This window comes from Hypanus sabinus, chromosome 24 (assembly GCF_030144855.1).
Source record: "Hypanus sabinus isolate sHypSab1 chromosome 24, sHypSab1.hap1, whole genome shotgun sequence".
Classification (NCBI taxonomy): Eukaryota; Metazoa; Chordata; class Chondrichthyes; order Myliobatiformes; family Dasyatidae; genus Hypanus; species Hypanus sabinus.
In genome coordinates, this window is record NC_082729.1 from 7,329,177 (window position 1) to 7,473,355 (window position 144,179).

General features: G+C 44.4%; 3 protein-coding genes and 1 long non-coding RNA gene across 7 annotated transcripts in view; 2 read left to right on the top strand and 2 right to left on the bottom strand.

Annotated features, from left to right (window-relative positions):
• Positions 1–20,222: 20,222 nt before the first annotated feature.
• LOC132380761 (ras-related protein Rab-39A-like) lies at positions 20,223–35,875 on the top strand. Its single transcript, XM_059949747.1, has 2 exons — positions 20,223–20,682; positions 34,519–35,875. The coding sequence occupies exons 1-2, from the start codon at positions 20,411–20,413 to the stop codon at positions 34,883–34,885; spliced, it is 639 nt and encodes a 212-aa protein (XP_059805730.1). The 5' UTR covers positions 20,223–20,410; the 3' UTR covers positions 34,886–35,875.
• Positions 35,876–41,660: 5,785 nt separating this feature from the next.
• taf12 (TAF12 RNA polymerase II, TATA box binding protein (TBP)-associated factor) lies at positions 41,661–93,027 on the bottom strand. Of its 4 annotated transcripts, none has more exons than XM_059949233.1 (7): positions 92,813–93,027; positions 86,267–86,348; positions 63,146–63,397; positions 54,248–54,325; positions 50,172–50,286; positions 46,952–47,040; positions 41,661–42,089 (listed from the first exon to the last, which is right to left on the bottom strand). In XM_059949233.1, the coding sequence occupies exons 2-7, from the start codon at positions 86,333–86,335 to the stop codon at positions 42,054–42,056; spliced, it is 639 nt and encodes a 212-aa protein (XP_059805216.1). In that variant the 5' UTR covers positions 86,336–86,348; positions 92,813–93,027; the 3' UTR covers positions 41,661–42,053. The 4 variants fall into 4 exon arrangements, with proteins under 4 accessions (XP_059805216.1, XP_059805213.1, XP_059805214.1 ...); XM_059949230.1 differs by having other exon boundaries at positions 86,267–86,344; positions 92,813–92,956; XM_059949231.1 differs by lacking the exon at positions 86,267–86,348 and having other exon boundaries at positions 92,813–92,957.
• Positions 93,028–93,055: 28 nt separating this feature from the next.
• Positions 93,056–94,326, top strand: LOC132380438 (uncharacterized). The gene is made up of 3 exons (XR_009507768.1): positions 93,056–93,378; positions 93,650–93,737; positions 94,262–94,326. It is a non-coding gene; the product is annotated as an uncharacterized LOC132380438 (long non-coding RNA).
• A 6,006-nt stretch (positions 94,327–100,332) lies between these two features.
• Positions 100,333–144,179, bottom strand: part of si:dkey-34d22.1 (discoidin, CUB and LCCL domain-containing protein 1) — a 149,925-nt gene continuing 106,078 nt past the window's right edge. Inside the window, exons 6-15 of the mRNA XM_059949557.1 lie at positions 141,298–141,431; positions 135,274–135,311; positions 132,647–132,847; positions 131,059–131,183; positions 127,092–127,254; positions 121,361–121,459; positions 113,000–113,090; positions 108,664–108,701; positions 106,370–106,495; positions 100,333–102,990 (exon numbers count right to left, since the gene is read on the bottom strand). Coding sequence (XP_059805540.1) covers positions 102,710–102,990; positions 106,370–106,495; positions 108,664–108,701; positions 113,000–113,090; positions 121,361–121,459; positions 127,092–127,254; positions 131,059–131,183; positions 132,647–132,847; positions 135,274–135,311; positions 141,298–141,431 — 1,296 coding nt within the window. The 3' untranslated portion in view covers positions 100,333–102,709. The remainder of the gene's footprint in view (positions 102,991–106,369; positions 106,496–108,663; positions 108,702–112,999; positions 113,091–121,360; positions 121,460–127,091; positions 127,255–131,058; positions 131,184–132,646; positions 132,848–135,273; positions 135,312–141,297; positions 141,432–144,179) is intronic.

Below are 144,179 nucleotides of genomic sequence, written 5' to 3' on the forward strand. Positions count from 1 at the left end.
GGGACTTTGCTGCTGAAGGTTTGGGTGGTGAAAGAGCTGGCGAGAATCAAACGGGTCAGCAGAATAGAGACAGGAAGGGAAAAAGAATGAGTTTGAAAATAAGCATGGAGTTTTAAAGTTGGGTCAAATGTTGGAAATCTCTGCCTTCGAGTTTATGATTCCCTTTCTCTTGGGGAAAAGGCTGTGCAGTCACTTCATCATAATTCAAGATAGTTTATTGTCATCCTTCAGTATACAAGTGTAAAAGAAAATGAACTGATTGTTAAAAGACACAATAAACAAAGAATGCAGTAAAAAATCAAAAAAGAAACACAACAAATATAAATATGAAAGCAATCTCATAAAATATACAACAAACAAGTGACTGTTACACACTCTGAGTGGCCACTTTATTAGGTACACCTCATTAATGCAAATTTCTAATCAGCCAATCATGTGGCAGCAACTCAACACATAAAAGCATGCGGACATGTTCAAGAGGTTCAGTTATTGTTCAGACCAAACATCAGAATGGGGAAGAAATTTGTCTAAGTGACTTTCGCCATGCAATGATTGCTGGTGCCAGATGGGGTGGCTTGAGTATCTCAGAACCTGCTGATCTCCTGGGATTTTCATGCACAACAGGCTCTAGGGCAGGGATTCCCAACCTCTTGTATGCCACGGATCGGTACCATTAACCGAGGGGTCTGTAGACCTCAGGTTGGGAATCTCTGCTTTAGAGTTTACAGAGAATGGTGCGAGAAACAAAAAACATCCAGTGAGCAGCAGTTCTGTGGGCGAAAATTCCTTGTTAATGAGAGAGGTCAGAGGAGAATGGCCAGACTGGTTGAAGCTGACAGGAAGGTGACAGTGACTCAAATAACTGCGCGTTAGAGCAGAAGAGCATCTTTGAACGCACAACATGTCGAACCTTGACGTGGATGGGCCGCAGCAACAGAATACCATGAACATGTAGAGGAGGTGCTGAATCAATTGACCACTAAGTGTATGCAGACTGATTTTATGTACATAAAGTGGCATGAGGTGATACGGGTAGGGGGAGAGAAGCAATAGGTATTGCAATGTTTTGTATTGAATATTCAAGTACACATTAACCTTTAATATGAAGTTACCCACTCCCTTGTTTCTTCCACAACATTGCTAGCCTCCAAAATTATAATCTCATTACCTTCCCTTTGACAACTCCATTTGGTGGGATTTGCTTCCTTCTGTGTGCCAGAGGCATAAATTTGGGGACTAAATTCTGTTTGCCTCGTACATCATTTATCCTCCCTCGGAAATTCTCAAACCCTGAGTTCTCACACAGCAACACATGAAAACTCTGGAGGGACTCAGCAGGTCGGGCAGCATCTATGGAGAGGAATGAGGAGCCGGTGTTTTGGACTGAGGCCCTTCTTCAGGATGGAGAGGAAGGGGGAAGAAGCCAGAATAAGGAGGTATGGGGAGAGGGAGGAGTACAAGCTAGAAGGTGATAGCTGAGACCTACTTGGGAGGGGGATGAGAAACAGGCACCTCTCTCTGGTTCCGCTTCTCCTACCCGTTCTTTGATGTTCATAGGGTCATAGAGAAGTACAGCACCAAAACAGGCCCTTCAGCCCATCTAGTCCATGCAGAATCATTTATACTACCTACTCCGATCAACCTGCACTCTGGGATTACAGCCCTCCATATCCCTACCATCCATGTACCGATCCAAACTTCTCCCCACTGTTAAAATCAAACTTGTACACCCCACTTGTGGGGCAGCTCTTTCCACCTTCTCACCATCCTCATAGTGATGAAGTCTCCTCTCCTATCAGATTCCTTCTTTTTCAAATCTGTACCTCTTCCACCTACCCTCCTCCCAGCTACTCATCTCATCCCCCCCCCTCCTCCACCCACCTACCTTCCCCCTCAGCTGGTCTCGCCTATCACCCGCCAACGCTCTCCTTCCCCTGCCCCTCACTATCTGGCTTCGTCCCCCTTCCATTCCAGCCCTATAGAAGTCAACTAATCATTCAATTCCACAGATGCTGCCTGACCTGCTGAGTTCCTGCAGCACCTTGTGTGTGCGTTACTCTGGATTTCCAGCGTCTGCAGAAACTCATGCGGCAAGACATGTTAAAGTGCCGGGGTTAGGACTGAGCTTAAGTTACCACTCAATGCACTTTAGTAAACTATTTAAGAACTTTTTAAAAGCTATTTATTAATGCTTTTTGAGAGCGTGATTTTAGATGCATATCATATTTATACTGAGTTAAATACTGTATGTGATGAGTTTTGCTACAATAAGTGTATGGGACACTGGAAAAATGTTGAATTTCCCCTTGGGGATGAATAAAGTATCTATCTATCTATCTATCTATCAAGCTCTTTTCCTTCCCAGCTGAATGGCAGTGTGGATATCCCAGGTCACTGGAGGATGTTTTCTTTTGATAATATCACAAAACAGGAAACATTTTCCCCTTTGAAAGCTCACTAAACTGGAGAGTTTCTTACTGTTAATCTGAGAGCTAAAATGCCAAATGATTCCGGCTCTGCATACAAAAGCTAAATTCTCATCTAATTAATCCAAGGCGTCATCTTTGCTGGCTTGATTACTCACAGTTGAACTTCTTTGACTTGGTGGAGATTGAGAGAGTTAATGACAGTTGACAATCATGATGATTATATTAATTATGGGTTTTCAGATTATTAAGGACTACACGTTGCATGTAGACTGTGGGCGTTGGAGCCTGGAGCAGGACACAAACTGAAGGAGGAGCTCAGCATGTTGGGCAGCGTCCGTGGAGGGAATGGCCACAGTCAACACCTTGAGTCGGAACCAGCCTCCCCGCCGTGGACTTTGCGTACACTTCTCGTCATCTCGGTAGAACAGCCAAGGGGGTTGAAGACCCCCACCCGCCCTGGACGTTCCCTCTTCTCCACACTCCCCTCAGGCAGAAGATACCTGAAAGCACGTACAGCAGTCTCAAGGATGGCTTCTATCCTGCCCTTATAAGGCAATTAAATCTGAGTACGATCAACGGGACCCTTGACCTCACAATCAATCCTTACGGCCTTACATCATATCTGTCTGCACTGCACTTTCTTTGTAACAGTAACATTTTATTCTGCATTCTGTTATTGTTTTCCCTCATACCACCATGTACTTAGATGATGAAATGATCAATATAGATCAGGGACCCCTTGCTTAATGGTATTGGTCCATGGCATTAAAAAGTTTGGAAGCCCCTGATGTGTTTGTGTAGTGTAGGCCTCCGTTAGTCTCAATAGACCATGGATTTGTACCTTGGAAAGTTTCCAGGGCACAAACCTGGGCAGGATTTTTTTATGGGAGACCGGCAGTTGCCCAAGGTGCAAGTCTCCCCTCTCCACACCACCGATGTTGTCCAAGGGAAGGGCATTAGGGCCCATACAGCTTGGCACCAGTGTCGTCGCAGAGCAATATATGTTTAAGTGTCTTCACAACACGCTGCCTCAGCCAAGGCTCGAACTAGCGACCTTCAGATCACTAGGCGAACGCCTTAACCACTTGGCCACGCGCCAACAACCCCTGATGTAGATGGAATACAAAACAAATATTTTCACTGTACTTGGGTACGTGTGACAACTTTCAAACAATTTACCAATTTCAGGTGGCAAAGGGAAACAGTGGAGGCAGACCTGGGAGGAAATAGGTGGATCCGGGTGAGGAGGGGATGGGCAGATGGATGAGAGGGGAGAGTGGATATAACAACAGAGGTTGGGAGGTGATGTGTGGATCCCGGTGAGGAGAGGATGGGCAGATGGAGGAGAGGGGAGAGTCGATATAACGACAGAGGTTGAGAGGTGATGGGTGGATCCAGGTGAGGAGGGGATGGGCAGATGGAGGAGAGGGGAGAGTGGATATAACGACAGAGACTGGGAGGTGATAGGTGGATCCAGGTGAGGAGGGGATGGGCAGATGGAGGAGAGGGGAGAGTGGATATAACGACAGAGGTTGAGAGGTGATGGGTGGATCCAGGTGAGGAGGGGATGGGCAGATGGAGGAGAGGGGAGAGTGGATATAACAACAGAGGTTGGGAGGTGATGGGTGGATCCGGGTGAGGAGGAGATGGGCAGATGGAGCAGTGGGGAGTGGATCTATTAACAGAGACTGGGAGGTGATGGGTGGATCCAGGTGAGGAGGGGATGGGCAGATGGAGGAGAGGGGAGAGTGGATATAACAACAGAGACTGGGAGGTGATGTGTGGATCCAGGTGAGGAGGGGATGGGCAGATGGAGGAGAGGGGAGTGTGGATATAACGACAGAGGTTGGGAGGTGATAGGTGGATCTGGGTGAGGAGGGGATGGGCAGATGGAGGAGAGGGGAGAGTGGATATAACAACAGAGGTTGGGAGGTGATAGGTGGATCCGGGTGAGGAGGGGATGGGCAGATGGAGGAGAGGGGAGAGTGGATATAACAACAGAGGTTGGGAGGTGATGGGTGGATCCGGGTGTGGAGGGGATGGGCAGATGGAGCAGTGGGGAGTGGATCTATTAACGGAGACTGGGAGGTGATGGGTGGATCCAGGTGAGGAGGGGATGGGCAGATGGAGGAGAGGGGAGAGTGGATATAACGACAGAGGTTGGGAGGTGATGGGTGGATCCGGGTGAGGAGGGGATGGGCAGATGGAGGAGAGGGGAGAGTGGATATAACGACAGAGGTTGGGAGGTGATGGGTGGATCCGGGTGAGGAGGGGATGGGCAGATGGAGGAGAGGGGAGAGTGGATATAATGACAGAGACTGGGAGGTGATGGGTGGATCCAGGTGAGGAGGGGATGGGCAGATGGAGGAGAGGGGAGAGTGGATATAACGACAGAGACTGGGAGGTGATGGGTGGATCCGGGTGAGGAGGGGATGGGCAGATGGAGGAGAGGGGAGAGTGGATATAACAACAGAGGTTGGGAGGTGATGGGTGGATCCAGGTGTGGAGGGGATGGGCAGATGGAGCAGTGGGGAGTGGATCTATTAACAGAGACTGGGAGGTGATGGGTGGATCCGGGTGAGGAGGGGATGGGCAGATGGAGGAGAGGGGAGAGTGGATATAACGACAGAGGTTGGGAGGTGATGGGTGGATCCGGGTAAGGAGGGGATGGGCAGATGGAGGAGAGGGGAGAGTGGATATAACGACAGAGACTGGGAGGTGATAGGTGGATCCGGGTGAGGAGGGGATGGGCAGATGGAGCAGTGGGGAGTGGATCTATTAACAGAGACTGGGAGGTGATGGGTGGATCCGGGTGAGGAGGGGATGGGCAGATGGAGGAGAGGGGAGAGTGGATATAACGACAGAGGTTGGGAGGTGATGGGTGGATTCGGGTGAGGAGGAGATGGGCAGATGGAGGAGAGGGGAGAGTGGATATAACGACAGAGGTTGGGAGGTGATGGGTGGATCCGGGTGAGGAGGGGATGGGCAGATGGAGGAGAGGGGAGAGTGGATATAACGACAGAGGTTGGGAGGTGATAGGTGGATCCGGGTGAGGAGGGGATGGGCAGATGGAGGAGAGGGGAGAGTGGATATAACAACAGAGGTTGGGAGGTGATGGGTGGATCCGGGTAAGGAGGGGATGGGCAGATGTGGTGACACCCATGGGCTGCACCCAGCACATCCTGGGGTGTGCTGGTTGTTGACATTTCACTGTTTGCTTCAATGTACAGGTGATAAATAAATCTGAATCTGAATGTGCTGATTTAATATGTTTACCAAATATTGGAAGGCCTAGATAGAGTGGACATGTGAGAATGTTTCCAGATGTGGGGGGAGTCTAGAACCAGAGGGCACAACCACAGAATAGGAAGTTGTCCCTTTAGATACTTGGCTCTTGCCTCACCAGCATCCAGGACATCTTTAAGGAGTGATGCCTTAAAAAGGCACCATTCGTCATCAATGACCCCCATCACCCAGGAGGTGCCCTCTTCTCATCACAGAGAGGAGGTACAGGAGCCTGAAGGCACACACTCAATGATTCAGGAACATCTTCTTCCCCTCCGCCATCAGGGAGGAGATACAGGAGCCTGAAGACACACACTCAACGATTCAGGAACAGCTTCTTCCCCTCTGCCATCAGTGAGGAGGTACAGGAGCCTGAAGACACACACTCAGTGATTCAGGAACATCTTCTTCCCCTCTGCCCTCAGGGAGGAGGTACAGGAGCCTGAAGGCAAACACTCAACGATTCAGGAACAGCTTCTTCCCCTCTGCCATCCGATTTCTGAATGGACATTGAATCCATAAGCATGACCTCACTACATTTTTTTTTCTCTTTTTGCACTACTTATTTAAGTTAACTTTAAAATATATATTACTGTAATTTACAGTATTGTTGTTATGTATTACTGCCACACAACAAGTTTCACAACTGGTGCTGGTGATATTAAACCTGATTCTGATTTTGATTGGAGATGGGGAGAAACTTTGTTAGCTTGGGGGTGGCAAATCTGTGGAATGTTGTGCCATTCAATTATGGTTCATTTATTATCCCTCTCAACCCCCTTCTCCTGCCATCTCCCAGAAACTTTTGACACCCCGACTAATCAAGAACCTATCAACCTCTGCTGAAAATATACCCAATGACTTGGCCACCACTGCCAACCGTAGCAATGAATTCCACAGACCCCTGGCACTTGCAGGCTCACCCCCTGCACGATCACTGGATTGTGTTGGCCATTGACGCAAATGAAACATTTCACTGTGCGTTTTGAAGTACGTGTGAGAAGACAAGGCTAATCTTTGATCTTCAATTCTGACAAAGTTCGAAGTAAATTTATTATCAAAGTAGGTAAATGTCACCAAACTCTACCCTGAGATTTGTTTTTCTTGTGGGCATTCACAGAGGAAGAAAGAAATAACAGAATTAATGAAAACCCACACGTAAAGACCAACAACCAACATGCAAAAGACAAAATCTGCAAGTACAGAAAAAACATAATAATAATAATAATAATAATAATAATAAAAATAATAATAATAATAATAATAATAATAATAATAATAATAATAATAATAATAATAATCCAACACATTCCAGGATCCTGTAGCGGTTTAACTCAATCTGATTACTCACACAAGCACAATCAAGTAGCAACCATCATTCACTAAAATCTTGCTTTAAAATACAAACTCATAAAAGACACCATACCGAAATACAAGCCGAATCCAGTTTAAGCTGACCGGTTTAAGTTTGGCATCAACACAGGACTTCAAGGCGAATGGTCCTGGGTTTGAATCCGGCCGTCTCCTTGCATTCTTTCCATCCGTGATGGGTTGAGTGTCGAGCTAGCGACTCAGCCCCGTAAAGAAACATTCAAATGCTATGGAAACATCAAAAATGCCGCCTGATGCGCCACAGGGTGCGGAAAGGAACAACAAATGCAATCCAGATTTAGAGTCAAAGTTTCATCAATTATACAATGACCGATCCATTATACAATAGACAATAGGTGCAGAAGTAGATTATTCGGCCCTTCGAGCCTGCACCACCATTTTGAGATCATGGCTGATCATCTACTATCAATACCCGGTTCCTGCCTTGTCCCCATACCCCTTGATTCCCCTATCCATAAGATACCTACCTAGCTCCTTCTTGAAAGCATCCAGAAAATTGGCCTCCACTGCCTTCCGAGGCAGTGCATTCCAGACCCCCACAACTCTCTGGGAGAAGAAGTTTTTCCTTAACTCTGTCCTAAATGATCTACCCCTTATTGTCAAACCATGCCGTCTGGTATGGACTCTCCCAGCATCTGGAACATATTTCCTGCCTCTATCTTGTCCAATCCCTTAATAATGTTATATGTTGCAATCAGATCCCCTTTCAATCTCCTTAATTCCAGCGTGTACAAGCCCAGTCTCTCTAACCTCTCTGCGTAAAACAGTTCTGACATCCCAGGAATTAACCTTGTGAATCTACGCTGCACTTCCTCTACAGCCAGGATGTCCTTCCTTAACCCTGGAGACCAAAACTGTACACAATACTCCAGGTGTGGTCTCACCAGGGCCCTGTACAAATGCAAGAGGATTTCCTTGCTCTTGTACTCAATTCCCTTTCTAATAAAGGCCAACATTCCATTAGTCTTCTTCACTAACTGCTGCACTTGCTCATTCACCTTCAGTGACTGATGAACAAGGACTCCTAGATCTCTTTGTATTTCTCCCTTACCTAACTTTACACTGTTCAGATAATAATCTGCCTTCCTGTTCTTACTCCCAAAGTGGATAACCTCACACTTATTCACATTAAACGTCATCTGCCAAGTATCTGCCCACTCACCCAGCCTATCCAAGTCACCCTGAATTCTCCTAACATCCTCATCACATGTCACCCTGCCACCCAGCTTAGTATCATCAGCAAACTTGCTAATTTTATTCTCAATGCCTTCATCTAAATCGTTGACGTAAATCGTAAACAGCTGTGGTCCCAATACCAAGCCCTGTGGCACCCCACTAGTCACCACCTGCCATTCCGAGAAACACCCATTCACCGCTACCCTTTGCTTTCTATCTGCCAACCAGTTTTCTATCCATGTCAATGTCTTCCCCCCGATGCCACGAGCTCTGATTTTACCCACCAATCTCCTATGTGGGACCTTATCAAATGCCTTCTGAAAATCCAGGTACACTACATCCACTGGATCTCCCTTGTCTAACTTCCTGGTTACATCCTCGGAAAACTCCAATAGATTAGTCAAGCATGATTTACCCTTGGTAAATCCATGCTGGCTCAGCCCAATCCTGTCACTGCTATCTAGATATGCCACTATTTCATCTTTAATAATGGACTCTAGTATCTTCCCTACTACTGATGTTAGGCTGACAGGTCGATAGTTCTCTGTTTTCTCCCTCCCTCCTTTCTTAAAAAGTGGGATAACATTAGCCATTCTCCAATCCTCAGGAACTGATCCCGAATCTAAGGAACATTGGAAAATGATTACCAATGCATCTGCAGTTTCCAGGGCCACCTCCTTTAGTACCCTAGGGTGCAGACCATCTGGACCTGGGGATTTGTCAGCCTTCAGTCCCATCAGTCTACTCATCACTGTTTCCTTCCTAATGTCAATCTGTTTCATTTTCTCTGTTACCCTATGTCCTTGGCCCATCCATGCATCTGGGAGATTGCTCGTGTCTTCCTTAGTGAAGACAGATCTAAAGTACTTATTCAAATCTTCTGCCATTTCTCTGTTTCCCATAACAATTTCACCCAATTCATTCTTCAAGGGCCCAACATTGTTCTTAACTATCTTCTTTCTCTTCACATACCTAAAAAAGCTTTTGCTATCTTCCTTTATATTCCTGGCTAGCTTGCGCTCGTACCTCAGTTTTTTCTCCCTGTATTGCCTTTTTAGTTAAGTTCTGTTGTTCCTTAAAAATTTCCCAATCATCTGTCCTCCCACTCACCTTAGCTCTGTCATACTTCCTTTTTTTTAATGCTATGCAATCTCTGACTTCCTTTGTCAACCACTGTGGCCCCTTTCCCCCTTTTGAATCCTTCCTTCTCCGGGGGATTAACTGATTTTGCACCTTGTGCATTATTCCCAAGAATACCTGCCATTGCTGTTCCACTGTCTTTTCTGCTAGGATATCTGTCCAGTTAACTTTGGCCAGCTCCTCCCTCATGGCTCCATAGTCTCCTTTGTTCAACTGCAACACTGACACCTCCGAGCTGCCCTTATCCTTCTCAAATTACACATAGGACAATCCATAATAATTGCCTGGATATAAACAAGCAAGAACAACTTACTTAATAGATAGAGCCATTCCAAACACACAAAGCATACAGGAATCAACACATGAAAATCTCTAGAAATTTGCTGAATTAAAACAGGAAATTGAAAGACTATGGAACATGAACATGGCATACATTGTCCCGATAGTAATATCTACAACTGGTATCACCCCAAAGTCACCACACAATAGCATTAAATAATTAGGCCAACACAGCAATATCTATGTAAATCTCCAGAAAGCCACAATACTAAACACCTGTAGAATAGTCCGAAATTTCCTAGCAATTGAGAAATTAGTGTGCTTGGCTGTGCCCAAGCCTCAGGTTTTACCAGCTTGAACTGAGAAAAAAATATATAATATTATGACCATGAGACATAGGAGCAGAAATAGGCCATTCAGCCCATCAAGTCTGCTCCACCATTTCATCATGATTGCTTTATTAACCCCCCTCAACCCCTAACCTAATAATAAATAAATAATACTGAGAACTTGGGTTGTGGAGTCTTTGAAAGTGGGTCCATTGTAGAGAGCCTGTAGTCATGGGTTAGCTCATTTTGATTTTCCTGCTGACTGAACTGAAATCTATCAGAGTTTCTTTTGGAAGGAGTTTCCGGGCACAGGTGCCGACAGAGAAGCTGTCAAGGCCATGTGTCGGTTTGCTGCGAGCTGTTTGTTTATTTCCTAAGCTGTAGATGGAACAGCACAAATTCTGTGATGGAGGGAGGGTAGAGCTTTCCAATTCTTAATTGTTTTCCTGGCTAAAGTGATCCGCCTTTTCTAGACTCAATCCTATTAGCACAACAACAGATTGTAGAATTGTTTACAAAAGGATAAATTCAAAGTTCACAGTGAATTGATTATCAAAGTGCATATCTGCCACCGTATACAACCTGAGATTTATTTTCCTATCGGCATACTCAGTAAATCCATATTAGAATAATAACCATAATAGAATCAATGAAAGACCCCACCACTATTTGAGTGTTCAACCAGTGTGCAAAAGACAACAAACTGTGGAAATATAGAAAAGAATGAAATAAATAAATAAGCAATAAAATTTGAGAAAAAGAGATGGAGTCCTTGAAAGTGAGTCCATAGGTTGTGGGAATATTTCAAGTGAAGTTGAGTGACGTTATCCCCTTTGGTTCAAGAGCCTGATGGTTGAGGGGTAGTAATTGTTCCTGAGCCTGGTGGTTAGAGTTCTGAGGCTCCTGGACCTTCTTCGTGATGGCAGCAGCGAGCAGACAGCATGTCCTAGGTGGCGGGGGTCTTTAATGTTGGAAGCTGTTCCCTGCAACGACACTTTGTGTAGATGTGCTCAATGGTGGGGAGGACTTTACCTGTGATGGACTGGGTCACATCCATAACCCAGGAGTTTCCATTCAAGGGCATTGGTGTTTCCATACCAGGTTCTGATGCAACCGGTCAATATACGCTCCACCACATAATCTATAGAAATTTGTCAAAGTTTTAGATGTCATGCCAAATATTTGCAAACTCCTAACAGATGAGAGGCTTTGCCATGCTTGCATGCTGGCTGAAGACAGCTCCCCTGAAATAATCCCACCCATTACAGCCTAGAGATCTTCCTCAGTATTGTGGAGGAGATTTGAACATCACAGAAAGTCTAATTATAGAGTTGTAAGGGAGGGATCAGCTCAAATCATCTGAAGTTCAAAGTTCAAAGTGAATTTATTATCAAAGTTTGTATATGTCACTATACATTACCCTGAAATTCATTTTCTTGCAGGCATTCAAGAAATACAATAGAATCAGTGAAAAACTGCACACAAAGCCTGACAAAAAATGTGCAAAAGAAGATAACCTGTGCAAGAAATAGACAAATAGACAGACAGACAGACATATAGTCAGATTGATAGACATAGATAGACAGATAGGTAAAGAGATAGACAGATAGGTAGATAGATAGATAAACAGACATATAGACAGATAGATGGACATATAGATAGACAGCTAGGTCGAGAGATAGACAGGCAGATAGACAGATAGACAAACAGTTAGATAGATAGGCAGATAGAGAGATAGACAGACTGAAATACATTTAGATAGACAGACAGGCAGACAGACAGGTAGACAGATTGATAGACAGACAGATAATACTGAGAACATGAGTCCCGGAAAGTGAGTCACAGAGCTGACGTGAGGGAAGTTGTCTCCATGCTGGTTCAGCAGCCAATCTACTTACATGATCAGAACCAGGTTTATTATTTTGTTGTCAAATGTGTTGCTTTGAAGCAGCAGTTCGGTGCAGTACGACAGGCTACAACAAAAAAATATAAAAATAAATCAATAAATAGCTCAAAAAGAGAGCAACGAGTAGTGAGGGGATTGTTGTGGGTTCCCGGACCCATCCCGTTGGAAATCCAGTTCACCTACATTGGGCTCATCCTATCCCTTGCTCCTTTCCTACTGAAGCATCTGCCAAATCCCACCTCTACCACCTCATCTGGTGTCTTGCTCCATATACCTACTGCTCCCTGTGCGAAAAAAATTGCCCCTCTGGTCTCCTCTCTCACTTTTTTGGTTATTATTTATATATATTTTTTAAGAGGAGTTTAGCGTACAAACTCCTTACAGGCAGTGGTGGGAATTGAACCCTCCTCTCTGGTGCTGTGTTACACTACCGGCTGCTTAGAAATAAAGTTTATCGATTGAGATACAACGCAGAATCTGGCCTTCGGGCCTCGCCGCCCAGCATCCCCCAACTTAATCACAGGACAATTGACAATGACCATATAACCAATCTTCCATCCTCGGACTCACTTTACACTGCACGCTGTCGGAGCAGTGCTGCCAGGATAATCAAGGACACGACCCACCCAGCCAACACACTTTTTGTCCCTCTTCCCTCAGGGAGAAGGTTTAGGAGCTTGAAGATTCATACGGACAGATTTGGGAACAGTTTCTTTCCAACTGTGATAAGACGACCCGGATCTGGGCCGTACCTTCCAAATATCCGGACCTGACTTGCACAACCTTACTTCCCCTTTTCTATTTTCTAATTATGATTTATAATTTAAATTTTTATTTAATTTTACTTGTACTTCAGGGGGCGCGAAGCGCAGAATCAAATATCGCTGTGATGATTGTGTATTCTAGTATTATTGGAGTATAAAAATATTATGGAGTATAAAAGTTGTATTATTTGCTGTGTAACCAAAACTATGTAGTCAGTTTGCTATGCATGTACCCAAGATGAAATCCTAGGAATGTAGAAGACAATGGTGTGTTAATATATGTTAATGAGAGGTAGCAAAGAGATGAAGTCAGCTTTGAAACTTGCTATTTGCTATGTATGTACCCAATTTAGCAAGATAATGAAATATTAAGAATGTAGAAGTCAATGTTATGTTAATGGAAGGTAGCTAAAGAGATGTAGATTAGAACATGATTAAGTCAGGAAGTAATAAGAATGTAAACTCAGAAGATTCTTGAAGAATCTTCTGCGTCTCCTGGTCATTTGTGAGGCACGAAAAACCATGACAGTATCAATTGTTTGGTGACAATAAAGTAAAGTAACTGACCAACAGTACGTCTTTGGACTATGGGAGGAAACTGGAGCACCCGGAGGAAACCCACGCGGTCACAGGGGAGAACGTACAGACTCGTTACAGGCAGCAACAGGAATTAAACCCGGGTCGCCTGTACTGTAGAGCACTGTGCTGCTCCAACTAATGGAGGTCAAATTTGCAAATAAATGAAATTAATAGTTACTATAATCTTCAGACACATTCAAAAGCAACGGCTTTAACAGTTATTAAAGACAATGAGTTCACTTGACTATTGTGTTGATTATCAAACAGAGTCTTAGAGAAAAGCAGCACTGACATATCACTACTGTACCAGCCAAATTTCAAGTTCAAATTTAGTTGTCATTCAACTGTATGTACAAAGGAGTTTGTACGTTCTCCCTGTGACTGCGTGGGTTTCCTCTGGATGCTCAGGTTTCCTCCCACAGAATCAGAATCAGATTTATTATATCACTGACATGTGAAATCCAAGGACCTATGGGTTAGTAGTTTAACCGGTTACATGGGTGTGACTGGGTGATGTGGTCTTGTTGAGCCATGATGGCCTGTTACTCTACGGTATCTCTACACTAAAGTATAAATGTGCTGGTAGCAGAAGTGGCAGATGAGTGCTCAATTGCAACTTTTAAGAGAAGTTTGGATAATGCAGGGATGGGAGGGGTGTGGAGGGTTATGGTCTGGGTGTAGGTCGAGGGGATTGAGCAGAATAACAATTTGGCATGGACTAGATGGGCTGAAGGGCCTGTTTTGTACTGTAGTGCTCGGCGACTAGATAAAGCAATGGAAAAAGCTTGTGTTTCTATGGCAACCCCAGGATATCCCATGATCCTTTACTTCCAATAGAGAACCTCTGAAGTGAGGTGGGTGCAGAGTCCTGGAATGTGGCTCCAAATACTGGCACTGAAGTTAATTGAAGCTACCAGCGTACCATCTGTTATTCAAGATAATCAATTCTCAAACTAGAGGGAGATCTGCTTCAATAATGGTGGTTGTCCATCGTGTCCGATGATGACAGGAAACGGGTGAGGGAGAGTTTTTAAAGTCAAAAAGCTGTTGTACTGGAGTGGTTTCTTTTATTTTTATTATTTTTGTGTTCTCTCTCTCTCTCCCCTCCCTCCCTCCCCCCCAGCACAACCTTGGAAGTCCAGGTCCAGTGGTATGAGTGGTCATCATAAGTGGGGACTTCCTTGGTTGCAGTGAGTGACCGTGACACCTTCTGTGCCTTGTCACGCTCTTCGCTCTCCATGGAGCATTGCAGAACCGCCTTCCTGACTTGGCCCGAAATTCTGGCTACTCTTTTCTCACGGATGCTGACTGACCTGCTGAGTTTTTCCAGCGTTGTTTTTGTGTGTGTGTGTGTGTGTGTGTGTGTGTGTGTGTGTGTGTGTGTGAGAGAGAGAGAGAGAGAGAGGGAGAGAGGGAGAGGGGGAGAGGGGGAGAGGGGGAGAGAGGGAGAGAGGGAGAGAGGGAGAGAGGGAGAGGGAGAGAGGGAGAGAGGGAGAGAGGGAGAGAGGGGGAGAGAGGGGGAGAGAGAGGGAGAGAGGGGGAGAGGGGGAGAGGGGGAGAGGGGGAGAGGGGGAGAGGGAGAGAGGGAGAGAGGGAGAGAGGGAGAGAGGGAGAGAGAGAGAGAGAGAGAGAGAGAGAGAAGAGAGAGAGAGAGAGAGAGAGAGAGAGAGAGAGAGAGAGAGAGAGAGAGAGTGACAGAGAGAAAGAGGGAGAGGGAGAGGGAGAGAGGGAGAGGGAGAGGGAGATCTTCAAGACTTTTTGTGCTCAATCAGAGAAGGTGGACAGCACTGACATTTCTTGCTCATTTCTGATTGCCCTTGGATCAAATGTTCCACTGTGCAGCTTTGAAGGAATGGAAAGAGTTAAACGCAAACTCGAGTCACCATCTGCCCAAACAGAAATGGACAAAATATCTTTTCACAGTAGCCCTTCAGTGAATCAGATGGAGTTTTCAAAAGTTCACTTAATATCAGAGAATGCACACACACTCACACTCACACTCACACACACACTCACACTCACACTCACACACTCACACTCACACTCACACACACACACACACACACTCACACACACACTCACACACACACACACACACACACACACACACACACACACACACACACACACACAATGCTGGAGGTATTCAGCAGGCAAGGCAGCATCCGTGGAAAAGAGCAGAGTCAATGGTTCAGGCACTTCATCAGGACTGGGAAGGAAGGGGAGAAATCAGAACAAGAAGATGGGGGAGTTGGAGGAAGAGGTACAAGGTGGTAGGAGACGAGTGAAACCGGGAGAGGGGGAGGGGTGAAGTAAAGAGCTGGGAAGTTGATTATGTAATAAAAGAGATAGGGGATGGGGAATCTGATAGGAGAAGGCAGAAGACCATTGGAGAAAGGGAAGGGGGTGGGAGATTGGTAGGTAAGGAGGCAAGGTGAGAGAGGGAAACAGGAATGGGAATGGTGATGGGAAAGTGGGGGCCAAAAACCAGAAGTCTGAGAAATCGATGTTCATGCCACAAGTTGGGGGCTACACAGATGGAGTACAACGTGCTGTTGCTCCTCTATCCTGGGTGTGGCCTCATCGCGGCAGCAGAGGAGGCCATGGACTGACATGTCGGACTGGAATGTGAAGTAGAATTGGAATGGGCGGCCACTGGGAGATGCTGCTTGTTCTGGAGGACGGAGCGGAGGTGCTCGGCAAAGCAACCGGAAATTCACAGTCTTCACAGTTGAAAATTTGGCTGAGTGGTGTAATAACAACAACCTCTCACTCAATATCAACAAGACCAGGGAACTCAAGTCAAGTCACTTTTACTGTCATTTCGACCATAACTGCTGGTACAGTACGTAATAAAAATGAGACAATGTAAGTGAGACAAGTAAAAATGAGATAATGGACTTCAGGAGAGGGAAACCAGAGGTCCATGAGCCAGCAATTATCAGAGGATCAGAGGTGGAGAGTGTCAGTAACTTTAAATTCCTGGGTGTAACTATCTCAGAGGACCTGTCCTGGATCCATCATATAAATATAATTGTGACGAAAGCACACCAGTGCCTCTACTTCCTTGAGGACTCTGTGGAGATTTGGTATGTCATCAAAAATCTTGGCAAACTTCTACAGATGTGTGGTGGAAAGTGTGCTGACCGGCTGCATTACAGCCTGAAATGGGAACACCAATGCCTTTGAGCAGAAAATCCTACACAAGCTAGTGGATTTGGCCCAGTACATCACAGATAAACCCCCCCACCCCCAACTACTGAGCACATCTACATGAAACACTGAGGTAGGAAATCAGCATCTATCATCAGAGATCCTCACCACCCAGGTCATGCTCTCTTCTCGCTGCTGCCACCTGGTAGAAGGTACAGGAGCCTCAGGACTCACACCACCAGGTTCAAGAACAGTTACTACCCCTCAGCCATCAGGCTCCTGAACAGAAGCGGATAGCTACACTCATTTAAGGACTCTTTCATCTTGCTATTTAATTACATATGCATTTGCACAGTTTGTTTACAGTTCCTGATGTTTAGTTTGCAGTTACTATTCTATAGATTTGCTGAGTATGTCTGCAGAAAAAGAATCAGGGTTGTACGTGGTGACGTGTATGTACTCTGATAATCAATTTTACTTTGAGCTTCCAGGAAACAAGTAACTCTATTAGAGCTCCGAAGCCCCCTGCGCGCCCTCCCTTCACACAGGTTTTACAACAATCCATGGCCACCCATGTAGAATTGAGCCTTTTGTCACAGACTGCTCTTAAATTCGGAGCTACCAAGTTGGGTTTGGAACTTATGAGTCCTCAACTCCTGTAACAAAACCATATCCCTGAAGCGTGAGAGATTTGTTTTCTGAAGTCAATGAGAGGAAAAGACCATTTCCTGTTTTTGGGTTTAGTTCCTCCAGAACAGGCAGTAGCACACCCAGAGATGAACGAGTCAGATAAGCAAACCTCCTCAACTTCGAAGACTGTCCGGCAGAGAGAGAGAGAGAGAGAGATTTCCAGCATCTGGAGAATCTCTTGTGTTTATGATAAACCCCCAGGGTAACTACATGTAAATGCAATTACAAAGAAATACTACAGCACTTTTACTTCCCTAGGAGTTTGTGGAGGTTTGGCATGACATTTAAAACTTTGATAAACTTCTATAGATGTGTAGTGGAGAGTACAGTTGTGTTCAGTTCTGGTCATCTCATTATAGGAAGCTATGCAGATGGTGCAGAGGAGATTTACCAGGATGTTGCCTGGATTGGAAAACAAGTCTTATGAGGCAAGGTTAGCAGAGCTGGGACTTTTCTCTTTGGAGCATAGAAGGATGAGAGGGGACTTGATAGAGGTCTACAAGATTATGAGAGGCATAGATAGGGTTGATAGCCAGTACCTGTTTCCCAGGGCACCAATAGCAAACACAAATATGTACAAAGTTAAGGGAGGGAAGTTTAGGGGAGACATCAGGGGTAAGTTTTTTTACACAGTGGGTTGTGGGTACCTGGAATGACTTGCCAGGGATGGTGGTGGAGGCTAAAGCATTAGGGGTATTTAAGAGCCTCTTGGACAGGCACATCAATGAAAGAAAAATCGAGGGTTACGGGGTAGTGTGGGTTTAATTTTTAAGGAATATATGGGTCGGCAGAACATCGAGGGCTGAAGGGCCTGTACTGTGCTGTAGTGTTCTAGTGTCTAGTACATTGACAGAAGAATAACACAAGGGTACACAGCCTGGTACAGAAACACCAATGACCTCGAGCAGTAAATCCCACAAATGGTGGTGGATTCAGCCCAGTCCATCACAGGTGAGGGCCGCCCAGCTATTGAACACCTACAAGAAGCACGATCAAAGGAAAGCAGCATCCATTATCAGGGCTCCTTACCACCCAGGACAGGCTCTCTTCTCGCTGCTGCCATTAGGAAGAAGGTACAGGAGCCTGAGGACTCACACCACCAGGTTCAGGAACAGTTATTACCCCTCAGCCATCAGGTTCTTGAACCAGAGGGGAGAACTTCACTTGCCCCATCATTGAATTATTCCCATAACCAATGGACTCAGTTTCAACAACTCTTCATCTCATGTTCTCGATATTTATTGCTTATTAATTAATTATTATTATTTGCAGAGTTTGTTGACCTGCACCCTGGTTGAACACACAATCTGGCGGACTTCCATTGATTCTTTTATAAGACCATGAGATATAGGAGCAGAATTAGGCCATTTGGCCCATTGGGTCTGTTCTGCCATTTCATCGTGCCTGATCCATTTTCCCTCTCAGCCCCAGTCTCCTGCTTTCTCCCTTCATGCCCTGACCAATCAAGAATCTATCAAACTCTGCCTTAAATATACATAAAGACTTGGCCTCCACAGCTGCCTTTCACAATGAATTTCACAGATTCTCCACTCTCTGGCTAAAGACGTTCCTCTCATCTCCATTCCAAAAGGATGCTCCTCTATTCTGTGGCTGTGTTCTATAGATTTGTTGAGTATGTCGACAAGAAAATGAACCTCAGGATTATGTGTGGTAACATATGCATTTTGATAATTAAATTTTGAACTTTTGAATCCCTCCACCATTTTGTGTGCATCCCTCTAGATTTCCGACATCTGCAGAATCTCTGGTGCTTGTGGTAGATTCTCGTGGCCTGACCGAGTGTATCCGAAGACATTTTGTTCAGCAAGAGAAGAAATTCGTATGGCACGGCCGTGTAGTGGTTATTGGAGTATAAAAATATTATGGAGTATAAAACTTGTATTATTTGCTGTGTAACCAAAACTATGTAGTCAGTTTGCTATGCATGCACCCAAGATGAAGTGCTAGGAATGTAGAAGACAATGGTGTGTTTAATATATGTTAATGAGAGGTAGCTAAGAGATGTTTTGCTTTGAACTTGTTTGCTGTGTAACCAAAACTATGTAGTCAGCCTTGATGTAGATTATGTAGTTTGAACTTGCTATTTGCTATGAATGTACCCAATTTAGTAGGAGAATGAAATTTTAAGAATGTAGAAGACAATGGTGTGTTAATGAGAGGTAGCTAAGAGATGTAGATTAGAACATGATTAAGTCAATGGGTAGAAACAATAGTGGCCGATGTACTTGTGACACGCACCTATAGACCGGTTGGATATGCTAATACAACTAAACCAGGAGATTGCTATAAAAATGCTGTGTCCAAAGGATCAGTGGGCAATCAGCGACCAGCTTAATGACTGTCTCAGCTTTGATTTGCAAATTAAAATTTAACCCTTCTTGAAGAATCTTCTGCGTCTCCTGGTCATTTGTGAGGCACAAGAAACCACGACAAGGGAAGGGGTGAGAGTGAGTGTAAGTTACTGGAAGTTGGAGAAATCGATTTCTCATCTTGAGAAATCGAGGCATCCAATCACCTCCATCCGTTTGATATACATACTTTGTCCAAAATATGTGTCTCAACTTGTTTTGCATCTAGGAAAAGATAGTAACAATCTCTGCCCCATGTAAAACAGCAAACAAAAAAATCAGAAGTCTTGCACGCTCAAAATGCTGGCCAGGCAGCATCTATGGAGAGGAATAAACAGTCGACGTTTCGGGCTGAGACCCTTCTTCAGGACTGGAAAGGAAGTGGGGGGGGGGGGAAGATGCCAGGATAAGAAGATGGGAAGGAGGACAAACTGGAGAGCGAAGCCAGTTGGAAGGGTGGGGATGAAGTGAGAAGCTGGGAGGTGGGAGGTGGAGAAGGTAAAAGGGCTGAAGACAAAGGAATCTGATAGTGTGGACGATGGGAGAAGGGAAGGAGGGGCACCAATGGAGGGTGATAGGCAGGTGAGGAGAAGAGGTAAGAGGACACATTGGGGAATTGAGGAGGTGTGGACACATTGGGAGGTGTTGGATGTTACCGGAAGTTGGAGAAATCGAGGCTTTCACGTCGCATCCAATCACCTCCACCCGTTTGATAGACATAGTTTGTTCAAAGTATGTATATCACTTTGTCTCGCAGCGAGCAGAAGACCTTACTATTGGGTAACCACACCAGCAAGCTACTTGTTTAAGTGAGTTCAGCAACGGACTTGTAACTCGTTCAAACGATGTTCCCGGAACGGCGTTTGGATTATTTTGAGCACGAGAAAGTCGGCGGATTCGTTTGATTGATTTTGCCGCTATGGGCCAGGCGTGGCTGTTCCTGCGGGGACCCGCGCCGTGCAGACCCGGGGGCGTAAACTGGGAAAAGTCCATCTGCCAGTTTCGGGTTATTTTGGTGGGCGAGTCGCGCGTCGGTAAAACATCCCTCGTCCTCCGTTTAACGGAGGACAAGTTCAGTGTCAGTGTCCAGCAAACGATTGGCGTGGACTATTACGCACACATGCTGGAAACTCCGTCAATGCTGAGAGTGAAGCTTCAGGTCTGTGACACGGCGGGGCAAAAGGAACTCAGGTTTGTCTATTTTCTGTGAATTACACTGTACGCTTGTTCGGGCCCGTCTGGAGCGGGGCGCGAATTCAGAAATCGGATGTGCAAATGAACTTAGGACCTTATTGTAAATTTGAAAATTTTAAGAGGATATATTGCACTGTACTGTTACTTCAAAATAACACATTTCTCGACATACGTAAGAGATAAGGAACCTAATTCTTAAAGTTAGCTTGCAGGTTGAGTCGAAGGCGAAGAAGGCGAATGCAATGCTAACAGAGGACTTAGCATATAAAATCAAGGATGTAATATTGAGGCTTTGTAAGGCATTGGTCAGACCACACTTGGGAGTACTGTGAGCAGTTTCGGACCCCTTATTTCAGAAAAAGGAGAGATGACGGAGGAAGTTCACGCGAATGATCCCAGGAATGAAAGGGTTAACGTTTGAGGAGCGTTTGATGGCTTTGGTCCCGCACTCGCTGGCGTTTGGAGGAATGGGGGAGGGGATCTCATCGAAGCCTACCAAATATTGAAAGGCCAAGATAGGGTTGATGTGGAGAGAATGTTTCCAACAGTGGCCAGAATAGACGGGCGTCCCTTCAGAGCAGACATGAGGAGGAGTTTCTTTAGCCGGAGGGTGGTGAATCTGTGGGAATTCGTTGCCACTGGCAGTGGGCTAAAATGCCCTCTGATTTTTGATCTCCTCACTTGAGATTCCGTTTCACGTCACCCTGCCACTTTGATCTGGCCCACGCCTTCATTAACCAGGCCCCACAATTGCCTTTGTTGAATCTTGCCCCTCTCGACATAGGATATCCGGTTTGTGGGGGTTTAGCAAGGGTTAATTGGGGAGTGCCTAGGGTTTGTGGGGGTGTGTGCCCCTTTTGAAAGCTGCCTAGGGTTTGTGGGGGTGTGTGCACCTTTTGGAATTTGCCTAGGGTTTGTGGGGGTGTGTGCCCCTTTTGGACTTTAGGATTAGGTTTGAGTGTAGGGCTGGTCGATGTACATGTTTGGCTGGCAGAGATTAGGCTGCACAATTTGAAGTATGAGTTGCTATACTGGCTAGGCTTGTACAGGGAAGTCAGGTTAATCAGGTCAAGTCATTGGGTATATTTAAACTGGAAACACAAAAGAGAAATATTTAGATGCTGGAAATCCAAGTAATACACACAAAATGCTGGAGGAACTCAGCAGGCCAGGCAGCATCAACTTCAAGCGGAGGTTGATTCGTCAGGGTGTGAAAAGTTTTGGGGAGAAGGCAGGAGAATGGGATTGAGAGGGAAAATCAATCTGCCATGATGGAATGCCGGAGAAGAGTTGATGGGCCAAAATGATTTATTTCTGGTTCTATGTCTCATGATCTTTACGGTCACAATCAGTCTGTAATGTGGATAAACACAGCGCTCTCTTGTTCAAACATCAAGTTAGACTGTGTGGGTTACACTTGACCGTGACCCGCTGCCCTGATGGAATGGAACGGCAGCATGGCGGCTAGCACAACGTCTGTACAGGTGACACGGGTTCAATTCCTGCCACTGCCTGTAAGGAGTTCCTGCAATCTCCGCGTGAGTTTCCTCCACGATCCAAATACCTAGTAGTAGGTCAAATGGTCATTTGATCCAATTTTTGTAGGTAAATTGACCCAAACTAGGCCTGGATTAAATCGGGGGATTGGCGGGCAGCACTATCCGCACTATCTCAATCAATCAAAGCTATTACAATGACAGCGACCCGAGTCATGCCGAAGCGGAGCAAACAGGCCCTTTGGCCCATCTGGTCTTTGCCAGGACGTGGTCTGGATTGGAGGGCGTAGAGGACTGGCTGAGTGAATTTGGCCTTTTCTCCTTGGAAAGACGGAGGTTGAGAGCTGGTCTGATGAAGATGTATAAGATGATGAGAGGCTTTGATCCTGTGGGGAAAGGGGAAAGCCAGGGCTGAAATGGCTAACACGAGGGGGCGTAGTTATAAGGTGCTTGGAAGTAGGTACAAGGGGAATGTGAGGGGTAAGTTTTTCACACACAGTGGTGGGTGCGTGGAATGCACTGCTGGTGGCGGTGGTGGAAGCAGATACTATAGGGTCTTTTAAGACGTACAGAAAAGCTGGATGAACTCAGCAGTTCGGGCAGCTTCCGTTGAAAGAAGCAGTCAATGTTTTGGACTGAGACCCTTCGTCAGGACTAAAGAAGGAGGGGGGCAGGGGCCCTATAAAGAAGGTGGGGGGAGGGTGGAAAACCAAACAGAGGAAAGATCAAGGGGTGGGGGAGGGGAAGCAGGGAGGGGATAGGCAGAAGAGGTGAAGAAGGAATCTAAGGGGAAAGCACTATGTGTAGTAGAAGAAGGCAGAGTCATGAGAGGTGATAGGCAGCTAGAAGAGGAGACAGAGTGAAGGTGGGATGGGGGAAGAGAGAGGGAGGGAATTACAGGAAGTTGGAGAATTCGATGTTCATACCAAGGGGCTGGAGACTACCCAGACGGTAGATGAGATGTTGTTCCTCCAACCGAAGTTTGGCCTCATCATGGCAGTAGAGGAGGCCATGTATGGACATATCCGAATGGGAATGTGAAGGAGAGTTGAAGCGAGTGGCAACCGGGAGATCCTGTCTGTTGTGGTGGATGGAGCGGAGGGGCTCATCGAAGCGGTCCCCCAATCTGTGTCGGGTCTCGCCGATGTAGAAGAGATTTGATTTGACCACAGCATCTGCAGTATACTTGGTATTTACTAAGGGTCTTTTAAGAGCCTCTTAGATAGGTACATGGTGCTTAAAAAAATAGAATGTAATGCGCTAGGGAAACTCTAGGCTGTTTTTAGAATAGGTTACATGGTTGGCTCAATATTGTGGGCCGAAGGGCCTGTAATGTGCTGTAGATTTCTATGCCGAAACTATTTAACCCCCCCCTACTCCCATCGACCTAATATGTACCTATAGAAACCTGCACCGGGACCATAGCCCTCCATACCCCTACTATCCATGTATCTGTCCAAACTTCTCTTAAACATTAAAATCGAGCTCGTGTGCACCAGTGGTGCTGGCAGCTCATTCCACTCTCTCACAACCCTCTGAGTGAAAAAGTTCCCCTTAAACTTCTCACCTTTCACCCTTAACCCATGACCTCTGGTTGTAGTCCCACACAATGTCAATGGGAAAAGTCTGCTGTCTATACCCCTCATAAGGAGTCCAATAAGGAGTTTTTACATTCTCCCTGCGACCGAATGGGTCTTCAAAGATCTGCCAGTTATTATGTGGGCATAACCTTGTTGTATCTCTAGGTCAGTAGGTTTCTCACTCAAGTTGGGGAAGATTTCTTGGGCCCTTGAGTAAATCACACGTATGGGGTTGAGGGGCAGAGAATTGGAAGTTGGAATGAGGGGAGGAGTACGTAGGAACAAGGAGAGAGGGCTGGGGTGCGGTGGATCTGCGGGTTGGAGTATGCCTTGGAGGGGGGGGGGGGGGGGTGTTGAGAGAGCATTCGAGGAGAGAGGCATGCAAGTCCCTGGTGCAGGGAATGATGGCTCAGATGATACTGTGAATATGTTTGCAGGAGATTAAAGAGGGAGCACAGTCATAAGGCAGGAGCAGAATGAGGCCATTCAGCCCATTGGTTCTGATGCCTTTCCATCATGGCTGATCATATCCCTCTCAACCCCATTCTCCTGTCTCCTTCACATAACTTGCCACTTTTACTATCAAGAGCCTATCAACACCCATGATAAATAAACCCATATTTATCACCATCCATAGCAATGAATCCCACAGATTCTCCACTTTCTGGTTCAAGAAGTTCCTCCTTGTTTCTGTTCTAAAGGGATGGTGCTCTAACCTGAGGCTGCCCCCTCTGGCCCCAGACTCTCCCTCTAGAAGAAACATTCTTTCCACATCTACTCTCTCTAAGCCTTGCAATATTTCATAGGATTCAATCAGATTCCCACCCCCACCCCCCCATTCTAAACACCAGTGAGTACAGGCCCAGAGCCATTAAACACTCCTCACAGGTTAACCCTTTCATTCCTGGAATAATTCCTGTGAAATGATGGAGTTCAACCTGGAGAAGTGTGAGGTGGTACATTTTGGAAGGACAAACTCCAAGGCAGAGTACAAAGTAAATGGCAGGTTACTTGGTAGTGTGGAGGAGCAGAGGGATCTGGGGGTATATCTCCACAGAAAGTTGCCTCACAGGTAGATAGGATAGTTAAGAAAGCTTATGGAGTGTTAGCTTTCATAAGTCAAGGGATAGAGTTTAAAAGTCGCGGGGTAATGATGCAGCTCTGTAAAACTCTGGTTAGGCCACACTTGGAGTACTGTGTCCAGTTCTGGTCGCCTCATTATAGAAAGGATATGGAAGCATTGGGAAAGGGTACAGAGGAGATTTACCAGGATACTGCCTGGTTTAGAGAGTGTGCATTATGATCAGAGATTAAGGGAGCTAGGGCTTTACTCTTTGGAGAGAAGAAGGATGAGAAGAGACATGATAGAGGTGTACAAGATATTAAGAGGAATAGATAGAGTGGACAGCCAACGCCTCTTCCCCAGGGCACCACTGCTCAATACAAGAGGACATGGCTTTAAGGAAAGGGGTGGGAATTTCAAGGAGGACATTAGAGGAATGTTTTTTTACTCAGAGAGTGGTTGGTGTGTGGAATGCACTGCCTGAGCCAGTGGTGGAGGCAGATATACTAGTGAAATTTAAGAGACTACCACACCGGTATATGGAGGAATTTAAGGTGGGGGGATATATGGGAGGCAGGGTTTAAGGGTGGGCTGTACTATTTATTCTATGTTCTATGTTAAATTCCGCTCCATCTATCGCAGCACACCTTTTAGATAAGGGGATCAAAACTGCTCGCAAGTGCGATCATACAGTCACAGAGCTCTATATAGCACAGAAACAGGCCCTTCTGCACCTACCCCATTCCAACCTGTCATTCTGCCTCGTTCCATTGAGCTGCACCTGGGCCACTGCCTTTCATACCCCTCCCGTCCATGTACTTGCCCAAACTTCTCTCAAACGTCACAATCGAACCAGCATCCACTACTTCCGCTGGCAGTGCGTTCCATGCTCTCACTGCCCTCTGAGTGAAGGACCTGCCCCTCAGGTTCCCCTTAAATACTTCTACCTTTCAAATGAGAGGAGATTCAAGGATGGGAAGGGTGGATTTGTGTGGGACGAGATGAGGGGTGAGTGGGAGGTAAGGAGATAACTGCAGAAGGGATCTGTCTGTGTGTAATGCAGTGGTCTGGATCTCCCTTGCAAATGGACCAAGAGCTCACTGTGATGTCTTCATATGCGATTGTGTAGGAACCTCCCCACTGGTACCTCATTGTCCTCATTATCTAGATCACGACAGTTTGACCTCTTAGTACTGAAATGATATTTCACAAGATCACAAGACAAAGGAGCAGAAGTAGGCCATTCGGCCCATTGGGTCTGCTCTGCCACTCTACCATGAGCTATACTATTCTCCCGTCTAGTTCCAATTTCCGGCTTTTTTCCCATATCCCTTGATACCCTGACTAATTAGATACCTGTCAATCTCCTCCTTAAAAACCCTCAATGATTGGGCCTCCACAGCTGTGTGTGGCAACGAATTCCATAAATTCACAACCCTCTGGCTAAAAACTTTCTCCTCATCTCTGTTTTAAATGGGTACCCTCTAATCAACCCCTCTTGTCTTGGACTCACCCACCACAGGAAACAGCCTTTCCACATCTACTCTGTATTTTCTTTATGTCCCACTCCCATCAAGGAGGCCACGTACCATCCACGCCAGGACCATCAGACGCAAAAACATTTACTGCCCCTACGCAGTAAGGCTGATCCAAACCTTCACCCATCAACCCACCCCTCCACACCCCCAACCACCACTACTTCAGAAGTTCCTGTCAGGGTCACCTCCTGTACCTGGTGTCACTTTATGGACATACAATCAATCTATGTACATAAGCTATCTTGTGTATTTGTATTGTGTTTTTAAAAAATTATTGTGCTCTTTAATTAGTGTTAGTTTTGTGCTGCATCTTATCCTGAGCAACAATTACTTTGTTCTCCTTTACATTTGTGTACTGGCAATGACATTAAACAGTCTTGAATCTTGATGCTTTGATTGTACTCATCTTGTAAAGACTGTATATTATGTTCTTCTGAGTGCTGAAATCTTGCAGGGGTTGATAGATTCCCGATTGATCAGGATATGGGGAGAAGGCAGGAGATTGGGGGTGACAGGGAAATGGATCAGCCAAGATGAAATGGCAGAGCAGACTCGATGGGCCAAATGGCCTAATTCTGCTCCTATATCTTATGGTCTTACCAGCTGCTTCTGTGCATATGATGCTGCTTCAAGTAACTTTTTTTTCCACGTGTACAGATATGTATTCGGTGCAAATGACAATAAGCTTGAGCTAGGCTTTGACCTTGTGGACAGCCCCACTGATGACAGATCAGATTGTTGCCCTGATGACTTTCATGCCATGCCTAACAAACTCAATGAATAAGCTGGTGGATACGGCAACAAGAATTGCAAGATTCTTTAGTGACGTTCTATTTATTGAGATGCGGTGCGGAATAGGCCCTTCTGGCGCCCTTCAAGCTGTATCACCCAGCAATCCACACATTTAATCCTCACCTAATCGTAGGGCAATTTACAACGATCAATCGGTACGTCTTTGGTCTGTAGGAAGAAACCAGAGCACCCGGAGGAAGCCCATGCAGTCACGGGGAGAACGTACAAAATAACAAAATAATTTCCCACTTCGGATCAATATTATTATTAGTACAAAACCCTTACAGGCAGTGGTGGGAATTGAACCTGGGTCACCTCTACTGCAGAACGTTGTGCTAACCAGTATGCTATTGTGCTGCCCCCTTCACATCTCATTGAACCCTTAATGAAGTAGGGCAGTTGAAATGCCTCCTTTGTGACTGCATCAGTGTGTTGAGCCCAAGATAGATCTAGCGAGATGTTGAGGCACAGGAACTTGCAGCTGCTCACCCTTTCCTCTGCTGACCCATTAATGAGGACTTCCATGTCCTACCTTGACTTCATCTTCCTGAAGTCCACTAGCAGTCAGTTGTTTCTGCTGACATTGAGTGTGAAATTATTGTGTTGACACCTCAAACCAGTTAATCTGTCTCACTCCTATAAGTCTGCTCATCGCCATCTGAAAAACCTGGAAGTTACAGCTGGAGTTTAGGAGGATTTCTACTCCTACCTAGGAAGTCACTCCTCTAAGAGGACCACAACCTTGTCGTAGGCTTTAGAGGCTTATGTGCCTCATTAATCTGGAGTACGATGTTGGCTTGAGTCAGGGCCTTGTGCTTTGTCTCTTGGTAGGGTCACCCATGCCAAGCAGGTCAAAATATGGAGGTCAGACTAAGAGTGGTCCACTGGTCCTCCAGGTTCAAGGGTTCAGCCCAGGGCTAAATGCCCTGACTGGTCCAAAAGAAAAATTGTTATGGAAACAGCAATGAAGAGTCCATCTATATCTGTGTGTGACGGTATTCCTGAGTCTCTCCCCGGGACTTGCATGACTGACAGCAGTGAAAACCAAGAAGCAGCTACTGACGTGATGAAGGAAGCCCTGAACACTGCCTTCATTGCTGCCCTAAACACCAGTTGTGTAACGGACAGTAACTAATGTGGAAGTCGCTTGCCAATATGCCAGAGGGAGTACCTTCCGGGCGACATCAGTAGCAAGTCTGGAAAGAAATCTGCCCTCTGGCATGTTCAGGTGATGAAGGACATCCAACGACTGCTCGACTAATCTCCACGCTATAATCACGCTCAACAAAGGAGCCAAACCCAACCGTGGTAACCACAGGTAGATCTGCTGGCTGTCTGCCACCAGGAAAGTCATCGCCAAGATTCTCTTCAACTGTCTTCTCCCATTGGCTGAAGAGATTTTCACTGAAGTGCTGGGTTCCTGCAACCTATGGACTCTCTTTCAATGACTCTTCATTTCAGGTCCTCAATATTTATTCCTTATTTATTATTATTCTTTCTTTCATTTTGTATTTGCACAGTTTGTTGTCTTTTGAACTGTGGTGGGACCGCCAAGTTGGTGCGGCCTTTCTTTGATTCTGTTCTGGTTTTTATTCTATTATGGATTTATTGAGTATGCCTGAAAGAAAATGAATCTCAGGGTTGTGTATGGTGATATATGTACCTTGATAATAAATCTTCTTTCAATGTTGATACTGTCCTGTTGCAAACACAGTGGATGTGAGGGGATGTCAGTGAAACCTACTGAATACAGAAAGACCTAGATAGAGTGGACATGGAGAGGATGTTTCCATTAATGGGTGAGTCTAGGACCAGAGGGCACAGCCTCAGAATACAAAGGCATCTTTTTAGAACAGAGATGAGATTTTTTAGCCAGAGGGTGGTGAATCTGTGGAATTCATTGCTACAGATGGCTGTGGAGGACAAGTTATGGGTATATTTAAGACAGCAGTTGATAGGTTCTTGAATTAGTCAGAGTGTCAAGGTTATGGGAAGAAGGCAGGAGAATGCATTGAGAGAGGTAATCAGCCATGATTAAATGATGGAGCGGACTTGATGGGCTGAGAGGCCTAATTCTGCTCATATGTCTTATGGACATGATCTTTTATGTATTTGTTTAGTTAGTTAGTTATTGATTTATTGATTGATTGGGATCCTTTGAGCCATGCTGCCCAGCAACCGATTTAACCCTAGCCTAACCACGGGACCATTTACAATGATCAATTAACCTGCCAACTGGTACGTCTTTGGACTGTGGGAGGAAACCCACACGGTCGCAGAGAGAATACAAGCAGCGATGGGAATTGAACCCCGGTCGCTGGCACTGGAAAGTGTTGTGCTAACCGCTGCGCTACTGTGTCACCCAAGAAGTAGCTGCAAGAGAAATGCAGGGAGTGCCAATCATTATCTGACCTTTTAGCTTAAAACTCACAAGGGTGCTTCGACCATTGGTAAGAGATTGTGCAGCATCCATATCAAATTGATAGTCTCAGTTATAGAAAAGTTCAGCTCAGAAACAGGCCCTTCAGCCCATCTAGTCCATGCCAAACTATTAATCTGCCTAGTCCCATCGCCTGCACTAGTCCCATACCCTCCCATCCTAACCAAATTTCCCCTAAGTGTTGAAATCAAAGCACATTTGCCGTTTCCACTGGCAGCTCATTCCACACTATCACCAGCCTCTGAGTGAAGAAGTTCCCCTTAAACGGTTAACCCATGAACCTCAGGTTTTAGTCTCACCTAACCTGAATGGGGAAAATAAACCTGCTTATATTGACCTTATCTATACTACTCATGATTTTGGATTAATTCATGCCGTGTTGCATGATGTGGCTGTACATGGTCTTTCCATGACCGTGATTGTTCTTGGCTAATCTTCCCGCCGTTGCCGCCTTCTGAGCAGTGCCTTTGCAAGACGGGTGACCCATCTTGAGAGATTGTCCGCCAGGACTTGCGATATGCACCAGCTGCTGATATGACCATCCAGCACCTGCTCCCATGGCTTCATGTGACCCTGACTGGGATGGGGTCAGGGGGTGGGGTAGGCAGGTGCAATAACTTTCTCAAAGATGACATGCAGGTTAGCAGAGGGAAGGAGCACCTTGCACCTCATTTGGTAGCGATATATCTCCACTCCCATATTTAAACTAAAAGTATTATTTGAATGTACCTTTCCAGCCATGAAGCAATGTCAAGTACATTATTGATACATTTAATAAGTACAAGAGGTTCTACGGATGCAGGAAAAGTGTTGACTCTTTATTCCTTACCATAGATGCTGCCTGATCTGCTGAGTTCCTCCAGCGTTTTGGGGGGGGGGGGTTAATAAATTTAATATCACTAATCTAGGTTCTGTTGGGGTGCAGTTGAGAGGCTGGAAAGGCAGCTTTCATATGTCAGTAAAGGAGAAAAGTTTTCATTGTAGCTCACTCAAAAACAGAAGTGCACTCCAGCGTCAAAACAAACACTATCTGCTTAATCTAGAGATAAACCAGGAATTCAATAACCTCTCACTCAGGGATGGGTGTTTAGCCCAATTTAACTTCATGCTTTCTCTTGGGGATGCATAAGGCAGAGAGTGCCTTATCCAGAATGAGAGAGGAGCTGGCCAAAGTTGATTGCAAGGGGACACTAGCAGGGGTGATGGCGGAACTGTATTGGGCGGAAGGTGCAGGATAGATGCATCCCAAAGATGAAGAAATATTGTATAGGGTGGATGAGACAACCATGGCTGAAAAGGGAAGTCAAAAACTAAAAGAGGGAGCAAAAATTAGCGGAAAGTTAGAGGTTTGGGAAGCTTTTAAAAACCAATAGAAGTGAACTTAAATAAAAAACATGAGAGAAAAGATGAAATATGAAGATAAGCTAGCCATAGGTATCAAAGAGGATACCAAAAGTATTTTCAGATGTTTTAAGAGTAAGAGAGAGGTGAGAATGGAGATTGGACCACTGGAAAATGACGCTGGGGAGGTAGTAATGGAGAACAAAGAAATGGTGGACAAACTTAAGTATTTTGCATCAGTCTTCACTGTGGAAGAAACTAACAGTATGACAGAAATTTTGGGAGTGTTAGGGCCAGAAGTGAATGTAGTTACTATTCCCAAGCTTGGGAAGCTGAAAGATGTGAAGGGAGGTAAGTCACCTGGATCAGATGGACTATACCCCAGGGTTCTGAAAGTGGTGACTGAAGAAATTGTGGAGGCATTAGTAATGATCTTTCAATAATCACTCAGTGCTGGAATGGTTCCAGAAGACTGGAAAATTGCAAATGTCACTCCACTCTTTGAGAAGGGAGGGAGGCAGAAGAAAGGAAATTACAGGCCCAACTTCAGTGGGTTGGAAGATGTTGCAGTCCATTATCAAGGATGAGGTTGTGGGGTACTTGGAGGCACATGATAAAGTCGACCAAAGTCAGCAGGGGAAATCTTGCCTGACAAATCTGTTGGAATTCTTTGAAGAAGTAAGAAGCAGGTTTGACAAAACAGAGTCAGTGGATGTCGCTTACTTGGATTTTCAGAAGGCCTTTGACAAGGTGTTGCACATGAGGTTATTTAAGAAGTTAAGAGCCTGTGGTATTACAGGAATAATACTAGCATGGATAGAGCATTGGATGATTGGCAAGATGCAAAGAGTTGGAATAAAGGGGGCCTTTTCTTGTTGGATGCCAGTGACTAGTGGTGTTCCACAGGGGTCAGTATTGGGACCACTTTGTTTCACATTATATGTCAATGATTTGGATGATGCAATTGATGGCTTTGAGGCCAAGTTTATAGACAATATGAAGGTAGTGTTGAGGAAGCCAAGAGTTTGTAGAGGGATTTAGACTAATTGGGAGAATGGGTAAAGGTGTGGTAGGTGGTATGGTCATGTACTTCGGTAGAAGGAACAAAGGTGTAGACTATTTTCTAAATGGAGAGAAAATTCAAAAAATTGAGGTGCAAAGAACTTGGAAGGCCTCATGCAGGATTCCCTAAAGGTTAACTTGCAGGTTGAATCAGAAGGCAAAGGCAAATGTTAACATTCATTTCTCTGCAACTGTGTGGGTTTCCTCCAGGTGCTCTGGTTCCCTCCCACAGTCCAAAGACATACCAGTTGGCAGGCTAATTGATCATTGTAAATGGTCCCATGGTGTTAGGACTAGAATACAAGAGCAAGGATGTAATGCTGAGGCTTTAAGGCACTGGTCAGAACACACTTAGAGTATTGTGATCAGTTCTGGGCCCCTTATCTAAGAAAAGATGTGCTGATGCTAGAGAGTGTCCAGAGGAGGTTCATAAGAATGATCGCAGGAATGAAGGTGTTGATATGAGGAGTGTGTGATAGTTCTGGGCATGTACTTGCTGGAGTTTTGAAGACTGAGGGCAAATCTGATTGAAACATACCGAGTATTGAAAGGCCAAGACAGAGTGGATTTTGGAGAAGATGTTTCCTACAGTGGGAGAGTCTAAGGCCAGAGGACACAGCCTCAGAATAGGGAGAAGTCCATTTACAACAGTGATGAGAAGGAATTTCTTTAGCCAGAGGGTGGTGAATCTGTCGGTTGCATTGATATGGATAGCTGTGGAGGTGAAGTCATTGGGTACAGTATTTTTAATGCAGAGGTTGATAGATTCTTAATTAGTAAGTGGGTCAAAGATTATGGGAAGAAGATGGGAGAATGAGGTTGAGAGATATAATAAATCAGCCATAATGGAATAGTGGAACAGAACTGATGGATCGAAAGACGTACGTCTTATGGCCTAATGCAGATAATCCCAGCAATGGTATTGGTCCATGGCATAAAGAAGGGTTGGAAACCCCTGCTCCAATGGATTTGTAGTCAAAAGAATGAAACTGAATGTACTTAAATGTACCGAGACACTTCTAAACCCAAACTAATTTAGTTTTCTTTTGCTAATTGTTCTCTTGATAATTGTCCTTCCTCCTGCTCTCTCACAAAACCCTCAAAGTTCAAAGTAAATTTATTCTCCAATAATATATATATCTCACCATAATATGTATATAATGTCACCATAATCTTACTCAGAGTAGTGGGAGTGTGGAACGAGCTGCCATCTGACATGGTAAATGTGGGCTCACTCTTAAGTTTTAAGAATAAATTGGATAGATACATGGATGAGAGAGGTCTGGAAGGTTATGGACTGGGTGCAGGTCAATGGGACTAGGGGAATAAAGTTTTGGCACAGACTAGAAGGGCTGAATGGCCTGTTTTCTGTGCTGTAGTGTTCTATGGTTCTATACTCCCTTCAGATTTGTTTTCTTGCAGGCATTCATAGTAGAACAAAGGAATACAATAGAATCAATGGAAAAACTAATATATAAAAAGACTGGCCACCAATGTGTAAAAGAAGACAAACTGAGCAAATACAAAAATAAATAATGAGAACATGTGTTGTAGGGTCCCTGAAAGTGAGTCCATAGGTCATGGAATCACCTCAGTGTTGAGGTGAGTGAAGTTATACACGTTGGTTCAGGAGCCTGATGGTTGAAGGGTGATGGCTATTCCTGAACCAGGTGGTGTGGGACTTAAGGTTTTCTGCTCCTCCTGCCTGATGGTTGTAGTGAGAAGAAGGAATGACTAGCTTCCATGTGCTGTGCTTAGAACAAGTCTTCTGACATGTCAGCACAACTACAAATTGGCGTACCATCTCTGACGTTTCCCTTTCTCAAGTCAACATTGTTGGTTTTGCTGACGTTGAGTGTGAGGTCATTATTGTGGCACTAAGCAGGTGTTCAATCTTACTCCAAAACGCTAAATTATCACCATGGTGCTGTCATTGCTGAATTTGTGGATATTTTAAGAGCTGTCCTTAGTCCTCAGAAAGTAGAGCAGGATTGTTTTGAAAGATATATTTTGACAAAATCCCTGCAATGCTGGACCATAGCCCTCAGTACACATCCTATCCATGCACTTATCCAAACTTCTCTTAATTTTTATTTAACTATGTCACTTGGCAGCCACATTTTCCACTTTCATACTGTTCAGATTATGAACAGTTCCAGGGAATGAAACCCTGTTGTAACTCGGGAAGGATATGCACTTCACTCAATGTCACTTGGCCGTGTAATTAGAATGCTGTAGTGTACTGATTAGCACAGTGCTTTACAGTACCAGCATCCCTGGGTTCAATTCCTGCCATTGCCTGTAAGGAGTTTGTACGTTCTCCCCACGTGTTTCCTTCCACAGTCCAAAGACATACTAGTTGGTAGGTGAATTGGTCATTGTAAATTGCCCCGTGATTAGGATGGGATTAAATCAGGGGATTTCTGAGTGGCTCGGCTTGAAATTCCAGAAGGGCCTATTTGGTGTTGTATTTCAATAAATAAATAAATTTGATTTTATCCTATTATTTGTTTTTTTTTAGGACAATGACAGGATCATATCTTCAAGTTATGCTTGGCGGTCTGCTGGTATTCGACATTACAAATCGCCATTCCCTTGACTACATTAGAAACTGGCTGGATGAAGCCAGCGACCTGTTTGACCAGTGCAAGTATGTCTTCATTCTTGTTGGCCACAAGAGTGACCTGTCAGCCGAAAGGACAGTCTCTACAGAGGAAGCCGAGAAATTTGCAGAAGACTCGGGCTTGAGGTACATTGAGACGTCTGCCAAAGACAACACCAACATACAAGAAGTGTTTCACATGCTGGCAGCGTCGATTGCCGAGATGGTGAAACCAAAGATCAAGGGAGGAATTGCTGAAACACGACTTGTCATATTCAACCGATGACTTTTGGCTTTGGGTCAAAGAGTTTTGATGCTGCATTGACCTGATCTATTTTACATAAGAGCGAAAAGTGACAAACTTGGTCTATCACAATCAGTTTGCAACTAGCAGATGATGACGTGACCTTGACAGAGACTGAAGTGGATCTTTCATGATTTCTAAATAGCTGAGGTGAACGCCTATGCTCTTCTTTGATGTGCTTCACTGGTACATCCAGGTACACTTTTTATAACTGAGACTACTTCATGTTATTGATAAAGTGTTTACGGTTGCTGGAAATCTGAAATAAAAGCAGATGGTGCCGGAGGAACTGGGTGAGGCAGGTACCAAGGAAAGAGAAACTGCTAATATTTCAGTCTGACTCTAACCAGTCTAATATTTCTACCGTTTCATATCAAGGGTGGAGAAAATGGCAAATGAACCATTTGCGTAAATGAGGCAAAAAAATTATCTTCACTACAAAGCCTGTGGGGCTGGGAGGAAGAACAAACTACCAAAAGCACCATGGTTTGGATCGCCTCATTCTGTGCAGTGATATAGAGTGTATAATGGAAAATGTAGAAATGCATTGTTTGTCATTAGAGTACTGTACAGATGAATTGATAGAGGAGCATCAAAATAAGCTTTGACAATTTTATGTAGCAGTGTTTTGTTTTTATGGAGATAATTCCTAGTTTTTATTACCACAGCATGAATCTCCACAGGTGCTAGTTTCACAGGATTTTGTTGTTTTATTCTCGATATTTTAATATCCCCAAAGTTTTATAATAAAAGTAGTCTGGAGATTATTATATGTGTAGTATTGCACCCTCAGCCCCAGAACAGCACAATGAAAGGAAATGTGCGTTTTAAAAAGAAAAACCAGAATTTCGTATTTATTGCAGAGTTGGAAAGAATTGGAAAAGTGTAGCTCAGGTGGTTGATAGTTGGGTTGAGTTGTTCTTGAATCCTGGCAACTTATTTGCAAACTTTTCATCACCATTCAAGGGGACATTGTCAATACTCTGTTCATTTGCAGTGTGTCCTCCAAATGAATGGTCTTTATATACTTTTCTGGAACGATGTCCAATCATCTGATTGAAAAGTATTGAAAGGCCAAGCATTCGGAGGACACACCACAATCGACAGCGTACTGATGATGTCTCCTCGCATGGCAATAAAACATTTGCAAGTAAATTGCTAAGATCGGAGAACAACTCAACTTAACCAAACTATAGAGATCTGACTTTTTTTAGATGTGAAAAATCAGGCTTTGCAATACCTTTTTCTAGGACTTTAAAATGTTTGAAAACTGTATTATGATATTTAAGTGGAAAAGAAACCCATATTTATGCAATGGATTCATTTTATTAATTTTAACAATTATTTGCACATTGTGAGTTTGAAAATAAAATAGATGTAAGTAGGCCTCAGCATGTCAGTGGTCTGTTGAGTTGAACATGGAGCCCAATGTTTGGATTTACTACTTCCTGGTTGGTATTCCCAGGCCTATATTTGGGTGGTGGGTTGGGGATATGTCTCTACCAAAGGAAGGGTAAGGTGCTCCTTCCCTCTGCTAGCCTGGAGGTCACCCTTGGGCAAGGTGTAGCACCTGCTTATCCACCCCCCTCTCCCACCATGATCAGGATCACATGAAGCCATGGGAGAGCAGGTGGTGGATGTTCGCACGAGCAGTTGATGCACATTGCAAATCCTGGTTATGTGACCACTGACATCAGGCAGACAATCTCTGAAGAGTATGGCTGGTGTCACCTGTATGGTAAAGACATTGCCCAGTAAAAGTCAATGGGAAACTACTTCTGTAGAAAAAATTTGCCAAGAACAATCATGGTCAAAGATCATGATCGCTCACAAAATACAACACAGCACATAATGATGATGACAATAGTGCATTCGTCTAGTAACTAGATCCAACAAAGAAACTGCCTCTATTCTAGACAAGGGATGGCAGGCGCAGTTGTTCCCTGTGGAGATCGGCTGCAGAGGTTTCCCAGCCAAATCAGCACGGTGGTTGTTGTCAGCTCTGGGCCTGGATGAAAGGAGCAAAAAACAAGCAGCTTGTAGAATGGGGAAAGAGGCAGAGCGAGCCTGGTGTTGGATTTGGAGTAGGTAAGAGGAGGGAAGCTGGAAGCCAGGGGCAGATTTGGCCACCACTGCTAGCCCACCAACAGGAGAATGTTGTGGTTGAGTCAAAACACTGAAGGTTGGACATCTGCTTCTGGCTGAAGGCTATGGTTACCTCAAGATATCTGGAGAAAGCAGCCGAACAGCTGAAGAGAAAAGAAGGAATTTCTTTAGCCAGAGGGCATGGAATCTGTGGGATTAATTGCCACAGGCAGCTATGAAGACCAAATCGCTGGTGATATTTAAAGCAGAGGTTGGTAGGCACTTGATTAGCAAAGGCTTCAAAGTGCATGGGGGAAAAAGCAGGAGAATGGGGTTGGAGGAAAATAAATCGGCCACGATCGTGCGGTGGAGCAGACTTGGTGGGGACCAAATAGCCTAATTCTGCTCCTATGTCTTATAAAACCTACATTGAAATGCATCGATGACCAATACAATGGAAGGACTCTGCAGCCTGCAAGTGTCATCAACCTAGCACGCCCACAATGTAGTAACAACAACCCATAAGTCTTTGGAGTGTGAGAGGAAACGGGGCAGCTGAAGGAATACCATGTGGTCACTGGGAGAACGTACACACTCCTCACAGACAGCAGCGGGTATAGAATCCTGATTGGTGATCGTTGCTGCTCCTGTAAAGCGTTGCACTAACTGCTACGCCACTGTACTGATATCTCCTTCAAAAAGCCTCTGGCTTTATACCCTTGAGTGAATATGTTAATGTTCCTGAAGCCTTAGTTTTAACCAGCATCTATCTCCAAGCCTGTTTGGGATTCACATTGTCTGAACGATTGGCTTGTTCTCCTAAACTTGGGGACCTGGAACGGGCCAATCACTTTACTTTTACCCTCACTCTGAAGAGCTGTACTGTTTATACTAATTAGTTTAGAAAATGTGCATGGATGTGAAGATGGGATGGGATGCAATGTTGAAGATGTTGGTGATGTCTAGTTTGGTGTATTGAATGCAGTGATGGTTACCTTACCTATAGGAAAGATGTAAAAAGTTTGAAAGAGTACAGAGAAAATTTACATGGATGTTGATGGAACTGGGGACCTAAATTACAAGGGAAGATTGAAAACTGAGGGGATATTTGAAAGAGGCATACAAAATTATGAGGGGTATAGATAGGGTAAATCCAAGCAGGCTTTTTCTACTGATGTTGGGTGGGGCTACAACTAGAGGTCATGGGCTCAGGGTGAAAGAGGAAATATTTAAGGGAACATAAGGGGAAACCGAGGGAGGTGAGAGTGTGGAAGGAGCTGCCAGCACAAGTGGTGCGTGCAAGCTTAATTTCAATGCTTAAGAGAAGTTTGGATTGGTACGTGGATGGTCAGGCTATGGAGAGTTAGGCAAGTGCAGGTTGATGGGAATAGGCAGTTTAAATGGTTTAGCATGGACTAGATGGGCCAAAGGGCCATCTGCAGATGGCCATACTGCAGATTTCTATGACTCCATGAAGAAAAATCTTCACTCTGTCTAATCTGTTGCTACTGCTGTTAAGTTCCAAGCAGAGAGAAATGGCACTGAATTATCTTGTAAATGAGGCAAAAGAACTTGTTGCAAGGAAATAAGCGGGGATGGGATTGCTTTGAACCATCAAGACTCGATATCTGAAGCCCTGAGTCAGCAAACCTCTGCGAGTCCAGGAGGAGTCAAAGGCTGAAAGTCTGTGAATCAACAAATCCCATTGGCGGCTGGAGGTTGAAGATGGCCTGTCCTAGGGTTACAGGACTGTGTATGCCCATGGGTGAGTGATAAGGGGAGAGGAATGGGGCTTGCTTTGCTGTTGTTGCTAGGTACGTTGATACCTTGTGCTCTTTCAAGCATGGTGGGCATGCTACGTTGGCACTGACACTCGCTGGCTGCCGCCTTGGGTATGCTGGTTGTTCCATAAACGGTGCACTTCACGGATTGTTTTGACGTACATGTAATAAATTTGTATAATTCTAAGCTCCAATAAGCTCTTAGAAATTGGAGGTCCATGAGCCAGACCTCATTGGAGGATCAGAGGTGGAGAGGATTAGCAACTTTAATTCTTGGTTGTTAGTATTTCAGAGGACCTGCCTTGGACCCTGCATGCAAATAAAATTGCAAAGAAAGCACAGCAGCACCTCTACTTTGCATTTATTTAAACCTTGCACCCATTCCACGTGAAGGAGTAAAAACCTTTGCGTTATGACTCTGTTGCAATGTACAGATGTGAAGTTATAAGTCTAATAGCCAGTACAAAGAAGTTGTCCCATGGCCCGTTGGTCCTGGTTTTAATGCTGGTACCATTTGCCAAACTGAAGCAGCTGAAAGAGTTTATGGTTGGGGTGACCCCTGATGATCCTCCAAGCCTTCTTTATGCACCTGCTGCTGTAAATGTCCTCAATGAAGGGAAGTGCATATCTACAGATCACTGGGCTGTCTGCATCACACTCTGCAGTGCCCAGTGTTCAAGGTTGGTGCAATTCCCGTACTGGGAGGTGATATAGCCAGTCAGGATGCTCTCAATGGTGCCCCTGTAGAAAGACTTGAGGATTTGGGGGCTCAGGCTGGCTTCTTCAGGAGTCTGCGGAGATACAGTGTGACATCTAAAGCTTTTGACAAACTTCCATATCTGTGTAGTGGAAAGTGCTTTGAGTGGCTGCATCATGGTCAGGTATGGAAACATTAATGCCCTTGAACAGAAAGTCCTACAAAAGGCAGTGGATTCAGCTCAGTACACCATGGGTAAAGCCCTCCCAGCCATTGAGCTGTTGTAGGAAAGCAGCACCAGTCATCAGAGATCCTCACCACCCAGGCTATGCCTTTTCCTTGCTGCCGCTATCAGTCCATGGTCAGAAACTTGAGACAGTTCAAATACCTGGGGCAATCATCAGTGATGAAGGATCAAGACCAGAAGTCCTGGCAAGAACCGCAGACAATGACTGCACTATCCAAACTCAAGACAATATGGAGGGACAGTAACATCACCAAGAAGTACAAGATCGGACTCCTGCATGCTTTGGTACTCTCCATCTTCCTGTACGCATCAGAGACATGGACCCTCACAGCAGAGCTACAGAAGAAGATACAGGCATTGGAAATGAGATGCTATCGCAACATCTTGGGCATCGCATACTTGGACCACATCGGCCCCCGAGAAGGCCTTCTCACAACGGTGAAGAAAAGAAAGCTGAGATGGTATGGCCACGTAACAAGATCCAGTGGCCTTGCAAAGACCGTTCTATAAGGAACTGTGGAGGGGAAAAGAGAGGCAGACAGAGGAAAAGATGGATGGACAACATTAAAGAATGGAAAGGGAAAACATTTGTGGTGACCCAGGCCCTGGCACATAACTGTGACAGATGGAACAGACTGGTTCAAAGCTTGTCATGACAGCACCCGACAACACCAGGAGTTAGGGGTGCAAGAAGAAACCGCCATCAGGTACTGCCACAAGAACCTCAGGACTTGCACTACCAAGTTCAAGAACAGGTACTACCCCACAACCATCAGGCTCTTGAACAAATGGGCCTAACTACATTCACTTCTCCACGCATTGAGGCGTTCCCACAACAAATCATCTCACTTTAAGAACTCTTTATCGCATTATCTCATGTTCTCGTTATTTATTGCTATTCATTTATATCAGCATTTGCACAGTTTGTTGTCTTCTGCACTGTGGTTGATTTTTGTTGATCCTGTTTTAGCTACTATTCTAGATTTACTGAGTATGCCTGCAGGAAATGAATCTCAGGGTTGTATGTGGTTACATGTATATACTGATAATAAATTTTACTTTGAAACATTAAAGTCCTTGTGAATTTTTTTGTGCAGCTTAATGTGTGTGCTACAGTAATTATTGGGTATGAGCCTGGGAGGAAAAGCTGGAGGGAGAAATCATTGGATTAACTGGTACCCAGTTAACTACAGATCAATACCACTGAGCACAATTCAGGTTAGTGTTATAATTAAGGGTGGCGATATCTGTACAGAAAATTAATAGGGCAAGTCCTAGATAAGAAAATCCAGCTAGTAAAGGCATCGTGTACCTTTGGGACAACACAGTTGCGTTGTGGTAAGCATAAAGCTATTACAGTGTCAGTGACCTGGGTTCAATTCCCACTGCTGTCTTTAAGGAGTTTATGTTCTCCCCATGACTGTGTGCATTTCCTCCAGATGCTCCAGTTTCCTCCCACATTCTAAAGAAAAAAATATAGGAGTAGAATTAGGCCCCTTGAGCCAGTTCATCATGGCTGATCCATTTTCCTTCTCAGCCCCAATCTCCTGCCATCTTCCTGTATCAATCTCTGCGTTAAATATACCCAATGTCTTGGCCCCCCCCACAATCACCTGTAGCAAAGAATTCCACAGATTCAGCAGCGTCCAGCTGAAGAAATTCCTCCTCATCTCCATTCTAATAGGACAGCCCCCTGGTCTTGGACTCCCCCACTCTCGGAAACATTGGTGTAATTAGGCTTCACAGGACTGTTGCGCCGGAGAGCCTGTTACTGTGCTGTATCTCAATATAAAGAGGAGAATGACCTACAGCCATTACAGGGACAGATTTTTAAAATTATAAAGTAAATCATAAAAGAAGCCTCATCCTACAAGCAATATTGGAGAGTTTTTCACAATTACCCTGGCAGCAGTAGGACTTTAACAGCATGGGTTATAAACGTACTACTTTCACTCGAGTAATATTTTATTGGCAAAAATGGTCAACATTTCCTCCATACAAAGATATGAAAACCAACTACTTAACACTCCACCAAGTCCCAATAGATCACACTACCATTAATCAACGAAGAAACGGCACAGTTTCACGCACGCGCACACACACCATTCGTTTTGTACAAGTCCTTAAAGTTTGTATTCAGGAGAGTCAAGCACCGAACAAGTTTGCTACAGTGTGTAGGTTACAGGTACAAAGTCACGTCATTTTGGTTCATTTTCACAATAAACACACCGTCAGCTGTTCCAGGTTCCTCGACGGAATTGGGGGAGGGGAGGGGTTAAGCCTGAGAATGTATTGTGATGTCCGGAACCTTGCTGTAGAAATGATCTCTTCATCCAAACTTTACTTTTTGGTTGTTTTGCGTATTAGTGCCATTCTCTGTAAGAAAGAAAAGTGCGTGGTCAAGCAAAGATACAATTTATTTTACATTTCTCATAGGAAACCATTAGAACTGAAAACATGCCATCTAGAAGTGTAATTTCTGAAACTGAAATTGATACAGTTCGACGAAGATATTAGAATAAGTTTGTTCCCAGATATAAAACGAGGCAATGTGCCCTATTTTCTCAGTCCATTAAAGGTTTGTGAAATTATTGCCTGAACAAGTCCCCCAAGGTCTATGCATTGAGGAATGGGTAAGAATTTACTGCCAATAATACACATCCAGTCACTTGGCTAATTTCATGGCGGATATGTGTTCCCCCCTGTTTGTATACGTATCCAAAATGCCTCTTAAATGTTGCAATCGAACTCTTCTGCCTTTAATCACCCGACGTGCATTGTAGATGGTGGAATGGCATTGGCATGACAAGGGTCGAACCACTTTTTGGCTTCTGACCCTCACTGTAGCTGAAGTCCATAGCGACTGCCTGTATTCCCTACTTATCTATTCTGCCCTCACAAAGGAGATCGTAAATGAACTGAAAGAGTTTGGGCTCAGTATTTTCGGGTTTCAGCAGTGTTCAGCTTATATTATTTTTGTTCCTCACCTGTGACAATGTTCAGTACGATCAGCCATACTGAACAATGCCATAAGGCTGGCTTACCAATGCCTGCTCCTATGTTCTACCTTTCCCTGTTTCTATGTATAAACTATTTTAAAATTAGCATGCCGCATGCTATTAACAGAATTAATTCCCAGGGTAACAAAACAACCCTATACTAAAATAACAGTTGCCACTAATTTGATTGTTAGAATTAATTTATTGAGATACAGCGCAGAAGAGGTCCAGGGACAATTTACAGTGACTGAATAACCTACTAACCAGTAGGTCTTTGGACTGTGGGAGGAAACCCACACGGTCACAGGGAGAACGTACACACTCTTTACAGGCAGAGGCGGGAATTAAACACAGGTCGCCTGTAGCATAAAGCTTTGTGCTGACCACTACGCTACCATGCTGCTCCAATTAACAGAGTTCAAATAAATTAAATTAATACTATCTATAATCTTCAGACAAATTCAAAAACAAAAGGACCTTGCACCAACTTTAATAACTGTTAAAGGTTATTAACTTACTTTACTATTGTGTTGATTATCAAACAGAATCAGAAAGCAATACACTACAGAATATACAGTACTGTGCAAAAGTCTCAGGCAGATACATCGCTAGGGTGCCTAGACTCTTGCACAGTTCTGCAGTGATTTTATGTATTGCACTCTACTAATAGAGTGCAATAAAATAAATTAAAAATAAATAAAAATAAATTTAAAAAATTATAACATACAGACTGTACAAAAATCTTAGGCACATATATAGAGTGAGGGTGTCTATGACTTTTGCATGGTACTGTAGTAATTTTATATATTGCACTGTACTTCTGCCACAAAAAATGAATTTCATGTCACGTGAGTGATGATAAAACTGATTGGGCCTCTACTGTGGATTGAGAGTGGGAAGGGGGCAGGGAAAGGGGAATCATGGTTGGGAAAAGGGGAAGGGAGAGGGCAGGGAGTAGGAAGGAACAGAAGGAAATTCTGTAAAGATCAATAATCAAATTGTTTGGAATCAAATGACCTGGACTGGTGTCCCAGGTGTGTCTGCAAATGCACCCACGCCACCCCCTCTGCCATCTGTCTCACACCCTTCGCATGGGGCTCCACCCTCACCATTTCCAACATCCTTTGCTCCCACTAGACCGGGGGTCGGCAACCTGCGGCTCCCGAGCCATTTGTGGCTCTTTCACCTCTGTGCTGCGGCTCCCTGTGGCTTTGGGAAATAATTGGTCAGTATTTAATTAAAATGTATTTTATGTTAGTTTGTTAGCTTTTGAAATGTAATTATGGTGATCTTGTACAACCTAAGTGTAGCGACACATTTCCTGCCACATCCGAAACGGCTCACAATTAGCCAGCATTCCGGCTAAGGGAGATAGCCTACGGGGGTTTGTGAGTACGCGTCTTTTGCAGCATCTGCGTCCATGGGGGCTGGGTTGAGGGAGGCTTAAAAGCAAGGCTGTTTAGTTCGAATAAAGCTATCTTTGACTGCAGTTTACTGACACCGCTACAACGTGTTTTTATCGCTGGCTGTCCAGACGGAAGGTGCTGAAACGCTTTGTTGCGTGTCTGGAAGAAGTGAAAACTTTCCTGGGCAGCAAAGGGCTCACCTTTCCTGAGCTGGAACAGCCAGAATGGCTGGAAAAGCTACACTTCATGGTAGACATGACAGCGCACCTGAACACGCTGAACACAGCTCTTCAGGGGAAAGGACGTACAGCCCTGCACATGTTGGAGGATGTTTTGGCATTCGAGCGCAAGTTGACAGTGCTTGCCAGAGATTTACAGAAAGGCACTTTGTCTCACTTCCCCAATTTGAGAGAGTTCAAACAAGGTCACGACATGATAATTTCGGAGTATTTACATTCTGCAATCATCGCAATGCAAACATCGTTTGGGAAACGCTTCTGTGAGTTCAGAGAGGAAAAAAACACATTATCCTTCCCGGTCACTCCCTTAAGCATCGATCCTTCCCTACTGAATACGACTGCATTGGCAGGTGTGAGTCAACCTGATCTTGAGATGGAACTGGCCGACATAGCCGACAAAGACATATGGGTGTCCAAGTTTAGATGCTTGACAGCAGACCTTGAAGATGTTGCCCGTCAGAAGGCCGTTCTTGCTCAGAAACACAAATGGAGTGATATTGAAAACCTCACAGATGACAGCTTGCGATCCTGTGTAAAGATGAAGGTGACATCATACAGCCCTGATGTGCAGACGCTGTGCGCTCAGGTCCAGGAGCAGAAATCCCATTAACCAAGTATGATAAATATTTTAATTGCCTATTATTTTACTTATATTCATATTTTTTCATTGTTCAGTGAAATAGTCCTTTCATTTTTCAGGATGACAGCTGGCTGACGTTATTTTTGGTTTGCTGCTGGCGGAAAATTTAAGTTCGGCGTTTTTCATAAATACAAGAAGGACTCAAATAGACATTGAATATTTTACTTAAAAGTAACTTTCAACCCAACGTCTTTTTTTCGGAGTTCAAAATGTTTTTGTTGCATGCAGAAATGTAATTTCGTTTTCTCTGCAGGAGTTCATCAATTTCATAAATGCAACACATTATAGTTTGTTTATACATAGCATAAAGGCAAAAAAAACGTTGTATGCAGTGTTATTTCATTTTAAATGTCAAACGGGTTTTGCGGCTCCCAGTGTTTTCTTTTCTGTGGGAAACGGGTCCAAGTGGCTCTTTCAGTGGTAAAGGTTGCTGACCCCTGCACTAGACCTACACACTTGCTTTCCACTCCAAGTTGCCAAATACTGTGCAAGAGTCTTAGGCACCCTAACTATATATATGTGCCCAGACATTTGTACAGTATTGTAGGCCCTTTGGCTCAACAAGTCCATCCTAACTGCAGCTCCCACCGATATCTCTAAGCCTTGCTCCTTCGTGTACCTAACCAAGTGCTTCTTTAATAACACTATTGTACCTGCCTCAACCACTTCCTCTGGCAGCTCATTCCATGTACTCACCACCCTCTGCGTTAAAAGATTTGCCCCTCAGTTCCACTTTTAATCTTTCTCATCCTAGAATCTCAGTTATGGGCCTCCCTTTTGTAGGAAAGAGACTGTTTTTGTCCATCTTATTATCGATGCCTCTCATTATATCTGGCATTTCTATAAGGCCGTCTCAAAATTTTAAACATTTCTATAAATTTTAATGGTGGAATAGAGCTCTATAGATGGGCAAATATCTGTTTCTAGCTTCACAGACACTCAAAAGAAGAAATTCATTGTGGGTGGGGCAAGAATAAAAACTCTGATTATGCTGACAAAGGGGCACAAACCCGTAAGCGGCACAGTAGCGTGGTGGTTAGCGCAACACTTTACAGTACCAACGACCTAGGTTCAAATCCCGCTGCTGCCTGTAAGGAGTTTGTACGTTCTCCCTATGACCGTGGTTTTCCTCCCATAGCCCAAAAACAAGTACTGGCTGGTTCCCCTCCTTTCCTTTCTCCTATTTCACTCTCCTCTCATCAGATTCTTTATTCTCCAGCCCTTTACCTTTCTAACCCACCCGGCTTCACCTAGCACCTTCCAGCTAACCTCTTTCACCTCCCCCCCCCCACCTCTTTAGTCTGGCATTTCCCCCTTCTTTCTCAGTCCTGATGAAGGGTCTCAGCCCGAAACGTCGACTATTTACTCGTTTCCTGCCTGATCTGCTGAGTTTGTCCAGGGTTTTGTGTGCACCATTTGGTAGGTTAATTGGTCATTGTAAACTGTCCTGCGACTAGGTTAGGGTTAAATTGGGAGCCGCTGCACAGAGCGGCTCAAAGGGCCAGAAGGGCTATTCTGCGCTGTATCTCAATAAATATATAAAAAGAATCAAGCCATGACTGATTTTTAAAAACACCACTCTGTTGCCTTCACCAGATAACCTTTAACCACTTTACCAATCTTTGCCTTAAATATACCCAATGACTTGGCCTCCAGAACCCTCTGGGGCAACAAATTCCACAGATTCAGAAACATTTAGTTCAAGAATTCCTTCCTCATCTCAGTACTAAAGGGACGCCCTTCTATTTTGAGGCTGTGGCCTCTGTTTCGACTCTCCCACTATTGGAAACATCCCCTCTCTCTGCATGCACTTAATCCAGGCCTTTGAGCATCAGAACGACACGTGGCTTATGAAAAAGGTCAATTGCTTATACACTTTATTAGATTTTTTATATTTTTATTACTATTTTACCACAGCTTTAAAATATATTTTTAAAGAAATTAAATATCCAACCTGTTTATGAGCTTCTGTTGTGCAGGCCTTCTTATACGGCCTAATTTCGTCTGAACCAAATCCTGGTATCCACATATTCCACTGACGTTCTGTTTAAAATAGAACATGCAAAAATTCAAATATCCAGAGTCTGCATGCAAACTAAGCACCATTAAAAAAAAATCTCCAATATAAAATTATTGGTTAATAGCACTTGAAAATCACATTGGCTAACAACTCCTGAGATTAAGTAAAACAATACAGTTATAACAACTTTATAAAAGAATGTAATGTTGAGGCTTTATAAGGCACTGGTGAGGCTTCACTTGACGTATTGTGATCAGTTTTGGGCCCCTTATCTACGAAAGGATGTGCTGAAACAGGAGAAGGTTCAAAGGAGGCTCATGAAAATGAGTCTGAGATTGAAAGACATGTCATTTGAGGATGGCCCTGGGCTTCTACCCACTGGAATTCGGAAGAATGAGGGGAGACCTCATTGAAACCTATCGGAAGTTGAAAGGCTTCATGTGGATGTGGAGATGATACTTCCAATGGTGGGTGAGTCCAAGACCAGAGGACACAGCTTCAGAATAGAGGGACGTCCATTTAGAACAGAGGTGAGGAGGAATTTCTTTTGTTAGAGGATAGGGAGTTTGTGGAATTCATAGTGACAGACACCTCCGGCGGCCAAGTCATTGGGTATATTTAAAGTGGAGGCTGGTAGGTTCTTGATTAGTCAGGGTGTAAAGGGTTACGGGGAGAAGGCAGGAAAATGAGGTCGAGAGGGATAATAAATCAGCCATGATGAAATGGTGGAGCTGACTGGATGGACCATTTGGCCTAATTCTGCTCCCATGTATTATGGACTTATACATCAATGTCATTACGAAGTCTACACAACATTAATGTGTTACCCCATCCCAAATAATAAACTATCAGTAATTCTAAGGGATCACACTGAGAATTCAACTCAACATCATAGTACAGTTATGTAAGCAGTTAGGAGATCTGGATGGTACAGAGAGAGACACAAGTTTAGATTCCACCACAATAAATGTGGAACTTAAATTGGCTAATTAAACAAATTTGGAATAAAAACAATTGTTAGTGGTGGTTTTAAAACCAGTGGATTGGAATAATTGCTCTTCTGGTGTCTTTGTGGAAGGAAATTTCTTTTCCTGATTTGACCTCCGACTCCAGACACAAAGGAACCCCATTCTTCCACTCTCTCTCTATAACCCTTAACTTCCTTTCCATTCAAAACGTTAACAATCTGTACCATAAATACACTTAATGATTTGGCCTCCATAGCCCTCGGTGGCAATGAAGTCCACAAATTCACAGGCTCTCTGGGTGAAGAAATTCCTTTTCATCTCAACTTTACAGGGATGTCCCTTTACTCTGAGGCTGTGTCCTTGGATCCTAGGCTCTAGAAATGAAAATCATGCTATGTGCTGATTGGTGAGTGGCATTTGCATCAGATTTCAAGGCGGGATGATTGAATGGACCCGGGTTTGAATCTGGCCGCCACCTTGCATGCTTGGGAGTGTCGAGCTAGCAACTAACCCTTGTAAAAAACAAACGCTAAGGAAACAGCAAGATGTCGCCTGCTGTATGGAAAGGAACAACAACAATTATGCTACACCTTCCATGCATTCTCAAGTAGAATTGTGAGTCAAAACACTCCATTTTAATTTAAATTTTTTAAAAAATAATTTACAGGATGTGGGCATCACCAGCTAAGCTGCCATTTATTGCCCATCCCAAGTAATTGTTACCACCTTGATGGTTACCATGCCTGATGACCTGATAACTATCCATCTTGGAAGTTATGCGTCGAGTAACTATAAAAAGGAATGCCTTAAGTAAATTATCTGGTCATTATTATATTAATATTTTTGCAAAGAAATAGCTCATTATATTTCCTAAACCGCAACAGTGACCACAGATCCAACACACAATACTCTGAAGATTCTGGAAATCTATACATCTTTGGACTGTGAGAAGACTCCGGAGGAAATCCACACAGCCATGGGGAGAACATACAATGGGCAACAGCGAGAATCGAACCCTGGTCGCCTGCGCTGTGAATCATCATGCTAACCACTATGTGACTGTGCTGCCCCATGGAGTTCAAAGAAAACTGTTCCAGTGCCTTCAAGTCAACATCCTTATGAATCCTGTCTGCAATTTCTCTAGCTTTGCTTCCCAGAACTGCACACAATATTCCAGGTGTGTTCTCACCAATGTCATACACAGCTGTAACATAATTATGTCACAACTCCTTATGTTCATTTAAAAATACAGCACGGTAACAGGCCCTGCTGACCCAACAAGCCCAATTACACCCATGTGACCAATTAACTTAACATCCTGTACACCTTTAGACTGTGGGAGGAAACCGGAGCACTTGGAGGAAACTCATGCGGTCATGGGGAGAATGTAAAGATTCCTTACAGACAGCGGCAGGAATCGAACCTGGGTCGCTGGCACTGCGATGGGGTTATGCTAACTGCTACACTACCTTGCCACCCTAACCAAACATGCCGTATGCCTTCTTTACCACCACTCTGCCTGCTGTATGTGTGCTGCCATTTTCAGGAAAACACTAGTTTGTACCCCTAGAATCAAGAGATTCTGCAGATACTGGAAATCTTAACCGAAGTACACCAAATGGTTGAGGAACTCAGCAGGTCAGGCAGCATCTACGGAAAGGAATAAACAGTTTTCTCTTTGGGAATAAATTAAGGGACTTGGCCTGAAACATCAATTGTTTACTTCCCTCTATAGCTGCTGCATGACTTGCTAAGTTCCTCCAGCATTTGATTATTATTGAGATACAGTGCGGAATAGATCCTTTGGAGCTGCACCACCCAGCAATTCCCCAATTTAACCCCAGCCTAATCACAGGACAATTTACAATGACAAATTAACCTACCAACCAGCATATCTTTGGACTGTGGGAGGAAACCAGAGCACCCAGAGGAAACCCACATGGTCACGGGGAGAATGTACAAACCCCTTACAGGCAGCGATAGGAATTGAACCAGGGTCGCTGGTACTTTAAAGTGTTGTACTAAACACTACACTACTGTGCAGCCTCAATGTGTGCTTTTTACATCTGTTGACCACAGATCCAAAGCTTTGATTGGCTGAGGACAGTTGGGCCAAATATTTTATGAAATCTTTTCTTTCTCATGTGCTGACATGCTTATGATAAAAACATTAATGCAAAACATACCTAGATGCAACTGAACATCCTTGACTTCCAGTGTGTTTGACTTCCGGTGACGTGCTAATTGACAAGCAGCGCTCACCACACTTTCAATAAAATCATCGGCAATCTGCAAAAGCATCTGTATTGAAAGGGGAAAGAGAAACATGGATTAAAGGCTCTTTCATTAACAGTATAGTGCATCTACATGAAACGCTGTTATAGGAAAGCAGCATCCACCAGCAGACATCTCCATCACCCAACTCATGCTCATTTCTCATTGCTGCCATCAGGTAGGAGGTACAAGAGCCTCAGGACTTGCACCACCAGGTTCAAAAACAGTTACTACCCCTCAACCATCAGGCTCTTGAACAAATGGGGATAACTGCACTCTTCTATTGTGGTGTTCCCACATCCAATGATTCTCACTTTAAGAACTCTTTATCGTGTTATTTCAGGTTCTTGTTATTTATTGCTATTCTTCTCCGTGGATTGTCACCTTGTCGTGGTGGAGAAGCTTGTGTGGTCCTGAGATCCCGAGAGCGATGCCGTCTGGAGCTATGCTCCTGGTAGGGTCACCCATGACGGTAAGGTCAAGGGTGAGGTCCCTGACAAAGAACAATTCAACCAAGACCTCAACGGTGGAACAGGTGCACGAAGTTACTTTGAACTCAATGGCTGTGAAAGCGGATGAGAGCTGCAACAAATCCGTCAGCTCAAATCGTCGTGGTTTCCATGCCATTGGAATCAGTTGGTTGATGTGTGAAGTATCGTGTGCTTCTTGGCGTGCAATATCAAATACACGTTAAACAAATACACGCACAGGCGTCTTCGCTCTGTGGAAACAGAACGAAGACCATCATCCTCACTTCGAGGGATAGCCACAACGATGATTTATTGCTATTTATTTATATTTGCAAGGCCTATGGATATTACACCCTAGCTGTTTAGGTACCCAAGCCCGGGCAATACAATATGGAGAGCAAGCTGTTGCCCATGTAGTAAGCTCCCCCATCCACGCATCTGATGAATCCAAAGGAACAGCAGAGACTGATACAGTTTCGTACCAGAAGCAAGGCAGGAGTTGCCAGTCAGCCTTAGGGAGTCCAGCTCCCGATGACGTCTCCTCAAATGGTTTCGAAATGTTTGAAAATGGATTGACAAGATTGGAGAGCAACTCAAACCAACCATGTAATTGTAAAATTAGATCAGCCATACAAGATCTAGATAGGTTGCAGAGGACATTTCCAGTAGTGGGGGAATCTTGAGATTAGAAGACCACAAGGACATCCCTTTAGAACAGAGCTGAGAAGAAATTCCTTTAGCCAGAGGGTGTTCAATCTGTGGTATTCATTGCCACAGGCAGCTGTGGAGACCATGTCACTGGATATATGAAAAGTGAAGACTGATATGTTCTTGATTGGGAAGGGCATCAAAGAGAAGGCATGAGAATGAAGTTGAGAAAGAAAATAAATCAGTCATGATCGAATGGAGGAGCAGCCTCAATGGGTCCGATGGCATAATTGTGATTTCTCCACCAAAGTTCCTGGTCTTATCTTTTTAGATTGGGAATTGCACCTTCTGAGGGGTTACATGCCAATATTACTAATAAAGATAAAACTGCAATTCACTTAATTATTCCCAAATATTTACAGCAAGATTACATAGTTCTCTATTCAAACAGTAGCAAGGACAAATGTAAAAGAAATCACCCTGTAATCTTACAATACACATTGGCATCACTGCTATAATACAAACACATACATAACAATAGGTATCAGCTCCCTCTAGTGTGGAGGTTTTTTAAAAGAGAAACATTTTTTCAATCAGATACATCACATTTGAACGGCTCAGAGCAAGGGTTCCCAACCTTTTTTAATGCCATGGAGCCTCACCATAAACTGAGGGGTCCCAGGTTGGGAACCTCTGGTTCAGAGAATTTCGTAGAATTCTTAGGCCTGACTGTCCTTAATCAAATGATTATGGCATATAGAGTCAAGGATACAGGTCCTTCAGTTTCATGAGTCCATGTGCTTCTTAAATAACACTTGCCTCTGGCAGCTTGTTCTGTACACTCACCACCCTCTGCGTGAAAAAGTTGTCCTTCATTACCATTTAAAATCATTCCCCCCTCAGCCTATATCTATGTACCGTAGCTTTGGACGCCCCTACCCTGAGGAAACACTGTTACCATTCACATTATCTATGCCTCTCATAAAGATTTTTATAAGGTTGCCCCTCATTCTCCCATGCTCCAAGGAATAAAGAGTTGGCCAGGCCAACCTCTCCCTACAACTCAGGCCCTCCAATCCTGCCAACGTCATCGTAAATCTTTACGGCACACTTTCTAGTTTAACCATGTCTTTCCTATCAAAGGTTCCTTTAAGGTTGTTATAGCTGGAGTTTGTCAAGGGGATCAGCTCTCACTATCTATTAAATACTCCCAATGGTGTGCGTCTCAAGTACCCTCTGACAGCCAAGACCAGCTCTGGGCCTTCATGTGTGGTTTAGCTATCAAGCCCAGCAGAACTGTTTCTACAGATTGGAGAAGGGGCAAAAGGCAGGTTACTTGCACCTTAAAGCAAGTCGCTTCGGCAGATGGGGCTCGCCAGCCGCAGTTGACAGCTCAACCAGAAGGTTCTCATACCTCTGCTGCCTTGTGGCTATACCCACTGATGGGGAAGGCTTGAGGAGTAAACCCTGACGGAAAAATGCAGAGCTGGAATCCTTAAGGTAGTCCTATGTTGAGTTCAACGCTGACCAGGCAACTTCTGGTGCCAAACAGCATTGGTCTCCACCGTTCCTTTTGGTTCAATCAGATGCTTGGAGAGGGGGGAGTTTGCTACATGGGCAACAGCTCATCTCTAAATTGTACTGCCCTGGCTTGCGTATGTAGACTGCTAGGATATAACATCTGTGGTCGACCCCGATCGGCAGAGGCCTCACTCACTCCAATCAAAACTGTATACAGGAGATAGTACAGCTGAACTTGTTTAGATTCTCAGCATTTTCTCCAAGTACTTCTGCAATGTTCAAGAGCAGCAGACACAGAACTCTCTTCAGTACATAAACAGGACTGAACCTTCAGCATTTGCACAGCTTAACACCGTAAAGTGCATTCACACACTGGTCCTTTTCCAGCCCCAACTACTTCTTATTGCATACATATTATCTTTTGCCCTCAGTAAAGCAACAACAGAAAATCTGCTGCTGAAATTGACACGAATAGGGATTATGCAACAGTCAAAATAATGAAGAAATTGAATATATTGATCAGCAAACCTAAGAGAAAATCTCAAGGGTAAAAATGAAAAATTGTCAGTAAAGGAGATGACAAAATGGGTGAAATTGTGGAGATTAAGTAATATGTTCCAATTTTTAAGGCTTTTTAAATAATAGTTGGAAGGGAGAAGAGGTCTGCAATAGAGAAGATATTATTTATTTTTCTTAGAGATCCTCTAGGTTCAGCTCAGGACTAACAACCCTGACAGGTCAAACAAAATTGTTATGGACACAGCAATGGAGAACCCTTCAACTCTGAGAGTGATTGTATTCCTGAGTGTCCATCTGGGAACTGCATTCCTGACAGTAGTGCAAACACAGAAGTGACTGATACTGTAAAAGAAGCCTTGAACACTGTCAGGGATGGAGAATCATCATTGCTGCCCTAAACACTAGTGACATAAAAGATAGCAAGTATTTTATTTAGAGATACAGCATGGTATCAGGCACTTCAAGTCCATTGAGGTCATGCTGCCCAATCGGACCCACGTGACCAATTAATCAATGAACACGTAGGTCTGTAGGACGTGAGAGGAAACCCATACGGTCATGGGAAGAATGTACAAACACCACCGATAGCAGCGGAACTGATTCCAGATCACTGTATTATTTTGTTATGCCAACCACTACGCTATGGTGCCACCCTGCACAATGGGAATAATGGCTTCGTCTTGTGACAGAGCAATTGAGAAGGGAAGAATGTTCTCCCAGAATATTTCAAGGACGAAATGGGTATCAATTTTTACCTAAAGGAAACACAATGTACACAGTGAATCAAGGTTTAGTATTTTTAAAGCTAAGAGTTTGAAAGTAAAGCTTACTTCCTCGACATCTTCATCAAGTTGCTCATTTGGATCAATTTCCCGTACTAGATCCTGGAGTTTCTTCTTGCTCAGGACCTGATGATATCAAAAGCGTACTGGTAATTAATGACAAAATGACAGCCAGTATACAATTTATCTGGTGTACCTTTTAGAAATAATGGTAAACAGCGTCTACAGAGTAGATAACTTGCTCTAAAGGAAATTAAGTCGCCATGAACAGGTTCTGAGCACGACCTCGCCTTCCCCACACCCCAACCACTCCTTTCCCCCAGGGGACTCAAAGCAACACAAGTGATCAGACATCTAAATATTCAGCATTTTCACGGCTCAAATGCCATGTCAAGATTGTAGGTTTTTGTCGAAAGTGTTTTGATTTATTAAAGTATGATATTTCTGCTGCTCACTACTGATATTTTTGCAGCAATTGTCTGATTCTAGTTCTTTTTTTTTGCCAGATAAGGGAAGCAAGCGTATTCTCAAAGGGATCCCTCATCTAAATTGCCAGAATTTAGTGGGATTGATTCTTAATCCAGGGCCTTCACAGCAGATTAAGATTTTCTCTCATCGCTAATTTGAATAAATTGAGGATACATCTCCTGGCACCCAGATATTTACTTCTCTTGGTCAACATCAATAAAAATGATTATACAGACACGAGAAAGTTTGCAGATCCAATGCAAAACACACAGAAAATGCTGGAGGGACTCTCGCAAATCACCATCTGTGAACCATACTTTCCATGCAGGGAAACTGTGAGAACATTTTTATCCCAATCTTTTGCTTATACATTTCTAATTTTTTGCTGAAAGCAGACACTGCACTTTTTGCCTGGATTAAATTGAAATTCTCACCCTGCTGTTTCATAGTTAGAATGTTTATTTTGTCATACAGATCGGCTAGGCAAGCCACACCTCTATGTAGAAGTTTGTTTCCCAAGCTCTTGTTGAGCAAAAATTCAACCAGTGTCAAAAAGATCAAACAAACATTTTAAGCAGCAGCCTTTTGACAGCCATCGCATTTCCGTATGAAGAAGCAAGTGTTCAAGCTCTTCATTGTTATCTTGGTATAGCTGATGACACATTTTGCAAATTAATGGATGAGTTTTAATTTTGTTGATAGCAGATATTACAAGAGTCATGCTTGAAAAAAGTTGCTGGCTGAGGCTTTTGGGGGCGAGGTATTGATGATGAACTACACAAGTAAGACACATGGGGCGTCACTGATCTGATGGTAACGGAATAAAACCATACTCCAGGTATGTAACATTGTATTAACGTACTTTTTATAGTTTCTGTTTCTTAACAGGATTAGAATTCAAGGCTTCACCACCTTCAGGCTCATAGAGATCGCACCGTATGTATTCATCCATCATTATTGAGGCTAAATTAAAATTAAAAATTAACTTGAACTGGGAATGCCTATCAGATGTTGACAACAGCAGCAAGTTGACACAGTTGGCCGGGTCTCATGCCTTAAGTTAGGGTGCTGCTTATTACCTCCCCCTCCTCCAAAGAATCTTGAATGCCCTCCAATGACTTCTATTTCCCCTAATGCCCCTTTAGGACAGGAAACCACCTGTGTTGGGAATCAATGACGTAAACGCATATTGTGAATAAAGTTGATCCCTGATATATATCACAAATGTCACTGGTATACTCTTTTATACTAAGTAATATTTTTGCACTGAAAAGAACGATGATTTTCCAATACAATAGCTTTGCTCAAGTTACTGTTTTAACCTTTGGAGCTAATAACTTCCAAAATTAAAATTACACAGTAAAATATTGGTCCAAGAGTTCTTGGCATTCAATATCATTGATTTAAAATTATTTTCACAGAACATTATTTGTCCATGTGATGCAGGTACTTCTGGTGAAATCAGCATTTATTGTGCAAACACAATTATTCTTTAAACCTAACAGCTTGCTAGGGCAAGTCGGACATTTGCAATCAAACTTAGTCAGACCGGTTAAGATCAGCAGATTCAAATTAGTCTATCCAACAGGTGTATGTGCCAACTGTGCTGCTACACAATCCCTACATTTTCAAAAGTCCTAGATTTATCAAAATCAAATTCAGACCAACATGCTGTTCATACAATACTGTGCAGAATTCTTAGGCACATACAGTGGCATGCAAAAGTTTGGGCACCCCTGGTCAAAATTTCTGTTACTGTGAATAGCTAAATGAGTAAAAGATGACCTAATTTCCAAAAGGCATAAAGTTAAAGATGACACATTTCTTTAATATTTTAAGCAAGATTACTTTCTTATTTCTATCTTTTACAGTTTCAAAACAACAAAGAAGGAAAAGGGCCCAAAGCAAAAGTTTGGGCACCCTGCATGGTCAGTACTTAGTAACACCCCTGTTCGGCAAGTATCACAACTTGTAAATGCTTTCTGTAGCCAGCTAAGAGTCTTTCAATTCTTGTTTGGGAGATTTTCGCCCATTCTTCCTTGCAAAAGGCTTCTAGTCCTGTGAGATTCTTGGGCCGTCTTGCATGCACTGCTCTTTTGAGGTTTATCCACAGATTTTCGATGATGTTTAGGTCGGGGGACTGTGAGGACCGTGGCAAAATCTTCAGCTTGCACCTTTTGAGGTAGACCATTGTGGATTTTGAGGTGTGTTTAGGATCATTATCTTGTTGTAGAAGCCATCCTCTTTTCATCTTCAGCTTTTTTACAGATGGTGTGATGTTTGCTTCCAGAATTTGCTGGTATTTAATTGAATTCATTCTTCCCTCTACCAGTTCCCCGTGCCACTGGCTGCAACACAAGCCCAAAGCATGATTGATCCAGCCCCGTGCTTAACAGTTGGAGAGGTGTTCTTTTCATGAAATTCTGCACCATTTTTTCTCCAAGCATACCTTTGCTCATTGTGGCCAAAAAGTTCTATTTTAACTTCATCACTCCACAGGACTTGTTTCCAAAATGCATCAGGCTTGTTCAGATGTTCCTTTACAAACTTCTGATGCTGAATTTTGTGGTGACTCTTCCATGAAGGTCATATTTCTGCAGGTGCCGCTGCACAGTAGAACATTGTACCACCACTCCAGAGTCTGCTACATCTTCCTGAAGGTCTTTGCAGTCAAACAGGGATTATGATTTGCCTTTCTAGCAATCCTACGAGCAGTTCTCTTGGAAAGTTTTCTTGGTCTTCCAGACCTCAACTTGATCTCCACCATTCCTGTTAACTGCCATTTCTGAATTACATTACGAACTGAGGAAACGGCTACCTGAAAACGCTTTGCTATCTTCTTACAGCCTTCTCCTGCTTTGTGGCCTCATTTATTTTAATTTTCAGAATGCTAGGCAGCTGCTTAGAGGAGCCCATGGCTGCTGATTGTTTGGACAAAGTTTCAGGAGTCAGGGTATTTATAAAGCTTTGAAATTTGCATCACCTGGCCTTTCCTAACGATGACTGTGAACAAGTCAGAGCCCTAACAAGCTAATTAAGGTCTGAGACCTAGGTAAAAGTTATGTGAGAGGTCAAATCTCTTGGGGTGCCTGAACTTCTGCACAGTACTGTATCTGTCAATGTGGAACAGAGAGCTAGTTTGTAAATCTGGTGAGAGCCAAGAAAGTTGGGAATGGTGAGTGCAGCTGGAGGGGTGGATGTAACAGGTGCAAACACACCCAGCCCTGAGACTCCAGGCAAGGTCATTTCATTCCAAACAATTGGTTTACTGATCATTACAGAATGTCACTCTGGTGCTTCCCACTCCCCCCCCCCCCCTTTTCCTAACCATGATTCCCCTCTCCCTGCCCTCTTCCCACAATAGAGACCCACATCAGAATCAGGTTTATCGTCACTCACATTAGTCGAGAAACTTGATTTTTTTTTGCACAGCAGTACAGTGCAATACATAAAGTTACTACATCATGGTATTGATCTCTTAGGCACCCTAGCTATATATGCGCAAGGCTTTTGCACAGTACTGTATAGGAATGTGAATACCAGTCTGGTAATTTATTCACTACATTCCCACACTACCAGGTTCAGGAACATGTAGCGGTGTGCTACACACAGCACTGCAATGATGACACGGAGTCGGTGAGCTGCAGTTACAAAAGAGGTTCATTCAAACTTCGCGGCCTTGCTTTAAAGCCTTCCTAATCCCGCCCTCCCTGGGTGGGAATGCTGTAGGGGGTGCGTATTCAAAGTCCCGTCCCGCGTGCGGGCTTTTCCCCTTGCTGGTGAAGCAGGCTTTGCGCCCTCTTTGGGACCGGCCTCAATGCTGGCGCGCGCCGCTTTGTGAGCCGGTTCGAGTGTGCTGGGAAGTGGGTCACCACATAACCTCCCCCCCAGAACTGGCGATACACCCCCCAATGTCCACAGTCTGGGTCGGACTCTATTTGGGAGGTCTGCCTCTGCGCCACGGTACCTGAATCTTGACTGGCTGCGCCAAGTCCACATGGGCCGGTTTGAGTCAGTCCACTGTGAAAACCTCCTCTTCCCCCCCACCCCAATGTCCAGCATGAATGTGGACCCGTTGTTTCTGATCACCGTAAACGGCCCCTCGCAGGGCCGCTGTAGCGGCGCCCAATGTCCGCCCTGTTGTACAAAAACGAACTTACAGTTTTGCAGATCTTTGGGTACGCAGGTCGGGTTCTGCCCATGCTGTGAAGTGGGTATGGGGGCCAGGTTACCGAGCCTCTCGCGTAGTCTGCCCGGGACTGCTGCAGGTTCTTCCTCTTGCCCCCTTGGGGCTGGTATGAACTCTCCTGGGATGACCAGGGGTGCGCCGTACACCAACTCGGCTGACAAGGTGTACAGATCCTCTTTGGGTGCCATGCAGATTCCGAGCAGGACCCAGGGGAGCTCGTCCGCCCAGTTGGCTCCTCACAGGTGGGCCATGAGAGCCGACTTTAGGTGACGGTGGAAACGCTCCACTAGTCCGTTCGACTGTGGGTGGTAGGCAGTTGTGTGGTGCTATGTCCCCAAAAGGCTGGCCATAGCTGACCACAGGCCGGAGGTGAACTGGGTGCCTCTGTCAGAGGTAATGTGGGCCAGTACACCAAAGCAAGATACCCAGGTGGCAATCAGTGCCCGGGCGCAAGATTTGGAGGTTCACACCGCTCATTCGTGTCGGTGAGCGGGACCGCCTCTGGCCATCTTGTGAACCGGTCCATGATAGTCAGGAGGTGCCGCACTCCTCGCGACACTGGCAGGGGGCCCACGATATCCACATGAATATGGTCGAAACGCTGGCGGGTGGGGTGGAACTGCTGCAGCAGAGCTTTGGTGTGCCGCTGCACCTTGGCTGTTTGGCAGTGCATGCATGTTTTGGCCCATTCACTGACCCGCTTGCGGAGTCTGTGCCAAACGAACCTGTTGGCTACCATCCGGACGGTTGACCTGATGGAGGGGTGCACTAAGTTGTGAATGGAGTTGAAAATGCGCCGCCGCCAGGCTGCCGGAACGATGGGGTGGGGTTGGCCGGTGGTGACGTCACAGAGTAGGGTCTTCTCACCTGGGCCTACGGGGAGGTCCTGGAGCTGCAAACCGGAGACTGCAGTCCTGTAACTAGGGATCTCCTTGTCTGCCTGCTGCGCCTCCACCAGTGCTTCATAGTCTATCCCCTGGGACAGGGCTTGGATGTTAGGGCGGGAGAGGGCGTCCACCATGACATTCACCTTTCCCGAGACATGCTGGATATCCGTCGTGAATTCAGAGATGTAGGACAGATGTCGCTGCTGGCGGGACGACCAGGGGTCAGATGCTTTCGTGAACGGAAAGGTAAGCGGTTTGTGGTCCGTGAACGTGGTGAAGGGCCGACCTTCTAAGAAGTACCTGAAATGCCGGAATGCCAGGTATAGCGCCAACAGTTCCTGGTCGAAAGTACTGTATTTGAGCTCGGGTGGTCGTAGGTGTTTGCTGAAAAACACCAGAGGTTGCTAGCAACCCTTGATGAGTTTTTCCAGCACTCCACTGACTGCCGTGTTGCATGTGTCCACTGTGAGGGTGGTAGGGACGTCCGTTCTTGGGTACACTAGCATCGTGGCGTTTGCTAAGGCTTCTTTGGTTTTAATGAAATCAGCGGCGGACTCCTCGTCCCAGGTAATGTCCTTGCCCTTACCCGACATCAGGGCGAACAGGGGGCGCATGATTCAGGCAGCTGAAGGGAGGAAGCGGTGGTAGAAATTCACCATACCTACGAATTCCTGAAGGCCTTTGATTGTGTTGGGTCGGGGGAAATGGCAGACTGCGTCTACCTTGGCAGGCAGAGGGGTTGCCCCGTCTTTAGTAATCCTGTGGCCCAGGAAGTCGATGGTGTCGAGCCCGAACTGGCATTTGGCCGGGTTGATTGTCAGGCCGTATTCACTCAGTCGGGCGTAGAGTTGACAGAGGTGGGACAGATGCTCCTGACAACTGCTGCTGGCTATGAGGATGTCGTCCAAATAGATGAAAGCGAAGTCCAGGTCACGTCCCACCGCGTCCATTAACTGCTGAAATGGCTGTGCAGCGTTCTTTAGGCCAAACGGCAACCGGAAGAACTCGAAAAGGCCGAAAGGGGTGATGAGTGCCGTTTTGGGGATGTCATCCGGATGCATCGGGATTCGATGGTATCCCCAGATGAGGTCTACCTTGGAGAAGATCCGTGCGACGTGCAGGTTTGCTGCAAAGTCCTGAATGTATGGCACAGGGTATCGGTCCGGTGTTGTAGCCTCGTTCAGCCTGCGGTAGTCGCCGCATGGTCTCCAGCCCCTTGTTGCTTTGGGCACCATGTGCAGGGGGGAGGCCCATGGGCTGTCGGACTGCCGTAGGATCCCCAATTCATCCAACCTCTTGAACTCCTCCTTCGCCAGTCGGAGCTTGTCCGGGAAAAGCCTTCGAGCACGGGCGTGGAGGGGTGGTCCTTGTGTCGGGTGCTGTATGCTGTGTCTGGGCATGGCTGCCATGAATTGTGATGCCAGAACTGATGGGAAATCCACCAGGACTCTGGTGAAGTCGTTGTCGGACAGCGGGATGGTGTGGGGCCGGCAACTGGGCTTCACCCAGGGAGAATGTTTGAAAGGTCTCGGCGTGGACCAGTCTCTTCCTGGGCAGGTCGACCAGTAGGCTGTGAGCTCGCAAAAAATCTGCTCCCAGGAGCGGTTGGGCTACGGCGGCCAGTGTGAAGTCCCACGTGAACTGGTTGGAGCCGAAATGTAGCTGCACCGTACAGGTGCCGTAGGTCCTTACTGTGCTGCCGTTCGCGGCCCTCAGGGTGGGACCCAGTTCTCTGTTGCGGGTGTCGTAACTCGTCGGAGGTAAGATGCTGATCTCGGCTCCGGTGTCGACCAAAAAGCGGCGTCCCGACTGCTTGTCCCAGACATACAGGAGGCTATCCCGATGGCCAGCCGCTGTAGCCATCAGTGGCGGCTGGCCCTGGCGTTTCCCGGGAACTTGCAGGGCGGGCTACAGTGGTGGGCTTCTGCGCCTCACCGCTGGTGGTAGAAGCACAATTGTTTGTTGGTCTCCTCACCCCTGCCTCCGGGGTTAGTGGGCTCTGTGGCCAGGCCTGGTCTGGTTTGCTGCTGGGAGAGTGGCCTGGTGATCTGTGTGACGGACGCCCCACTCTCCTTCTTGGCTTTCCACAGCACGTCCGCCCAGGCCGCCACCTTCCGGGGGTCGCTGAAATCCACGTCGGACAGCAGCAGGCATATGTCCTTGGGCAGTTGCTCCAGGAGTGCCTGCTCAAACATGAGGCAGGGCTTGTTACCTCCAGCCAGGGACAGCATCTCGTTCATCAAAGCCGATGGTGGCCTGTCCCCCAAACCATCCAGGTGCAGTAAGCGGGCAGCTCGCTCAAGCCGTGAGAGTCCGAAAGTCCTTATGAGCAAGGCTTTGAATGCTGTGTATTTGCCATCCGCTGGGGGCGATTGTATGAACTCCTCAACCTGGGCGGCTGTCTCCTGGTCGAGGGAGCTCACCACGTAGTAGTAATGTGTGGCATCCGAAGTTATCTGCCGAACGTGGAATTGGGCTTCTGCTTGCTGGAACCATAGGTGAGGTCGCAGCGTCCAGAAGCTTGGCAGTTTTAATGAAACTGCATGAACAGATGCGGCGTCGTTCATCTCCAGTCCAAATATCGTTTGGGCCATTGGGGTCACCAATTGTAGCGGTGTGCTACACGCAGCACTGAAATAACGACACGGAGTCGGTGAGCTGCAGTTACAAAAGAGGTTTATTCAAACTTCGCGGCCTCACTTTAAAGCCTTCCTGATCCTGCCCTCCCCGGGCGGGAATGCTGTATTCACAGTCCCGTCCCGTGCGCGGGCTTTTGCCCTTGCTGGTGAAGCAGGCTTGGCGCCCTCTTTGGGACCTGCCTCAATGCCGACGCGCGCCGTTTTGTGAGCCGGTTCGAGTGCGCTGGGAAGTGGGTGGCCACCAACAGTTATTACCCCTCAATCATCAGGCTTTTCAACCAGAGGGGATAACTTCATTCATGACAACACTGAACTGATTCCAAACCTATAGATTTACTTGTAAGGACTTTACAACTCCTGTTCTCTATTTATTGGTTATTTATTTATTATTTTGTATTTACAATGTTCTCTTTTGCACATTGGCTGTTTGTCCGTCTCTTTCGATTGCAGTTTTTCATTGATTCTATTGCAAGGGTTCCCAACCTGGAATCAACAGACTCCTTGCTTAATGGTATTGGTCCATGGCATAAAAAAGGTTGGGTACCCCTGGTCTTTTGTGCTTCTTTCTATTTACTATGAATGCCCGCAAGAAAATGAATCTCAGGGTGACATATATGTACTTTGATAATTTACTTTGAATGTTGAGCATTATTGCACAAATTCATACTGGTATCAAATCAAAGATAAATTAATTTTAATTTATTAAACAACACTTAAACTGAAATGGATACCAAGTAACAATCAAATATTAAACTGACAGTACCTGGTTACCCTCTGGACTCATGCGCCCTCCTGAGCCTGGTGTTCCAGGAATCTTTACCAGGGTAGTACTGTTAGCCATTGTATTTGGAGGAGGTGTACTTGATGGATCCGGCTTCACGGAGGGAAAATTTGTCAGGTTTATTAGAGTTGCAGGTCCAAACTGGTTCATAATCTGTTGGGCTTTGGCCTTTAAATCATTAAGTTTCTCCAAATCCTGTTTCTGTTTCGGGGTGTGTGGGCCAGGACCAATTAGCTGTTTGAACATAAAAAGTACAATGTTATTTCTGGGGTAAGTGTTAAATATAGCAAGTTCCAAATCTAGGCTTTATTTATTTATTCAGAGATACAGCACCGAACAGGCCCTTCTGACCCAACGAGAAGCACTGCCCAGTAACCCACTTTTTAACCCCAGCCTAATCACATGACCTCCAAGAGGACCACAAACTTGTTGTGGTTTGGAGGCTTGCGTGCCTCAGTGACAAGAGCTATGTTGGCTGGAGTCAGGGCCTTGCGCTTTGGCTCTTGGTAGGGTCACCCATGCCAAACAGACCCGTGGTCAGACAAAGAGTGGTCCACTGGCGCTTCAGGCTTGGGGGTTCAGCTCAGGGCTAACAACCCCGACTGGTAAAACAATAATTGTCACAGAAACAACAATGAAGAATCTTTCTACACCTGAGTGCAACAATATTCCTGAGTCTCCGGCTGGGACTTGCACACAATGTTTAAGATCTTGACAATTAAAAAACAGCATAGTTCAACAGTTATAATATCTGTTTGATATTCCAAGAAGCTTTTGCTTTCAAAGGGTTGCTTTCAGAGTGAAAATGACAGCATAATTCACATTGCTGTGTATTATGCTGCCATTTAACAGAGCACGTATACAGTCCTTTACTGATACAACTTATAAAGTCTGCATCCATAATAGAGTGTAAGACCATAAGATATAGGAGCAGAATTAGGCCACTGGCCCATTGAGTCTGCTCTGCAAGACTGTTCTGTTTGACCAGTCAGGGTTTTTAGCAATAATAGGCAGAATTTAGCATACAATTTATATTAATAACCTCAAAACAACATACTCTTATAATAAAAGTTGACTCAAGCCATTTGTTTTCAGTTGATGGAAGTATTTAAACATGGATAAATCTTTTTCAATCTTTTTATTAATTTTCAAATTCATATACATAACAACAGTAATAGTGCAAAGAGATTGGGATTACATCATTGATAATTGCATATGTGAATATAAACTAGGAATAATGTAATCCTCCCAAACTCTTAATGTAATTAAACATGATAAAAAAGTGAAAAAATATCAAAAGAAAAAAAAAACCCAAATTGAAAAAGGGGGAAAAAAAAGTATACTAAACTAAACAAAGCTGGGCTATTATATTACATCGGATAGAATCATTAATGTCGTTAGTTCCGCACCTCTATCCATACATTTAAGGTTGATAAAAGTAATTCGGAAAGGTCAAGTTACATCATATGAAAGTGTTGAATAAATGGTCTCCAAGTTTCTTCAAAATTGACCGCAGGGTCAAAAGTAACACCTGATTTTTTCTAAACTTAAACATGATATAGTTTGGGAAAACCTTTGGAGAATAGTAGGAGGGTTAATCTCTTTCCAATTTAACAGAATAGATCTTCCAGCCATTAATGTAGCAAAAGCAATCATCCGACAAGCTGAGGAGGATAATTAACTATGTTCCGACAGTGGTAAGCCAAAAATTGCGGTAAAAGGATGAGGTTGTAAATCATTATGCAAAACTGTTGAAATAGTATCAAAAATATCTTTCCAATATCTTTTCAAAAGCGGACAAGACCAGAACATATGGGTCAAAGAAGCTACTTCAGAATGATATCTATCACAGACAGGATTTATATGAGAGTAAAAACGAGCTAGTTTATCTTTAGACATGTGGGCCCAATGCACCACCTTAAATTGTATTAACGCATGTTTAGCACACATAGAGGAAAAGTTAATTAATTGAAAAATTTTCTCCCAATTCCCTATCGGTAATACAAGTTGAAGTTCCCTTTCCCATTCATTTTTAATTTTATCAGATATATCTGGTTGTATTTTCATAATCTTATCATAGATAGTAGTTACTAAACCCTTCCAATAAGGGTTTAAACCTAAAACTTTTTCTGTGATATCAGTTTAAACATGGATAAATCTGAACATTGAACAGTACAGCACAGGAACAGGCCCTTCAGCCCACAATATTGTGCCGACCCAGCTAAAAAGATCAAAAACACCCAAACCCATATCCCTCCAACCAACACCATGTCCATATCCCGTCATCTTCCTCACATTCATGTGCCTATCCAAAAGCCTCTAATATATTTACTTCTACCATCATACCAGGTAGCACAGTGCCGGCATCCACCACTCTGAGTAAAAAAACTTAGCCCTCATATCCCCCTTGAACCTACCCCCTCTCATCTTCAATGCATGCCCTCTAGTATTAGACCTCTACCCTGGGAAACAGATAATCTGTCCACTCTATCTACGCCTCTCATAATCTTGTAAACCTCTGCCGGATCTCCCCACACCCTCTGGCACTCCGGAGAAAACCACCCAATTCCACCCAGCCTCTCGTGACAGCACATACCCTCTAAATCAGGCAGCACCCTGCTAAACCTCTTCTACACTCTCCCTAAAGTCTGAATATCCGTCCAAAATGGACACAAAATTTGGGCTGAGGGGATTGGATTAGTTTATAAAATTACGAGAGGCATAAATCAGTTGGAAAGTCAGAAGTCTTTTTCTGGACTAGAAATGTCAATTGCTAAATGACATGTATTTAAGATGAGAGGGGTAAGTTTAAAAGAGATGTGCAGGACAAGCTTTTATTAAATTAAACAGAGGGGGTAGATCATATTGTAGATGCTGGAAATCCAGAGCAACACACAAAAAATGCTGGACGAACTCAACAGATCAGGCAGCATCAATAGAAATGAATGAAGTCAACGTTTCAGGCCGGGGACGTCACGTGATGACGTAGGATCGAGACGCTGGAACCCAGCCCTCCCGTAAAAAAGTTAATAAATTAATGTTTAAGTGAAGAAAAGTTATTTAATACTTTTTTAAGGTTACTTATAAACTACTCCGGATTGTTTTAAGCTATGCCTCATAAACAGAGGACGAAGAAAACTGCTACCGCGAAGACCGCTCAAGTTGGAACAGAATCAAGGCCTACATCTACCGAAGAACCGCGGACTCAGGTACAACACACCACAGAAAAGGAGACTGCGGCAGTATCGGCCATTTCTAAAGGGAAAGATCAACGAGAATTGCGCAAGCGTAAAGGAACGAGCATGCGCAAAAGAGAGCAACCAGAACTACAAAACCCAGCAACGACTGAAACCGACAGTGAAAGTGAGTCTGAGAGAGAGCCGGACTCTCTGGAAAAATCAGACGAAGATGGAGATCAAGATGAAAGTTCCTCTGAAAATACAAAAAAGACTTTGAGGCAAATAATGCATAAATTAGAAAAATTAAATGCATTAAAAGTAATTACAGAAAAAATAACAAATATGGAGGCTATGTTTGATAAAATGACAAAGAAACAGGAAAAAATGGAAAAGAAAATTACAGATTTGGACGTCAAAATGGAAGAAATGGAGGGAAGAATGAAGAAGATGGAAGATGATAATGATGCCTGGACATCAGAAAGAAAACAACTCGTGGGAAAAATTGATAAACTTGAAAATTTTAGTAGATGCAACAATATTAAAATTGTTGGACTTAAAGAAGGTACCGAAGGAGAAGACCCAATAAATTTTTTTCAAAAATGGATTCCTGAAAAATTGGAAATGGGAGAAGAAACTTTAATTGAGATTGAAAGGGTGCACAGAGCCTTAAGACCAAGATCTCAAGATGATCAAAATCCGCGATCAATTTTGATAAGATGTTTAAGATACCAGGATAAAGAAAAGATTTTGAGGGCGGCTGCCCAGGGTGCTAAAAGAAGAAAAGGTCCGTTGATGATAGCAGAGAAACCAGTTCTTTTTTATCCTGATATAAGTTATAACCTTTTGAAGAGAAAGAAAGAATTTAATCCAGTTTAAAAGGTTTTGTGGGAAAAAGGTTATAAATTTTTAATGCGTCACCCAGCAACACTGATAATTTTTTTGGAGGAAGGAAAAAGATTTTTTTCTGATTATCAAGATGCGGAGGTGTTTGCACAAAAACTTTCATCTCTTCGTTAATTAAAAGTAGAGATTTCTAAATGTAATGGTTAAAGACGACAGAGAAAGCAAATGGAACTGATGGACAGTTAAGGACGATATAAGGGAGAAAAGTAATATTTTAGAAATATTAATTGAGAATAGTATTTTTTTATATATATATTTTTTATGTTGCGGGGGGGCTGGGGAGCTTTGAATCGGTTACTACGGGATTCACGTGTGTAATCATGGCGATTGCCATGACCCGTACAATAGAGGGGGGTAATGTTGTGTTTCCTTTCTTTCACAACGTTAGTAGGGGGGTATTTTGTTTTTTTCTTTATTTTCTATTTTTCTTCTATTCTTTTGCCTGGATGATTGGTGGGGACACACATAGCAACATGGAGACTTCTAAAAAGATTTCCCAGGATACAATGAAAGTTGAAAGATTAGGTATTATTATAGATTGGAGTAACATAAATAAAAATAATGACTAATTTATTGAATTTTTTAAGTTTTAATGTTAATGGGCTTAATGGACCAATAAAAAGAAAAAGAATTTTAACATACATTAAAAAAATGAAAATAGATATAGCTTTCTTACAAGAAACTCATTTAACGGATATAGAACATCAGAAATTAAAAAGAGACTGGGTTGGAAATGTTATTGCAGCTTCATTTAACTCAAAGGCAAGAGGAGTTGCAATTTTGGTTAATAAAAATTTACCAATTAAAATACAAAATGTATTAATTGATTCGGCAGGAAGATATTTAATTATACATTGTCAAATTTTTTCAGAACTATAGACTCTTATGAATATTTATGCACCAAATGAAAATGATGTAAAATTTATACAGGAGGTCTTTTTGAATTTGGCTAATGCACATGATAAAATATTAATAGGTGGAGATTTTAATTTTTGTTTAGATCCAGTTTTAGATAGATCAACAAAGGCTATTACAAAATCAAAAGTAGCAAAATTAACTCTATCATTGATGAAAGATTTAAATTTGATTGATATATGGAGAAGAATCAATCCAAAAGAAAGGGATTATTCATTCTACTCGAATAGACATAAAACATATTCAAGGATAGATTTTTTCCTATTATCAACAAATATTCAAGATAGAGTGAAAAACGTGGAATATAAAGCAAGAATATTGTCTGATCACTCTCCTTTAATAATGACAATGATAATGATAGATAAAGAGGAATCAATTTATAGATGGAGATTTAATTCAATTTTACTAAAACGTCAAGATTTTTGTGATTTTATGAAAAAGCAGATTCAGTTCTTTTTAGATACAAATTTACATTCAGTTGATGATAAATTTATATTGTGGGAAGCAATGAAAGCATATTTGAGAGGCCAGATAATAAGTTATACTTCTAAAATTAAGAAGGAATATATGATAGAAATAGATCAATTGGAAAAAGAGATTATAAAATTAGAAAAAGAATCTCAAAGAAATATGACAGAAGAAAAACGAAGACAACTTATTAATAAGAAGTTAAAATATAATACACTCCAGACATATCGAACAGAAAAAGCAATTATGAGAACTAAACAGAGATATTATGAATTAGGTGAAAGATCACATAAAGTTCTTGCATGGCAGTTAAAAACAGATAAAATTTCTAAAACAATAAATGCAATTCGAACAAAAGTGAATGAAATTACTTATAAACATCTAGAAATTAATGAGGCTTTTAAGAATTTTTATTCTGAGTTGTATAAATCAGAATCAAAGAATGATGACGTTAAGATAGAAGAATTTTTATCACAAATAACTCTTCCAAAATTAAATACAGAAGAACAGAAGGGATTAGGTATGTCTTTTACATTGAAGGAAGTTGAAGAAGCTTTGGGATCACTTCAAAGTAATAAATCTCCAGGAGAAGATGGTTTTCCACCTGAATTTTATAAAAAGTTTAAAGATTTATTAATTCCTCCTTTTATGGAGTTAATATATCAAGCGGAAAGAACGCATAAACTTCCAGAATCTTTTTCAACAGCTATTTTAATAGTATTGCCAAAAAAAGACAGAGACCTTTTAAAACCAGCATCATATAGACCTATTTCTTTATTAAACACCGATTATAAAACAATAGCAAAAATCTTATCTAATAGATTATCTAAATGCGTACCAAAATTAGTGCATATGGATCAAACAGGATTTATCAAGAATAGACAATCGGCAGATAATGTAACTCGGTTATTTAGTATAATCCATTTAGCACAAAGGAGGGAGGAAATGAGTGTGGCAGTTGCTTTAGATGCAGAAAAAGCATTTGATAGATTGGAATGGGATTTTTTATTTAAGGTATTGGAAAAATATGGACTAGGAACATCATTTATAAAATGGATTAAAACCTTAAATACTAATCCCAAAGCTAAAGTAGTGACAAATGGTCAAATTTCAACATCATTTCAGTTAACAAGATCAACTCGGCAAGGTTGCCCACTATCACCTGCTTTATTTGTGTTGGCAATAGAACCACTAGCTGAATTAATCAGAATGGACCCAGATATTAAGGGTTTCAGAGTTAATCAGGAAGAATACAAGATTAACTTATTTGCTGATGATGTTCTACTTTATTTAACAGATCCATTACATTCACTACGCAAATTATCTTATAGACTAGAAGAATATGGGAAAATATCGGGTTATAAAATAAATTGGGATAAAAGTGAAATTTTACCTCTTACTAAAGGAGATTATAATCAATGTCAATTAATAACTCAATTTAGATGGCCAGCAAATGGTATAAAATATTTAGGTATAAGAATTGATAATGATATAAAAAACTTATACAAATTAAATTACTTACCACTTTTGAAAAAAATTCAGGAAGATCTTGAAAAATGGATGGCATTACCAATAACATTAGTAGGTAGAGTAAATACTATAAAAATGAATATATTCCCTAGATTACAATATTTATTTCAATCATTACCAATACAATTACCCCAGAAGTTTTTTCAAGAGTTAAACAAATATGTGAGGAAATACCTCTGGAAAGGTAAGATGTCAAGAATATCGTTGGAAAAATTGACATGGAAATTTGATCTAGGAGGATTACAACTTCCAAATTTTAAGAATTATTATAAAGCAAATCAACTTAGATTTATTGCATCTTTTTTCGAGAAAGATAAACCGGCATGGATTAGAATAGAATTAGATAAAATAGGAGAAAATGTACCAGAAGATTTTATATACAAATGGGAATCTAAATGGATACGGGAAAAGAAAGAATCTCCTATATTAAAACATTTGATTGATTTATGGAATAAGATAAATGTTGATGATGAGACAAAAAAATCTTTATTAGCAAAGAGATCTTTAATTCAAAATAGACATTCCTTTCACAATGGACAATCAACTTTTATATAATTGGATTCAAAATGGGATTAGATATATAGGGAATTGTTTTGAAGGAGGTATATTAATGTCATTTGATCAATTAAAGAATAAATATAAAATATCAAACAACACTTTATTTTGTTACTTTCAATTAAGGGCGTATTTAAGAGAAAAATTAGGTCAAACAATGTTATTGCCGAAATCTAATGAAATAGAAATTTTAATTCAAAAAGGAAATATTAAAAAATTTATATCTTGCATGTATAACTTGATTCAAAGACAGGTAATTAAACAAGCAGTCCATAAGTCAAGACAAAAATGGGAAAGTGATTTGAATATTAAAATTGAAGAAACAAATTGGTCAAGACTATGTCTTGATAGTATGACAAATACAATAAATGTTCGGTTAAGATTAGTGCAGTATAATTTTCTACATCAATTATATATTACACCACAAAAAATAAAAAAATTAAATACAAATTTATCGGATCAGTGTTTCCGATGTAACCAGGAAACTGGTACTTTTTTACATTCGACATGGTCTTGCTCTAAAATTCAACCTTTTTGGACAAATTTAAGACTTTTACTGGAACAAATTACAGGAACACAACTTCCTCATAATCCAATATTATTTTTACTAGGTGATATTGAAGGGATAAAACCGAAACTCAAACTAAATAAGTATCAGAAAGAATTTACAAAAATTGCACTGGCAGTAGCCAAAAAAGCTATTGCAGTTACTTGGAAATCGGATACACATTTAAGTATAGATTCTTGGAAGAAAGAAATCTATGGTTGTATTCCATTAGAAAAAATTACTTATAATTTAAGAGATAAATATGAAAGGGGTAAGGGTTATATACACTGTTTTTTCATACTTTGTAATCATTTAAAAATGCATGTTCCGGGTACCTACTTTGTCGGTCCATGGCCGCCTCTTGTGCCAAGATGAGGCCACCCTCAGGTTGGAGGCGAAACACCTTGTATTCCGTCTGGGTAGCCTCCAAACTTTAGTTCGGAATGCTCTTTGCTTACATATATCGTTTGCATGATTTATTTTTTTGATTTAGAGGTACAGCACGGAATAGACCCTTCTGTCCACCAACCCCTGATTTAACCCTAGTCTAATCACAGGACAATTTTCAATGAACAATTAATCTACCAACCGGTACATCTTTGGACTGTGGGAAGAAACCAGAGGAAACCCAAGCAGTCACTGGGAGAACCTAAAAACTCCCTACAGACTGCAGTGGGGAGGTCTTTTTGGTTTCTTTGTTTTGTGGCTGCTCGTAAGAAGATGAATCTCAAGGTTGTATAATATATACATACTTTGATAATAAATGTACTTTGAACTTTTACACTCAGCTGGCGGCATAGTGGCATCAGCTCGGGACTTTGGGGCGAGAGGTCCCGAGTTAGAATCCAGCCGATTCCCTTGCACACTCTCCATCCGTGCCTGGGTTGAGTGTCGAGCTAGCAACTCGACCTTGAAAAAAAAAACCTGGAGAGGGATGGGCTCCACCAGGTTTCAGATGAGCAATCACCAAAAAGTTCATTACAAAAAGTTTGTCATAACAGCGCCCCAATGACTCCACCAGGAGTTAAGGGCACACACTCATGCTTCAAGTCAGCAAGCCGCTCAGTTAACTGAGCAATAAGATGGAGGTGGTGTCTCTAATTTGCAACAACTGATCTCTTGCACAGCAAAAATAAGTTAACATTCTCAGAATACTGAGTATACTTAACAAGTCAGAGGAAGCAGATACTGCTTCTAATAAAAGCAGAATAATTTGTCCAGAAAAACAAGAGTGGAGGATAATTACATATAAATCATATGCATAACTTCAACCAGGGGAATTACACAATCACTTCCATTTCTCTTGGTCACAGCACTTTCACTAAAAAAAATTTAAAAATTCCCAATTCTACACTAGTCTATGGTGTCTATTTCGGAGTTATCAGAAGAGAACCACGCTTCTAAAAATTCTGGTATCTGCGCCAGAACCTCCTTGGTGTCCCAATTAAAGTGATGTTCTTCTCGGTATTCAGGTACCGAGATCAGCAACATATCAAATGTTTATAGAGGTTCTTGTAAGTATGGAGGGATGTGGATCATGTGTAGGCACAGGGATGAGTGTAATTAGGCATAATGTTTGACACAACATTGTAGGCCAAAGGGGCTTTTTCTGTGCTGTATTGTTTTGTGTTCCAATATAGTTCTTTGGTATAGCTTTGTGGAAATGTACTTGTATTAACAAAATTGGCAATATTGTCTGTAACAAAATGGAACCTGTATTGTACCACAGTGCCTTGCTAATAATGTTTGTGCAACGTTATACTGATGAACCTTGAGTATGATAAAGTGCAGAAATAAAAGCCGATTCAGTTACTGGAAGAATGCGAAGTACACTAATTAAACAGACTAACAGAACACACCCTGTCGTTGAGCTGATGCGGGTAGCTAACACTCATGTATAAAGATGTGACTATGCTGTCTTCTTTTTTTTTGAAGCTATCATCATCCGCTCGTGTGGTGCTAGTTTCCCCTTGCTGCAAGCGAAATAAATGCTCTTATGATTGATCAACTCTGAGTTAACTGTTACTTGTTATAAGATGTTGTGAAAGGGTACCTGACAGCTCATGACTATTACAAATGCTGACACTTCAGGCAAATTCCACTATGGTACAGCTTTCATTTTGAATGTAATTGGGAAACTGGGCAAATATACGCGGGTTTGGCAGCACTTCAGACAGATTCCACCACAATGAGGAAACTGCATCTGCAACTGATCATAAAAACTACAGTACAGTTTTTATTTTGTGTATAATTGGGAAACTGGGCATGAAGTGCACATAAACATGGACTAGTTTGGTTGCAATTCAGATTTTCCACTTAAATTTTCCATAATCAAAAACGGAATTATCAGTTTATGAACTTGCTCAATCAGGCAGCGTACAAAAACAGATCAGACTCTCTATTTAAAAGTTATTGGCTTTTGAAAAAATAAGCATTTGGAGTCTTCAGACACCCACTTGTAAGTGGCCAGATTTAACAACCACTGAAAGGGACTTTGAAAACTTACTATTGTGGCTACGTGACTAAGTGCATCAGCAAAATTTGAAGAGCTTTCGCTAAGCAGCACAATTAAACCTGCTGTGACTGAAATTATCTTGAATTTGCACAAAAGAAGACTGGAGACTGTCAATAATTCAAAACAGAAAGCTGAAACTACTGGCCAGTGTTCAACCTACTTTGAATAAATTGCGAGTTTCCAAAGTAATAGAACCCTTTGGAAAATAGAAATAATACCAGCTATCTGTCTCATCTGACATTTCTTTTAAAATTCTAGAGTGAAGTCTTTTGTAGTAAATACAGATTAGTTTAGACTGCAAGTTCAGATGTGATGATTAGAGAAAGATCTTCAAATTGTGCTGACCTATGTGGGCATATAACAATTGCACAAGTTTATAAGACTTTATATGACAAATAATATTTACTTTACTATAAAATGGATGGGTGCGTTGCAAAGTAAATAGTAAAAGTTCACTCAGTCCTTCACAATATTTTTAAAAATTGGGTCAATATGGATTAGAGAGCATGTCTTATGAAAGGTTTAGAAAGGCAGGGCTTTTCTCTTTGGAGAGGAGGGTGAGACCTGATGTAGTAGAAATGTACAAATGTAAGAGAACTGCCAGAGGCTTTTACCGAGGGTGGAAATGGCCAAATCGAGTGGGCGTAATCTTAATGTGATTGAAGGCTTTTCTCAAGATGGCGCCGATAAGTGGTGACTCTTCAAATGCAGCTCCGATGGGAACCATCAAATATTCCCAGTTAGGAATGAAATCCACAGATACAGCCACATGCACATCAATAAGCATCACCTTTTAAGACATTTAAAGAATCTATCGATACTCAAATCCAGCGATATCAGAAGACCCCGGATGGTAGACTCAGGTTGTGAGTGCAGTTCTCCTTTAAGAATACAGAAGTGTGGAAGGTGAGCCAGTCTGCATGTATGATTGAAACACAGAGGCTTTAGACCCTCACTCGCAACTATTGTGCTGGCAAATGTACAGACTCTGGAAAATAAAATGGAAGATCTCATAGCAAGATTAAACTACCAGAGGAACATCAGGAGCTGCTATGTACTTTGCTTCACCTAAACATGGCTAACGCCAACGTCAACCCCCCCCCCCCCCCACCCGCCCCAGTCATTTGGTTTCATTATTCCAGGATAGCTTAGTCTGTTCAAGGTAGAAGAGGTGGTTTATGATTAATTCATAGTGGTGCACTGACGTGGCAATTCTGTCTCAGTCCTGCTCATCCAACCTTCAACATCTAATGCTCAAATGCAAGTCTGCTTTATCTGTTGAGGGACTTCTTGCCATCATCCCGGTAGTAGTGTACGTTCTACCTCAGGCCAACATTAGACCGGCTCAGAGCTGAGGAACACAATCAGAAGGCATGAAACAGCACTTCCTGATGCCTTCCTATCATTGTTGGGGACATTTCAACCAGGCCAGCTTGAAGAGGTCTCTGAACAAGTACCATTACATATCACATTAGGCACCAGAGGAGCCAACACACCTGATCACTGTTATATCACCATCAAGAACACTTTAACATGCCATCCCTCAACTGGGGAAGTCAGGCAGAGACTAAAGACCACAACACCACTGCTGAGGACCAACAATGTGTAGTCAAGAAGTGCTTACAGGACTGCTTTGACTTGGTGAACACTCACATCTATTGTGATGAAGGGCTTCGAGAGATTGGTCATCAGCTACTGCCTAAGCAAGGACCTGGACCTGCTGCAATTTGTGCATTGCCACAATAGGTCTACAGCAGATGCAATCTCACTGGCTTTCCACTCAGCTTTGGATCACTTGGACAACAGCAATCCCTACCTCAGGCTGCCATTTATTGATTTCAGCTCAGCATTCAGCACAATCATACCTTCAGTTCCAAACACGGTCCAAAACCTAGGCCTCTGTACCTCCCCTTGCAACTGGATCCTTGACTTCCTCAATGGGAGACCAGAGTAGGTGCAGATCGGATATAACATCTCCTCCTCGCCAACAATCAACACTCGTGCACCTCAAGGAAACGTGCTCAGCCTACTACTCTACTCTCTGCAACCACGGACACACTCAGCCTACTGCTCTACCCTCTCTACAACCACAATGTGTGACTCAGCACAACTCAAATGCCATCCATACATTTTCAGATGACACAACTATTGTTGGCAGAATTTCAGGGTCTCTCTTCCACTCATTAGAGATATTTATCAGGAGCGCTGCGCAGGCAGAGCTCTTAGCATTGTCAATGATCCTTCCCACCATCCAACAGGAGGTAACGTAGTATTAGAGACGAATCAAAATCAAATCAAATCAAGATTAATTGTCATTCAGGCCTTACATAGACACAGCTGAAGAAGACAGTGTTCCTCTGGGACCAAGGTGCAAAACATTCAAAATAACAAGCAAACATTCAAAAACAGCAGTAACATAACTCAAGATTGCAAGTGAAGAAGCATATTAATTCAAAAAATAAGCATATATAGTCCAAGATCCTGAGTGACAACATCCAGCAATTGATAGTACAGTCTCCTGGCAGTGTACAGACACACGCAATCCAGCCTGTCATCTCAAACATGGAAGGGCTGCACTGATAGGCAGGCCCCAGCTGAGCTCAACCACGCTGTCGCGCTTCCAAGTCTCTCACCTGGTCTGCAGCAGCAGGCAAACCTGAGGCTTGAGGCCTAGTTCTCGCTATAACCGAGGCTAAACAGGCGCCACCTTGACTGTCACTCCACCAGACAAAGGTAACAGGCCTGAGGCAACTGCCCAACAGAATCTTGTGATTGAAAGTGAAATGTCCGAGACAATCTTCCACAGTTACACTGCACCAACTCCGATGCTTCCGGGTAGCGGGCAGCAACACGGTCTGCAGCTCAGGTCAACTCTGAACCCAAACCGGCTCCTCCGACACCTTGGCCGACCCCACTGCCAACACTAGTCCAGCTACTCCGATCAGCAAGCAGTACCTGATGGTATGTGAGAAGAATTGTCTTTGGATTGTACAAAACAAATTTTACAAAGAAAACAGCACCTTTGGTTGGCCCCCAAACAGGCACTACGTTTGCACGTGTCATCATCTTTCCAGAAGAATAATTAGAACAGGAAACATCTTCCCCCAGGCCATAACACTACTGAACACCTGTCTCACCACATACGAAGCACCAATAGCGGTTATACTGTTTAATTTGTATCGTATATGCAACTTTTTATTTGTTGATTTATTGCGGTAATATTACTAATTGTTATACGTGTAAGTTATATGTAGTGTGTTGTGCACATTGATCCAGAGGTGATAGAGCCTGATACATTAGGGACATTTAAAGACAGGCACATGGATGAAAGAAAAATTGAGGACTATATGTGAGGGAAGGATGAGATTGATCTTAGAACAGGTTAAAAGGTTGGCATAACATTGAGGCCCAACCGGCCTATATTGTGCTGTGATGTTATATTCACTAGAGTTTAAAAGACCGACAAGGAACTTCGTTGAACTTTATAAGATCACAATGAGACCCGTCAAACTATAGAAAAATGTTTATTCACAAAGATGGGAATTTCAGAAGCAGGGATCACAATCTAAGGACAGGGTAGGCTGTTTAGGACTGAGTTCGAGATGCGACCTCGAGGCCAAGAGGCTAGGAGATGGGGTGTGAGCCGATCTCGCCGATTAAAGGGTTGAGCAAGACTGAAATCACTGAGGCGTGTGCAGAAGGCAAGGGGGTGTTCAGCACCATCTATGAGCCTCTCGTTTGCTGCTCCCAGAGGAAGGTGTCAGCATGTGACTGTCTCTCTCTCTCCGCTCCCGGAGGAAGGTTCCTGCATTCGGATGGTCTCTCTCTCCCTCAATGCTGTCTGAGGATAGACGGTGCTGTAGAAATGTGTCTTGGCCAAGGTTTAATCAACACATTTTGTGGATTGGACTCTGTAGTTCACGTTATGATCTTTTTTTGGGTTCTGGTCGCTCCTATTTTTGTTGCTAGTTTGGGTGATTTTTTGAATCCGGGCAGCTTGTAAATAACGAACATTGAGTTGAACTGAATTTGCCTGGACTCTCTTGATTCCGTGCTTTATATTCTGTGTTCCTCACTCTTTTTTTTTGCTGCCATTTGCTCGATTTGTTTTTTTCTGCATGGGGCCGGGGGGGGGCTGTTGATTATTTTTCTTTGATCGGGGTCCACGATTTTCTTTGTTTCATGGCTGTCAGTAGGGAAGTCGAATCTCAGGGTTGTACACTGCAGACATACTTTGATAATAAATGTACTTTGAATCTTTGAGCTAGAGAAATCTCTTCACTTAAGTAGTGAACTTGTATAATTCTCTACCACAGAACCATAAGATATAGGAGCAGAATCAGGCCATTTGGCCCACTGGGTCTGCTCTGCCATTTCACTGTGGCTGATCCTCCAGTTTTCCTCTCAGCCCCAATCTCCTGCCTTCTCCCCGTATCACTGCATGCCATGACCAATCAAGAATCTATCAACCTCTGCCTTAAATATACCCAATGACTTGGCCTCCACAGCTGCCTGTGGCAATAAATTCCACTGACTCATCACTCTAGCTAAAAAAATATCATCTTCATCTCCGTTCTAAAAGGATGCCCCACAGTTTTGAGGCTGTATCCTCAGGTCCTAGATTTTGCCACTACAGGAAACATTCTCTGTAAATCCATTGTATCAAGGTCTTTCACCATTTGATAGGTTTCAATGAGGTCACCTCTCATTCTTCTGAATTCTAGTGACTAGAAGCCCTCAAACGCTCTTCATATGACAAGCTGTGCAATCCTGGAATCATTAATCAAAGAAGGCAATGCAGGGGGAAAGCAGCAGGAAAGTGAGGCCACATCCACACTAGACTGGATAAATTTGAAAACGCTGGTTTTGCGTAAAACGATAGGCGTCCACACTATGCGTTTTTGAAAATATCTTTATCCACATTGAAACGGAGATTTCGACGAAACTCCTCCTACTGGGCATGCACAGGACACATTACTGAAAACAAGCGACATGTTTGGTGTCGAATCTCGCCGTAAAAGTGCGTGTTTGTCCAGTTACAGACTAGAAAAACTTAAAACGACAGAGAACTGCTGGCTCTCGCGCAGGAGAATTTAAAAATGAAAGAAACAAATGCTGATGTGTACAGAGGCAACTGACAGGGAGTTCACTGACAGACTGACCTGGCTGACGACGAACATTGAAAAACTGACTAACGCTGTTGCATTAATAAAGCACCTTGATAAATGTATAAAGCATGTCTGCATCGGTATTACCTTGCATTTCCATACAACGTTACATTAGGCTGTTACACATCTATTGTCAGAGAAGTACTTGCATAAATAGGTAAACCACCTTTATACGAGCAAGGACAGAAAACGGCAAAGTGAGTATATTTATTTATTCAGTAAGTTATGGGTCAAAGTATTTGGTGAGTACGTTTCTAACTCTTCTGGCTTCAGTCTTGTTGCCGTCTATTTTGAAATTGTTAGGTTGCGTTCAAGAAAACAATGAAATAGTGCGCTGCCGTCTGATAGAGTTTTCAGAAGTCTCTGGTTTCCCCGTCCGCACTGATCTGTCTGAGCAGCATTTTCAAAAATACCCACCCTGGAAAGCTTTTTTGAAAAGTTCCGGTTTCGGGGGATGAAAACGCCGTTTTAGTGTGGACAGAGGGTAAAAACGAAGAGAAAAAGCTTTGGTTACAGATTTATCCGGCGTAGTGTGGACGTAGTCTGATACTGAATTAAGATGATGTTGTAGCGGTGTGCTACAAGCAGCGCTAAAATTACGACACGGAGTCGGTAGCTGCAGTCGAAGGAAAAACTTTATTCGAAAACTTCAGCCTCACTTTTAAGCCTCTGTCAACTGGCCCCCCATGGCGAAGAGGCTCCAAGACTCTGTGCTCGCAAACCCCCGTAGGCTATCTAATTGTGAGTCGGTTCGGATACGCTAGGAAATGAGGCGCTACATAACCCCCCCCCAGAACCGGCGATACACCCCCCAATGTCCACAGCCTGGGCCAGAACCTGCTTGGGAGGTCGGCCTCTGCGCCGAAGCGCCGGAAACTCGGCCGGTTGCGCCAGGTCCACATGGGCCGGCTTGAGGCGGTCCACCGTGAAAACCTCCTCCTTCCCCCCAACGTCCAGCACGAACGTGGACCCGTTGTTCCGGAGCACCGTAAACGGCCCCTCGTATGGCCGCTGCAGCGGTGGCCGATGCCCGCCCCTTCGTACAAACACAAACTTACAGTTCCGTAGGTCTTTGGGTACGCAGGTCGGGTGCCGCCCATGCTGTGAAGTGGGTATGGGGGCCAGGTTACCGAGCTTCTCGCGAAGTCTGCCCAGGACTGCAGCGGGTTCTTCCTCTTGCCCCCTCGGGGCTGGTAGGAACTCCCCGGGGACGGCCAGGGGCGCGCCGTATACCAACTCGGCCGACGAGGCGTGCAGGTCGTCCTTGGGCGCTGTGCGGATGCCGAGAAGGACCCAGGGAAGCTCGTCCGCCCAGTTGGCTCCCCGCAGGCGGGCCATGAGGGCCGACTTCAGGTGACGGTGGAAACGCTCCACTAGCCCGTTCGACTGTGGGTGGTAGGCAGTGGTGTGGTGCAGCTGAGTCCCCAAAAGGCTGGCCATAGCTGACCACAGGCTGGAGGTGAACTGGGCGCCTCTGTCGGAGGTAATGTGGGCTGGTACACCAAAGCGGGATATCCAGGTGGCGAGCAGGGCTCGGGCGCAAGATTCGGAGGTGGTGTCGGTGAGCGGGACCGCCTCTGGCCATCTTGTGAACCGGTCCACGATAGTCAGGAGGTAACGCGCTCCGCGCGACACTGGCAGGGGGCCCACGATATCCACATGAATGTGGTCGAAACGCCGGTGGGCGGGATGGAACTGCTGCGGTGGGGCTTTGGTGTGCCGCTGAACCTTGGCCGTCTGGCAGTGCATGCACGTTCTGGCCCATTCACTGACCTGTTTGCGGAGACCGTGCCAAACGAACCTGCTGGAAACCAGCCGGACAGTTGTCCGGATGGAGGGATGCGCCAAGTTATGAATGGAGTCGAAAACACGTCGCCGCCAGGCTGCGGGGACGACTGGACGGGGCCGGCCGGTGGCGACGTCACAGAGTAGGGTCCTCTCACCTGGGCCCACGGGGAAGTCCTGGAGCTGCAAACCAGAGACCGCAGTCCTGTAACTCGGAATCTCCTCATCTACCTGCTGTGCCTCTGCCAGTGCCTCAAAGTCTACCCCTTGGGAAAGGGCATGAACGGTAGGGCGAGAGAGCACATCCGCCACGACATTGTCCTTACCCGAGACGTGCCGGACATCCGTTGTGTATTCAGAGATGTAGGACAGGTGGCGTTGCTGGCGGGATGACCAGGGGTCGGATGCTTTCGTAAACGCAAAGGTAAGCGGTTTGTGGTCCGTGAACGCGGTGAAGGGCCGACCTTCTAGGAAGTACCTGAAATGCCGGATTGCCAGGTAGAGCGCCAACAGTTCCCGGTCAAAAGCACTGTACTTGAGCTCGGGTGGCCGCAGGTGTTTGCTGAAAAACGCCAGGGGTTGCCAGCGACCTGCGATGAGCTGCTCCAGCACCCCACCGACTGCCGTGTTTGATGCGTCCACTGTGAGGGCGGTAGGGGTGTCCATTCTGGGATGTACTAGCATTGCGGCGTCAGCCAAAGCTTCCTTCGTTTGAACGAAAGCGGCGGCGGACTCCTCGTCCCAGGTAATGTTCTTGCTCGGACCCGACATCAGGGCGAACAGGGGGCGCATGATCCGGGCAGCTGAAGGGAGGAAGCGGCGGTAGAAATTGACCATACCTACGAATTCCTGAAGGCCTTTGATCGTGGTGGGTCGGGGGAAGTGGCGGACCGCATCTACCTTAGCGGGCAGAGGGGTTGCCCCGTCTTTAGTAATCCTGTGGCCCAGGAAGTCAATGGTATCAAGTCCGAACTGGCATTTGGCAAGGTTGATTGTAAGACCGTACTCACTCAGTCGGGCGCAGAGTTGACGGAGGTGGGACAGATGCTCCTGACGACTGCCGCTGGCTATGAGGATGTCATCCAAATAGATGAACGCGAAGTCCAGGTCCCGTCCCACCGCGTCCATTAACCGCTGGAACGTCTGTGCGGCATTCTTCAGGCCGAACGGCATGCGGAGGAACTCGAAGAGGCCAAACGGGGTGATGAGAGCCGTTTTGGGGACGTCGTCAGGATGCATCGGGATTTGATGGTACCCTCGGACAAGGTCGACCTTGGAGAAGATCCGGGCGCCGTGCAGGTTTGCCGCAAAGTCCTGAATGTGCGGCACAGGGTAGCGGTCCGGTGTGGTAGCCTCGTTCAGCCTGCGGTAGTCGCCGCACGGTCTCCAGCCCCCCGTCGCTTTGGGCACCATGTGCAGGGGGGAAGCCCAGGGGCTGTCGGACCGCCGGATGATCCCCAATTCCTCCATTCTCTGGAACTCCTCCTTCGCCAGTCGGAGCTTGTCCGGGGGAAGCCGCCGAGCACGGGCATGGAGGGGTGGTCCCTGTGTCGGGATGTGGTGCTGTACGCCGTGCCTGGGCATGGCTGCTGCGAACTGCGGTGCCAGAACCGATGGGAACTCCGCCAGGACCCTGGTGAAATCGTTGTCGGACAGCGTGATGGAGCCGAGGTGAGGGGCTGGCAACTGGGCCGCGCCCAGGGAGAACGTCTGAAAGGTCTCGGCGTGTACCAGTCTCTTCCTGGGCAGGTCAACCAGCAGGCTGTGAGCTCGCAAAAAATCCGCACCCAGAAGCGGTTGGGCTACGGCAGCCAGTGTGAAGTCCCACGTGAACTGGCTGGGGCCGAACAGTAGCTGCACCTGACGGGTGCCATAGGTCCTTACTGTGCTGCCATTCACGGCCCTCAGGGGGGGACCCGGTGCCCTGCTGCGGGTGTCGTAACTCGTCGGAGGTAAAACGCTGATCTCAGCCCCAGTATCGACCAAAAACCGGCGTCCCGACCTTCTATCCCACACATACAGGAGGCTATCCCGATGGCCAGCCGCCGTAGCCATCAGCGGCGGCTGGCCCTGGCGTTTCCCGGGAACTTGCAGGGCGGGCGGCAACGGCGGGCTTCTGCGCCCCACCGCTGGTGGTAGAAGCACCAGTGGTCATTGGGCCGGGGGTTAGTGGGCTCTGCGGCCGGGCCTGGACTGGTTTGCTGCCGGGAGCGTGGCTGGGAGATCTGTGCGATGGACGCCCCGCTCACCTTTTTGGCGTTCCACAGCAAGTCCGCCCGGGCTGCCACCTTCCGGGGGTCACTGAAATCCGCGTCGGACAGCAGCAGGCGTATGTCCTCGGGCAGCTGCTCCAGGAATGCCTGCTCAAACATGAGGCCTGTGTGTCCCTCGGCCAGAGACAACATCTCGTTCATTAAAGCCGATGGAGGTCTGTCGCCCAAGCCATCCAGGTGCAGTAAACGGGCAGCCCGCTCGCGCCGTGAGAGTCCGAAAGTCCTGAGGAGCAGGGCTTTGAATTCCGTGTACTTGCCGTCTGCCGGGGGCGACTGCACGAACTCCGCGACCTGGGCAGCTGTGTCCTGGTCGAGGGAGCCCACCACGTAGTAGTAGCGGGTGTCTTCTGAGGTGATCCGGCGAACGTGGAATTGGGCTTCGGCTTGCTGGAACCATAGGTCCGGGCGCTGTGTCCAGAAACCCGGCAGTTTCAACGAAACCGCATGAACAGAGGCGGCGTCGGTCATTTCTGGTCCAAAAATCGTTTGGATCGTCGGGGTCACCAATTGTAGCGGTGTGCTACAAGCAGCGCTAAAATTACGACACGGAGTCGGTAGCTGCAGTCGAAGGAAAAACTTTATTCGAAAACTTCAGCCTCACTTTTAAGCCTCTGTCAACCGGCCCCCCATGGCGAAGAGGCTCCAAGACTCTGTGCTCGCAAACCCCCGTAGGCTATCTAATTGTGAGTCGGTTCGGATACGCTAGGAAATGAGGCGCTACAATGTCACAATTTTACTGACTGGCAGCAACAAGCTCAGAGTTGAATATTTTACTCCTGCTCTTTAACTTCTTGTGGAAGAATCTGAAGGTCACAGTTTAAAAAAAAATATGGCATTATCCATTTAATAGAGAGATGCCATGTAATTTCAACAATCATGGGTTGGGTGTCCTTGCAACTCATTTTCTCAAAAGGCCGTGGAAATAGAATTTTTGAATAATTTTAACACTGGTAGATGAGACTTGATAAGCAAGACTGCAATGTTACTGCATGAATGCACAGCTTAGAGGGCAACCAATTGAACAATTAGGTACGGATTGTTAACTCTGCAATGTTGAAACTGACTTTACTTAATTTGCATGTTATTACAGGTAATAATTTTAATCACTAACAGCAAGTAAAATATCATTTGCAGTTGGACTTAGTTCTCTGTGGTGCAATGAAAAACATTTACTGTACTAATAGGACAATTTTTTTTTGCAATTGGACATTAGAATCAATTTCTTTGCTGAATCTAAATGCTAGATGAATACACAATTGTCATCATCACCATTATGTGCTGCATCATATGATCTGGGCGATCGTGGATTTTCTATGACCACAATCGTTCTTGGCAAGTTTTTCTACAGAAGTGGTTTGCCATTGCCGCCTTCTGGGCAGTGACGGGTGACCCCCAGCTGTTATCAATACTCTTCAGCGATTGTCCGCCTGGCGTTGGTGGTCGCATAACCAGGACTTGTGATGTGCACCGGCTGTTCATACGGCCTGCTCCAGTGCCTTCACGTGCACTGAATGGGGGGGGACAGGGTAGGGGGCTAAACAGATGCTACACCTTGCCCAAGGGTAACCTGCAGGCTACTGGAGGAAAGGAGCACCTTACACCTCCTTTGATAGAGATGTACCTCCACCTTGCCACCCATTATTGTGCCAATATATTGAAACTTAGCTTATTTTTCAACAGTCCATGAACATTTTATATATGTTGTATAGCACAATGCTGCACCGTAAAAGTAGTTTAATAATAATTCTATTACTCTGAAATTCAATACAACACAACTCATTCTCAGTACTGAAGAGTAGCTTTAAGAGTATAGAAACATTATTTTTAAGGAACAACAAGATCTTCCTCTCTTCTCCTGGCTCTTTACATCATTTTTACATTTCCCAATGTTTTATTTTAATGATTAACTCATAGTATGCTCATTTCTCTTGTTCAGTGTTTGATTCAAAATTCTGAATGCAAAAATCTGAGCTGCAAAGGGACTTGGGACTCCTTGTGCAGGATTCCTTAAAGGAAAATTTGAAGGTTGAGTCTGTGGTGAGGAAGGCAGATGCAATGTTAGCATTCTTTATGTGAGAATGAGAATATAAAAGGAAGGATGTAACATTGAGGCTTTATAAAGCACTGGTAAGGCCACAACTGAAGTATTGAGAGCAGTTTTGGGCCCCTTAACTAAGAAAGGACGTATTGATATTGGAGAGGGTTCAAAGGGGGTTCACGAAAATTATTCCAGGATTGAAAGGTTTGTCATATGAGAAGACTTTGATGTCTCTGGGCCTCTACTCACTGAAATTCAGAAGAATGAGTGGAGACTTCATTGAAATATATCGAATAGTAAAAAGCCTTGATAGAGTGGATGTGGAGAGGATGTTTCCTATAGTGGGGGAATCTAAGACCAGGGCACACAGCCTCAGAATAGAGGGGTCTCCTTTTAGAATGGCAATGAGGAGGAATTTCTTTAGCCAGAGAGCGGTGAGTGCATGGAATTCGTTGCCTGGAGGCCAAGTCACTTGGTATATTTAAGGCAAAAAGGTTGATAGGTTCTTAATTAGTCAGGACATGAAAGGATATGGGGAGAAGGCAGGAGACTGGGGCCGAGAGCTCAGATGGTTCAGTCATGATGAAATGGCTAAGTAGACTTGATGGGCTAAACGGCCAAATTCTGCTCCTACATCTTACGGAATAGGTCGGTTATTTAACACGGCAAGTGTCTGAACAATGTAGACCAGAAAGTCAAATTTTGGACTTCAGGGCTCTGAATTTCTTAAACTCAATCTGAATACCAGTGGTGTACCAGCAAGAGGAATTTAGTCATCTTTTCATTTCCCATTAAGGATGATCTACATTGGAGGAATTTCAGAAGAACCAGGTCAGTTTTGAGTATGTAACCCTCTGCGGTCACGTTAACCTTCCTAACAACACATGACCAGTGGACCCCACTGGTTCCACTTGATGGTAGAAAAGGAACTGCAGAAATAGGAAAATTATTTTATGACCAATTTAGTAAGAACGTTAACACTTGCTGCCCACAACACCTCCCCCCCCAAAACAAATATCACATTGGGCTCATAAGCCATTGTACGCAATCACAATTCTTATTGAACCAGAAAGCAAATTCTAAAGCAGGGCTTCCCAACCTGGGGTCCATGGACCCCTTGCTTAGTGGTGTTGGTCCATGGCATAAAGAAAAAGGTTGGGAACCCCTGTTTCACAGCAAAAGACCTGTCCGAGCTTTATGCTACATTCTATATCAACCACTACTTACTGCTATCTGGGTGTCTAGATCTTTAATCACATCAGCTACTGCTGTAGGCCCGGTTAATGAAGGGTTCATTGTGACATGCTGCCTAGAAACAAACAGCAAGGATTAGGCCACAGTACGATTAAATAAACCTCTCCAATGTGAAAACTTAAAAAGTTCTACATTCACTTATTGCTGCAGGTTAACATTATAATGCAAGAATAGTTTATTGACAACTATACTTGACACATCCCCTAGATTTATACAGTTGATTAATTTACAATGACTTTATGATGGTAAAGGATTTTTTTGGGCTTATTTTTAATCTTTTTTAATTCAGATGCAGCACGGCCCTTCTCACAGGCAGTGGCAAGAAATTAACCTGGTTTGGCCTCACTGTAAAGAGTTGTGCTAACCATTATGTTACTATGCCACCCAAAATTTTTGCCACATGTACTGAGGGACGGTGAAAAACTTGTCTTGCATACTGATACGGATCATCTTGTTACACTGTGCACTGAGGTCTCGGTTCTTGTAACATCACTGGCACTGTCCTCAGTCTCTGGTGGTGTACAGGACTTCCTTCATTGTGTCAGTAGCTCGAGTGCACTGAGGCGGTACAGGGCAAAACAATAACAAAATGCAGAATAAAGTGTAACAGCTACTGTGAACGTGCAGTGCAGGGAGACAATAAGGTGCAAGATCATAACGAGGTAGAACATAAAACAGAATTAGGCCATTTGATCTATTGAGTCTGCTCCACCATTTGATCTTGGCCAATTTATTTTCAAGTCAAGTCACTTTTATTGTCATTTCGACCATAACTGCTGGTACAGTACATAGTAAAAATGAGACGTTTGTTCAGGACCATGGTGTTACATGACACAGTACAAAAAAACTAGACTGAACTGCGTAAAAAACAACACAGAAAAAAAACTACACTAGACTACAGACCTATCCAGGACTGCATAAAGTGCACAAAACAGTGCAGGCCTTACAATAAATAACAAACAAGACAATAGGGCAGTAAGGTGTCAGTCCAGGCTCTGGGTATTGAGGAGTCTGATAGCTTGGGGGAAGAAACTGTTACATAGTCTGGTAGCGAGAGCCCGATTGCTTCGGTGCCTTTTCCCAGACGGCAGGAGAGAGAAGAGTTTGTATGATGGGTGTGTGGGGTCTTTCATAATGCTATTTGCTCTGCAGATGCATAACCTAGGATTCCTCCGTGATGACCACAACCTTCCTGTAGGGTTTGGAGGGCTTGTGTGCCTCAGTGACCCAGACAGCTAGGTTGGCTGGAGTCAAGGCTCATGGTAGAGTCACCCATGCCAAACAGGCCAGATGAAGAGTGGCCCACCAGTCCTCCGGGTTCAGGGGTTCAGCTCAGGGTTAACAAACACGATTGGTAAAACAAAGTAGTCGTGGAAACAACAAGGAAGAATCCTACATCTGAGTGCGACGGTATTCCCGAATCTCCACCCGGCACTTGCATGACTGACGGCAGTGAAAACCAAGAGGAAGCTACTGACACGATGAAGGAAGCCACGAGCCAGAGATGGAGGACTTTCGTTGCTGCTCTGAACACCAACAGCGTAATGGGCAGTTAAAAAAAACCTAGGGTTCATGATAATGAGGGTCATCACGAACAGTAATCCAATAAGAAGCTCAGGAGAAACTTCTTACCCAGAGTAATGAGAATGTGGAAGTTACCAACACTATGAGCCTGTAGCAGCCACGTATCTGTTCTCTACCTGCTTTGTATTCGTGTTGTGTGCTTGTTATGGTGACTAGTCATGTGGGTGGTGGGGTGGAAAAAGCAAAGGGAATTCGTTATGAATTCGTTATGGCAGTTTGGGGCTGGGGACTGATGGATGTCATATCTTTTGCTGGCCACTCAATTATGCTTAACTTACATGTGGATATACTTAAGTTTCATCGCTTCAAGACTGCGTGTTCACTAATTGCTAATAAAGGTTCGAATACATATCTTTGTCTTTCGGAACAATCATTATCGGAGTTGAGGGCACATCATACAAGTGTAACAAATCCATGGGGATCGCCAGAGGTGGCAATTTGGTTTGGCTGGAATTGGCTGCTACAGAGCAGATCAGCATAGATACAGTTAAAGGGGGAGGAGAATCAAACATTAGCATGGATATGTTAGGGTGAAGACAGGCTGGCTTGTATTGGAGATACTACTGACAGCAACCTCAGGGATCTGCAGTGACATACTCAGTGAGATGGATTTCGACTTCAATGCAATACTCAAAATGTTGGAGGAACACAGCAGGACAGGGAGCATCTATGGAATTGAATAGACAGTTGACATTATGGGCCGACATCTTTCTTTGGGACTGAAAAGGAAGTGGAAAAATGCAAGGAATAAAAGGTGTGGGGAGGGGAAAGAGGCTAGCTGGAAGGTGATGGGTGAAGCCAGGTTGGTAGGAAAGGTCAAAGGCTGGAGAAAAAGGAATCCGATAGGAGAGTGGACCATAAGAGAAAGGGAAGGAAGAGGAAACCCAGGGGAGGTGAGAAGCAGTAAGAGGCCAGAGTGCTGCTTTTGTGTTGCATTTCTCTCTGCATCATTCTCTCTGAACATTCAATTACTGGATATGAACAATGTTGGGAAGATTATCACTTAATGGTCAAACTATTATGCCCAATGAGCCATTTTCTTGCACCATTGTAATCTGTGTGCTAGTGCCTAATTTTATATAATTGAAAGTGAGTTATTTCTGAAAATTGTTTAGAATTATTAGAATGCTATGGATCTGAAGTCACATAAAGACCAAACCTGCAAAGGGTGTCTTTCCATCTTGAAAGTTCATTAGCGGAGATTTGAAAATGAATATCCAGAAGTTTTCAAAGTCACCACAACTATATTCTAGTTACATAATTATCTGAATTTAAATTAACTAGTTGCTGTGGGATTTAAATTCCTGTCCAAAGAACAATTGTCCATACTTTGGATTACTATTCCAATTCACAAATCCTCCTGAATGTTTTAAAAAATTACGCAAGGTTAATATAGAACAGATGCAGCAACAGAAGCAAAAACTAAAGTTCATAGAAAAAATATTGCATTTCACTGAATGTAATCATATCTTCCACAGCTAAACAATATTTTGAGAAATCTACAGTCCACCAATCCAGGCCTTTGACCCACCATAAAATTTACCAGTTCTCCATCATTGACAGCTGACAAGTCACTAAAGTTTGGAATGTCTATCTTGAAACTTTGTATCTGCCCATAAGCAGAATTAGGCCATTTGGCCCATCAGGTCTGCTCCACCATTCCGTATTGGCTGAGTATGGACTGAATGGAGTAATTCTGCTCCTATGTCATGTGATCCTATTTATTTCCCCTCTCAACCCCATTCGCCTGCCTTCTCCCCCATAACATTTGACACCCTGACTAATCAGGAACTTATCAACCTCCACTTTAAACACACCCAATAATTTGGCCTCCACAACCATCTGTGGCAATGAATTTGACAAATTCACCACCCTCAGGCTGAAGAAATTCCCTCCATCTCTGTTCTAAAGGGGCATCCTATTCAGAGGCTGTGCCCTCTGCTCCTAGACTCCCCCCAGACTTGACCAGGGGTTCCAAGCCAGGGACTGCAGCCCGCTGCTTAATGGTATTGGTCCATGGCATAAAAAAGGTTGGGAACCCCAGATTTAGACAGAAGGAATTTCAAACAAACCAGGCAGTCAGTGATTACCCACTGCACCCTGTAATGCTGTCCACCTTGAGTTCTGGTCTCAGATCTCACACATCTTCAAACTAATCACAGCATGCAGAGCCACGCACAGCTGTGCAGCTGCCGCCTCACAGTGCCAGACATCTGGGTCGCTGTCTTTCTGGAGACTGCTTTCCTAACAACTGTACAAGTTTTCCTTGGGGGCTCCAGATCCCTTCCACATTCAAAGATGTGCAGGTTGGCAGATTAATTGGTGACTGTAAATTGCTCCTAGGTGAGTGGCTTGTGAATGTGAAGTAAATAAAAATGGGGATTAAATGGCACATTAGTATAAATGAAGGGTTGATAATCAGTGCAGACACAATGGGCAAAAGGACCTGCTTCACAAACTCTAACACCAGTAAGTTCTCGACTGCTCTAGGCAGTTCCCTTTCTCCAATGGTCCACTGTCCTCTCCTATCAAACTCCTTTTTCTCCAGCCCCTGATCTTTCCCACCCACCTGGCTTCACCAATCACCTTACAGCGAGCTTCTCCCCCCACCCTTTATTTCAGCATCTTCCCACTTCCTTCTCAGTCCTGAAGAAGGGTCTTGGCCTGAAATGTCAACAGTTTATTCTTTTCCATAGATGCTGCCAGATCTGCTGAGTTCCTCTAGCATTGTGCGTGTAGCTCTACACAGTTCTGCTCTCTACACTTTACACATTGCAAAATGGGCAGAATTTAAAATGTTGTTATCAATGTTGGAATTGAAGTTTTTCCTTTAGAAAGAGTTAACAGGCTGGAGCACTGCTCTTCAGAAAAGAAGGCCAAGAGGTGAACTACTAAGAAAAAAATAAAAAATTTGATTGGAAGATGTTTCCAGCGTGGGTGAGCCTCTCTATAAGGAGTTTGTATGTTCTCTCTGGCACCGGGTGGATTTCATTAGACCATAAGATATAGGAGCAAAATTAGACCATTTGGCCCATCTAGTCTGCTCTGCCATTTCATCAGGGCCGAGGAATTTTCCCTCTCAGCCGCTATTTCCTGCCTTCTCTCCATATCCCTTCATGCCCTGACCAATCAAGGATCTATCAACCTCTAAATGTAAAGACCTGGCCTCCACAGCCGTCCGTGGCAACCAATTCCACAGATTCACCACTCTCTGCCTAAAGAAATTACTCGTCATCTCTGTCTAAAAGAACACCCCTCTATTTTGAGGCTGTGTGTCCTCTGGTCTTAGATTTTCCCACAATAGGAAATATCCTCTCCCATCCACTCGATCGAGGCCTATCAATATTCGATAGGTTTCTATGAAATCCACACCCCTCCCCCCCGCCCATTCTTCTGAATTCCAGTGAGTAGAGGGCTTCCTCTGGAAGCTCCACAGTCCAAAGACAAACCAGTTGGTAGGTTAGTTTCTCATTGTAAATTGTCCCGGGATTACGCCAAGGTTAAATTGGGGGTTGCTGGCGGCATGGCTCAAAGTGCTGGAAGGGTCTATTTTGTGCTGTTATCTCAATAAATAAAACAATGGCTCATCATGAGATCCAAAGGACATCACAATAAATCTAGGGCTCATAATATAATAGTCAATGATTCACATCTGAAGTGTTAAATTCTCTACACTGACTTGAGATTCTGCAGATGCTGGAAATCCAGTGTAACTCACACAAAATGCTGAAGGAACTCAGCAGGTCAGGCAGTATCTGTGAAGAGGAATGAACGACTCAGGATTTTAGGCCAAGACCTGCTGTGTTCCGCTAGCAGTTTGTATGTGTTACTCTGTTTAATAGTCTTTTCTGTTCAGACATGCACTTACACATATTTAATAAATCCTTAAAAGGACATTGTTCTATTATGGGTTTACTGAGTACGGCTATAAGAAAATTAATCTCAGGGTTGCATATGGTGACATATATGTACTTCGGTAATAAAGTTACTTTGAACTTTTGCTTCAGATTTCTAATATCTGTTAACTTTTTCTCTGAACACTCAGTTACATAATATGGACAAAGGTGGTATGGCTACCATCATATTTTGGGGAAATATAAGGAAAGCCATTTTTTTAAACACAGAGCAGTTCAGATTTTGAACAGAAATAAGAATCAATTGGAACACCAAACCGTAAAGCACAGAAACAGGCAGTTTGGCTCACTGTGCTTAAGTTTACCAATCACTTCTGCCTCTAAATGATCCATATCCCTCTTCTCCTGCATATTTATGAGTCTCTTCATTTGACATATCTGCCTTCAAAAACCGACATCTGTAAAGACAAACTAGTTCCACAGATCACCTTTGAACTCCTCCCCCCCATCTCAAATTCATGCTTTCTCGCATTATAGATAATTCTACACCCTGGGGAAAGGATACCGTCTATCTACACCATCTATACCACCTAATATTATAACCAGGTCACCCTCTTAGCCTCCCACCCGTCCAGATAAAACCCAACCTCTGCTTCTAGCTCTGTCTAATCCAGGCAGCATCCTGGTGAACAACTTCTGCACCCTCTCCAAAAACCTGTAAAGAGGAATTCAAGGAAGTTCAACTGGGGCCGCCAAGAAACAATAGTTCAAATTGCTGAGAAACGATACGAGGGGCGGACTGATGAGATAGGAGCAGGTAGGGGCTGAACGGTCTCCTGCCTTCCACAAGCCACCCAACGGCACCAGATAGACAGCCTTCAGTTCGGTAAAAGAAGACCTGGAAACCACAAAGAGAAGCGCTCGGAGCTCTTGTGCGAGGTGACGCGGGCTGATGGAGCCCGGGGGTCTCGGTACCAGGCGTAACACCCCACCCGGGGCTGGGGACTGGGGTCCGGCCTGCACACACAAACCACCCCGCACCGTACTCGCCATCGCCGCCAAAGCCAGCACACTCACTTACCCAGCACAGCCACTACTCGCCCATACCGGCCCGGTCGCCCGCAGCGGCGCCAAAACTCCAGAGCCGCCGGAAGCCTGAGGCCTGCGCGCCCGTGCCCAGCATCGCCCGCCCGCCGGAAGCGGAAGTGACCGGAACTTCCCCGCCCACTCGGCTCTCAGTCGCGCCGAGGCTGTGGCTGAGAGGGCTCGGTGTGGTGACGGGGGCGGGGGAGGTCGGAGGTTAGTGGGGTCAGTGTGGGGGGCAGTTGGAGGGTCTGAGGTTAGGACAGGAGGATCGGAGAGTCATTGGGGTGAGGGTCTGAGGTTAGGACAGGAGGATCGGAGAGTCATTGGGGTGAGGGTCTGAGGTTAGGACAGGAGGATCGGAGAGTCATTGGGGTGAGGGTCTGAGGTTAGGACTGGAGGATCGGAGAGTCATTGGGGTGAGGGTCTGAGGTTAGGACAGGAGGATCGGAGAGTCATTGGGGTGAGGGTCTGCGGTTAGGACAGGAGGATCGGAGAGTCATTGGGGTGAGGGTCTGAGGTTAGGACTGGAGGATCGGAGAGTCATTGGGGTGAGGGTCTGAGGTTAGGACAGGAGGATCGGAGAGTCATTGGGGTGAGGGTCTGAGGTTAGGAGGATTGGTGTGGTGGGTCGATGGGTTGAGAGTCTGAGGTTAGGAGGATTGGTGTGGTGGTGGGTCGATAGGGTGAGGGTCTGAGGTTAGGAGGATTGGTGTGGTGGTGGGACGATAGGGTGAGGGTCTGAGGTTAGGACAGGAGGATTGGAGAGTCAGTGGGGTGAGGGTCTGAGTAGGAGGATTGGTGTGGTGGTGGGTCGATAGGGTGAGGGTCTGAGGTTAGGACAGGAGGATCGGAGAGTCATTGGGGTGAGGGTCTGAGGTTAGGACAGGAGGATCGGAGAGTCATTGGGGTGAGGGTCTGAGGTTAGGAGGATTGGTGTGGTGGGTCGATGGGGTGAGAGTCTGAGGTTAGGAGGATTGGTGTGGTGGTGGGACGATAGGGTGAGGGTCTGAGGTTAGGACAGGAGGATTGGAGAGTCAGTGGGGTGAGGATCTGAGGTTAGGAGGATTGATGTGTGTCAATAGGAGTGAGGGTCTGAGGTTAGGACAGGAGGCTCGGAGGGTCATTGGGGTGAGGGTCTGAGGTTAGGAGGATTGGTGTGGTGGGTCGATGGGGTGAGAGTCTGAGGTTAGGAGGATTGGTGTGGTGGTGGGTCGATAGGGTGAGGGTCTGAGGTTAGGACAGGAGGATTGGAGAGTCAGTGGGGTGAGGGTCTGAGTAGGAGGATTGGTGGTGTTGTGGTTCGATGGGTTGAGGGTCTGAGGTTAGGGGGTTCGGTGGGGTAAGGGTCAGGTTAGGAGTGTGTGTGTGGCAGGTTGGAGGGCTGATGGGGGTGAGGGTCTGAGGTTAGGAGGATTGGTGTGGGTCGATGGGGTGAGGGTCTGAGGTTAGGACAGGAGGATCGGAGGGTCATTGGGGTGAGGGTCTGAGGTTAGGACAGGAGGATCGGAGGGTCTTTGGGGTGAGGGTCTGAGGTTAGGACAGGAGGATCGGAGGGTCGTTGGGGTGAGGGTCAGAGGTTAGGGCGGGGATCGGGGTGTCGATAGGGTGAGGGTCAGTTTAGGACGGAGATCGGAGGGTCAGGTTAGGAGGATTGATGTTGTGGGAAAATAGGGGTGAGGGTCTGAGGTTAGGACAGGAGGATCGGAGAGTCATTGGGGTGAAGGTCTGTTAGGAGGATTGGTGTGGTGGTGGGTCGATAGGGTGAGGGTCTGAGGTTAGGAGGATTGGTGTGGTGGTGGGTCGATAGGGTGAGGGTCTGAGGTTAGGAGGATTGGTGTGGTGGTGGGTCGATAGGGTGAGGGTCTGAGGTTAGGAGGATTGGTGTGGTGGTGGGTCGATAGGGTGAGGGTCTGAGGTTAGGAGGATTGGTGTGGTGGGTCGATAGGGTGAGGGTCTGAGGTTAGGACAGGAGGATTGGAGAGTCAGTGGGGTGAGGGTCAGAGTAGGAGGATTGGTGGTGTTGTGAGTCTATGGGGTGAGGGTCTGAGGTTAGGACAGGCGGCTCGGAGGGTCATTGGGGTGAGGGTTTGAGGTTAGGACGGGGATCGGAGTGTCGATAGGGTGAAGGTCAGGTTAGGACGGGGGATCGGAGGGTCAATGGGGTGAGGGTCTGAGGTTAGGACAGGAGGATTGGAGAGTCAGTGGGGTGAGGGTCTGAGTAGGAGGATTGGTGGTGTTGTGGGTCGATGGGGTGAGGGTCTGAGGTTAGGACAGGGATCGGAGTGTCGATAGGGTCCGGGTCTCAGGTTAGGACAGGAGGATTGGAGAGTCAGTGGGGTGAGGGTCTGAGTAGGAGGATTGGTGGTGTTGTGGGTCGATGGGGTGAGGGTCCGAGGATAGGACAGGGGGATCGGAGGGTCAATGGGGTGAGGGTCTGAGGTTAGGACTGGAGGATTGGAGAGTCAGTGGGGTGAGGGTCTGAGTAGGAGGATTGGTGTGGTGGTGGGTCGATAGGGTGAGGGTCTGAGGTTAGGACTGGAGGATTGGAGAGTTAGTGGGGTGAGGGTCTGAGGTTAGGAGGATTGGTGTGGTGGTGGGTCGATAGGATGAGGTTAGGAGGATTGATGTTGTGGGCCAATAGGGGTGAGTGTCTGAGGTTAGGACGAGGCTCGGAGGGTCATTGGGGTGAGGGTCTGAGGTTAGGACAGGAGGCTCGGAGGGTCGTTGGGGTGAGAGTCTGAGGTTAGGACTGGAGGATTGGAGAGTCAGTGGGGTGAGGGTCTGAGTAGGAGGATTGGTGGTGTGGGTCGATGGGGTGAGGGACAGTTTAGGATGGAGATCGGAGGGTCAATGGGGCGAGGATCTGAGATTAGGAGGATTGATGTGTGTCAATAGGGTGAGGGTCTGAGGTTAGGACAGGAGGCTCGGAGGGTCATTGGGGTGAGGGTCTGAGGTTAGGAGGATTGGTGTGATGGGTCGATAGGGTGAGGGTCAGAGGTTAGGAGGATTGGTGTGGTGATGGGTCGATAGGGTGAGGGTCAGAGGTTAGGAGGATTGGTGTGGTGATGGGTCGATAGGGTGAGGGTCAGAGGTTAGGAGGATTGGTGTGGTGGTGGGTCGATAGGGTGAGGGTCTGAGGTTAGGACAGGAGGATTGGAGAGTCAGTGGGGTGAGGGTCAGAGTAGGAGGATTGGTGGTGTTGTGGGTCGATGGGGTGAGGGTCAGTTTAGGACGGAGATCGGAGGGTCATTGGGGTGAGGGTCTGAGGTTAGGAGGATTGGTGTGGTGGGTCGATAGGGTGAGGGTCTGAGGTTAGGAGGATTGGTGTGGTGGGTCGATGGGGTGAGGGTCTGAGGTTAGGGCGGGGATCGGGGTGTCGATAGGGTGAGGGTCAGTTTAGGAGGGAGATCGGAGGGTCAGTGGGGCGAGGGTCTGAGGTTAGGAGGATTGATGTTGTGGGTCAATAGGGGTGAGGGTCTGAGGTTAGGACAGGAGGCTCGGAGGGTCAATGGGGTGAGGGTCTGAGGTTAGGAGGATTGGAGAGTCAGTGGGGTGAGGGTCAGAGTAGGAGGATTGATGGTGTTGTGGGTCGATGGGGTGAGGGTCTGAGGTTAGGACGGGGATCGGAGTGTCGATAGGGTCCGGGTCTCAGGTTAGGACAGGAGGATTGGAGAGTCAGTGGGGTGAGGGTCTGAGTAGGAGGATTGGTGGTGTTGTGGGTTGATGAGGTGAGGGTCTGAGGTTAGGAGGAGAGATGTTGTGGGACAATAGGGGTGAGGGTCTGAGGTTAGGACAGGAGGCTCGGAGGGTCATTGGGGTGAGGGTCTGAGGTTAGGACAGGAGGCTCGGAGGGTCATTGGGGTGAGGGTCTGAGGTTAGGAGGATTGGTGTGGTGGGTCGATGGGGTGAGAGTCTGAGGTTAGGAGGATTGGTGTGGTGGTGGGTCGATAGGGTGAGGGTCTGAGGTTAGGACTGGAGGATTGGAGAGTCAGTGGGGTGAGGGTCTGAGTAGGAGGATTGGTGGTGTTGAGGTTCGATGAGTTGAGGGTCTGAGGTTAGGGGGTTCGGTGGGGTAAGGGTCAGGTTAGAAGTGTGTGTGTGGCAGGTTGGAGGGCTGATGGGGGTGAGGGTCTGAGGTTAGGAGGGTGGGTGTGGTGGGGGTGTCGTTGGGCCGAAAGGGGTGAGAGTCGGAGTTTGTGGGGGTTTCGGTGTTGTGGGGAGTTCGGAGGGTTTGTGTGAGGGTCTGAGATTTGGGGATGTCAGTTGTATGAAGGGTTAGTGATGTTTGGGGGGGTGTCGGTGTTGTTGCCGGGAGTTGGACGGTCAATGGGAGGGTGTTAAATTGACAGCGGTGATTGGTAGGCTCATTCTGGGGTGAGAGGTTCTCCTCATCCTCAGGCAGCGGGGTGGGGGGCAGTGATCACTGGTCAGAGGAAGTGGAGACCTCGCTTCCCCTCCCCCTACCGCCACAGGGTTAACAACGGCTACTGGTCAAATAAAAAGTGTTACAGAGACAGCAATGAAGAATCCTACATCTGTTTGCATGTGGACAGATGGATTTTGAGGACCTTCATTGCTGCCCTAAACACCAGTGGCGCAATGGGCAGAAAGCAAGTGGACTTTAGAAGGTGCAGGCCACTCCTCACTGCACATAATGGCTCCTCCATGGGGAGAATTAGGAGTAAAAAAAGTGCACTTTACAGACAATCTCACCTGGTCCCTCAACACCAACTATTTGGTAAAGAGAGCACAGCAGCATCTCCACTTCCTGAAGAGACTGAGGCAAGTAAGTGGTCCCCATTCTCACCGGCTTTTACAGGAGCACCATTGAGAGTGGTCTGAGCAGCTGCATCGTGGTCTGGTACGGAAATTGCAAGACCCTGTGAAGGCTCATAAGGACTGCTGAGAGGACCATGGGATTCTCTCTTCCATCTGAGGTACTTATTGGGAGCGCTGCGTACGCGGGGCCCTTAACATTGTCAGTGATCCTTCCTGCAATCTCTTTGACCCCCTACCATCAAGCAGGAAGTACCATAGCACTATGAAAAGGACTGTCCAGATGGGAAACAGCTTCTTTCTGTGAGACAACTGAACTTCCTGTCACCAACCATGTCTCATCACAAATGAAGTGCCAGTAGTGTTATACTGTTTACTTTTTAACTTTGCCATAAATGCACCTCATATTAAATATCAATCTTCTGGAATATATTTTATTATTTGTTCATTTATTTGAGGTAATATTACTTTATGCCAAAGGAGGAGTAAGCCACTCCTTTCCTTTGTTAGCCTGCAGGTCACTCTTGGGCAAGGTGTAGCATCTGATGACAATCAGGGTCACATGAAGCCGTGGGAGCAGGTGGTGGTTGGTCGTATGAGCTGCTAGGTATATACATCACAAGTCCTGGTTCTGCGACCACTGACGCCAGGCAGACAATCTCTGAAGATTGTCGTTAGCCTGACGTTAGTGGTGGGAAAGATGCTGGAGTCAATTATAAAAGAGGAAATTATGACACATTTGGATAGCAGTAGAAGGATCAGTTCGAGTCAGCATGGATTTATGAAGGGAAAATCATGCTTGACTAATCTGGAGTTTTTTGAGGATGTAACTATGAAAATGGACAAGGGAGTGCCAGTGGATGTAGTGTACCTGGACTTCCAGAAAGCTTTTGATAAGGTCCCACATAGGAGATTAGTGGGCAAAATTAGGGCACATGGTATTGGGGGCGGAGTACTGACATGGATTGAAAATTGGCTGGCTAACAGGAAACAAAGAGTCGTGATTAACGGGTCCCTTTCGGAATGGCAGGCTGTGACCAGTACCGCAAGGTTTGGTGCTGGGACCGCAGCTGTTTACAATATACATTAATGATTTAGATGAAGGGTTTAAAAGTAACATTAGCAAATTTGCTGATGACACAAAGCTGGGTGGCAGTGTGAAATGTCAGGAGGATGTTATGAGAATGCAGGGTGACTTGGACAGGTTGGGTGAGTGGGCAAATGTATGGCAGATGCAGTTTAATGTGGATAAATGTGAGGTTATCCACTTTGGTGGCAAGAACAGGAAGGCAGATTACTATCTAAATGGAGTCAAGTTAGGAAAAGGGGAAGTACAACGAGATCTAGGTGTTCTTGTACATCAGTCAATGAAAGCAAGCATGCAGGTACATCAGAAGAAAGCTAATGGCATGCTGGCTTTTATAACAAGAGGAATTAAGTATAGGAGTAAAGAGGTCCTTCTGCAGCTGTACAGGGCTCTGGTGAGACCACACCTGGAGTATTGTGTGCAGTTTTGGCCTCCAAATTTGAGGAAGGACATTCTTGCTACTAAGGGAGTGCAGCGTAGGTTCACAAGGTTAATTCCCAGAATGGCGGGACTGTCATATGTTGAAAGATTGGAGCGACTGGGCTTGTATACACTGGAATTTAGAAGGATGAGAGGGGATCTGATTGAAATATATCAGATTGTTAAGGGATTGGACACACTGGAGGCAGGAAGCATGTTCCCGCTAATGGGTGAGTCCAGAACTAGAGGCCACAGTTTAAGAATAAGGGGTAGGCCATTTAGAACAGAGATGCGGAAAAACTTTTTCACCCAGAGAGTGGTGGATATATGGAATGCTCTGCCCCAGAAGGCAGTGGAGGCCAAATCTCTGGATGCATTCAAGAGAGAGATAGAGCTCTTATAGTTAGAGGGGTCAAGGGATAAGGGGAGAGGGCAGGAACGGGGTACTGATTGTGTATGATCAGCCATGATCACAGTGAATGGCGGTGCTAGCTAAAAGGGCCGAATGGCCTACTCCTGCACCTACTGTCTATTGTCTATCGAAGAGTATTGATAATGGCTGGGGTCATCCGACTTGTAAAAACACTGCCCAGAAAATGGCAATGGCAAACCATTTCTGTAGAAAAATTTGGTGAGAATAATCATGGTCATGGAAAGAACATGATTGCCCAGATCATATGACAGAGCATGTAAGGACGATGAATAGTACTGTATGTGTTGTGTGTGAGTTATATGTCAATCTGTGTTGTGCACCTCTGGTCCAAAGGAACTTCATTTTGTTTGGTAGTATACATGTATTGCAGTAAACTTGAACTTGAAGCTTTAGTTTCTGTAGCATTAACTACTGACATTTATAACTAGTATAAAGCACATTTTTGGTAAAATCCTTATTGACCTGTGATTATTACATATTATTTTTAATTCAGGCATCTCCCCTCTCCTTCTCAGTCCTGAAGAAGGGTCTTAGGGCTGAAATGTCGACTGTTTACTCTTTCTCCATAGATGCTGCCTGGCCTGCTGAGTTCCTCCAGCATTTTGTGCGTGTGACTTTGGATTTTCTTGTGTTTATTATTTCCCCATAACAACAAGTCGGTGATAATAAACTTGATTTTGAAATTCTTGGCAGGTACATTTACCTGTTGCTATATAGATTGTGCAACTTGCTTATTTATAAAGATAAGCATTGAAACTAATAATAATAATAATACCCAATTACACAATACTTCTCAATATACAATATATGATGCATAAACTATATATTTGTAATAAACAATTTCAAATAATGTTGGCTTCCAAATATGTTCACTTCTGATAATTTTTGTCAGATAACTTTCGCAATTATATACAGAAAAGGCCCTTGCAGGATGCAGGAAAACATACTGCCCATAAAGCTGCTGGTGCTTAGATCAACAATGAAGTTCCTCCATCTCTGGCAGCGTTCAGGGGCTTCCTTAATTGAGTCAGTTGCTTAATTTTCACTTACTGTCAGTTGTGCAAGTCCTGGGTAGAGACTCAAGAATACCAGTTGCACTCAGATGTAGACAGATTCTTCAATGCTGTTTCCGTAACAATTTTGTTCGACAAATCAGGGTTGTCAGCCCTGAGCTGAGCCCCCGAACTGTGAGGACTGGTGTTCCACTTTAGTCTCGCCTCTGCCTTTTGACCTGTTTTGTATAGGTGACCCTACCAAGAGCCAACGCATGAAGCTCTGACTCCAGCCAATGCAGCTCGCTAGGTCAGTGAGGCACGCAAGCCTCCAAACCCAACGACAAGGTTGTGGTCCTTGGAGCGCAGGAAAAAGTATACAAAAATAAACATTTCTGGCTTATTGTTGGTACCTAATTACATTTGAACTAACTGACATGCCAGGGCGAGATAAGATTCAATTCCATAGCCCTATGCTTGGAGTCAGAAGTTTAGGCCTAACTAAATTAGGGTGGCACGGTGGCATAGTGGTTGGCACAGCGCTTTACAGTACCAGAGACATGGGTTCGGTTCCCAATGCTGCCTGCGAGGAGTTTGTACCTTCTCCCCTGTGACTCCATGGATTTCCTCCGGGTGCTCCAGTTTCCTCCCACAGTCCAAAGACATACTGGTTGGTAGGTTAATTGGTCATTGCAAATTGTTCCCTGATTAGGCTGGGATTAAATTGTCAATTGCTGGGCCAATTGGTGTGAAGGGCCAGAAGAGCCTATTCCACTCTAAGCCCAAACTTGACACCTTAATTTCCGTCAGTCTCAAGCCAGCTGTTCCAGAAAATGGATAAATAATAAAGAAACTTTTCCCCACTGGAGGTTGTCCAGCTTCTCTTATCCAAGGTGACATAAGGACCATGCGATTTTGGAAGAATTTCTAAAAGTAAATGTATATTAGGTGGCCTCTTGATCAGGTACTCCTAGCTTAATATAGACGGCTGTAAAAGTTTAGCATTCTCTATTTGAATGCTGTAAATGATCAATTAGTATACAGTATATACAGACAATAAGTTATCAATGGATCTGTGGGAAAGTGGCCTAATGTATAGAATTAATTGCCTAATGGGTCAGGAGGTCAAGTATTCTGCCCTCGCTTTTAATCTGTGCTGTACATTCAAGACTTCCCTGCAAGAGGGCCTCAACCTTGTCATGGTTTGGAGGCTTGCATGCTTCAATGAACTGGAGGTTTATGTTGGTTGGAGTCGGGGGTTTATGCTTTGGCTCTTGGTAGGGTCACCCATGCCAAACAGGTCAAAGGGTAGAGACCAGACGAAGTGCAGTTCACCAGTCCTCCAGGTTTGGGGGTTCAGCTCAGGGCTTACAATCTTGATGGGTAAAACAAAATCGTTACAGAAACAGCAATGAAGAATCCTACGTTTGTGTGGCCAAGGACAGACAGGGAGGAACTTCATTGCTGCCCTAAACGCCAGCAGCGTAATAGGCAGTAAATAAAACTTCCACACTTTAAGAGTTCCAAATCCTATCACTTTGAACAATGGAACAAGGTTACATAGAAATTTAGATACTGCATTTTATTAATACAAATCATTTAATTACCAATTAGATAATCCAGCAGTTTTTTGGTAGCAAAAAAAAATATTCTGTAACAGATACGGATAGCAATTAATGCAATGTAACTATCCAATCCTATTTTAAGAAGTGCTTTTATATAATATTTAAAAAATACATTAAATAGAGGTTGTAAAAACTTTCCTCGTTGTAGACAGCATTGCATTTATAAAGTTCAAAGCTTTCACAGTGGTTTGAGTGTAATCATGCAGTCTGCTTGCTCTGGATCTACTGCCAGAGACAATGGTTTACCCCCAGTTCACGTTCTTTAAACCTGACTGCATAAATATTGCTGTATTGTCAACTTCCTTCATTGCTCGGGAATGTGGTGTAGGTTTTAAAACCTACGCATGCCGATTGTTCACAAGTCATAGTGCTTAATGGTACACCAGCACCACAGAATCGTCAGACATTGACGACTTTCTTTTGACGTAACTTGCTTTCCATTCTGACTTTCCTAGTTGGCTGGGCTGCTTCGTGCCCACCTTGTTGATGGTTCAGTTCATGACACAGATCAGTTTAATGGTCAGGTAAGTGTTGCAAGGCACTGGACATACCAGGGCTTTTAAAGTGTTTCTTGCACTGGCGGGATGACCTTTACTATACAGACATTTTTCTTTGAGGACGTTTCTACCTCTGCACTTGGTTCAACAAATGGAGTCGCATATTCTGGTTCCTGGTTCAGAAATGGTTCGGCGTATTCGTGGTTCTTGCATGAGAATGGAACGTCGTAATGACTCACAACGAGCGGAATGGTGTAACCATCGTCACTTGGAGGCTTGAATGTCGATGAGGCCTTTTGGGCCGTAATTCCACCCTGAAGAATGTCTGGTTCTGCGTACTCTACTGGAACAATTGTGCAAAGACAGCCATATGTTCAACAATCAAATACATAGTGTTTGTACATTAGTCTGACTCACAGGACAAACTCATTTGGCCCTTTGTATCTGTTGGAGACCACTGTTCTTTTAAAAATAATACTTTCTGTAAGATCTGTACTTTTTAACAAACATGTATTTTTCACACTGGCAGAAAGTGGTATAGCAGCAAAACTAACGGTTTATCACCTTTCTCATTTTTCATTGGCCAAGTATCAGCACATTACCCACATGATGTAATAGTTTTACCTACGTAGCTTTTTAGTAAGTTTATTTTTATCTAAGGAATGTCTTATGCCTTCTCTGTAAAAGTGATGAGTTTTTCAGAGTTGCTTTCTTGGCTTCTTTTCTGTCTTTTGTCTTTGCATCCATTCACCCCTCAGCATCGTTTCTCTGCTCTTTATATATTTGCATTTTAAAATAAACTGAAATCTTACAATTAAGACTACTCGTCATTCCTGACTCCTGGAACATAGAAGACTACAGCACAAGAACAGGCCATTGGGCCCACAATTTGTGCCAAACCAGCTAAAAAACAAGTCAAAAGCACCCGAACACTAATCTCCTACCTGCACAATGTCCATATCCCTTCATCTTCCTTATATCCATGTGCCTATCCAAATGCCTCTTAAAAGCCTCTAATGTATTTGCCTCTAACGCATTCCAGGCATCCATGACTCTGAGTAAAAAACTTGCCCCTCACATCACACTTGAACCTGCACCTTCTAACCATAATTGCATGCCCTCTGGAACTAGATGTTTCAACCCTGGGTAAAAGATACTCCCTGTCTGTCTATGCCTTTTATAATCTTCGAAACCTTTATCAGATTGCCTACCACCTCAGCTGCTCAGAGAAAAACAACCCTAGTTTATCCAGCCTTTCATGATGGCACATGCCATGTTAACCAGGCAGCATCCTGGTAAACCTCTTCTGCACCCCTCCTATAGTCGGGCAACCACAGCTGTAGGCAATACTCAAGACACGGCCTGCCCCGCACAAAGCCATGTTGGCTGTCCCAAATTAAGCCATGCATTTCCAAATGTAAAGAACCCCAAGGATCAGAAAATGAACAGAGACCCAACATATCTACACTGGCTTTAGATAATTCTGAAAATGAATCTGTGGCCTAGAGGTAAAAGAGATATGACCAATCTGAAGCATTGTTTATCAGGAGTATGTTTTGTGCTGAACTGAAATGAATGGCAAATTAATTGAAATGGAATTGGAATCTGACTTGGCTGTTTCAGTTATTCCACAAAATGAGTTTTAATGACATTTAAAAGATACTGAACAGAAGCCTGCAGATATCCAACTAAGAATGTATACTGGAGAAAGATCATTCCTGTGGGAATGACCTTTTTAACATGGAACTACAACAACCAACAAACTACATTGGGTTTGCTTGTGGTAAAAACAGGAGGATCAGCTTTGTACGACCATGATTGGCTGAGACACCGACAACTAGATTGGAGATCCATCACCAACTGCATGCCTCTTCAACAAAGTGAATATAGAGAGGTACTGGATGAAGCCATAGCAGTGTTCAGAGATGACATTGGAAAACTCAAACAAAACATAAGCAAAATGGTTTTAAATGAAAATTATTTTACAAAGCCCATCTGGCCCCTTATACCATCCAAGATAAAGTAGCCAGTGAGCTAGATCACGTGCAGGCTGAAGGAATTCTTTTCCAAAGGTTGAGTGGAGCCCATGGACAACAACAGCGGTTCCAATGGCCAAGAGGAATGGGTCTGTCAGGATCTGTGATGACTTTAAGGTCACGATCAACTGACTACTAAAAGCAGATCAATACCCTCTCCCCAGGATAGTGAATATCTTTGTAATCCTCTCTTGAGGAAAACACTTAAGCAAAGTGGACTTAGCTGAGACCTATCTACAGACGGAGATGGACGAAGAGTCCAAAGTGTTTCTCACCATAAACATTCACGTGGGGCTTTGTTGCTATAACAGGCCTATTTTTGTAGTGGCATCTAAACCTGCACTCTGGCAGACTAAATGCTGCAAGGCTGCCCCAGGCACTCAATGACGCCATTGTTGCTGGCAAGCACGATGAGGAACATCTCCAAAATCCCCCCAAAAAAGCATTAAAAACATTAGAAGATATGGGCTCAGAGCATGATGCAACAAGTGTGAATTCTTTAAATAAAGCATCACTTATTGTGGTCACACCATTGATGCACAAGGATTACAAGACTGATGAAGGGTCTCAGCCCAAAATGTCAACTGTTTACTCTTTTCCACAGCTGCTGCCCGGCCTGCTGAGTTCCTTCAGGGTTTTGTGTGTGTTGCTTTGGATTCTTACAACCAGTGCGTATCATAACTGAATGGGAATAGATGGCCGTGACATACTGAGGATAACTCCACTCCCTTTAATTAGTTTATTTAAAAATTTTTATTTAAAGATGCAGTACGGTAACAGGCCCTTAAGAACTCAAAAGATGAATTGTAGTTAGAATAAACCACGAAAAGCTGATCCCGGTCCAACTATTTAGATATCATGGCCATGTAAGTGCCATGTGCCTCTACTTCCTCAAGAGGCTAAAGAAATTTAGCATGTTCCCATTGACCCTGACCAATTTTTATAGATACACATAGAATATTACAACACAGTATAGGCCCTTCGGCCCACAATGTTGCATCCACCTTCTTAACCTACTCTGTGATCAATTTAACTCTTCCCTCCTACATAGCCCTCCATTTTTCTATCATCTATTGGCCTATCTAAGATTTTCTTTAATGTCCCAAATGTATCTGCACCTACCCCCACTCTGGCAGCATGTTCCGCACACTCGTCTTGTGTAAAAAAATATACCTCTGACATAAGACCATAAGACATAGGAGCAGAATTTCATCATGGCTGATCCATTTCCCTTTCAACTCCAGTCTCCTGCCTCCTCCCCAGAACTCTTCATGCCCAGACTAATCAAGAACCCATCAACCTCTACCTTAAATATACACAATGACTCGACCTCTACAGCCGCCCGTGCTAATGAATTTCACAGATTCACGACTCTCTGGCTAAAGAAATTCCTCCTCATTTCCACCCTAAATAGATGCCCCTCTATTTTGAAACTGTGCCTTCTGGTCCTAGACTACCCTACCAAAGGAAACATCCAATTCATATTCACTCTGTCTATGCCTTTCAAAGTTCGATAGGTTTCAATGAGATCCTCCCTCATTCTAATAAGTTCCAGCCAGTACAGGACCAGAGCCATCAAACGCCATTCATGTCACAAGCCCTCCATTCCCTTTATTTTCCTCAAATCACCTGAGTGTCAGAAAGTGTTCTAATTGATATTTACTGATCAGGTGATAGATCCATTACCTGATAAGGTGTTTCCAGTGATGCTCCTGCATGATCCCTCCTCACTGGTGAAGGTGATGATATCTGACTCTGTTGGCTGCAGTTGACTCCTGTGACAGTTCTGCCCTTTCACTGATGTATCACAAACTGAAGAAAGAACAAGGAGACGTATAAACAGCCTTGGTAGTTTTTCACTTGGTAGTTTCATCACCCAGGACATGCTCTCTTCTCATTGCTACCATCAGGGAGGAGGTACAGAAGCCTGAAGACACACACTCAATGATTCAGGAACAGCTTCTTCCCCTCTGCCATCCGATTTCTGAATGGACATTGAACCCATGAACACTATCTCAATACTACTTTTTTTCTCTTTTTTTTGCACTACTTATTTAACTTTTTAAAATATATTTACCGGTATATACTTCTTACCGTAATTAACAGTTTAAACTACTTATGTATTGCAATGTACAGTACGAAGATGTACCTGTTGATAGGTTAATTGGTCATTGTAAAGGTTCCCGCGATTAGAAGAAAGCCCTTAACTCTGAGTGGAGTCATCAGGGTGCTGTCGTGACAACATTTTTTTTTAGCAGGCTTTCTTATTTTTACAAGGCTGAGTTGCTAGCTCAACGCTCAACCCAGCATGGATGGAAAGTGTGCAAGGGAGCCGGCTGGTTTCGAACTCGGGAGCCTTCACTGATGCTACTACACCATCAACCGGCGTTCCGTGATTAGGCTAGGGTTAAATTGACCATTTGCTGTGTGGTGTGGCTCGAAGGGGTGAAAGAGCCTGTTCCACACTGTATCTCTATAAAATTTAAAAAAAAAATTAAATGTTCTGCTGCTGCGTAACAACAAATTTCACGACATATGCTGGTGATATTAAACCTCATTCTGGACTTTCATGCAGTTTGGTCTGATGATCGGCACTTCAAAACGGCTCAAGTGGCTGTGAAATGCAGAGGCCAAGATCACTATCGGGGGCAGCACCTCATCATTCACCTGGAAACCTTACAGTCACCAGAGGCAGCACGTTCAACAGTGTTGGCCTCCAGCGTTTCCATTCATTTGTACTGGCACCGGAAATTTTTACGGTCACCACTTTCACCACGTTGGGGATCCACATTATACTTTCATTCCAGTCCCACACATGGACAGTGAACGCGCACAGTGTGAAATGTTCCCACTAACTAGGGACTTGCTTCCAAGGACACTTCATCTCATGTTCTCGAAATTTGTTGCTTATTAATTTAATATTATTTTTCTGCTTGTATTTGCAGTTTGTTGTCTTTTGCACATCAGTTGTCTGTTTTGTTATGTGAGGTCTTTCATTGATTTTATTGCGCTTCTGTGAATGCCTGAACAAAATGAATCTCTCGGTTGCATATGGTGACATTTATGTAACTCACTTCTCTTTCCTCACACCGTTCAACATCTGGCTGGTGTCTTCCACAGTGAAGACTGAGGCAAAATACTCATTTAGTTCATCTGCCATCTCCTTGTCCCCCGTTATTATTTCTCCGACCTCATTTTCTCGCGGTCCTATATCCACACTTATCTCTCTTTTATTTTTTACATACTTGACAAAGCTTTTATACTTTGATGTTTAATACTATTTCATCTTTTCCCTCCTAATGATTCTTTTAGTTGTTCACTGTAGGGTTTTAAAATCAGAGGATTTATTTATGTTAATGTTAAAACATTTTGGGTTGATGTTTGTCAATTTATAGATCAACATATTAATGTGCATTTTACTTTTTGTTTTGAAAATGTCTATTTGGGTTTACTAATAATACCAAATCTCATAGGGATCATTTCTTTATCATAAATCTTGTTAAGTTACAGCAAATTTTATATCCATAAATGCAAATACAGCAATAAGAAACCTTAATCTATTTTTTACATCAGAGTTTAATACTCTGAAAACTTCCCATAACCAGAAAGCTGTAAAGACTGCACAAATTTGTCAATGTTTCGGGTTATCTCTGGAAATGTTTCTATTTTGTGACTCCTTTTAGATATAGTTCCTTCTGTCCAACAGTATTCAGAGTGGATTTTCTTGTTTATTTGTCTATTTAAAGTTAATCATTATATATTTGTTGCTGCTTATGTGTGATTCTCTGGCTTCGTTAGCATATGTTTAGTGTTTTGGTTTTTGTTTGTGTTCAATAAAAATAAAAAAAAGTGAAAAAAAAAGCTAAAGACGTTTTGGGGCAGATTGATAAAATTTGGTCAGGGAGGGTGTACAGATTATTTAAAGAATGAAAAGGTATCTAATGTTTTCACACATTGAAGTTAAGAACAAAATAACTCACCTTTTAGGGACGAACAGTGCATCCTTTTTCCAGACTTCCTACAAACAATAAAATGGCAAAAATAAATATTCCTATATGACACACATCATATATATTAGACAAATCAATATTTGGAATAATGGAACAGAATATACACTTAGTAGCAATGTTATCAGATACACCTCTACAAGTGCTCATTAATGCAAATATCTTATCATCCAATCATGTGGCAGCAACTCCATGCATAAAAGCATGCAGACATGGTCAAGAGGTTCAGTTGTTGTTCAGATCAAATATCAGAATGGGGAAGAAATGTCATCTACGTGACTTTGACCTTGGAGTGATTGCTGGTGCTAGACAAGCTGGCTGATCTGGGATTTTCACGCACAATAATCTTTAGAGTTTACAGAGATTCCTTAAAGGTTATTTTGCAGATTTAGTCGGTGATGGGGGAAGTCAAATGTGATGTTAGCACACATTTTGTGAGGACTAGAATATAAAAGCAAAGATGTAATGTTATAAAGCACTGGTGAGGCTGCACTTGGAGCATTGTGAGCAATCTTGAGCCCCCTATTTAAGAAAGGAATTGCTGTCATTGTAGAAAATTCAAAGGAGGTTCACAAAAATGATGGCAGGATTGAAAGGTTTGTCATATGAGGAGAGTTTGATGGCTCTGGGCCTCTACTCACTGGAATTCAGAAGAATGAGGGGTGATCTCATTGAAACCTATCGAATGTTGAAAAGACTCGGTAGAGTGAATGTGGAAAGGATGTTTTCTAAGGTGGGGGAGTCTAAGACCATAGGACACTGCCTTAGAATAGAGGGACATTCTTTCAGAATGCCCTATTTATGGTGAAGATGTGGATGCGGTGAGGACCTACAAGTACCCGCGGGTGCACCTGGATGACAGACTTGAGTGGAGCGCCAGTGCAGAGGCTGTGTACAAGAACAGCCAGAGTCACCTCTACTTCCTGAGGAGACTGAGGTCCTTTGGAGTATGCAGGCCTCTCCTTCACATGATCCAGCAGTCTGTTGTTGCCGGTACTATCTTCTATGCAGTGGGTGTGCTAGCTGATACCAACGGGGTCAATAAACTGATTAGAGAGGCTGGCTCTGTTATAGGAGTCAAACTGGACACACTGGAGGCTGTGGTAGAACAAAGGACCCTACCGAAAATCCTGGCAATTCTGGACAATGTTTCTCACCCTCTGCATGCCACTTTGGCTGAACAGAGGAGCACTTTTGGTAATAGATTAAGACAACTGCACTGCTCCAAAGAGCGCTATATGAGTTCGTTCTTACCCTCAGCCATTAGGCTCGATAATGAGTCAACCTGTAGCCGGGGAAGTGATGACCCCCACCTGTTAGACTGTCTGAGGTAACTTATTTTTTATTCTTTCTTATTTCTCTTCTAACATTTGTATATCTGTGCACTTGCAATGCTTCTGTGACCCTGTAATTTCCTCGGAATCAATATTAACAAGGTCATGAAGGAGCGGGAGATTGGGGCTGAGGAGCAAAAATGGATCAGCCATGATGAAATGGTGGAGCAGTCTCAATGGCCTAATTCTGATCCAATATCTTATGGTCTTACCCCTGAGGCCTGACATGGTCATTCTAACAGAAACATCGAAGCAGGTGGTCATGGTAGAAATGACAGTCGCTTGGGAAGACCAGACTGAGGAGGCGTTTGAGTGTAAGAAAGCCAAATACCAGGAGCTGGTAGAGCAGGTGCCAGAGTCAGGGGTGGAGGGCACGATGTCAACCTGTAGAGGTGGGGTATAGAGGATTAGCTGGCTGCTCACCTTGCAGAACCTACTGTCTTCTTCGCATTATGGGAGTGGCAAAGAAAAGAGCCATTGGGCCCGTCACAGAGGCTGCTGAGCGAGCCTTCAGATGATTATGGATCAAGAAGCGTGACCTGTGGACCAGTGCGGCTTGGACACAAGCCAGGGCCTGATCAACTCTAGCTGGGTCGCTTGGGCGAGGATGTCTGATGAGGGTTTTTAGCCAGCTTTGAATTCAGTTTTTTTTTGGTGCTCAATAAATGAGTCGTTACCACTTATCTGAAATATAAAACACCTCCACTATTTTATTTGCAAAAACCTACAATCCACTTTCCCTCTCAGCCCCAATCTTTTGCCTTCTTCCCACATTGCTTCATGCTCTGACCAATCAAGAATCTATCAACCTTTGTTTTAAATATACATAAAAACTTGGCCTCCACAGCCACCTGTGGCAATGAATTCTACACATTCACCACTCTCTGGCTGAAGAAATTTCTCCTCATCTCCATTCTAAGAGAATGCCCCTTTACTCTGAGGCTGTCCCCTCTGCTCCTAGACTCTCCCAACAATATGTACTTGTGCATATGACAATAAACTCGACAACGACTTTGAAATCCTATTTGAATCCAAATTTTGCCTTCGTACAAGAGACTCCCAACGAATAAACACAAGAGATTCTGCAGATGCCGGAAATCCGGAACAGCACACACAAAATGCAGAAGGAACTCAGCATCAATGGAAATTGGAAATGAATAAACAGTCATGTTTCAGGTGGAGACACTCTTCAGGACTCCCAATGAAGTCCATCAGTTCAGTTAATTCTAAAGCATCAACGTTAATAAGGAAGTCTATTTTATATAGCCCAAGGAAGAGATTGTACCTGCTACTGGAGCCTGAGAAACTATCAGGGAGATGATAGAATCAGTATGTGACCACAATACTTGTAAAACTTTAGTAACAAATACAGGAGTTAGTTGAAGGCAGAAGTTTACATACACCATAGCCAAATACATTTAAACTCAGATTTTCACAATTCCTGACATTTAATCCTAGAAAACAATCCCTGTCTTAGGTCAGTTAGGATCACTATTTTAAGAATGTGAAATGTCAGAATAATAGTAGAGAGAATGATTTATTTCAGCTTTTATTTCTTTCATCACTTTCCTAGTGGGTTAGAAGTGTACATACACTTTGACAGTATTTGGTAGCATTGCCTTTAAATTGTTTAACTTGGGTCAAACATTTTGGGTAGCCTTCCACAAGCTTCTCACAATAAGTTGCTGGAATTTTGTTCCATTCCTCCAGACAGAACTGGTGTAACTGAGTCAGGTTTATAGGCCTCCTTGCTCGCACACGCTTTTTCAGTTCTGCCCACAAATCTTCTATCGAATTGGGGTCAGGGCTTTGTGATGGCCACTCCAATACCTTGACTTAGTTGTCCTTAAACAATTTTGCTACAACGTTGGAGGTATGCTTGGGGTCATTGTCCATTTGGAAGACCCATTTGCAACCGATCTTCACAAGGTCCTTTGCTCTTGTTCTGGGATTGATTTGCACTTTTCGCGCCAAAGTACGTTAATCTCTACAAGACAGAATGCGTCTCCTTCCTGAGTGGTATGATGGCTGCGTGGTCCCATGGTGTTTATATTTGTGCAGATGAACGTGGTACCTTCAGGCGTTTGGAAGTTGCTCCCAAGGATGAACCAGACTTGACATCATTTTCTGACCTCAATTTGATAGAAGATTTGTGGGCAGAACTGAAAAAGTGTGTGCGACCAAGGAGGCCTATAAACCTGCCTCAGTTATACCAGTTCTGTCTGTAGGAATGGAACAAAATTCCAGCAACTTACTGTGAGAAGCTTGTGGAAGGCTACCCAAATCGTTTGACCCAAGTTAAGCAATTTAACGGCAATGCTACCAAATACTAACAAAGTATATGTAAACTTCTAGCCCACTGGGAATGTGATGAAAGAAATAAAAGCTGAAATAAATTATTCTCTCTACTATTATTCTGACATTTCACATTCTTAAAATAAAGTAGTGATCCCAATTGACCTAAGACAGGAAATGTTTTCTAGGATTAAACGTCAGGAATTGTGAAAAACTCAGTTTAAATATATTTGGCTATGGTATATGTAAACTTCTGACTTCAACTGTAACTATGTAGAATCTGTTTGATGGTAACAAAATAGCCCAAACCAACTATCCTGAAACCTGAAGTGTGATTTCTTCAGCATACAAGTAATACATACATCATGGGTAAGCTGACTAATTTTGGTTAGTGTCTGATTAATGTAAAGGTTACATAAGGTCATCCTGAGTAACAAACAGGATCCATTTTTACATCTTAAGTCAATTTTCAAAGTTCACAGTAATTTGATTATCAAAGTACACATACATCACCATTTACAACCCTAAGAACCATTTTCTTGCAACAAATCTATAACAGAATAATAACCATAATAGAATCAATGAAAGACCACACTAACTTGGGTGTTTAACAAGTGTGCAAAAGTATACGTGTTCACTTACAGAATAGTAAGTTACAACTGTTTGCCAGAGTGACCCACCTTCTTTTCCAGAACAGACACAGTAATAGGAGTGCTGTTGATATCATTACCAGAAAACTAACCGAAATAAGTACCACAATCAAATTTAAACCTGCAAAAGGAAACAAAATTAATTAGTATCCATTTTAATTCTAACGCAATACGTAGTCACAAAAGAAACATGACTTAGATAAACACCAGAAATTCTGCAACGCAAATAAAATGCTGGTGGATCTCAGCAGGGCAAGCAGCATCTATGGAGATGAATAAACTGTAGACCTTTCAGGCCAACAAACTTCTTCAGGACTGGAAAGGAAGGGGGAAGACACCAGAATAAAAAGACAGGAGAGGGGAAAGAAGATAGCTAGAAGGTGATAGGTGAAGCCAGGTGGGTGGGAAAGTTTAAAGGCTGGAGAGGAAGGAATCTGATAGGAGAGGAGAGTGGAGAAAGGGAAGGAGGAGGAGACCCGGGGGGAAGTGACAGGCAGGTTAGAAAAGGGAAGAGGCTAGAGTAGGGAATAGAAGAAAAGTGGAGGGAGAGGGAAGTAATTTTTTTTTTACCCAGCAAGAGAAATCTATAATCATGCCATCAGGTTGGAATCTACCCAAATGGAATATAAGGTGTTACTCCTCCACTCTGAGGGACAAGAAGAAGCCATGTACTGACATATCTGAATGGGAAGGGGATGAGAATTAAAACTTTGGCCACCTGAAAGTTCTGCTTTTGCTGGATGCTCGATGATGAGGACCCTCAATTTACACGAGTCTTAGTTAGAGTCACACAGCACAGAATCAGGCCCAGTTGGCCCAAGCCAAACAAAATCCCCCATTCAATTAAGTCCCATTTATCAGTGTTTGGCTCACGTACCTCTAATGCATTTAAACCTCCAGGGCAGCCTGCCATGTGGAACCTTAGCAGAGGCCTGTCTGAAATCCATCTAAACAACATCTGAGAAAGGATGTGCTTGCATTGGAGAGTTCAGGGGAAGTTTACAAGAATGATTCCGGGAAATTAAAGAGTTACCGTATGATGGCTCTGGGCCTGTTATCAATGGAATTCAGTTGGATGTGGGGGCTTCCAACTAAAACCTAACAAATGTTGAAAGGCCTCAATAGAGTGGATGTGGAGAGGATGTTTCCTTTGGTGGAGATATCCAGGACAGAGGGCACAGTGTCGAAATAGAGGGACATCCATTTAGAATGGAGGTGAGGAGATATTTTTATATCTGTGGAATATGTTGCCACAGGCAGCTGTGGGGGCCAAGTCATTGAGACAGTGGTTGATAGATTCTTGATTAGTCAGGGCATGAAGGGGAACGGGGAGAAGGCAGAAGGCTGGGGTTGAGACCCCTACCCAAGGGTGACCTGCAGGTTAGCAGAGGGAAGGAGCACTTGACTCCTTTGGCAGAGTCTCCACCCCACCACCCAACTAAGCCACTAGATGGTGCAATTTCATTCTTTGCCCTCCCTGGCTGAGGGAGCTCTCAGGAGAATTGAAAGCACAGGAGATTCATATGATTTACCAAAAAAAACTCCAGAAAATTCTCCTCCTCCTGTGGGCCTAACTCAGGGGTCGGCAACGTTTACCACTGAAAGAGCCAATATGGACCCATTTCCCACAGAAAAGAAAACACTGGGAGCCACAAAATGAAATAACACTGCATACAACGGGTTTTTTTTGCCTTTATGCTATGTATAAACAAACTATAATGTGTTGCATTTATGAAATTGATGAACTCCTGCAGAGAAAACGAAATTACATTTCTGCATGCAACAAAAACATTTTGAACTCCGAAAAAAAGACGTTGGGTTGAAGGTTACTCCGTAGGTAGCCTACCTTGGATCGAAGAATTAAAAGAATGCGCGCACTGGCGGGTGTCAGGCATTGGCAGTTGTGATGTATATTAATAGCGATAAAAAAACACTTTGTAGCGGTGTGCTACACGCAGCGCTAAAATAAAGACTGCAGTCAAAGGTAACTTTATTCGAACTAAACAGCCTTGCTTTAAAGCCTCCCTCAACCCGTCCCCGTGGGCGCGGATGCTCCAAAAGACACGTACTCACAAACCCCCGTAGGCTATCTCCCTTAGCCGGAACGGTGGCTAATTGTGAGCCGGTTCGGATGTGCCAGGAAACGGTGTCTCCGCAAAGTTTTCATATTGTACAAGATCACCATAATCTTCAAATTTCGAATTACATTTCAAAAGCTAACAAACCACGGGGAGCCGCATCACAGAGATCAAAGAGCCGCATGTGGCTCTGGAGCCGCAGGTTGCCGACCTCTGGCCTAATTACTCAGTCCTTCTTTCTTCCCCGTCCCCCCCAAACTAGGATGGGTCTCAGTATTCATGAGGGAAAATAAGATGAATACTATTAAGGCCATCTCTTTTGACCACCGAATAAACAAACAGTAAGTCTTAACATAACGTTAATAAACATATTAAAATATTTAAATGCCCAAAAGTGAATGACAGATCTAGCAAACTACTACTTCCATTGAAAGTTACAAGCAATGATGTCTTTTGAAATCACAAGGTGCAGCTGTGGAAATGAAGAATTTGGAAGATGAATGTCAGGGTTGTAAACTGCAGACATACTTTGATAATAAATGTACTTTGAATCTTTGATCAGAATGCCACTTGACACAAATTGTTTTGGAAACTGACCAACATAGTCATAAAACTAATTATCGTGGTCGGAAACTGATCATCATAGTTAGAATGACTGGTTTGTTAAAGAGTACATTAATATAGATAGGTTAAGTTCAAGTTCAGCTTGGGGCCTACCTCTCAAGCACATAGACCTGTGGGTAGTGAATCAGTGGCCAATAAGAGCTGAATGTAATGCCACGCACCTGATTAATTCTAAAGTTGTTCTGAATGAGACATATCCAAGTGCTGACACTCGAGAGGGTTCAAAGGAGGTTCACAAAATGACTTCAGGATTGACCAGCTTGTCATATGAAGATCGTTTGATGGCTCTCGGCCTGTATTCACTAGAATTCAGAAGAATGATGGGTGACCTAATTGAAATCTCCCTCTGAAACCTATCAAATATTGAAAGGCCTCAGTACAGTGGATGTGGACAGGGTGAATCCTATGATGGGGAGTCTAGAACCAGAGGACACAGCCTCAGAATAGAGAGGCATCCACTTAGAACAGAGATGAGGAGGAATTTCTTGGGTCAGAGAGCAGTGAATCTGTGGAATTTGTTGCCACAGATGGCTGTGGAGGCCAAGTCATTGGGTATTTTTAAGGCAGAGGCATTGATTCTTGATTAGTCAGGGCATGACGGATACAGGGAGAAGAGAAGAGATTGGGGCTTTGAAGGAAATGAATCAGACATGATGAAATGGCGGAACAGACTCGATGGGCCTAATTTTGCTCCTGTATCTTGTGGTCTTATAATCCTGCAATACTAATTAGGTTTACATTAAGTTATTTGAGATGACACCAACATTTCACAATATCCTTCAGGATTTATTCACAAATCTAATTTCTTAAATGCTTCTTCTTACTGTTATTTTGTTTAGACTACCTTGTCCATATGTAATAGGGTCTTAGAAGCTTCAATCTTGCCCCTGGCCTTAACCTCACCAAAATGAGTGACTCCAAGTCTAAATACAAGAGATTCTGCAGATGCTGGAAATTCAGAGCAACATGCACAAAATGCTGGAGGAGCTCACAGAGCAGGTAGCAATCTATGGACTGGAACAAAGAGTTAACTTTTCGGTCTGAGATCCTTCATTCATGAGTCCTGATGAGGAATCTCAGCCTGACACATTGGCTTTTTATTCTTCTCCATAGATGCTGGCTGACCTGGTAAGTTCCTCAAGTGTTTTGATTGTGTGAGGCCAAGTCTATCTTCTTAAACAAGGATTTTGTTCCTTGGAATGTAGGAGGTGTTGGGCACACCCAGCCCTGAGACACCAGGTAAGGTCATTTGATTCCAAACAATTGGGTGATTCATCATTACATAATGTCTCCCTGGTGCTTCCTGCTCCCTCCCTTTTCCTTTTCCCAACCATGATTCCCCTTCTCCCTGCCCCCTTCCCACTCTCAGACCACGATAGAGAACCATATCAGGGAATACAGGTGTCCCCCGCGTTACAAATGTTCACTTTTATGCCACTTCGCTTTTACAAAAGACCTACATTTGTAACCCGTTTTCACATCACAAAGAGGATTTTGGCTTTCATGAAAATTTTTCCCATATAAATTAATGATTCTTCGCTTTAAGCCATCTTGGCTTAAGAAAGGTTTCATAGGAACGCTCTACCTTTGTAAAGGGGGGGGGGAATGCCTTTATCATCATCATGTGCCGTGTCATGAGTGATCCCCATGACCGCGATAGTTCTTGGCAAATTTTTCTACAGAATTGATTTGCTGTTGCCTTCTTGTGGGCACTGTGGTGACCCCAGCCATTATCAAAACTCAGTCAGAGATAGTCCGTCTGGTGGAGTGGTCACATAACCAGGACTTGTGATATGACCCATCTGCTCATATGACCATTCATCCCTGCTCCCAAGGCTTCATCTGACCCTGATCTGGGTGGGGGTAGGGGTTGCTAAGCAGGTGCTACACTTTGCCCACGGGTGACCTGCAGGCTAGCAGAGGGAAAGAGCACCTCACATCTCCTTTGGTAGAGACATAACCCCACCCTGCCACCCATTAAGGGGATCCTGTCCCTCTAATAGGATTAGCATGGTCAGCAGGGATGAGTTGGGCCAAAGGGCCTGTTTCTGTGCTGTATTTCTCAATAACTTTAGGAGATCTAAATTGAGATATCATTATTGCTACATTCCTTTGCTCTCTCTAGAACCTCCCTATTAATTGCTACCAGATGCTGGGTCTTAATTGTTGTGTAATTAAGCATAAAGTTAGTTATTTATGTGTATTTATTTTAATTCATAGACCTTCCAATGTTCTCTGGGGCTTCCATCTTCATGAACTTCTTGTGACCTGACAGTGATGGTTTATTTCTTCTGTATTCTTTATAACTGGTATTCATGGAACACATTATCCTCGGGGTCTTGGTGTAGAATATGAATTGACATCTGTCTTCATAGCTTTTCTAAAACCTTTCAAAATCTTGCATTTCCATCACAACTTTGACATCTCCAGAATCAGAATGAGATTTAATATCGCTGGCACATGTTGTGAAATTTGTCGTCTGAAACTGAATTACAGTAAGTGTATGTTTATTAAATAGTTAAATAAGTAGCGCAAAAATAAAGATAAAAAAGTTGTGAGGTAGTGTTCGTGGGCTCAATGTCCATTCAGAAATCAGATGGCAGAGGGGATAAAAAGCTGCTGAGTGTGTGCCTTCGGGCTCCTGTACCTCCTTCCTGTTGGTAGCAATGAGTAGGAGGCATGTTTTGGGTGATGAGGGTCCTTCATGATGGATGTCCCCTTTTTGAGGCATCGCTCCTCGAAGATGTCCTGGATGCTGGCGAGGCTAGTGCCCATGATGGAGCTGACTGCGTTTATAACTTTCTGCGGCTTATTTCAATCCCCCCCTCCACCCCATACCAGATGATGATGTAACCAGTTAAAATACTGTACGTCTATAGAAATTTACAAGTGTTTTAGGTGACATCCCAAATCTCCTCAAACTCTGAGTGAAATATAGCCGCTGTTGTGTCTGGTGTGTGTTCTCTCATCTTACCCTTTCTGAAGTCCACAATCCCTTCTTTTCTCTTTCTGATGTTGAGGGCAAGGCTGTTGCTGTAACATACTTTGCATCTGATGAAGCAGTTCTTGAACTGCAGTTAATGCTGTAACACAGAAAATGTGTCCCACAGAAAACAACTTGACAATGACCACTGCGAGCAGAATATCAGATGGGGACGAGAAGGTGTATACAAGTGAGTCATATCAGTTAGTTGAGTGGTGTCGCTGCAACAACCTTACACTCAATATCAGTAAGACCAAAAAAACTGACTGTGGACTTCAGGAAGGGTAAGACGAAGGAACACAAGCCAATCCTCATAGAGGGATCAGAAGTGGAGAGTCAACAACTTCAAGTTTCTGGGTGTCAATATCTCTTGAGGATCTATCTTGGACCCAATATATTGATACAGCTACAAAGAAAGATAGCGGTTCTACTTCATTTGGATTTGAGATTTGGTGTGTCATCAAAGACACTCGCAAATTTCTACAGATGTGTGTGGAGAGCATTCTAACCGGCTGTATCACCATCTGTTGGGGGTGGGGTGGGGCGGCTATTGCACAGGATTGAAATAACCGCAGCGCGCTGTAAACTTATTTGGCTCCATTATGGGCACTAGCCGCTGTAGTATCCGGGACATCTTCGAGGAGCGATGCCTCAGAAAGGCGGCATCCATCGTTAAGGACCCCCACCACCCAGGACATGCCCTCTTCTCATTGCTACCAGCAGGGAGGAGGAGGTACAGGAGCCTGGAGACACACACTCAGCAATTCAGGAACAGCTTCTTCCCCTCTGCCATTTGATTTCTGAATGGACATTGAACCCATGAACACAACCTCACTACTTTTTTATTTCCTAGTTTTTGTCCAAGTTATTTAACTATATATTTATATACATACACACACACACACACACTTACCATAACTCATAGATTTTTTTTCCCTCTACCATCATGTATTGCATTGTACTGTTGCTGCATGTCAACAAATTTCACGACATATGCTGATGATATTAAACCTGCTTCTGATTTTCATTCAGACTTGTCGCTGACTGGGGAGGAGCACTGGGACCAGGATGCTTTAGAGAACACCACCAATTCTCTTCAAAACAATGACATCTTTCATATCTACTTGAGAGGTGGCTGAGGGGGAAGAGGTAGGGAATCAGCTCTGTGATATACTGATCTCCATTTTGCCTAATTTTGCTCCCACGTCTAATGGTCTATGGATTTCACCTGGGTCTCTGGAGTCTTGAGGGATTACAACCCAGTTTCAGTCCTGATCTCTGACTCTCTAGCTGCACCATTGTCCCTCCAACTAATACATCGAATTGACACTCAGCTGAGAAAAGGAAAACAGGACATCTCCCATGCCTTTCACCTCCCAATGCATCTTATACCCAACAAAGTATTTTGGATGTGTATCCAAAGTCTTAGTGCGACCTGGTCTAGTACAGATTCCTCTGCATATCCAGGAAGAAAGAGGCTCAAATAAAGTGCCTGAGTTCTCTGGAGTTGAGCATAGACTATACTATTGGTTAATCAGCCAATCTGTTAATGATAACCAATTTCTAAGTCGATCTGAGACTATCAAGCTAGTGCGTCACCCTAAAGGTGCTGATTCCCCAGAGAGATGTTGCTAAGTCCTCAACTACTTGAGGCCTGGTGATACCTAATGAAACTGACAGAAAACCACTGACATCTTGAAGAAGGGTCTCAGCCTGAAATGAAGACTGTTTATTCCTTCTCCGTAGAAGCTGCCTGACCTGCTGAGCTCCTCCAGCGTTTTATGTGTGTGTTGCTCTGGATTTTTAAATATGAAGGGGAATCATGGGTTCCATGATTAGTGAAAGAAATTGGCACTGAAGTAAATGATCAAGCCACCATTTTGCAGAATAGTGGGGCAGGCACAATGGACTGAATGGTCTGCCTGTTTCCTGTGATTAGTAGCCTATGTATATCATTGATGTGGGTGATTACACCGTCCCCTCCCAGTCAATTTCTAGTTGGGTGGATACTTAGCTGGTTCCTTTGTAATGTAATCAGTTGCAACTCAACAATCGCATGCAATGGCATTGCTGCCCCCTCCTAAACCCTTCCTATCAGTCCCTCCTACTCCTGGCTACCTCCTTCATCTCTCTACATGTTGTTGTTCAAGCTACATCACCCATCAATTTCCCCTCCGCCCCCACCCACCCATGCATACAACACAATCCTTCTACTCTGTAAACGTGAAGTTACCATGAACTCCCTGCTGTGCTGTAACTTGCTCTAAGCTCTGTTCATTCATTGCCCCATGCTCACTGACTAACACTTGCTTCCCTCTGCAATTTCACAGTTTTAAAGTTCTCAAACTCCTCCAGAACTTCCACTCTCCCAGCTCCGTAACCGCATCAACCCTATAGAGCTCCCTCTAATTCTGGCTTCTGAATTGTCCCTAAACGAGTCCCTTCACCAATAGGGGTAGCTGGGCCTTCATCTGTTAAGACCCTAAACTCTGTAATTCTCTCTCTAATGTTTTCAATTCAAAATCAACCTCAATCTTTAAACAATCGTTTGAAGTATGTTCACTTTGTCAACAACAACGTGCAAATACAAGTCACTACTGTTCAGGAGCTGACAGGAATGAACTGTGGATCTCCACTATGTTTCTTTTTCATTTTCTGGTGTCAACAACTGGTCATTATATCTGTCTTTTGCAACCTGCACATTACCTGGCTGATGTTCCTCTACGATTGGCAGACCTGGCGGAGTACTGCTTTCTGCAGGAACATCGGTTGGCTTTGGCAGAGGTCTTGGACTTCGCGGAGCAGCTAGAAAGAGGCAGAAAGAGTCATCGAACATCACCCACAAATTGGCACGCTAATATTGCAGCATTCTCAGGAAATCCATGTTCTATCGGAAGACAATTTTGAATTAATTTCCATTGCTACTAAGCATTGTGACATAGGTGATCACGGCTTTTTCATGACCATGATTGTTCTTGGCAAATATTCTGCAGAAGTGGTTTGCCATTGCCTTCTTCTGGACAGTGTCTTTACAAGACAGGTGACCCCAGCCATTATTAATACTCTTTAGAGTTTGCCTGCCTGGCATCAGTGGTCGCATAACCAGGACTTGTGATATGCACCGGCTGCTTATACGATCATCCATCAACTGCTCCCATGGCTTCATGTGACCCTGACCCTGATCGGGGGGTGGGGGGGGGGGCTAAGCACACAGTACACCTTACCCAAGGGTGACCTGCAGGCCCGCAGAGAGAAGGAGCATTTTACACCTCCTTTGGTAAAGACACATCTCCACCCAGAGTAATATTACCAGAAATAAATTAATGAGTAATAAAATAATATCCCAGAAGATTGGCATTTAGCATAAGGTACATTTACGACACAAGTCAAAAGGTACAGAGTTTAACGCCACTGGCATTTCATATGTGATGAGAGCTGGGTGGTGGCAGGAAGTTCAGTAGTCCCACGGCCTGGGGGAGGAAGCTGTTTCCCACCCTAGCGGTACTTGTCCTAATGCTGTGATACCTCCTGCCTGGTAGGACAAACTTCAACCGCCTTTTGTATAAACATAACAGATTCTGCAGATGCTGGAAATGTTGACCAGTGCCCACAAACCGGAGGAGCTCAGTAAGTCAGAAATAAAGGGATATCAACACTGTGCAGGCAGAAAGGATCAGGTTAATTGCCCATTTGATTACTAACTTAATTAGCTCAGCACAACACTGTGGGCTGAAAGGCCTGCTCCTGTGCTATGCTCAGTTAATACTTTAACTGATTTATGATAAAGGAAGGGTGCGGTTTGGGAACATAACACATGCCGTATTATTTATTCACCTTTTCCACAGGATGTAGTCATTGTTGTCAGGGTGAGAGTTCATTGCTCATCACCGGTTATCTCTTGGGAAGATGTCCAGAGACCTTTCTGAACTGCTGAAGCCTGCGTGGCGAAGATTCTCCCTCAGTGCTGTTGGGGAGTGAACTGCACAGTTTGGACTCAGTGAAAGGAGAAATCAGTTGTGTAAAATAATGGTTGGCCAAAGAGGATGAACAGAAATAACACCAGTGATGCCTCGGTGAGGACTGGTGTGTGATCTCCCAACTTCCTCTTCCTGAATCCCACCATCAATTCCTTGGTCTTGCTGTTGAGTTCAAGGTTGTTGTTGTGACACCGCTAAACCAGCTGATCTATCCCACTCCTGTGCACCTCCTCCTCACCATCAGAGTTTAGGAGATTTGGTATGCCACACAAACGTCTTACAAGTTTCTAAAAAAGTATGGTGGAGAGCATTCTGACTGGATGCATCACAGGCTGATATGGAGACACCAAAGAGGCTGCAGAGGGTTGTAGGCTCAGACAGATCCATCATGACCTCAACCCTCCTCATCACTGAGGACATCAACAAGAGGTGGTGCCTCGATAAGATGGCATTGATCATTAAGGACCCTCACCAGCCAGGACACAACCTCTTCTTATTATTACCATACAGGAGCCTGAAGACCCCTCTTTTCATTACTACCATCAGGGAGGAGGTACAGGAGCCTGAAGACCCCTCTTCTCATTACTACCATCAGGGAGGAGGTACAAGAGTCTGAAGACCCCTCTTCTCATTACTACCATCAGGGAGGAGGGACAGGAGCCTGAAGACCCCTCTTCTCATTACTACCATCAGGGAGGAGGTACAGGAGCCTGAAGACCCCTCTTCTCATTACTACCATCAGGGAGGAGGTACAGGAGTCTGAAGACCCCTCTTCTCATTACTACCATCAGGGAGGAGGGACAGGAGCCTGAAGACCCCTCTTCTCATTACTACCATCAGGGAGGAGGGACAGGAGCCTGAAGACCCCTCTTCTCATTGCTACCATCAGGGAGGAGGTACAGGAGCCTGAAGACCCCTCTTCTCGTTGCTACCATCAGGGAGGAGGTACAGGAGCCTGAAGACCCCTCTTCTCATTGCTACCATCAGGGAGGAGGTACAGGAGCCTGAAGACCCCTCTTCTCATTACTACCATTAGGGAGGAGGTACAGGAGCCTGAAGACCAACATTCTACATTTCAGAAACAGCTTCTTCCCCTCCACCATCACATTTGTGAATGGTCCATGAACCCATCAAAACTACCTTGTTGCATTATTCTTATAGAGTCATAAAAGACTAGGGCATAGAAACAGGCCCTTCTGCCCATTCAGTCCTTGCTGAACCATTTAAGCCACCTACTCCCATTGACCTGCACCCGGACCATAGCTCTCATACCCCTCCCATCCATGTAACCCATCCATATTCTCTTAAGCATTGAAATTGAAATCACTGGCACCTCTTTCATGCTCCTTACACTATTTATTTATTTCTGCAGTTGCTAGATTTTTATGTATCGCTGCCGCTAATCAACAAATTTCGCATCGTACGTCAGTGATAATAATGCTGATTGAAGCCTGAAACAAAACGCACAGACTCGAGCCCGCTGGTAGAAGATTAGAAAGAGATTGGATAAAAAGCATAAAATCCTGAGCAGCAGGATCTGGAACTCACTCCCTGGAAGGATCATGGAGACAGACACTCCTGCTACCTTGCAGAGACCCCTGGACGAGCACTTTATTTACTTACTTATTTATATTGATTGAGGTACAGTCTGGAAGGGGCCCTGTCAGGCCTTTCAAGCTACGCTGCCCAGCAATTCCCCCGGATTTAATCTTAGCCTAAATCGCGGGACAATTTACAATGACCAGTTAACCTACCAGCTGGTGGGTCTTTGTACTGTGTGGGAGGAAACCAGAGCACTGTTGTCACGGGGAGAATGTACAGCGGTGGGAATTGAACCTGGCTCATTTGTACTGTAAAGCGTCGTGAACCGGATCGCTTGTACCGTCAAGCGTTATGCTAACCACTGCACTACCTAACGCGCCAGCTTCAGCTGCAGAGCTAAAGCTGGTGGGTTACGCTCCAAGAGCAGGGAAGGGACATTAACCTAACATTTTGTTTTGGCTTCCTTCCACCCATGGCGGAATAGCGTCACTCTCCGATGCAGACTTCTGTGCTGTCCTCTTCCGAAGGGAATAAAGGTTATTTTTCCCAACGTTCCAACATTTATTTCTTCTTTTCTCACATGGAATCCATGAATATTATTGGCTCATAAGCTGGAGAGGCAATGAGATCAGGAGGACGATGGCTCCTAATGGGGACTCCTTTGCTTGCATCTTCGGAAACAGCTCTATTTCTATCTTTGTTATCTCTCTGTCTTTTCAAGGTTCTTTTGAAGACCCTGACCTGGAGTTACACGCTGACTTTGGTCCTTTGCGGAAATGGGACCCGCTCTCGGGGCCTCGCGACCGGCCGCTTGTCAATATGCCAGGGATGCGGCCTGGAAGACTACCGCACCTTCAGAGTGCCGGATTTCCATGGCTCTCGAGGCGGGCGGATTCAGGGCCGGTGCTGCTGCCTGATGCATCGTGGGATGCGGACGATCGTAAGCAGTGAGCTGGCTGTTGGCTGTGTGCCCAGGGACCCGAGTTCTTTGGGCACAGAGCTCGGAAGAATCGACACAACAGGCTTTTAACACCATAAATCAGCAAGTTGCTTTGTTATATCTCCCCTCTCGCTGTGAAACGGGGACACCTCTTTTTCCCTTATTAGGGAGAGAGAGAGATCCTGTGGTATGTCAAATACCGGTGAACGAGTAGTTTTTGGGGTACTGCAAGTCTGTGTCTTTTTTAATGTTTGGGTGGGGGGGTGCCGATGTTTTTTTGCTGGTTGGGGGGGTTGTTGCTTTGCTGCTGCTTATGCATGGGAGGGGGAGCTGGGGGGGCTCTGGGGGGGTTTTAACGTTTAACTGTCAATCATTCTTTGAGGCACTCCTCTGTTTTTGTGGATGTTTGTGAAAAAGAAGAATTTCAGGATGTATATTGTGTACATTTCTCGGACATTAAATGTAGCTTTGAAACCTATTGGGATTTGACCTCCTACCGCCAGGCTTGAGGAACCGCAGCATAAGAAGCAGAAATGTCGGGCTTCTTCTCCCGGGCTTTTAGACTTCTGCACACCCTGAGCACCCCCTCCCCACCCCCTGCACTCCCCAACTCTCAGGCACACTCTCATCCGGCACTGGTCACTTCTCATCATTTATTGCTGCCGTTTCACATATTTATACGGTTGCTTGTTTTATTATGCTAGTGTCAGTAACATTATACTTTGCGCTTTATATCAACCTGTCAATCTTCAGGTTCGGGTAGATGGAGCTCGTCAGCCTGGGAAGGCAGTCCATCTAAGAGAGGGAAAACTCTGATTTCAAACCTCCGCTGTCTTGCGGCCATACCCACTCATGGGAGAGGCTTCGGGAGTAAATCCTGGGGACAAATCTGGAGCTGGAGTCCCTAAGGCAGTCCGACGTTGCCTTCAACCTCGTTCCGGCAACTCCTGTGACGTCACTGGTGCCAAGCTGTATCGGCCCTTGCCCTTCCCTTGGACAACATCGGTGTCATTGAGAGGGGAGACTTGCAGCTTGGGCAACTGCCAGTCTTCCATACAACCTTGCCCAGGCCTGCGCCCTGGAAGCCATTCCAGGCGCAGATTCATGGTCTCACAAGACTAACGTATGCCACCAATCTTCAGGCCATGTCACTCAGGGATTGGTGCTAATATTATTTTGTGACTGTATGGGCTGGATCATAACTATGTGTGGTGTGTGTGACTATATGTACTGTGCCTTGCTCCTTGGCTCCAGAGGAATGTTTTGTTTAGCTGGATACATGCATATGGTTGAATGACAATAATCTTGAACTTGAACTTGTGAACTATGTGAATTATAGACAGGAGAGTGAATTCAGATATTTGCACAGCACCAGAGAAGTATTTACAGTACCGTGCAAAAGCCTTAGGCACATATATACAGTATAGCACAGTACTGTATTTGTCAACCTGGAGTGGAGAGCGAGTGTGTACATCTGGCAGGAGCAAAGGATGCTTGAAATGGTGAGGGTGGAGCGCCACAGGAAGGGTGTGGGGCAGAAGGCAGAGAAAGAATGCTGGGGCAGTGAGTGTGGTGTGGGTGCAGACACACCCAGCCTTGAGATGCTGGGCAAGGTCATTTGATTCTAAAAAATTGGGTTATTGGTCATTACAGAATGTCTCTCTGGTGCTTCCCACTCCCTCCCCTCTCCCTTCCGCTTTTCCCAACCATGATTCCCCTCTCCCTGCCCCCTTCCCACTCTCAGTCCACAATAGAGACCCATATCAGAATCAGGTTTATCATCACTCACGTATGTCACGAAATTTGCTTTTTGTTTTGCGACAGCAATACAGCGCAATACATAAAATTACTATAGTGCAGTACAAAAGTCTTAGACACCTTGGCTATATATATATATGTGCCGAGAACTTTTGCACAGTGCTGTATCACTGGAATTCCCACCCCTAAGCCCACGAAGCAGAGAAGTTTGAAACCTTACCAGCTTTGCGGCTCTTCTGTGACGGCTTGCAGCCCAGCACCTCCACCTTCAGAGCTACTCTTTCGTACCACTGCTGCGGAATGATGCGAATGTACCGCGCCACGATGGACGGGATAAAGTTATTGCGAACCAGCTGATGGTTGTTCATGTTTCCTTGAAAAATCTTTGCAGGAAGATAAAATTAGGGAACCAAGTTAGTCCTTCTGGTATTTAAAAGGGTTCAAATACTTTGAAGAGACTTTGAGACAAGCACTTGGATAAGCGCAGAAAGGTATGGGCCTAGTGCAGTCAATGGGGTTAGCGTACAAAGGGGAAAACAAGAGGTCAGTATGAAAATGATGGGCTAAAAGGCCCATTCCTGTGCTGTATTTCCCAAAAATATACCTGTTCCACGCCTCTATATTAATTCCCAATGAAGAGCAAAGGAGTACTCACCCGGTCCAGCCCATTCCATTAGTCATCATCATCATTATGTGCCATGTCATATGACATCATCATGATGTGCCATGTCGTATGACATGGGCAATCATGGTCAATGAACATGATTGTGCTTGTTAAAGTTTTCTACAGAAGTGCTTTGCCATTGCCTTCTTCTGGGCAGTATCTACACGACAGGTGACCCCAGCCATTATGGAGCCATAGAGTCATAGAAAAGCGCAGTGCAGAAACAGGCCCTTTGGCCCATCTAATCTGTGCTGAACCACTTAAATTGCCTACTCCCATCGACCAGCATCAGGATCATAGCCCTCCATACCCATAGAGAGAGTGCAGAGACAATTTACTAGGACAGGGGTGGGCAAACTTTTTGACTTGTGGGCCACAAAGGGTTCTAAAATTTGACAGAGGGGCCAGACCAGGAGCAGATGGACGGAGTGTTTTGGTAATACACCTCATAAGAGAAAATAAAATATCATGGGATATGTAGAAAACATGTGCTTTAATTTCAATTGAAAATGAACAAATGCATTACAACAAAATATCTGTCTTTGAAGTCCCATGGTATTTAGCTATTTATTGAAATGACTTTTAAAACACTGAAAATTAAATGAATAAAATACAGCTTTTTTAATAGTAACAGTTATTATTTTAAAGCACTGAAAATTCTGTTATCCTTCAAGATATTATCATCATCACTCTCCTCCTGACTGTCATTATTTCAAAAACGGTAGGAGATGCAGGTCTACTTGTCCTGCTCCTTCTTTTTCAATTGTCCCCTGTGCCAAAACTCAACAATGACCAGCACAAAGACAGAACACTGACAGCGCGCCAGTATGCGGAGCACGTTATTTGATCTGGAGCGCATTTTTTATTTTGAGAACGTACGTGCACCTGCGCACTACTCATGTCCATCACTTAACAGAAATGACATGTAACATGTAAGGTTTATTGAAAAAAATATTTTCAAATGCATTTTTTACATAACACAACGAAGAAACTTATTTTTAATTTCAGTGGGAACAGTGTAACAGTGTTGTTGGTCTCCCTTTTTTGCCAGCGCATCAAAGTCTGGATTTAGTTTTGTTGTGGCGATTCTCAGGATGGATCTGAGGTGTTGGTCAGTTAACTTGGATCTGTGGCTGGCTTTGTTGATGTTCATGATGCTGAACGCCTGTTCACACAAATAGGTCGAGCCGAACAAAGAGTAAAGCGCAAATGTGGAGTAATACACTGCACCTCAACAAAGGTCAATGTGTAGCGGTGTGCTACATGCAGCGCTAAAATTACGACACGGAGTCGGTAACTGCAGTCAAAGAAAAAAACTTTATTTGAAATCCCCAGCCTCACTTTTAAGCCTCCCTCAACCTGCCCCCCGTGGCGCAGAGGCTCCAAAGCTCTGTGCTCGCAAACCCCTGCAGGCTATCTCCCTTAGCCGGAACGTTGGCTAATTGTGAGCCGGTTGGGATGTGCCAGGAAATGGGTCGCCACAAATGTATATAGAGTGCGTCATCTATTGGGAAAACGCCAGAATTGCGGGGAAAAAAAGTTAACAAGGTTTATTAATATAATTTCATCAAGTTCTGCGGGCCGGATTAAAAAGCTTAACTGGCCGCATATGGCCCGCGGGCCGTAGTTTGCCCATGCCTGTACTAGGATGTTACCTGGGTTTCAGCACTTAAGTTACAGAGAAAGGTTGAACAAGTTAGGTCTCTATTCATTGGAGCGTAGAAGGTTGCGGGGGGATTTGATCGAGGTATTTAAAATTTTGAGAGGGATAGATAGAGTTGACGTGAATAGGCTGTTTCCATTGAGAGTAGGGAAGATTCAAACGAGAGGACATGATTTGAGAGTTAGGGGGCAGAAGTTTAAGGGAAACACGAGGGGGTATTTCTTTACTCAGAGAGTGATAGCTGTGTGGAATGAGCTTCCTGTAGAAGTAGTAGAGGCCAGTTCAGTTGTGTCATTTAAGGTAAAATTGGATAGGTATATGGACAGGAAAGGAGTGGAGGGTTATGGGCTGAATGCGGGTAGGTGGGGCTAGGTGAGATTAAGAGTTCAGCACGGACTAGGAGGGCCGAGATGGCCTGTTTCCGTGCTGTGATTGTTATATGGTTATACCCCTACGATCCACGTACCTATCCAAACTTCTAAATTTCAAAATCGAGCTTATGTGCACCACTTGTGCTGGCAGCTCATTCCACACGCACACAATCTTCTGAGTGAAGAAGTTTCCCCTCATGTTCCCCTTAAACTTTTCACCTTTCACCCTTAACCCAGGACCTCTGGTTGTTGACCCACCCAACCTCAGTGGAAAAAGCCTGCTTGCATTTACCCTATTGATATCCCTCATAATTTTGTATACCTCTATCAAATCTCCCCTCAATCTTCTAAATTCCAAGGAATAAAGTCCTAATCTAATCAATCTTGCCTTATATCTCAGGTCTTCCTGACCTGGCAATATCCTTGTAAATTTTCTTTGTACTTTTTCAATCTCTCCTGTACGTAGGTGACCAAAACAGCACACGATACTCCAAATCAGGCCTCACCAATGTTTTATACAACTGCAAAATAACATCCCATCTTCTGTATTCAATACATTGACTTATAAAAGTCAATCTGCCAAAACCTTTCTTTACAACTATCTACCTGTGATGCCACTTTCAACAAATTAAGGACCTGTATTCCCAGATTCTTTTGTTCTACCACACTCCTCAGTGACCTACCGTTCACTGTGTAAGACCCAGCTGTATTGCTCATCGCAGTTCCAAATGGACATCCCTCTATTCTGAGGCTGTGTCCTCTGGTCCCGCCACAGGAAACATCCTCTCCACCTCCACTCTATTGAGGCCTTTCAATGTTTGATAGATTTCAATGAGATGTGTGATGAACAAGTGTAAAGACTATGACTGCTTTGGAGTAGCAGACAAGTTCAGAGTCGGAGATGATGGCGATCCCAAGCTATCTCATTATATATTCCAAAATCCGAAACTTGAAACTCTTCCAGCCTCAAACATAAGGGGTATTCAACCTGTACTTCCAAATCCCCTCAGCCATGTCGATCCTGCTGACTGTGTGGGAGACCAGCCACCACTAGTTACTCTAGTTTCCTTACATATCCCAAAGGTATGTTGGCTGATTACTGCAAATTTCCCCTATTGTGCAGGAGAGGGGTAAAATTAGGGGTTGGGGCAGATGGGAAAGTGGTGAGGATAATGTGTGCTGGGATAGAATTAGTGTATAATTGGGTGGATGATGGTTGGCATTCACTAAGTGGGCTGAAGGATTTGTTTCAATACTGCATCTATCTGTGGGACAATTTACAATGACCAACTAACCGACTAACTGGGGAGGTCTTTGGACTGTGGGAGGAAACAAGAGCACCTGGAGGAAACCCACGCAGTCACAGGGAGAACGTACAAACTCCTTAAAAGCAGCGGTGGGAAATGAACTCGGGTCACTGGTAGCGTAGAGTGCTGTGCTAACCACTACACTACCATGTCTGCCCCGATTAAATTCAGTTAAGACACACCTTGTCTTCCTTGCTGTTCTTGCACCTGTACACTCTCCAATTTCCTCCATCCTTACTGTGGGAAATCTTGTATGTCTTCACATAAAAGTTATATCCATTGTTGGTGCTGCCCTTGGTCACAATTCCTGGAAGAGGAGAAGATGTAGAGAAATGCTCAGTCACACAGAGAACACAATAGTTGGAGATAGAAAATCTATCAATGAGGGTTTCATCAGAGGGTAAGTTACAGCCGAGTCGCAGTGGGCCTTGAGCCAAGGTGGAAATGAGTTTGTCAGCTGGGGTCAAGTTGAAAACAGCACCAAGTACGTCAGTGATATTAAACCTGGTTCTGACACAGTAACAAGCATTTCCCATAAACTGAAATAAGTCCCTGTCAAAACTTCCTCAGTTTCACAACTCTCACTTTGGCTCCTGAACAAAAGGGGATAATTACACTCTGTCGCCCCATCATTGAAATGTTCCCACAACCAATGATCTCACTTTAAAGGACTCTTTACCTCATTATCTCAAGTTCTCATTATTTATTACTATTCATTTATATTTGCATTTACACAGTTTGTTGTCTTCTGCACTCTGGTTGATCTTTCATTGATCCTGTTATAGTTACTATTCTATAGATTTGCTGAGTATGCCCGCAGGAAAATGAATCTCAGGGTTGTATATGGTGACATGTATGTACTTTGTTAATGACATTTACTTTGAAACTTGGGTAAAAACAGTGGATGAAGTAGGCTCAGAAGTTGAGAAGAGGTCCAAGGTAGTCACGTGGTTGAAACGACTGTCAACTGCAGCAAACTGGAAGTCTGGACCTCTTTTTGACCTTAAAGCAGCATCAGTTGGGGTGGTGGGGTGGAGATACGCCTCTGCCAAAGGAGGTGTAAGGTGCTCCTTCCCTCCACTAGCCTGCAGGTCACCTTTGGGCAAGGTGTAGCACCTGCTTAGTTTGGAGAAGAGAAAGGATAAGAGGGCATCCAGAATGGGAAATGTATAAAAGAGAATTATGAGGAGAAATTGATGTTACCAGGTTGGAGACTACCCAGCCAATAATGTGCTTTGGAAGATGTAATGGCTCTCGCTGACGATCAACACCGGTGCACCTCAGGGATGTGTGATTAATCCACTGCTGTATTCTCTCTATACCATGACCACATGGCCAGGCACAGCTCAAATGCCATCCATAAATTTGCTGATGATACAACCATTGTTGGGAGAACCTCAGATGGAGATGAGAGGGCGTACAAGCGTGAGATATACCAGCCAGTTAAGTGGTGCTGCATCAACAACCTTGCATTCAACGTCAGTTCAGATCACTTTGTAGAAAATTTTAACCGAAAGAGTCTTTTTCTGTTGGTCAGTGTCAAAAAAGTCAAATTAAATCCACTGTGATTCAACGTTGTAAAACAATAAAATGTGAAAATTTCTAAGGGGGGGGGGGTGAATACTTTTTATAGGCACTGTAAATACTTACCGTATTTATTTATTTTCCCTCTCTGTTATCATGTATTGCATTGCACTGCTGCGACAAAGTTAACAATTCTCATGCCATGTGCCAGTGATATTAAACCTGATTCTGATTCATTTGACCGACCTGTGATGTTCTTCCGTTCTCCCAAGTCTATCTGCAGCCACTCTTCGTTACTGCGAGAGCTGGCGGCCCAGGCCCAGGGCGGTCCTTTACTGCTGGTCCGGGCTTTGTCAGGAGACCAGAAGGTCACCTCTCCAATGCTGTTCCTCTCCGCCCAGAAGGATGAGGCGGTAAAGTGCCTGCTGTCCAGAGCATTACTGCAATCTACGGGGAGACAGAGAGATGATAACTGAGATGTTATGCAGTGTTGCTCGGTGTTGGATTCTCATCAGGGGTAGCCTCTTTCCAAATTCCTTCCAATTTGTGGAGATCTCCTTTTCAACTGCGGCAGTGACAGAGCGGTGAAAGCAACATCGTTTTCTCCACCCACTCACCCACCCCACCGCACCTTTATCATGTACCTGGGCATAGCGGTTAGCACAACGCTTTACAGTGCCAGAGGCCCGGGGTTCAATTCCTGCCGCTGCCTGTGAGGAGTTTGTACCCTCTCCCCGTGACCGTGTGGGTCTGACATTTTATAGGTTAATTGTCCCGTGATTAGGCTAAGCTTAAATTGGGGGATGGCTGGGACGCGTGGCTCTATTCCAATCTGGAGCCGGGTAGATCGGATGGGGATAGACACAGAGACAGAGATAATCAATCAATGTTTATAAGCTATTTCGTGTAGGTATTTATATTTATTGTGTGTATTTTTTTAAACTATTGCGTTCTTTATCTCACAAACTAGAAAAAAATCTGCAGATGCTGGAAATCCAAGCAACATGCCCAAAATGCTGGAGGAACTAGCAGGTCAGGTAGCATCTGTGGGAAAAAAAAGTTGACATTTTGGGCCGAGACCCTTCGGCAGGACGGAAGGTTCTTTATCTTATTGTGTTTTCTTGTGCTGCGTTAGACCCTGAGTAACTGTTATTTCATTCTCCTCAGCACTTGAGTACTGGAATTGATATTAAGCAGTCTTGAATCTGATTGGCAGAAGTGCCCGATGAGGTTTGCTAGTTGAGAATTCCAGAGAGATACATAGTCAAAATGCTGGTGGAACGCAGCAGGCCAGGCAGCATCTATAGGAAGAAGCACAGTCAACGTTTCAGGCCGAGACCCTTTGTCAGCACTGCAGATTTCCTTGTGTTTGCGAGATACATTGTAATAAGGACTATGGCCAACTGAGTTTGTGTTGTCCACCATCGTCCCACAGTGATAAAGGTTACAGATAAAGATGAGCTTTATTTGTCACTTGTACTGTACATCAAAACATCCAATGAACTGTGTCTGTTGTGTCATGACCAACACGTTACCGCACTGAAGCCCAGAGACCAATGATCGACTCCGTCTCTCGCGGATTTCACCCATTGGAAAGCCGAGGAAGATTGAAATCACCGAGGCACGAGCGGAGGGTGAGTGGGTGTTCAGCGCCGTCTACCAGCCCCTTGTTTACTGTTGTCCATGTGGGGACTCTGAGTGTGACAGTCTCTCTCACTCGCTGCTCCTGAAGCAGGGTCCCCTGTGTTTTAATTTTCTGATTCTGATTAATTTTCATTCTCTCTCTCCCTCTCCCCACCCCTCAACCCCTCTGCCTCGATGCTGTTGGAGGATGGTGCCAGAGTTCTGGGCCTTGGGTAAGGTTTAATCGATGCCATTTGTGGATTGGACTCTGTAGTTCACATTACGATGTGTTTCTGGTTTCTGGTCGCTCCTTCTTCTGTCGCTATTTTGGGCGACTTTGAATCAGGGCGGCCTACAGATAACGAACACTGAGCTGAACTGAATATGCCTGGACTCCTTCAATTTTGTGTTTTATAGTCTGTGTTTTCCATTCTTTTTTTTTGTTGCTATTTGCGTCATTTGGTTTTTTTTTGCCCATGGTGTGTGTGGTTTGATGGTTTTCTTTGAACGGGTTCTAGGGTTTTTCTTTGTTTTGTGGATGTCTGTGGGACGATGAATCTCAGGGTTGAACACTGTAAATATTGATAATGAATGTGCTTTGAATCTTTGATTCGTTGAACCCAGGTCTCTGTGCTCTGAGGCAGTGGCTTGATTTGATGTGCCACTATACCACCCATTTGGTCTTCATCATCACGATGGGCTGTGATGTATGACATCATCATTATGTCACATGACCTAGGCGATCAGAGTCTTTTCATGACCGTGATTGGTGACGGCAAATTTTTCTACAGAAGTGGTTTGCCATTGCCTTCTTCTGGGCAGTGTCTTTACCATATGGGTGACCCCAGCCATTATCAATACTCTTCAGAGATTATCTGCCTGGTGTCAGTGGTCTCAGAACTAGGGCTTGTGATATGCACCAGCTGCTCACATGACCATCCAGCATTTGCTCCCATGGCTTTTCATGGCCCTGATTGGGGAGGAAACCCATGCGGTCATGGGGAGAATGTACAAACTTCTTACAGGCAGTGGCAGGAATTGAACCCAAGTCACTGGTACCATAAAACATTGTGCTAACCACTATGCTAGCGTACTGCCATGTTCCCGTCTCCACCTACAGATGATTCCAGCTCCCATCCCACCGACATTAGTTGAGGCCAGTCCGGGATGAGCAGTGAATTGCAGAGTTTCCGTTACTGTCCACAGCCTGAGAGAAGTAAATCACAGTAATGACATGTCTGTTTATTTACCTTTGTTAATCTTGATGCGTTTCTCAGACAAGGGACCCCTGGAAGAAAATGGACAGTGCTTCAGGTTATCAATGGAAAAGAAAGCTGATCAACTCACCTAGTTAACACTAACTTAATCAGAGGACCACAACCTTGTCGTAGGGTTTGGAGGCTTGCGTGCCTCAGTAACCCGGAGAGTGAAGTTGGCTGGAGTCAGGGCTTTATGCTTCAGCTCTTGGTAGGGTCACCCATGCCACAGAGGTCAAACGGTAGAGGCCAGACCAAGAATGGACCACCTGTCCTTCAGGTTTGGGATTTCAGCTCAGGGTTAACAACCCTGACTGGTAAAACAAAATTGTTATGGAAACAGCAATGAAGAATCTTTCAACATCTGACTGTGGTATTCCTGAGTCTCCATCCGGGACTTGCATGACTGACTGTAGTGAAAACTGAGAGGAAGCGACTGACATGATGAAGGAAGCCCTGAACACCATCAGAGACGGAGGACCTTCATTGCTGCCCTAAACACCAACGGCTTAACAGACAGTAAGCAATCATGTTACAATGATGAATTAACCTACTAACTCGTGCACCTTTGGAGTGTAGGTGGACACCAGAGCAGTCAGAGGAAACCCACGTGCACACGGGAAGGGACGTACAAACTCCTTGTAGGCAGCGCCATTTTGAACTCCGAACTCCGCCTGCCTGAGCTGTATTAGCATCATTCTAACCGCTATGTCACCATGGCGCCCAACCTCTGCTGTGGAAATGGCCTCTTAACCTCCAGTATCCGGACTAGACTCAGGAGCAGGCAGTAACAAATCTTGTTATCCTAACAACTGAACCCCAAGATGTTTTAGAGATTAGCTTTACCTGTCACACGCACATCGAAACATACAATGAAATACATATTTTGCATCAACGACCAACAGAATCTGAGGAAGTGTTTGGCAGCTGCCAAGTGTTGCTATGCTTCCTGTAGCAATACAGCATGCCCGCAACCAGAGCACCTGGAGGGCACGAGGAGAGCGTACAAACTCCTTACAGACAACAGTGGGAATTGAAACCTGATCCACCAACCAAGGGTTGTGTTAAGCTAAACACTATGCTACCGTGCTACCCACCATAACCTTGTGACCATTTATGTCTATGACACTGGGGAGCATGCAAATAGTCACAATGTCACAGACACGTGTCCTTCTCTTCAACTCACCCATTTCCTTTTGCTTTTTGACAGCCACCTCACACCGTTTTGTCCATTGCCATTTCTTCCTGATCTGTAGTAATGAGTTCAAGGGGAGGGGCACAGTAGCCATGTTAGGCAGGAACATGGTATAGTAATTGCCAAATCCTGAAAAGGCCCACAACTGTGAAATGTCCTTTGGGGAATCCACCATTGCTTGAATTTTCTCAGCACACTAGTGTAATCCTTGCATGCAATGTGGTGTCCAAGTAAGTGATGCTTGGTTTAAATAATCCACACTTGTTGCACCTTGCTCTTCTGAGCCCATAGTCGCACTGTCTTTTTCACACTGTTTGAGATTTTGGAGGGATTCCATGTGATCCTCACAGGAAACAAATATGTTATCCAAGAAATACTGGGTGGCCAGACAGCCTTACAGCACCTGGTCTATAGTTTTCTGCAAGAGTGCAGGTGCAAATGCTACTCCAAAAATAAGCCTATTACAGCGAAAAAGCCCTCTGTGAATGTTTATGGTGAAAAACTCTTTGGACTCTTCTTCCATCTCCATCTGTAGGTAGGCCTCAGTGAAGTCCACTTCACTGAAGTGTTTTCCTCCAGAAAGCTTTGCAAAGATATCTTCTATCCCAGGCAGAGGGTATTGATCTACTTTCAGTGCTGGGTTGATGGTGACGTTAAAATCACCACAGATCTGAACAAACCCATTCTTCTTGGCTACTGGGACTACTGGCATTGCCCACGGGCTCCACTCAACCTTGGACTGAATTCCTTCAGCCTCCATACAATCTAGCTCACTGGCTACTTTATCACATTTAGTATAAGGAACCAGACAGGGTTTGTAAAACTCGGCTGTGGCCTTTTCATTTAACAATATTTTACCCTTGATATGTTTGAATTTTCCAATGCCATCCTTGAGCACTGCTGTGGTGTCATCCAGTACCTTTCTTAATTCACTTCCAATTGACTCTATAGCAGGGGATGTGACATGCAAACATGGATGGATCTCCAATCAAGCTGTAGTTGTCTCAGCCAATCCTGGTCCCCACAATATCAGCCCTCCTGATTTTACCACATACAAATGCAAAGTGGTTTCTTTGTTATTGTATTTCGCTGTTACAAATCTCATTCCCACAGGAGTAATCTTTCTCCAGTTTAAGTTCTTAATTGGATATCTGCAGGCTTCAGTTCAGTACCTTTAAAATGTTATTTAAACTCATTTTGTGGAATTACTGAAACAGCTGAGCCAGTGTCCAATTTCATTTAAATTAATTTGCTGTTCAGTTCTGGCGTAATCAATATTGCATGTCTATTGTTAGCTTTTAGATTGTAAATCTCAAGGCTACCCAGTCCTGTGTTAGTCTCATCATTATCAGACACCTTTAAACTTGCATTGGTCTGGTGTTATGTGGAGCCCTTTCCACAACAGTAACACAATTTGTTCAGCCAAGCCGGTTTCAGTATGGAGGTTGCAGTTTTATTCACACTCACTTTCATTCTTAACTGGAACTTGATTGCATCTGTCTGCTGTTTCCATTGATGCAGCAATTTCAATTGCTCCCTTAAACACAAGTTGTGTGTCAATTAGGAGCCGTTTTTGAAAGCTTTCATGTAAGATTCCACAAACTAAATGATCTCTCAGGGCATCATTACACCCATTACGGAGCTGACAATGCTCAGACAACTTCTTCGATTGAGCCACTTACACTGAAATTGACTCCCCTTACTTCTGGTTATGAAACCTAAAGCATTCTGCAATCAACAATGGCTTTCGTTCTAAATGTTCCTGCATTACTTTCATGATATCAGCAAAGCTCATTTCGGCTAGTTTGGTTGGAGCAGTTAAACATCAAAGCAAACTGTATGCCTTTAAACCCAATGGACTAAGCAAAACTGGTATCTATTTCACATTGGTTACTTCATTTGCTTTAAAATACTGTTTAATCCACTCCATATGTAATATCCAGTTATATATAATCAAAGATGTCTATCTTTCTGATGCGGCCAGCCATTTCTGCTCATTTTTTATGATTACTATCATCCTGTACTCACAATCTATGAACCCCTGAATTTGGTCAGCTTTCGGCCTTTTCTTAAATGTGAACATTTTCTCCTCCTGAAGAAGTACGTGTGATGCTGTTTCTTTTTTACTCGATCATTTCTCGCTGTGCTTTTTAAAAAAATCAAATGTACCGCTGCACTTCAACAAGTACGTAGTCAGCTTGGGTTCGTTACAATTTCCTCATCCCCACTGTTATGTTTTGTAACTCCAAAACATAAAAGCTAATTGAAAGGAAAACAAAGGAGCCAGGAATGCGGGCTTCTTTTTATACTTCAAGCTTTGTATGACATGGTAGCATCATGACATATGACATTCACGTATTGTTACATATAAACTGTGATGAATTATTGAAATGAACAGGGATGCTTAATCAAACAATATACTTACAATACAGGCGTCCCCCACTTTACGAATGTTTATTTTATGCCACTTCACTTTTACAAAAGACCTACATAAGTAACCTGTTTTTGCATTGCAAAGAGGATTTTTGCTTTTATGAAAATTTTTCCCATATAAATTAATGGTTCTTCGCTTTACACAATTTCAGCTTAAGAAAGGTTTCATAGAAACGCTCTACCTTTGTAAAAGGGGGGGGACACACCTGTATTAGTAATATATTAAACACACAACACCCAACACCCTCTAACTGAAAATGTTAACACTGGATCCCTTGTAAGTCTTTTTGTTCTCACTCTGGTTTTAGACTCCCTTACCCTGGGAAAAGGCCATCACCATTCACATTACCTGTGCCCCTCATGGTTTACAGATCTTGATAAGGTTGCCCCTGAGGCTCTGAAGATCCAGAGAAAACACTCAAGCCCTTCCAGTCCCAGTAACACCTTCATGAATCTTTCAGAGTCCATAAGACATAGGAGCAGTATTATGCCATTTGGTCCATCAGGTCTGCTTCGCCATTTCATCATGGCTGATCGATTTTTCCTCTCAGCCCCAGTCTCCTGCCTTGCCCCCAAATCTCTGCATGCCTTGACCTGGCAAGAATCTAACATCCTCTGCCTTAAATATACATAAAGACGGTGTCCACAGCTGTCTGTGGCAACAGATTCCACAGATTCACCACTCTCTGGCTAAGGAAATCCTTTCTCATCTCCATTCTAAAAGGACATTCTCTATTCTGAGTGTGCATCCTCTGGTCTTAGATTCCCCCACCATAGGAAACATCTTCTCTACATCCCCATCAAGGCCTTTCACCATTGATGGGTTTCAATGACGTCACTCTTCTAAATTCAAGTGATTACAAGTTCAGAGCCATCAAATGCTCTTCATATGACAAGCTGTTTAGTCCTAGAGTCATTTTCGTGAACCTCCTTTGAACCCTCTCCAGTTTCAGCACATTTTTTCTAACATAAGGGGCCCCAAACTGCTCATAATACTCACCAGTGAGACCTCATCAGTCCTTTGCAAAGTCTCAATATCAAACCCCTGGCTTTTATACTCTAGCCCTCTCAAAATAAATGCTATCATTGCATTTGCCTTCCTCACCACAGACTCAACCTGCAAGTTAACCTTTAGGGAATCCTACACAAGGACTCCCAAATCCCTTTGTACCTCAGATGTTCGTATCTTCTCTCCATTTAGAAAATAGTCAGCCCTTTCATTTCTTCTACCAAAGTGCAGAACCACACACTTCCCGACACTGTGTTCCATCTGCCACTTCTCTGTCCATTCTCCTAATCTGTCTATCCTTCTACAGCCTCTCTACTTCCTTAAACCTTCAATCCCATCATCCAAATTATTGACACGTAACGCAAATGGAATTGGCTCCAACACAGACCCCTGTGGAACATCTTTAGTCACCAACAGCCAGCCAGAAATGCCCCCTTTATTCCTACTCTTTGCCTCCTACCAGTTAGCCACTGCTTTATCCATGCAGAATCTTTCCTGTAATACCATGGGCTCATAGCTTATTAAGCAGTCTCATGTGTGGCACCTTGTTAAAGGTCTTCCGAAAATCCAAGTACACAACATTAACCGAATCTCCTTTGTCTGTCCTGCTTGTTATTTCTTCAAAGAATTCCAACTGATTTGTCAGGCAAGATTTTCCCTTGAGGAACCATGCTGACTACGGCCTATTTTACCACGTGCCTCTACGTACCCCCATGGGTTTCCTCTGAGCGTTCTGGTTTCCTGCCACATTCTGCAGATGTACAATTTAGGATCAGTAAGTTGTGGGCATTCGCTGTTGATGCAGGAAGCATGACAATATTTGTATGCCACATCCTCAGAATTTGTTAGTTGCTGACACAAGTGATTCATTTGTTTCAATGTACATGGCACAAAAAAAGTTCATCTTTATTTTAGCAACACACGCAAAGTGCTGGAGGAACTCAGCAGGCCAGGCAGCACCTATGGAAGAAAGTACAGTCGATATTTTGGGCCGACGTTCGGTCCTGCCGAAGGGTCTCGGCCCAAAACGTCGACTGCACTTTTTTCCCCCAAAGATGCTGCCTGGCCTGTTGAGATCCTCCAGCATTTTGTGTGTGTTGTTTGGATCTCCAGCACCTGCAGATGGTCTCTCGTTTAATCTTTATCTTTTTACGTTGGTGTCAGATTGTGTAGCAACACATACGGTCTGGCATCAGCAGACCCTCGGACAGCATTGGTCATTGATGCAAATGGCGCACTTCATATGTTTTGATGTGAATGTGATAAATAAGGCTTACCTTCCTCAATTTTAATCTTTATTACCACTTTCCGACGTCTGACAAGCAATGATCTCCCCGTCTTTTTTTTTTGCCTTTCTGAAGTGATTAAATTCTTTACTTACCTCCTGGTTATAATCCCATTTGCAGAAGCAGCTTCGTACAGAGTGATGCCTTTCTTCAGTGTCACCGACACCTGGCCTCCCTGCTCGTCTGCTATTGCTCCTGCATGTACAGCCGCCTTACACAGAACCGAGGTCTACGGAGCGGAAAGGAAGTCAGAACCTACAAATTACTCAAGAAAAAATTATCAGCATCTTTTGAATGAGGTTCCCTCTGCCCTGGAATCTTCAGTAGAAGCTTCCGCTGGTGGACTCCCGAATTGTTCTAAAGATTAGCTTTATTGGTCACGTGTACATCGAAACATGCAGTGAAAATGCATCACTTGTGCATTTTATTCTGTGTTGTGCGTTTTTTGTGGTAGCTAGTCACATGGGTAGGGTTTAGGGTGCTCATGTTTTGTCTTGGGAAGTTGTGGCAGTGTGTACTGTTGTGGCAGTGTGTACTATCTACAAGATACACTGTAACATCACACCAAAGTTCCTAAGGCAGCACCTCCCAGACCCAAGACCACTACCGTCTAGAAGGACGAGGAGAGCAGATGCCTGGGAACATCCCCTCCCCACTTGGAAATCCCCCTCCAAGCCACTCACCATCCTGACTTAGAAACACATCGCTGCTCCTTCAATGTAGCTGGGTCAAGATCATGGAATTCCCTCCCCAATGGCACCATGGGTGTACCCACACCTCAGGGGCTGCAGCAGTTCGAGAAGGCAGCTCATCACCACCTTCTCATGGGCAACTAGGGATGGGCAACTAAGCCAGCTGGCTTAGCTGGCGACTCCCACATCCCGTAAATGAATAAATTTAAAAAAAGAATTTTTAGAGCTGGGGACTGTCGGGCATCATATCTTTTGTTGACCACTTAACTTTGCTTAATTATATTTGAAATCACTTACTTCACTTAAGTACATTTAATATCATTGGTTTTAGTTTCAAAGCAAAGAATACAGAACATAGAACAGTACAGCACAGGAACCAGCCCTTTGGCCTACAATGTTGAGCTGAACCAGCTGGAAAGCAAATAAAAAAAAAACAAACATTAATCATCCTACATAATGTCTATATCTCTCCATCTTCCTCACATCCATGTGCCTATCTCAACGGCTCTTAAAAGCCTCTAATGTATTTGCCTCCACCATCATACCAGGCAGCACATTCCAGGCATCCATCACTCCGAGTAAAAACCTTACTCTTCGTAGCCCCTTTGAACCTACCCCTCTCACCTTCAATGCATGCCTTCTGGTATTAGACATATTAAAACCTATTAAACAGATACTCTCTCCACTCTATCTATGCCTCTCATAAATTTTATTAACCTCTATCAAATCTCCTCTCAGCCTCTGCCACTCCAGAGAAAACAACCCAAGTTTGTCCAGCCTCTCATGATAGTACATGCTCTTTAAGCCGGGCATTATCCTGGTAAACTTCTTCTGCGCCCTCTCTGAAGCCTCAACATCCTTCCTGTAGTGGGGCAACCAGTTTCATTTCAAGATTATATGTTTTGCTAGTTGCTAATAAAGGATTGAATACATCTCTTCAACTTTTTGGAAAATTATCATTGGATTGATCAGGGGGCACGCCATACGGGAAAACTCTCTGTGTGGTCACCAGCAGCGACACTGGCTTGTTTGCAGTGCCGCTACCGACACAGTGTGCAGATCGTACTGGGGGCAGCCCACAAGTATTGCGAACGTCGCATGCCCACAACTCACTAACCCGTGCGCCCTTGGAATTTGGGAGGAAACTGGAACACCCGGAGGAAAGCCACGGGATTATGGAGAGAAGCTCTTCACAGATATGGTTGGGAATTGAAACCCGATCGGCAATCGCTGGCGCTGTAAGGCGTATGTGCTAACCACTACGCTACCGTATTGCCCCATTCTGACAGAATTTTCAGCAATTAAAACCTTAAAAGTGCATCATACTTAATCTGTGTAACTTGATCAGATCCTTCCGCAATTCATCCCTAGTCTTGTTCACTAGTCCTTTGTAACATTCTTTATATATTTCTCATTTATAGTAGTTTTTGTGTCTGAAAACTGTACTGCTGCCTCAAAACAAAAGGCTTAACATCATATAAGTCAGTGATAATAAATCTTATTTTATGACATACCTGTGAATACATAGAGCACAGGTCCAATAAAAAACCTGTGGTTTTATTGCAAATGACATTACATGTCTTTTATTGTCAATAGACTTGACTTTGACTGGCCTATAATCCTGATTTATTAGAATCAGAATCAGGTTTATTATTGCGAACTTATATGATATAAAATGTGTTGTTTTGGGGCAGCAGTACAGTGCAAAGACAAAAAAATGCTATAAATCCTGAAAGAAACAGTGCAAGGGAAGTCTGAGATAGAGCTAATTAGTTCATAAACTTTCCAGAAATCTGATGGCAGAAGGGAAGAATCATCATCATTATGCACTTTGTCATATCCCATGACCACGATTGTTCTTGGCATTTTTTTTTCTACAGAAGTGGTTTGCCGTTGCCTTCTTCTGGGCAGTGTCTTTACAAGATGGGTGACCCCAGCCGTTATCAATACTCTTCAGAGATTGTCTGCCTGGTGTCAGTGGTCACATAACCAGGACTTGTGATGTGCACCGGCTGCTCATACAACCATTCACCACCTGCCCCCATGGCTTCACGTGACCCCGATCGGGGGCTAATTGGATGCTACACCTTGCCCAAGGGTGACCTACAGGCTAGCAGAGGGAAGGAGTCCCTGACATCTCCTTTGGTAGAGATGTATCTCTACTAAAGTTGGTCATTTAATGAGGTGTAGATAAATCTCCACACAGCAGGTTACGGATATTTCAAATTCTCTTCCCCAGAGTGCCACCAATTCACAGCCCCACCGTATATTCCAGGCTGGGATTG

Coding starts and splice junctions, on each gene's coding strand:
- LOC132380761 (XM_059949747.1), top strand. CDS start 20,411: ATGGGCCAGGCGTGGCTGTTCCTGCGGGGACCCGCGCCGTGCAGACCC. Junction 20,683..34,518: donor GCGGGGCAAAAGGAACTCAG/GTTTGTCTATTT, acceptor GTTTTTTTTTAG/GACAATGACAGGATCATATC.
- taf12 (XM_059949233.1), bottom strand. CDS start 86,335: ATGAACCCTTCATTAACCGGGCCTACAGCAGTAGCTGATGTGATTAAA. Junction 50,287..54,247: donor TTGATGAAGATGTCGAGGAA/GTAAGCTTTACT, acceptor CTTTCAATACAG/ATGCTTTTGCAGATTGCCGA. Junction 47,041..50,171: donor GGATGTTCAGTTGCATCTAG/GTATGTTTTGCA, acceptor TATTTTAAACAG/AACGTCAGTGGAATATGTGG.